This window comes from Sciurus vulgaris, assembly GCF_902686455.1.
Source record: "Sciurus vulgaris genome assembly, chromosome: 11".
NCBI classification, from domain to species: domain Eukaryota; kingdom Metazoa; phylum Chordata; class Mammalia; order Rodentia; family Sciuridae; genus Sciurus; species Sciurus vulgaris.
In genome coordinates this window covers 83,423,734-83,567,912 of record NC_136472.1, presented here as the reverse complement: position 1 = coordinate 83,567,912, position 144,179 = coordinate 83,423,734, and the positions used below count along the sequence as shown (strand labels likewise).

The window sequence follows — 144,179 nt, the reverse complement described above, 5'->3', positions numbered from 1 at the left end:
AGTTATAGACACATGGTAGTATATGAGCAAGTTGGGATGGGGGAATGAGGGTAGGAGATAAAGTTTGAGAGCAAAGAAGGATCTGTAATGATTCCCTGCTTCATTCTGAAACAAATGAGAAATTACCAAAGGATGTTAAGCAAGATATTGAGGTGATCCAACTTATGCATTATAAAAATCACTCTTGTTGCAGTATAGAAAATGGATTAGAGGAAGGGGCAAAACAGCAGAGAAGCCCTTTAAGAGACCCTGGTAAGGATGGGCCTAAATCCTTTCTATTCCAAGTGTGGTTGACAGAGCAGCAGCAGCACCTGGAAGCTTGTTAGAAGTGCAAAACTTGGGCCCCTCTCCAGACCAAATGAACCAGAATCTTTATTTACAAAGTCCCCAAAGAATATATTAGTACATCAAATTTGAGAAGCATTCACCTAACCTGCATAGTAGATGCAGAAATAAAGAAGTGAATGGATTTGTAAATATTTGAAGACCCGATAGTATTTAGTGTAATCATTGATTGGGTAAGGCTGAGGAGGAGGGAGAAATCAATAATGGTATTCAAGCTTTGGAAACTAGCCTGATAGAAATTAATGCAATTTCCTAAGATAAGGAGGATAGGGGACAGGAATGCAGATTTAAAAGAGGAGTTCCATTTTGTATATTTTGATTCTGAAGTTCCATAGATTTGAGGCTTTTCAGGAAACAGCTAGAAATGAGATTCTGAAGCAAGAGATCTGGAGTCCTCAAAAATGCAAGGGCAGATTACAGCACTCTAGAACTGCACTTCCCAGTATCGTAGCCTCTGTTCTCCTGTGACTATTGAGCACATGAATAGGATTAGCGGGACTAAAGAATGAAATTTCTCATTTTATTTCATTTTAACTAATTTAAAATTTAAATCTAAAACAATAGAAAATATTTTTCCAATAAATGCAACTTCATTGTTCTGGTAGTATTACTTCAGCTTTTGAAAATCTGGCATCTAAACTGAGATATACTATAAAATATACACCAGATTTTGAAGATTTTGTATGTAAACATTTCATTATTTTTTTATTGATTACATATTGCAATGTTTTGCATGTTCAATTGAAATACATTATTAAAATTAATTTCACTTGTTTTATTTTTTAATGCAGCTACTAGACAATGTTAATTTACACACATAGCTCACATTCTATTTATATCAGAAAGCATTGCTTTAGAAGTACATAGTGAGAAATATATAGAAGAACTTGGACAGCATTCCATGGGTAGACAAGTCCAAGAAGAGAGACAGAGAAGGTACAATAGTAGACATTAAAGTATTGAGGGATGAAACAAATTCTAACTTGCAAAATACACATATAAAACTCACAAAAAACATAAAGTGTACCACCTGAACATGCAAGAAGAATCATCTAAGTTCAAAGGTTGAACACCAATTCATAACAAATCCATATACTTCAAGACCCCAAAGTGATAAAAAAAAAAAAAATGAAGTGTACTCAGGTTCATGTGTTCTAAAGATCTGTTTCAACAATCATCATTTACACATCCTGACTAACCCCTGCTAAAATGATTGAAGACTAACTCCAGCCTCCTAAACCTTTCCCCAACTCCTCCCATTTGACAAGCCCCACTGCGTCCTTAGCGTGCATTCTTCCTTGTTGCAGCACCACCAATAAAGCTAACTTTGAATAGAGGTGTGTTCCTGGACTTCTTATAACACAGTCCTTAAAAAGTTTAAGTCTGCAGAGATTTAGCTGAGATCCTTGCTACCCCAGCATAGACCCTCAACTCAATAATTGTGTGCATATCTGTAATTCCTTTAGCTTTCATCTGCTCAAAGCCAATTATTTCAACATGTTCTTCAGGATTGGGCAATCCTGCCCATTACCTAAAGTACTGTTGCATGCACAAAAAGACAGTTTATAGGACAGAATACAGTTATACACCCACTGAATATGTCCTTCAGGTTGCTAAGAATTGAAAAGTTCACAAAAGTTCTCACAACCTGGCATAATTTGGGCACTTTGCTTTGTTGCCTTTTTTGGAAATCATACAAGAATTTCCCTGTCTTATCTATCAGAATTGGTCTTGATATTCCACATGCCAGGAGTCTGTCAATTAATGACCAGAGATTCACACAAGCAATACTTTCTCTTTTAACATACAGTCAAAATGTTTCTCTAAGTTCACCTACAAATGAACTTGGGCTACCTTAAGACAGGACTCTAGTTTTCTCATTCTAGCATTACCTTTTACTTTACCAAAAGTAATCTGGAATTACAATGACCAGTAAGGAAATCTGGGACATGAACAAAATTGTCCTAAAGATACCTTAAAACAAAATGAGTCAAGTCAGGTAAGGGTTCTTAAAACATACAGTTCTTGTGCTAATTGGTTTATGTTAAATGTTCACATAAATTTAAAAATAGAATTCAAGAAATTTCAGAATAAATGTGCATTACAAAAAAGATTGGGAATATAAAATCATTTATCACAGCAGGAGTGAGTCAATAATGTCCTTGATGTGGGCACATTCTCAGTGGAATTAAGTAGTTCCTGCAGAAAAGTCTGGTACGCCTTTGAAGAAAGATGACTTGCTGTGAAAATGAACTCCAACATTTGTCCCCATCTCTGCTGATCTTGGCTCTGCTAAGAGTGCTATAATGATTGTAGCAGAACCATTTTGTTGGATTGGAGTAAAGATTGTTTTTACAAAAATGAAAATTGGGGTTAATGAAGAAAATTCAAATATCAAAAGGGACTTGTGGAAGAAAACTGGCTTCCCCGTGAATTTAAAGAAACAACCATTAAGGTTTTATTTTGTTTTGGCTTTTGGCAATGGAATTTGGAAGATTCAGAAAGCAACTATGTTCTGAGAAAACTGCTCAGTCTTGCATTTTTTAAAGATGGTCAAAAAAGACCAAATTGGATTAAGAAAAGATAAAGATGTATGACAGAAAACTTCAGGCAATCTCTAGAGAGTAACAAACCATAAGCAAAAGGGAAAGGAGCAAAGGTACCAGAAAATTGATCTTTCTTATTGACTGCCTTAGGAAGAAGCTGTCCACTTTTGCTGCCATTTGAGGGTCCTAATTAGTCTTCCTCCAAAGATGCTGCCTTCTGGAGGATTCCTAAGAATCACTGGTTTGAAGTCCTCTAATGGAGTGGCTGTCTGGCCATCAGGAAAAGATACTTGCTATTTAGCTGGGAATGTAAACCCAAGAACCATCACCTCGGAACTTTATTATCAACTAGTTGTTGAACATTATCTGCTAAGCTGATTTTCAGAGAGCAGGTTTTCTCTGATGTCTTGTCCAGAAGACTAAAGGTACTGATGAATGAGGACACTACAGACAATAATGTTTTTCTAGCAAGTAGAATTCACTATGGATGTATGACAGTTTATAAGAATTTAGTTACTAGCCAGGCACAGTGGTGCATGCCTGGAGTCCCAGGCTGAGGTAGGAGAATTGAATTGAAGTTCAAAGTCAGCCTCAGCAACTTAGCAAGGCCCTATGCAACTTAGAGAGACCCTGTCTCAAATTAAAACATAAAAAGGGCTGGGGATTTGACTCAGTGGTAAAGCACTCCTGGGTTAAATCTACAGTACTAAAAAAAAAACTTAAGTCACTGATTGAGTATATCTTATGAACGGTGACCATTTGCTAGACCTATAATTTATTCCACAAATTTATCTTCTTGTAGATCATTACTGTGAAATGAGTTTGTTTCTTTTGTCCCTGAAATGTAGCCACTGAAATATTTTTATTAATGAATTTTACTTACATATAATTTACCCCAAAAAAGCTGAACTTTGATTAACCAGGTTTCTTCCTTTAAATTGGATTAAAAAAAAAAAAAAAAAAAAAAAACTCTCTTGTAATTGTTTAGATACCTAGCCTCTAAAGAAAAACGAAAAATAATTTTTCCTATTATCTTTTATTTTTTCCATAAATGAAAGAAATCCAAAAGGTCAGGCAGTAGGACATCTTTACAGTCTTATTATAACTGAATTTTGGAAAGGCAAATTTATAAAGAAATTTATAAATTTCTGGGAAATTTCTGTTCATGTCTGGGAAAACATGAACATAAGTCAAAATATCCAAAGGCAAGAAATAGACTATTTGTGCATTCACTATATAAGGAAACATAGTCACTATCCATTTACCATCTGTGCCCAATATATCCATTTTAAAATGGTTCCAAGCCACTTTTTAAATCATTTGCTGAATAAAGGACATTAAGAAATTTTATTAGCAATTTTAAGTAATGAGAAACCAATATTTCACAGCTTTGATGATGTATGTTCTCAACATTGGCAATTTTTTTTTTTTTTGAAACAGGGACTAATTTGCTGAGGCTGGCCTTGAACTTTTGATTCTCCTGTCTCAGCCTCCTCAGTCATTGGGATCAAAGGCATGTGCCATTGCACCTAGCTGACAATGTCTTATTGTACTTACTGATTAACTATCATGCACAAACCTAGAACTTATCTGTTAGTTATCATCTTGTTACTGGGACAAAATACATTAAGTAATCAGTTTAAAAGGAGGAAAAGTATATTTGAGCCAACAGTTTCAAAGGTTTCAGCCCATCATAGTGTAGTACCTTTTGGTGGAACAAGTGGCAGAGGAAGTATGTTCACCTCATGGTGGCTGGAAAGAGAGGAACGGACCAGGTCCAAATATCTCAAGGGAATGGTCTCAATGATCCAACTTCCTTTCACTAGGCCATCTCCCAAAGATTACACCTTATTCCAACAGTGCTGCAAACTAGTGACCAAGCCTTCATTCAGCAATGGGCCTTTGGGAGACATTTAACATCCAAACCATAACAATATAAATCTAGGAAATGCAGGTTCTAGATTTCAACATCTCTAGTAGGTTCTACTTTATCATTATTATTTACTGGTTTATCTTGTACTTGCACCATCAAAATGCAATACATTAGGAACTGAAAACTGACCACTCAGAATTTTACTGAAGAGAGTATAGCTATCTTCCTAGATCTTTAGTTGTAAAGCATTTTCATTTTAGATTTATAACCACAAATAATCATTTTTATTTCTGCATCCTCTATATTTTCCCATCATTTTATAAGTGCTGCTTTTAGCATTTGCTACTTTAACTTTTAAAAAAAGCTTTAAGATATAATTCACACACAATTCACCCATATAAAGTACACAATTAGTATATTGCCTTGTGCAAGCCTCTTCACAATCTAAATTTAGAATATTTTCATCCCTCATAAAAGACACACCATACTCATTAGTAGTTAATATCCATCTCCAAAACCTCAACACCCCTAAACAACCATTAATCTTGTCTCTGGATTTGCCTTTTCTGGATATTTTATAAACAGAGCACAGTGTATAGTCTTTCATGACTGGCTTTCTTCACTTAGCATATTTTCAAGATTCCTCCATGTCATAGCATGTTTGGTATTTTATTCCTTGTTACTGATATTATATGTGAATATACCACAGTTTATTTATTCACCAGTTAATGGACTTCTGAGTTTTTTCCACTTGTGGTCTATTATGAATAATGCTATTAATATTCATGTACGAGTTTTTATATGATTGTTTGCATTTCTCCTCAGCATTATCTTAATCAGTTTGGGCTACTATCACAAAGTACATTGATTGGAATACCAAAGATAAATAATATTTATATTTCCAATATTTCCTGTAACCCACTAGGAATTACTTATCTCAACACCAAGCTTTCGCCTACATGCTATACAAAAACCTATCTTGTATATATAGAATTACTTGTTAAGAGATTTTCAAATATTTAAAATGTCTTTTTCTCCAGCATACTATGTTTCCCTCAGAAAGATAATCAGACACTTCCAATATGAGGCAAGTATACATACTAATTAAAAGAGCTTCCAGAAGTAGTAACTATTATTCTGTGCAAAATACTATTCTAAGAGCAAGAATAACACAACTACAAAAGGTGATCCAATATTTGACCCTCATCATCTGCTCTAGAGGCTCAACAAACTGGTTTAAATTCACTTTTACCCAGGATTGTCATGAATAATCACAGAGTCTTTAAATTTCCTCTTAGCTAGTCAAGTTCCAGTTTGCATTTAGTTAATGCTTCCTGTTGTACCTCTATAAAAATCTCTGGACAGTAAGTACAGATTTTGACTCAGTTAAAATAAGTGGTCACCTGACTCTGGAATAGGTCTAGGTATACTTGAGATGTTTTTTGTAACTTGAGTTTGGTAATCCAATAGGATAAGAACAATCACTTTGCTTCTTCTAACTGTACTGTAATTGGCTGATGCCTTCTGTGCAGAGTCACATGATTCAACAATGATCACTCATTAACAAGATGATCTAAGGATAATAGCTACCAGTGAAAAACGTGATACACCATTATAACCCAGTAAATAACAATACACATCTGGATTGATCAAAAATTCAGAATAGTCCAATCTTCAATTTTGGCTTGTGAAAGGAGAATTGAGAACAACTTAAAAAAAAAAAAAAAAAAAGAACTTGGAAAACACATAAGTCTACCAAACTCTGACAATGCAGGAAATTATCTAAGCTCAAACTATTAATGTCAGTTCAACCAGATCAACAAACAGATTTTTAACAAATAACTACACAGACTCATATATTCTAAAAACATTGTACCAGCAACTCCCTAGTTTCTGAATTTTCAGCATTACTTGCCAAGATTATCCAAAACTAACTCCAGGCTCCAAACTCCTCCATGTTTCCTTCTTTTGGAGATACCTCGGGGTTCCTCTAGTGTACATATTCCCATGGTACAGCAAGCTAATAAATCTAGCTTTGATTACAAATGAGTTCTTGGTGGTCTTTGGCCAATGGGCTTCACCAGTAAAAATGAGTTAAAGCGTTTCTTTTTCATTTTTTAAAAATATTTTTAGTTGTAGATAGACACAATTCCTTCATTTATTTATTTTTATGTGGTGCTGAAGATCAAACCCAGTACCTCACACGTGCTAGACAAACACTCTACCACTGAGCTACAATCCCAGCCCCAAAGGGTTTCTTTTTAAATGAAACACAAAAGTTCTACCTTCATATGAAAATGTAATGAATCCTATATGCTATACATACAGACTAGTAACATTACCAGTATTAATCAGCATTAATCATGGCAATTTTATTAAGCAAAGAACACTATGTGAATCTGTATATATAAAAATTGACAGCCAACCCATCTTAATTGAAAAATTTTGTTAATCATAGAAATACTCCCTGAAAATGATTTTTCCATATCTAAAAGTACATGTATCTGCTGTTTTTTAAAAGTTCCCAAATTTTGAGATAGTTGATTTAAAGTTAATTGCTCTAGCAAACCAGTGTGAAAATAAATGAAAGATTACACATGCAATATCATCTGGCACACTATTATTGTGAATAGGCTTTATTTTTAAGTAAAAAAATGAATGATAGCCAAAACAAAATGTTTGTCTCTGAGTAGTATTTCATTCTTTTAAGAGGGAGAAAGTCACTAATAATAAACATTTTCATTTCTCATTGTTTTTAATTATTTATAAAGATTTTAACTAGCTTCACAGTTACTAAGCAATTTTTAAACTTAGTCTCCATGATCCTTTTGACTTCATGCTTAAAATGGAGTTGTCTATCTTCAAAACATGACAAATTTCAAAATCCATTAAAAACCATTTTATTCAAATTATGTTTTCCAAAAGAGAGGGTTCTGTGCTAGTCGTCTTTGAAAGTTTTCATACCTAGAAAAGAAAAACCATAATATTTATAATATTACAAGAAAATTGAAATAGGATCTTTCATAATCTTCAAAATCTTATCATAAACAATTTTGTTATTTCTATAAAGCTAAGAAATAAAGCTAATCTAGAAATTCATTATTCTTGTAAAGAGAGAGCAAGCAGTGAGTTAAATACCAAAACAGTTTTGATTAGCTTTTATCAGAGCCCAAATGATATGGATTTAATAACTATTCATCTTCAGCAAATTTAAGTACTAGAAAGGACCTATGGGGGGGACAAAAAAAAAAAATCAAGACAACTCCTCTCTCATTTCATGAACAGATGAGAATAATGTGCTCAAAGTCACATAGATACATCGTGACAAAACTCAAACCTAGTATATTCCTGTGCTCTCATGCCACACCAGGTACCACTTTCAACAAAACACTCTAAACATCCCCCCACCACTCAGATATTAAAAGTGAAAAGAAATACTTATAAAACAAAACCATGGGGAAGAAGGGGAAATAGATTTATTAGTCATTCATACTCAGAATGTAGTAAACTACCTTCATGTACCCTGTACATGCAGACTTTCTAAACAAAAGGAAAAAAAGTTTTGATTGATATTTCAAACCTCATATATAACACTTCCAATTCAAAATATATAAAAATGTGTGTGTGTGTGTGTGTGTGTGTTTTAGGACCTCCTTATCTTTACAAATTCAAAATGGCTACTATATAACAGAACATTGAGGGTACAGACCATTGCTGATCTGAATGTATACACATTATTGACATGCAAAAACATTAATGTATGTTGATGTCCACAAGAGAAAACATTTAAATATTAAAGAATAAACAAATTCACAGGCAAAATATAGTTACCAAAGCCTTAATATTAGGGACCAAAAATGCATCATACCATTTCAGAACCACATTTGCTGGAATGAACATTTCAGATGGACTCGGTGTCATCTGGGCCTGAGAAACAGCAAATGATGAAGCAAAATTGTAGAAGTTGTCCAACATCTTTTGTGTGAACTGAAAAGTTAATCATTAACAGATTAATGGGTTATATTAAATATTCTATTCAGGCCTCAAGAGTTTAAATTAAAACTATTTCTGCTTTAATGATTTTCAAAACTGCATGTTTTAGGACATCTAATGCTGAAAGCTAAGTGTAGTCACAAAATGACACCGAGGCATATGTTATTCATTTTGAAAGAAAAAGGAAATTTTTTTCCTTCAAAATTTGTTTATCTCCACATCTGCATCCTGTTCCCCAAACATTACTTTCCTCAAATCAACCCAATTCTCATATAAAATACTAACCATCTCTAAGAAGTTCTTTTCTTTTTTTTGACAGAGCTTAAATATTAATAAAGGAGCTACAGGTTACCATTATAACAAAGAAAAGAAAGGTAGCATTATTCCATTCCCCTTGTTTAGTTTTGGGTTTTTTTTTTGTTTTGTTTTGTTTTTTTTGGTTATTTTGTGGCGGGGGATGGGGGGCATACCAGGGGGACTGAACCCAGAGGCTCTTACCTGCCCTTTTAAATATTTTATTTAGAGACAGGATCTCATGGAGTTGCTTAGGGCCTCACTAAATTGTTGAGGCTGACTCTGAACTCACAATCCACCTGCCTCAGACTCCCAAACCACTGGGATTACAAGCGTGCACCACCACACTCAGTTTCCCCTGTTTTTTAACTTGTCTCTTAAAACACCCAAATCTACAAATGTCCTCCAAGACTCCTTAGTAGAAGCTAGAAGTAAATTCATTCATATTTTCTGAGAATCAAATGAGTTTAAACACTAAATCTAAAGGTAAATGAACCAAAAATAGTACCACTTTCTGTTGACTCAAAAATAATCTTCCCTGCATCACTTTCTCAAATACACAAAACCAGCTCTTGGGGCTAACTCTTCTCTATACAAGAATTGTCTTATTATGGCTTTAAAAAATGTTGAATAATATGAAGGTAATACAATCCTAAAGACTCTACTATCAAGGTACTTGAATTAATATCAGTGTTCAGTAAGGTCATTAGTAAAAAGGTCACTATCAGGAAAAAAAATAACAGCAAACCTCCACACCAGTGACAAAGATTTTAAAAATGTAACTTTAAAAGATTCACTTTAAAATATGAACAAAGTCTGTCCAATATCTAGGAAAAAAAGCTAAGATAAGCTGGTAAAACTTTGTGGAAATTATTATGAAACTGTATTGAAAGGCAGAAAAGAAAACAAAAGGACCTGTGTACTATGTTCAATGGAAAGATACACCATGTCACAAATGGGAAGAGTTAATGTGTGAGAAAAAAAAAAAAAAAGGTAGCCAATTCTCCCCCAAATCAAACCTATCATTCAACAATACTTCCAACAAAATTCCAAGGTTTTTCATGGAACTTGACAAGGTGATACTATTTAATGAACTCAAAGCTTTTTGAATTCTTACACAGAATACCTAATCTTATTTTGAGGAGTAGTAGGAAGAACTTGGCCTACCAGATATTAAGACTTACTGGCAAATAAATGAACTGGAATAATAAAAGAAAGAGCCCAGAAAAAAAACCTAAACATAGGTGACATATTATATAACATGATATATAACAAAGGAGCTACTCTTCACTGGGGGTGGAGGGTGGTGGTAGCTGGGGCAAACTAGTTCTCCATAGGGCAAAAAGTGAACTTAATCCCTTCCCTAACACACACAAACGTAATTCAAAAAGTAAAGCTAAAGCTTTAAATTATTAAAGGAGATCTTCATATAGACAGAATAGGGGGGAAAACCCATAAATCATAAAGGGAATAACTAAACAACTTTTCTACATGAAAATATGTCTGTATGCAAAAGATACCATGAGCAATAGTAAAATACAAGTAACATGCTAGGAAAAAATTGTAATGTATGTGCAAAAGATTATTACCCAGAACACATAAAGGCCTTATTTCAAAAAATAAAAAGTACCAAAAGTAACTGGATACAGCAGTGCACATCTGTAATCCCAGCAACTTACCAAGAAATACATACAAATATGATATTCAAATTTTCACCCATTTGTCAAATTTTGGAAGTCTGATAAATACTAGTGAAAATGTATAAACATCAATAAATATAGAAATTTTTAAAAATGTGGTTCATTCATATAATTTTATACTATACAAAATTAAATTAGATCTATTCTATGCATCAACATAGATAAATCCTAAAAATAATGTTGAGTGAGCAATGGCAAATGGTAGCATACAATACTATTTATATTCATTTGTAAAACAGTAATTTCTACAGTAATGGTGAAAAAAAAATACCAAATACAACTCTACAACAGGCCCACAAAACAATCAATCCATACAATAAAAATAAACAAACAAAAAAGGAGGGAGCACTCTAAGAAGGATGATTCCAAGACAAATTTGAAACTGATATGTTTAAATATATTGTGACACTTCACATTTAGTAGAGTTTAGTATAAATTAAAATAAGAAACACAGAAGTCTATGCAAAATAAAAAGATGAGGCATTTGTTAACATAGAAAAATGACAAATTAGGTAAGAAAATACATGTAATTATTGTACTACACATGGTTTAGTTCTGAAAAACACTTGGTCATAATACTGAAAACTTTGAACTTTAACAAAAGTCTATATTGGGAAGGTGGGAAGAAATGGAGAGAGAGAGAGAGAATGTACATGCCTCATATTCACATACAGAGGCACAAGAGTGAGGGAAGTAAAATCACCACATTTCATACTGGTAATAAGGCAATGGAAAAAATCTAGCACAAAAAATTAATAAATAGCAGATTAAGCAAGTTTAATCTGATAAATGGAAGTAATAAACACTAGAGGAGATAGACAAAAAAAGAAAGAGGGATGTTGAAACTGCTTCTGAGGAGCAGGAGTAGAAGACAGATATAATAGAGAACAGTTGTTTTGTATATAAAACTATTTGACTTTCTAAACCAAATGCATGTACCACTCTAATAAAAATTAAGAGTAAGAGTGAATATACCATAATGAATGCCACCATCGTGCACACCCTTTAAGAATGGGGTCCTAACTAGAATAAGATACATTCCAAGCTTGTACGATTATATCAAAAGGAATTCTACTGTCACGTATAACTAAAAAGAACCAACCAATAAAAAAAATTAGTAGCAGGGGCTGGAGATATAACTCAACAGCAGAATGCCTGCTTAGCATGCACAAGATCCTGTGTTCAATTCCCAGCATCAAAAAGAAAAATAAAATCAGTGGTATGACAGGATATATGTTAAATTTAAGGGGAAAATATAATCCACTATAAAGAGAATATATAAGGAAAAGGGCTACTTTATTCCATCTCTCCCTCTTTAGCTATTTCAGAAAATGCCTGGCACACAGTGTCAGTATGCAATAAATATTGGTGGAATATGTAAGTTATTCCCTGTACTTTGTGTATTTAAAATATTTCATACTAAAATGTTTATTATAAATACATATGCTTTATAAGAAAGCATATACAGTAAAAAGTTTTACTTTTCTCCAGGGAAACTTAACACTTTGGGGTGTATTTTCCAGACATTTTTCTAAATACCATCTATGTGAGATACTATAAGTATTGCTCTCTTTGGCATGGCAGTTTATTTTTTAAATAATTTTTTTAAAAATTTGGGGTAGGGTGAAAACTGAACCTAGGACCTCACTCATGTTAGGCAAACACTCTGCCACTATGCTATATTCCTGGCTCCTGAACAGAAAGTGTCATTCTTAGTTCAATCCATTCTCAAGAGATTATGTGACAAATCTGCTTTTAAATTCATGACGACCACAAATGTCAAAAGTGTGCTCTTGGTACTATGCAATAAACCCTTAAACTTTCCCTAGTTCATTCATCCTCTTTCTTTCCTAAAGGATTTATAGCCCTTTTAATTTAAATTTCCAATATTTCTTCCTTTCTCTCAATCTTAGCTGGTTATCTTCCTTCTTATATCACTAAGCAAAGAAGGAATCAGGAGAGAACTGGCACAAGTTCTCATCACCACATCCACCAACCTCCTGTACTGTTCCTGTTCCCATAAATCCATTACCCTTGCTAAGGTGAACACCTCCACGTGTGCTCCCTTTTCTACTAAAGGCAAGTACTTCATGGGCTGGGGATGCACCTTAGTTGTAGAGTGCTTGCCTAGCATGTGCAAGGCCCTGGGTTCCACCTGAGCAACCCCCACCAGAAAGAAAAAAAAAAAGATATTCCACTCTGCAATTTTCTACTCTCCTAAATCATCAGACTTTCCCCTCTTAACATTAAGCTGAAATAAGCCAGGCACAAAAAGAGAACTACTGCATGATCCCACTTACATATAGAATCTAAAGTAATTGAAATCATAGAAGCAGAGAGTAGAATAATGGTTATCAAGAGTTGAGTGGTGGAGGAAGGGAAATAGGGATACATTGTTCAAAGGGTATAAAGTTTATGTACAGCACAGAGACTATACTTTATTATTTTATACTTGAAATTTGTTAAGTGGTTAGATCTCACATGTTCTCACCACAAAAAGCTTGGTAAGTATGTAAGCTAATACACATGTTAACTAGACAGATTTAATCTAGTTGGATTTAATCATTTTACAAGTAAACATATATCAAAATATCACCTTATACACATATGATCTTTTTTTTAAATTATTTTTATTAGTTTTTTTTTTTTTTTTTTGCAGTGCTAGGGATTGAACCCAGGGCCTTCTTATGCATGCTAGGCAAGCACTCGATCAACTGAGCTACATCCCCAGCCCTTTATTAGTTGTGATGAACCTTCACTTCTTTATTTTGTATATGGTGCTGAGAATCGAACCCAGTGCCTCACACATGTTAGGCAATTATTCTACCACTGAGCCATAACACCAGCCCATACACTGTATAATCTTACTGTCAATTACACCTTAATAAAGTGGGGAAAAGATGAAATGTGTATTACCTGAGTGAATGAATCAACTGATGATACAGCAGCATTGCCTACAGGAGTCTGTTGAGCCAGACTGTCCAGTAATTCCACTGAAATTCCAATCTGAGCAACGGATGGAGTTCGGACAATATTCATGGCTCCAAAAGGATGTTGGCTTCCTTCTCCTGAAAGAAATTAATATGTGCCACATATTCCAAATTTAACTTGCATTCACATTCCTCTGGAATTTTTTATTTCAATGTGAAAAATCTCTGGTTTCTAGATAGCAAAAGGTTTTCTTATATTCACATTTTTCTCTTTTAATATAAATGCAAAAGGCTACTTATTATTTTTAGCATACTAACAAAGTATGAGTTAAAAGTTCTCCCCCAGAAAAATACTACTTTTCTAAATTTGTCAAAAACTACTACAGCTACAATCAATAACAGGATGAGGGAAAAAAAAAAAAAAGAATTAAAGACTTAATTCTGCATGATTCTGAAGGAAGTGTACTTTCAAAGATTTTTAGAACTAGTTTTAGAATTCTGATTATTCTACTGCAGAAAGATCTTTAGATTGCCATTAACCACTAATAAACATAGCATGTTTTACCAAATGCCATGGAGTCTAACCATTTAAAAGCTGATATCAAATGGATGATAATGAAATTTGCAGTTTACTCATGAAAAATATTTAATAACTTTTCCCCTTTGTTCAAAACTATTAAGTATACACCTAAGACACCATCTCCAAGTGCCAGCTAACGTCTTCAAGTGATTTTGAATTAACATCTTATGTCCTCTCATTTCAACTTGAAGAACTTGAACATTTCTTTACATTGCTGGTCTGCCAGCAACTGCTGTTTTTGTTTATCTGGGAATGTCTTCATTTCTTCTTACATTTCTGATAGTTTTGCCGGATACAGAATTCATGGTTGACAACCTTTTTCCTTTCAAAACTTCGTCATTCCATTACTGTCCAGATTTTATTTATAGTTTCAAAATAGCTAAAAGGATCCTTGGTATGTGATGAGTTACTTCTCCTGATGCTTTCAAGATTCCCTCTTTACTGTAATGGTTTAATTACGTCTTCCTGTGAAGTTGATCAAGGCTCAATATTCATCCAAGCAGTCTACAATTCTGCCCTAGTCTCCACTTCCTGCTGTGGAGAGCCTAAAAGTCAGGCTGAGGTGCAAGCTTTGGATCTTCCTGGTTCCATCTGGAGTGTGTACATAAGCCAGGGCATGTATATGCCCTTCCAGATTCCCAAGCATGTATCAGAAAACTTCAAAGCCCTTATTCTCCAATGCTTCTCATTCTGGTTTTTGTCCTAAGCCTACTCCAACTGCTGTCCTATGCCTTGGGAGGCAATGAATAATTTATGCCTATAAATATTTTTTGGCAAACATCCCCAGGGTAGTCACCTTACCACTGGAAGAATTCCTTGCTAGGTAAGTTAAAGCAAGACAGGGAACCACCAAATATATCAAAACCAGATAATTAGCCAGGCACGATGGCACATGCCTATAAACCCAGCAGCTCAGGAGGCTGAGGCAGGAGGATCACAAGTTCAAAGCCAGCCTCAGCAAAAGTGAGGTGCTAAACAACTCAGTGAGACCCTGTCTCTAAATAAAAAATGTAAAATAGGGCTGGGGGATATAGCTTAGTGACTGAGTGTCCTTGAGTTCAATCCCCAGTATCCTCTCCCCCAAAAAAGTTAATTACAATTCCTTGTGAATAAGATCCATTTGCTCCCTGTACCCATAACAAAAATGGAGACATTTTTAAAGTTACCAATGAGCTGAGGACTAGGGTCTGGAACCAGAGTAAGTTAAAATGTCAAAAAGCTCACTGTTCCTACTGCAATTCAGTTTTTACTTAGGTTCCTCTGGTTGCTACAAGCTTTTGGTTAGTTGCTAGAATTCTGAAAAAGTCAATTCTGATAGCTTTTGTCAGTTATTTTGTTGCTTTTATGGAGGGATTTTGGAGTCCCTTACTCTCCTACTTCTTTGTTTTAAACCTAGAATTATGTTAAGTACAGAAAATACACTATCTGCCTCACAGGCTCCAATGACCCCAATTAATGAAAGAAATCCAATACAAACTTCTGTTGCCTTCATTTTCACCATGCAGGAAGTGACACACCCAGGCAGAAAAGAGTGTCATATCTCTGACTTGCATCTTTTACCACACACAAGTAAAACTGGCTAATTCTCATTGTAGAGATGGGATTAAGAAATCATTCTTTTTCTTCTACTTTAAAGTTTTCTGGTACAATGACAACTTAAGGAGGGAAAAAGACTCAAGTGTCTTCGATGACCTTTGAATTTTCAAAGATATCTACTATGTGATAAAATTATTCCTTTAGTCAATCTTACTCTCAAATTGGCTTGACACAGTAGTTCATGCACTCCAAGTACAAAGGTCCTTATTTACAAACCATGAAGTAAAATAAAATACTAGGAAGAAATATTAGGAAACAATTTACAGACTTACAGTTAGTATTTACTTTGGATTTTAAATCAGAACAGCCAGAGTAAGACGATAAATTACATTGAATGTTACTGTCAAAAAATTAAACCCCAACAACTCAGGACACTGAGGCAGGAGGATCACAAGTTCAAGGTCAGCCTCAACAATTTAGCATAGCCCTAAGCAACTCAGCAAGACCCTGTCTCAAAAATAAAAATAAAAAGGACAGGGGATATGGCTCAGTGGGTAAGTGTCCCTGGGTTAAATCCCCAGTAACAAAAACAAACAACAAAAAAACTAGCAGAGCAAGCAAAACATCCAGCATATTCTTAAAAAACAGAACACACATTATATCAAGTTTTCAACAACATTCTAAGAGTAAATGCAGCAGTTTTTTTGTTTTGTTTTGTTTTGTTTTTTGTTTTTTTGTACTGGGAATTGAACCTAGGGGCACTTAACCTTGTGCCATGTCCCCAGCCTTTTTATTTTTTATTTTGAAACGGGGTCTCACTAAGGTGCTTAGGGCCTCACAAAGTTACCAAGGCTGGCTATGAACTTGTGATCCTCTTGCTTCAGCAAATACAGCTGCAGGAATTACAGGCAAGTACATCACAACTGGTTGTAGCAGCTAATTTTTAAAGATTGTTTCTCCAGGTGTCCCTCCTCCTTGTAAGAGCCTAATACCAAACAAAATGCAAGAGAAAGAAATCCTACAGAAAGCTAGTTCTTTTTAATCTCAGTATACAAGGGAAAGCAGTCATAATGGAACCTTTTAACAAAGAATGGTTAGAAAGAGGGGCTCAGTGTATAACTCAGTGACAAAGCAAGTCCCCCTGGGTTCAATCCCCAACAGTCCCTCCCCATCAAAAAAAAATGTTCAGAATAGATGTTGCAAAAAACCTTTATTTGAATTTTAATAAGTATTTAAATACAGCAAAACTAGATATCCATTTCATGTTTTCCCTATTTTTAAGTTATGTAGGTGAAATGGGCATGTCTTCTAAATACAACTACTCATTGACCATCAAGGATGAACATGAAATATAACCATCTTATAAATTTTATAAATAAGTCAGATCTCTAATAGGTTATAATTTATGGTTACATCCTGTTTATTTCTGGCATATGCATTGTCAAAATGCAATACTTAAAAGCCTGAAATTTTGAAAATTTTAATGGCTCATAATTTGTTCAAGTAAGGATGGCCAATCTCTGATCCATAATTTATAAAACACTCTTATTTTTATTTTACAAACAATATTTCCTTTCAATCACCTTTGTATATACACCCACTTTCAGCATTTTTTCCACTTACAAACCCTATCCAGTTGAATTTAGAGCCCAAATATACAAGAAAGAATACCAACACACATCCTTTTAACACATGTCCAAGATATTATTAGAAAATACTGTGTGAAAATTTCTTCTTCTTAAATGCCTAAGTAAAATACCATATTTTCTTTTGGTCCTTTGTTCAATAATCAATTACTTAGTTGAGTAAATTCAGAAGACATCTTTATCTGAAGATTCATAATCTGATATGTTGCTTCTATGAATAACTTCACCATCATTAGTCTAGACTATATCTAGCTCCTTGGATTTCCTTTCTGATTTTTCTAATAATTGTAAAATATCTTCAGTCAATTTTTTCTCTTTGCCATTATGAATGAAATACAAAAAGTATTAACTTCATATTCTATTTAATAAAAGTTAAAACCTGACCATAAAGATGGTGCCTACTATCTCCTCTTACATTTCTTAAAAGTTAGCATAATCCTTCAACCAATGCAATGTGAAAATGAGATGAATGACAAAACTGCACAGACCAAATCAGGTCCACGACCAATTTTTGTGTATGACCTGGGAGCTAAAGAATGGTTCTTAAATTTCTAAAGAGTTGTTTAAAGAGGAATCATAAGCCACAGAGACAATTTAGGGGCTATAAAGTCCAAAACTGCTTACTATCTGATCCTTTACAAAAAAGTTTGACCACCTTTGCTCTAGGCAATTCCATCATTCTTCCATTTTTAACATTTTAGCCCTTTTCCTTTTAGTATAGTTGGGAATTGGTAAGTAATAATGAAATAATTTCCTGGTTGAAATAAAATGCTTAAAGATACAGGAAAAATAAGATCACTAATATTTCCAAATGCATTTTAGGTTTATAAAATGATCCAGTGGACCTATAAGGTAACTGCAAAATAAAACGAAGTTTTTTCCTATTTAAAAATATAAATAAATGTTCTCTCTGTTCTTTGGAAGAACTCTACAAAAGAATAAAACTCATGAAATAGCAATCCTTCTGATTTAAAGAGCTCAAAGAGGAACTAAAAGTTCACAGGTTAAGATAAAGTAGGTACATAATATCAAAGGAATGAGGACTAAAGAAAATTTATGGCAAAGGAAAGTAATTAAACAAGCAGTAGTATTTGAATATGATTGATATATGCTGTGAAGTAACATAAAAGCATCTTAATTATGCGTGTTTAACAGTGTTCTTAGTATTGAATATAAAAATTTAGAAATCATATATTTCTAAAACCTCTTGGCTTCATTTTTACTGATAACAAGACTGAAATTCATTTTTCACTAATGCACATTCTAAGCACTGTATGACTCTCAAAACTTTGTCACCAATAAATATCTCAGTCAGATAAAAAAATGGTAACATATTTGATTGCAACATGTCTGATTTTAGACGTCTGAAATGTTACTATTAAAGAAGCATCTATCACTGTGCCATACAGAGCACAAAGTCAAAACTATAAACAATCCCTACTTTCAAGGAGCTTACACTCTAACAGAGGGAGCAAAAGTCACTAAATTGTTCTGAACTGGTTTTATTATCTGGATGATTTCTAAGAGTACTGACATTATATGATTTTATAAAAACATTAAGAACCACTTATCGGGGCTGGGGTTGTAGCTGAGTGGTAGAGTGCTTGCCTCACACGTGTGAGGCACTGGGTTCAATCCTCAGCACCACATAAAATAAATTTTAAAAATAAAGGTATTATGTCCATCTACAACTAAAAATATTTAAAAAAAAAAAAGAACCACTTATTAAACACCAACTGTGTGCCAGGTACTATTTTGCATACATAAATATTTTTATTAACTCCACTTTACTGAATTTTTCCTTTAAGGTTAAAGATCTTGGTCATCAGTACACACCCAGAACTGGGTGTGGTGGTGCACACTTATAGTACCAGCTACTCTGGGAGGTCAAGGCAGGAGGATGACTTGAGCTAGGAATTTGAGACCAATCAGAAACAAAGAAAATACCATCTCAAAAAGAAGAAAAAGAAAGGGAAAAAATAATAATAAATAATAAATAATAAATAATAAATAAATATCTCTGAGATTCAAAACAGAGTCAAAACCAAAGTCAAAACTTATTCCAGTTCAGTTCATTATTCTTTTTATATTAAATTCTTCAGTCTGAACTCTTAACTAATTTTTATTCATTACTTTACACTGAAGCCAGTCAAAAAATGTCACAACGTAAGAGGTTCCCATTCTCACTAGTTCCACTTCATGTGACTAGACTAAAGCATCTTGGTGTTTTTGTTGTCCTTTCTAATCCCCTTGACAACCTCAACTCTATTTTAAAACAAAAACTGAATTAGTTTAAATGTTTCTTTCTAGTAACTGAGCTGAAGAAGTGAAAGACCATAAATGCCAAATGTAGAGAAACTAAAAGCAATGACAAAAATATTGCAGCAAGACCAAAAAGAGCAGAATCATAAAGAAGAAATTCAGACAATGATTTATAAAAACTCTAATTTTAACATTTTGCAAAAAAATCTTCTTTTTAATGTCATTGTTAAGAACGACAAAGCTAAGTAATTGTGCCAGATCAAAGATGTAATAATTAAGAGTGACTGCATGTTCCTGAATGGATCCGAGATGGAAGTGCAGGGTAGAGGAATAGCAGATATTATTGGGACAACTGAAAAACCTGTAATGGGAACTATATATTAGATAAGAGTACTATAATTCACATTAAATTTGTTGAATGTAATCACTATACTATGCTTACATAAGAAAGAGAACATTGTTGACCTAGGAATTACATACAGATGTACTTAGAAAAAGGGAAATGATATCTATGACCTACTTGCCAAAGTTTCAGAAGAATACAAAGATAAATAAAATATAGCAAAAACTGAAATGAAAAAAGTGTAAAGAATTCTTTGTACAATACTTGTAATTCTCCTCTAATTTAAAAATTTTCAAAATAAGGCTTTCTTAAATCCCTAATGCAAAAAAAAAAAAAAGACCAGAATTGAGATTTTTAAATTTTAATACCAAATTAACAATACCTCACAATAGGGATGTAGCCAAAATAAAATACGGTAAAACCCAACTATATGGTGCCTAATTTACTCTAAAGGCCTAAAACATAAAACATTAGTCTTTTCTCATAATAAGAGTATTCTACAAAACTCTACTACAGTACTCATTCATATAAACACATATTATTCTCTCTTATACCACAGGTGAATTGATAAACTATTTCTTCTTATTCTGTTACGTATAATTACATATTAAAGTGCTACAGACATAATAAAATATATTTGTAAAGCTCTACATAAGTGTTTTTATATCTGACCTAATGTCCTACTCCCCCACCTGCTCTTCCAATCTTGGACTCTTCTGTTTCCCATTCTCCATATAATTCTCCACTGTAGATGTCACTGGAATTCTCCCTGACTGAGGCATTGAGCCATATCCTCCTTGTCTCTTGAAACACTTTACAAATAGTTAACCTACAGAGAAAAGGAAGGTTTTAAGTTGAACTTTGTGTGTATGATGTATGTGCATGGGGCTTAAATAAACTCTTCAAACAGTATATGAACTCAACAAATATTTATCTTTGACAAACAAATGCATATAAATATGCACAAAGATACATATTGTAAATATTTTCAGTTACTTATTTTTGGTAAGGGAAACTACTTTTTCCTTCCAATTTCAGAATCAAATTTTTAAACCATAATTTAACAGATACTGTTACTCATGTTCCTGATATATCATGAACCAAAACTTCTTAAAGTTAACATTACATGGCATTTTATTATTCTTAAATGTTATAGCTTTTAACAGATGAATAAGTTGTAATAACCAGAAATCAGTATTCAGTAGACCCTGTATCTGAGTGCTGAAAACAAGGTTAACTTTCTTAAGATTCTTAAATTTTAATGTTACAAGGCTCAGATACAACTTTCAGAACACAGGTAAGACATTTTAAGAAAAAACTTCAAAAAGCACTGGAACAATATTGATATGAAACTAGAGAAAAATATTCAAGTATATGTAAAAAATGAATTTGTAATTCTAATTAAGGGCACCTTTTATATTAGTGAGATGGACATACATCAGAAAAGCAGGCTATCACCAGGCACAGGGCTTTGTTGAGAAAATTAAAGATGTATCTGTTGAGTAAATTCTCAGGACAACTGGCACATGTTCACATAATGCTTCTCTGGACCAAATGAAGTCAAAACAAAAGTAAAGCAGGGCACAGTGGCACACACCTATAATCCAAGCAGCTCAGGAGGTTGAGGTAGGAGGATCACAATTCAAAGCCAGCCTCAGCAACCTAGGGAGGCCCTAAGCAACTTGGCAAGACCCTGTCTCAAAATAAAATATTTGTTTTAAAAAAAAGGGCTGAGGATGGGGCTCCGTGGTTAAGTACCCCTGGATTCAACCCCTGGTACAAAAAAAAAAAAAAAGTAAATAATCTTTTTGCCTCTGCTATTCAACTCTAAAAGATATGGAAATTATACAGTTTGAGGTAAATACAAAGATACCTAAAATGGAGATTTTGGCTTTCTGTTATCGGACTCTCTTGCTTGCCTATCAAGAGCAGTATCATTAAACTCTGATACTAAGATGATGAGAATGATAAATATCTTTAATTCAAAATAAAGCACCAAAATGTGAATTCTGCCCTAAAATTTTTGTCATTACATTCAGAATTTCACTACATGAACTGATAAGCAAGGAAAACTGAAGGTAAGACCCTTTATAACCAAATCCAGTTTCATTATAGAAAATATAGATTAGATTATTTATTTATAGATTATTTCTACTATATTATTTCTTATTATTCTATTATTATTATTATTATGTTATTTCTATAATGTTAATTATGGAACACTGTAAAAAGTTAACAATGACTATTATAATCCCTAGAGGAACCATTAAAAAACTAATGCAGCCAGGCATGGTGGCATCTCCTATAATCAATCCTAGAAGCTTGGGAGGCTGAGCCAGTAGGATTACAAATTCGAAGTCAGCCTCCACAACTCGGTGAGGCCCTAAGCAACTTAGCAAAACCCTATCTCAAAATAAAAAATAGAAAGAGGGCTGCGGATGTGTGGTTAAGTACCCCTGGATCCAATCCCTGGTATGAAAAAAATACTAACACCAAGGACTGTAGTTATAATTCAGAAGATATATAGATTAAAAATTACACAATCCTAAAAACAAGAAAAAATATACAATCCATATAAATGCCCAAAAAGGGTTGGGGGGAGAAAGAAAGAAAATAAGCAGCAAAATAAAAATATAAACCGAGGCGGGGGATATAGCTCAATGGTGAAGTATATGCCCAGTACATGCAAGGCCCTGGGTTCAATCCCCAGTATTGGGGGGAAGAGATACAACCTAACTACATATGTAACATTAAATATTAATGGAGTAAACACCTCATTTAAAAGATGGGGGTTATAAGAATAGGTTCAATCACAATTTCCTAAAGTTATTTCAGCAAGACTCTCTCCTATCCTAGGTTTATTCAATATACTGAAACTTAAACCCTCAGGTTTGACAGGGTATCTCAAAGGTTGAAAAACAGGAATCTATTACAAGCTCATCTAATTTCGTTATTTTAAAACTACCATTTCCTAGTAAGAATACTGTAATTTTTATATATAAATTAAGAATTCTAATACTTTCAACATTCAAAAAGCTCTTTTCAGAAAAACTTACAGGTTTAAAAACAAAAAAATCCAAAACATTTTAATAGCATTTTACCATTTAATGTTGATATATACTGAATCTCTAAATATTTATGCTGATTTAATATTCTCTAATAAAACACTGTGCTTTACCATCACAAATATTGCTTGAAATTTCAGTAAAAAAACACACCTCTAATCCTCTAATACCAGCAACTCAAGAGGCTCAGCCAAGAGTATCTCAAGCTCCAGGACAGCCTCAGCAACTTAGCACAACCTGTCTCAAAATAAAAAGAACTGGGGATGTAGCTCAGTGGTAAAAAACCCCTAGGTTCAAGCCCCAGTACTAAAAAAAAGTTGTTTTTCATAGATAAAACTATCAATAGCCATTTTATAATGGAAACAATTTTTTAAATGAAATGAAACTTTTTTTAAAAAAATCAGAATAAAAGAACTTGTCAGAAGCTTTGGGTTCAATCCCCAGGACAACAACAAACAAAGTATTATTGTCATGTAAACCTATTTTCTTATACTGCATCAAGGATCTAGAATTACTGAGATTGGGTTTCAGACTGTTTTATGTAACTCCACCAAAAAAAAAAAAAAAAAAAAAAAACTGTGATATTATTTAAAATTTCAGTTACAATAATTGGGTTAACTTTTTTTTTTTTTTTTTTTTTGTACCAGGGATTGAACCCAGGGGTACTTAACCACTGAGCCACATCCCCAGCCCTTTTTATTTTTCTTTTTGAGACAGTGTCTCCCTACATTGCTTAGGGCCTCACTAAATTGCTGAGGCTGGCTTTGAACTTGTGATCCTCCTGTCTTAGCCTCCTGAGTGGCTGGAATTAAAGGCATGTGCCACCATGCCTAGCAGGATTAATTTATTTTTTATTGCAAAATATTCTCCAGATTGGATGAAATGACACAATAAGGAAATGTCTGGGTTCATATGACCCTAGAGTGCTTCCCCAACCTCCTAAGTGAAACAAGAGAAAGGCAGCCAAAGGCAACACAAAAAATGACAGGAGAAAGTACTTTTCACTGTTCCCAAAGCATCTCCCGCAGGGAATGTTGATCATAAATGAAAAAGGGATGTTGTGATCCCATTCCAAACTCAAAATGTTGGTAAAGCTATGAGAAAGAGAAAACAAAATAAGATTTGAACAGTTAAATGAATAACTACAAAATATCTACAAAAACAACCAATATGCCCTGGTCTACTAGCTAATCACCAAGATTAATCAATGCATATGATTAAATAAACCAGGAAAATTCTATACTTTCAATTGTTATATAAACAAAACCTACCACTTTATATTGGAAGTACTATAATCAGGTCCCAAAGACTTGTCAAACCCAAACTAAAACTGTCTTTCTCTCTTTCCCTAATTAGTTGCTCCTACTTCTGTACTGCTTGTTACTAAAAATATATACCAGTATCTATGCAATCGTTCTACCATTTCCAACTGGTATTTTTTATTAAAAAATTAGAAAAGTATCTATTTCCATTTCTTTTTCCTTTAAAATCAATACATAAATATTCACATGTATTTCACTTTTTAAAAAAGCAGTTTGAGAGCACCCAAGTGAGGATCAAGTGAAATTCTCAATGATGGATGCACACAAAATCATTCATGACATTCTTTTAAACAATGATGGACCCACCGCATATCCATTTGGCAAAGAAAAGAAAAAAGAATTTCAATAGTCACCCTGCACTAAACATAAAATTCAATTCAAACTAGATCCCAGGTATAAATGTAAAATCTAAACAATAAAATTTCTTAGAAAAAATTCTTGTGACCCTGAGTTAGGCAAAGATTTCTCATGTCACAATAGCAAAAGCACAATCCAGAACAATCCAGAAAATAACAAATTGAAAACTTGGACTTCCTCAAAAATTAAAAACTTCTATTATATAAAAGACACCATAAGGAGAAAAGACCAAACTAAGACTGTGAAAAAATATTTTCAAAATCACAAAACTGATAAAGAAATCATATCAAGAAATCATATACATATACACACACATACACACATATATATATATATCTATAAACACATATATATATATACACTATCTCAAAACTCAAAAACAACCTAATTTTAAAAAACATTAAAAATTTGAACAGACTTTCACCAAGAAAGACATACATACAGCAAAAAGGGCACATAAAAATATTCAATATCACTGGAGACATGCAAATTAAAACTATAATCAGATACCACTACAGTAAAATAATACTAAAACTGCTAAAGCTAACTATACCTACTGTTGACAACAAAGTAGAGGAACTGGCACTTTCATACACTGCTAGGTGAAATGTAAAACAGAACAATTATACTGGAAAGCAGCTTTCTAGTTTCCTAAAAAGCAAAATACCCAAGTACTATGATCTAGCCCTCCTCAGTAACCTGAGAGTGTATTTCCATGCAAAGATCTATACATGAATATTCAAAGCAGTTTATTTTTATGAACCAAAATCTAGAAATAATCCAAATGCTCTTCAACAGGTAAATGAATAAACAAACTGTATTATATACATACAATGGAATACAATCTAGCAATAGAGGAATGAGCTATTGATATACCCTGCAACATAAGTGACTGAAAATAATTACACTGAATAGAAGAAGTCAGGTGAAACAAAAAGTACATACTGTATGATTTCATTTATATAAAACTATAGAAAATACAAACTATTTTATAACGACAGAAAATAAATCAGGAGTTGCCTACAGTAGGTGATAGTTAAGTTCATTATCTTGACTGTGGTGATAGTTTCACAGGTGTTAAGATATGCCAGAAGTTATCAAACTGTATACTTCAAATATGTGCAATTTACATCAATTACATCTCAATAAACCTATTAAAATCTGTTAACAAGGTAAACTTTCTTTATTCTTTGGAAGACCTCTTATGAAAGGATAAAAGCCATGAAATATCAGTATCTGCTGAAAAAGTAAACTAAAGCCAGGTATGGTGGTGCACACCTGTAATCCCAGCAATTTGGGAGGGGGAGGTGGGAGGACTGCAAGTTCAAGGTCAGCCTCAGCGAATTAGCAAGGCCCTAAGTAACTCAGTGAGATACTATTTCAAAATTTAAAAAATAAAAGTAAAAAGGGCTGGAGATGAGACACAGTGGTTAAGTGCCCCTGAGTTCAATCTCCAATACCTAAAAAAAGAGTAAACTGAGAAATTTAAACTTACAGTCTCATGGATTCTGACATTATATCAATGCTTAAACTACATCAGATATAAATCAAATGCACATACACATCCATGATTTCATAATTCTTTTAAAAGTAACAATTACCTTTGAAGATGTCAGAGAATCTTATGCTATAGAGAATCAAGTCATTTTTTTGAACATTCATATATAATGAGAAAAACATCAAGCATCTATGCCGCTTTATTTATACTAATTCTACCTCTGAAACTCAGGTAGATATATGTAGCATATCACACTTCTCTTTACGTTAATAAACAAAATGACAAAATTAGAATATCACCATTCTATCCAGGCATGGTAGCACATGCCTATAATCCCAGAGACTCAAGAGGCTAAGGTAGGAGGCTCACAAGTTCAAAGTCAGCCTCAGCAACTTAAGGAGATCCTGGCTCAAAATTTTTTTAAAAAGCAGGGGAGGTAGGCAGGGATGTGGCTCAGTTAAGTGCCCCTGGGTTCAATCCAGTGTGTGTGTGTGTGGGGGGGGGGGGGGGAGGATGAAAGGGATCATCATTCTGAACCTTATTAAGTTAGTGAATTTAGGTACTACATATAAATGTCTACTAATTTCACACAGAAAGAACCAACCACATATGTGATAAAAGAACACTTACCCACCAATAATAATTCTATCAAAAAATGTTAAAAATCAATTCAAAAAAAATCTGGTAAAACCTCTAAATCCAACTAGTTTACTGGAAACAGAAACAAAAGAACACATTAAACCTTTAATTTTCATAAAAGATTTTTAAGACCTAACAACCAATGGAACTATAAGGATCTTTTGTGGATGTTAACTGAAATTATTTTAAAACTTTATATAATCATAAAAGTTTTGAGGCCACTGGAAATCTGAACACTGATCACAGATATTTTACTTGATATTAAAGAATTATTGTTTATTATTAAGTGTGATCACCATATTACAGTTTTTTTAAAATACTTTAACCTCTTAAAGACACATAATATATTTATAGATTGCATGTTGTGATTCAGGAATCTACTTCCAAATAATATGAAAAGGAGAATTGAAAAGGAACCCAAATGAAATGATATTATCATTTTTGAAGCTGAGTGATGGGTATAATATTCCACTTAATCTGATTCTGCATATGCTTGAATTTTCTACAATGAAAAGTTTTTTAAACTTATCAGTTAAATTTACTCTGTAACTATTTTCTGTACATAGATATAAAGATTTCAATTACCAATTTTAATTTCTTTATAGATACTATGTCTCTTTGGGACTTCAATTTATTCTTGAGTCTTTTTTGTTGTTGTTATTTTCAAGTATTTACATTATGGCACCCAAACTTTTTATAAAACTATCAAATAGGTCTGTGACCTAAGCATATTAAAAATTGCTGACCTATTTAATTTCAAATCAGTTTGTATGACATACAGCTTTTCATAATCCATACCAATGTTTCCCATACAGACTCTGCTTTGTGCCATTCTGAGCACACGGTGCTTTCCAACTTTTTGTCTTATGCTGATTATTACCCACAGCTAGAAAACACTGCCCAATAAATCTCTCACGGGCCTGAAAAACATGCTTGTCTAAAAGCTCCAACATCACTTCCTCCAAGAAACCTTTCCCAACCTATTTAAGAGTTAATAGCTCACTTCCTCATCTATGTTTCTTTAGCACTTAACACCCACTATTAGTTTTCATTTTTCTAATTACTGTCCTATAGAAATGTCTTATTCTATAAGACTATGAATTATCTCAGACAAAAAATAATCACTATCTTTCAGTTCCCATAGTAGATACCCAAATGTTTTGTTAAATATATAAACATGTTATCTATATGTTGCCTAAATATAGTTTTTCCTTGGACTCCATAGACACTATCTACAAAAATTTATACTTACATTTTAAGAGTTTTCAAATATGTTCATCCAGACTTAAGGGAACCAAAGATTCAATGGGAGTGACACCTAATCTAAATCCATTCTCACATTTCTTCACAAAATATCTCAAAGTATAAAAGTGAGGATTACCTCTATGCAATGTCAACAGAACCAAAATAAGAACAATTGGGAAATTAAATCTAAGACTTCAAAAATCTTAATAGAAGAAAAGAGCCACTCCCATTCAATTTCCTATAATCTACCTAGTTTATTCATTTAAAACACAAATGTGGATATTACAAAACATGAGAAGATCCTCTCCTTAATAAAACACACAGAAAAATCCAAAGAGAATAAATCCAGTAGTTCTCTCCAGGGGCAGAGAACAGGAATGAGGAGCCAAGGAAGCCTTTTACTTTTTTCAAATGTTTCTGTATCATCTGCTTTTTAAAAAATAATGGTATGTATTACTAGCAAAAAACACATAACAGTTTAAAAAGCTATCATCTCATGTTGGGCTAGTTTAGAAAGTTTAATTACAGAACTATTTTAATATTATTCTTACCAGATTTAAGACCTGAAATTTTGAAGATGGCACTTGGTTTCCCATTCGTGACAAATCCTAGGAGTTGCCATACTGGCATTCCATTTGAATCAGGATAGGAAAAGTAGACAGATCCTCCCATTCCCTCAGGAAATGGGATCGTTCCCAGCATAAAAACCACAACATGGTTGATATTTTCATAATCAGGCAAGTCAAAAACAAATTTATCCTCTGCCACTTGCTGTGCAGCTGTTTGTACCTAGAAAATAAAAAACTCCTCTTAGTTCAATAGTTTGATGAGTTTCAAAAACCCTTATATTATCACTATAAATCATGTCACCAGCATGGTCAATTATCATGATTATATGAAGTGTGTTTGTCTAATCTGGTACTCTTAACTATGAATCTACCAAATATGCCAGAAAGGGATAACTTTATAAGGGTCCAAAAATACATATTTAGGCTTAATATGATCACTTAGCAAATGCAATCTTTTTAAAATACAACCACATTCTTTCAGAAGTACCCTGAAAGAATTTTACTTATGTAATAAATAACTACAACTTCAGAATTTTGTAAAAATGAAAGATTCTTCAAATCACATTACCAAGCTTGTATCATCCAACTTAAAGGTCTACAACTTCAGATAATTAAATGATTAAGCAATCTAGAAGTCATTAGTCAGTCCTCAATTATTTGAAGATTTTGTATTTGCAAACTCAGCTACTCACTAAAATTTACTTATAACCCAAAATCAATGCTTACTATACTTCTACAGTCATTCATGGATACTTTTATGGATAAAACAACAAAAATTTGAGTTCCCTGATTCACATATTCCCAGCTGAGGTAGAACTAGGATATGCAGTACCATGTTTCAGCCTGTATACTGTAAACAAATATTTTTCAGTCTATTTGGTGCCATGTTTGTTTGCATTTTACATTTTTGTCAGTGATTTGCTATTCAAAATGGCCAAGATTTATAAAGTGCTGGTTAGTGTTTCTAACTGCAAGAAAACTGTGAAATGCCTCACAGAGAAGATGCATGTTGTTAAACTAAGTTTTGTTCAGGCATGAGTTATGCTGTTAGACCATGAATTGAATATTAATGCATCAACAATGCATATTAAATATCTTTTTGATGTTTATAAAAAGGAACATATAAAAAAGGTTGTGATAGGTTGATTAAAAAAAAAAAAGGTTGTAACTAAAAGTTCTCTGGATGTAACCCTGCAGCTCCACAAGGAGCAATGAGCCAGTATTTACCATTTCAGTGGTCATGCAGACATTAACTACTAGGAAAAATGAGAACTGACTATATATAAAATATAAAAATTCTTCATTAAATTCGGTATGTGGGAACATAAAAGTTTCCCCTTCAGTCAATTCATAATCTAATTGCTTTAAAACTGAACATTAATTTATAAACTAAGATGTTAAAATCTGAAAACTCTACCCATATTTCACTGCATAATCATTGCTGCTGCAATTATATTCACAAGTATTCAGTGTATCCTAATCTTGCACCAAAGACGGTTTAGTGATAAAAGATTTTTAAGTAATACCTGAACAAATTTTTTAAAAAATGCTTCACATAATGTTCACTCCCCTCTATTTTGAAAAAAATAAAAATTGCACAAGATCTGCAATGATTATTCAGTGAAATGTAGTACTCTCAGAGAAAAAATATATATACTTTTAGAAAAATACTGGTATTGCTATTTCATATCCATTCCCAAAGAGAAACATTAATTTTGAGAACACTCAAGATAGATAGGCTGTAAAGAATTTATATACAGTTTGTTTGGTTTTTGCTTGACAATTACTCTGCACCAAAACACAAAATTTGAATTATTACTACCTTGAAGACTAAATGATCAATTCTTATTTACCTGACTGCAATTTATTTTGTTAGTATTTGCTAATTGTTATCAAAATCTTTCTTCTCCCCTCCACAGTATCCTATCTAGTATTATAAAGAAACTTATGAAAAATATATTGCTATATAATTTATAATCTATATAACTGTACATCTATCATTAAATAGATTGCTATATAATTTGTAATCTCTTAGTTACAAAGTAATATAAATTGCCCTAAAATTAAATCCCAAGATGCTAAGGCTATGTTTTTAAACTCAAATTAATTTCCCTCTTCTGACATTTTGACTCAACTTAAAATTCTCCATTTTAAATGTAGAGAATAAAACAAATGAAGAATAAAAGTATAAACCAAACTGCCAGTATGAGTATTAAATTCAATTTCACCAATGTATAGCACACATATAATATTAGGGAGCATGGAAAACTGTGGTTATTAGTCTTGAATAACCATCATGCAAAATAAATACTTTTTAAGAGTCAACTCTGTACAAGACACCAGACATCCTAAAAATCTGTACTGACACTCTAATCCCTGACTTTAAGAAAAAACACTAAAGGAATGAAAACTAGGTTCATAACTTGAAATACATGGATTTTCTCTCTGGTAATAGACTAATATAGGTAAGTTCTGGGATGCTGCAAGGTCTATTTGCCCTTCATTTTATTTATATATTCTAATATTACAGAATTTATAAGTCAAACACCCACTTCCCACAAAAAAATAAAATTGTCTTAATCAGGAGTGGTGGTGCATGCCTGTAATCTCAGGGACTCCTGGAAGTTCAGGCAGGAGGATGACAAGTTCCAGTTTGTTCTTAGCAACTTGCAAGACCCTGTCTCAAAAAACAAAAAGGACTGGGGATGTAGCTCAGAGGTAAAACACCCCTGGGTTCAATCTCCAGTACCCACTGCCCCATCCCTGTGCAAAAAAGAAAAAAAAAAATTGATTGTAAATAAATCCCTACTGAATATCCACCATAGAGAGTAAGTACTGGGTGAATAGACAGATATTACTGTAATTAATTTCCTTCCAAATTAGTTGACAACATGATACATGGATTCCATATAGCTCTTTTATTCTTTAAAAACACATTTTAAATGTCATTCATTAATGACACTCACTCATCTAAGTGCCACACTTCTCCCAAACTGATCCAATCTCCCTATCAAGAGCTGGGTTAAGCCAAAATTATCTCACCAGGATGACCAACCAGTATCCCACAGGAACCTCCCAGTCATTCCAGGGACAAACTTTCTGAGGCCAGTAGTCTTTGTAGTTTCTTAGAACAATGCATAGAATACAAATTTAATACTAAACGTTGACTTAAAAAACAATTCAACAAAGGGGCTGCAATATTTAACAAGCCAGGGAAAAAGAAAGAAAAAGAACTCTAAGTAAAAGGTGTCAAGTCTAAAAGGGATGTCTGGATAGTTTATGCAGAAGCAAACAAGATTCACCCTCCAAATTATTCCTAAAAAATTCTAGGTGCTGATCTCATTAAATTATAATGATTTGGCAAAGCAGTTTCTTCTCACCAATAAGAAAACATTTTGCTCTCATCCTTCTCTGATTTCCTAAGACATGGCTCACACATAAATTTCAGGCGTTTCTATCAGCCAATTTCCAATTAAGCATATTTTCACCTATTCCAAAGGGACCTAACAGATATACAATGCCGGAGCACCTTAATCTCTGACAGTCTGCGAGAAGCTGGATTAAAATTTCAAATTTATAGGTTCAGGCATTTATACTGCCAATAGAGCTTAAGTTCCTCAACTGCAAAATGGGAATAATGGGTTATGAAGGTTAAATCTCAAGTGCCTAATAAACGCTACCCAAAAAGAAACTGACAAAAAGGGTGTACAGTACTCGGCCCAATACTTCGTTCAAAATGCACCCTCAATAAATGGCTGCTAATATTGTAACTACTGGACAAGTAAATTTGAACAGTTGATAAAAAGAGAGCATCCCAGCGTCCCAATCCCCACCCCACACACCCAGCAAAAAACTGACAGAACTGGTTACACTGCGTCTCCAGTACCTGTGTCCCACCCTGCTCCCCGGGTTCGCTCTCTGCATCCTGACCCCTTCCAGATACCACCCGGCCCCATCCTCACCAGCCTCCCCGCCACCAAGCAGCCAAACATGGCGGCGGCTCCGCTCAGCCGGCAGGAACCCGAAGCCGGCGACTAGCAGTCCGGTGGCTAGCGCCCTTGAGGAGCCCAGGAACCTTCCAAACTTTACGGAAGGGAACTTGTCCCTCCACTACATAGCTGCAGGTCCAGTGACAAGAACGCCTTCTGTCCCCACGACCTCTGACCCTGCTTCCCACGGCAACAAGTACTTCCGGGTCTTACGCCCACTTCCTGCTACTAAAAGAGAAGGTCGCGTCATTGTCAGTCCAAGACTACACTTCCCATAGGGCCCTGAGCCGCTTCCGGGAAGGGGTACCCTGACCGACTCGCATGTTGGGGCTGACGGTGTTTTCTGTCCTCGTACACTCTGGATCCCAAATTTCCAAGTGCGGTGCCGGGAGGAGACGTTTAAAACGTTTGTGTAACAGTTTAGAGCGTAACAGTGCAGCTCTACAATTATCACTAGATCCTTAGGAAAATCCTGTATCATTATCTCCACTTCTTAGATGAGGAAGAAGATGAAAGTGACCAGCCCCAAATCTTTACACTGCAATCGATATTGGAGCCTGAAATCGAGCTCGGATCTAAATCAGGAATTCTTTCTGATACATGGAGCTCAAAAATAATTTTTAACAAGTTGTTTGTGTTTATTTACAATTTAAGATCTCAAATTCCCACTAATTTACTGTAAAACTGGGCAAGCCCTATAATTGTGCGCTTCATGGTCCGTTCGCAAAATAGTAATAATTGTGTCTTTCTACTGGGGTTGCTGTGAGGATTAATTAATATATATAGAACACTAAAAATAGTACCTTGCAGTGCTCAGAGTTTTATTGTAAAACGTCAATTCTGTATGCATTTACAGAAAAGGTTCAGCTGAAATAGAAAACAACAAAGGAGGTGACATCAAGTACTGATTACTACCAGTGTTCATTCTCCCCTTCACTGCTTCTTTTTCCTTCTGGATTGGAATGAAGAGGGGCTTGCCCAGCTTGAAATATCTGAGCTAGGCCACTAGCCATAATAATCTTCCCATCCCCAGGTTATATATGAAGAATCATAGTTTGAAACAGTACTGTGGCTCCATAAGCATCCACCACATATCTTATCTCAGATAATCCTGAGCTGAGCCGAAGACAAAGAAATAGGGAAAAAAATCTTTCTACCAATGTCTCCAACTCTACTAATAAGTCCCAGAACATTTAGAATTAAAAGAGCATTCATATGCAACAACTTCATATGTGGCAGTAACACTGCCTGGGGGCAGAGCTCATTTCTGCCACTTATTAGCTTTGTAATCTTAGGCTGGTTAACTACACTCAAAATACCTTTGTTTCCCTATCTTTAAAATAGGATATTGGAGTATCTACTTCATAAGGTTGTTATGATGACTAATGTAAACTACTAAATAGTAACTAGAATATAGCTTAGTGTTTGTTTTTAGCATTATTGCTTTTCCTAATTTTCTACTTCTTTTCCATACCCTTCTTGAGCCCTGTGCATACTTTTGATTCTTGAAGCAACTCACATTTTCGACTTGTATGTACTTATTAGGCAACTTGTTTGATCTTCCTGCAATATGCGCTTGGTAATTTCTTACACATCCTCCCAATTTTCTTTAGGAATATTTCCATGGCCCATCTAATAGTCATTCCTTCCCTTATATAGCAGTCTTATTTAGTAGATTGAGAGCTGTGTATTTTAGACTTTTTTTTAAATAAACTACAGTTGTTTATTGTCAGTCTTTATCTTGCAGGTTTTGAACTTTTTCTCCATTTTGCTCGTAGACTGTCTTATAAATGGGACAAAGAATTAGAAGCAGTGAGTTTAGTACCACTTCTTCAAACTATTGAAAACCTGCTGGCCATGGTGGTACATACCTGAAATCCCAGCAACTTGGAAGACTGAGGCAAGAAGATTGCAAGTTTGAGGCCAGCACAGCAGCTTAGTAAGGTGTTAAGCAACTTAGTGAGACCCTATCTCAAAATAAAAAATTAAAAGGCTCGGGTTGGGGCTGTATCTCAGTGGTAGATGGTCCCTGGATTTAATCCCTAATACCAAGAAAAGGAAAACCAGTCTTCCATTCACCAAACTATATTGTTTCTACAGATATTAGTTCTTAGCAACTATTACTAACCAGTTACTATTAGCAACTTCCGAGGGTAGAACTAGGTACAATTTATGAAGGTAAATATATATATATTCAAGAAAAAAATCTCCAATTATAGAGCACTCTGAAATAGAAAAACATGAGATAGGGTGGATCTCCCATTCACATTGAATTTTTAACCAGTGCTGAAGACTACTTATATTGAAGAGATTCATAAATTTTGGGAAAACTGACCTAGGACTTTGAAGGTACTTCCCAATTCTCAAACTATGTGGTTTTATGAAACAAGTCTTAGTTTAGTTTTGATCATAGAATCATGAATTCTGATTTCTGGCTTTAGTTCTTCTATTATCTAGCATAATATGAGATAATGTATTTAATATTTTGGGGGCGGTAGTTTCCCCACTTCTAGAAACGAATTCTGATTTAAAGAGAGCAAAAACATTTAATCCTCCCTGAAAATTTTTCCATAAGAAAACAAGAAATAGAAACAACAAAAACTCCACTTTCGTTTAACTAAATCCAAATCACCACAGATATGAATGGAAAGTAGATAAAAGAAAGGTGACTTAGCAGAGCAGTGAAAGATCAAAGCACCCACAAAGAAAGATAAATATCAAAGAAGTTCAGGAATTAGAGACACCAGAGGCCAAAGATGGCAAGGGTAAAGTAGTAGACTGAAAACAGGTAGATTGTTTAAAATTAATATAAGAATTTTGTATCTGTGCCTTCTATATACCTTCCTAGAGTCCATTGATATGAAATCTGTGGAAGAATGTTGAGTCAAGAGGCACCCCAGGTCCTAGGAAAGCAGCTACTGAAAAAAAGTGGTTGTGGGGCATGGTTACCATATACACATTAGATCCTGAATAAGGGCGCCCAGATGAGAGAGGAGCACTTGGCTCACAAAATCAAACATACCAACTCAGAACTTGTCCACCCATATTTTTCTAAAATATCCACTTGGAGCACAGGGCTGCCTTTCTCTTTATCATCCATGCAGAATCTATTTACATCCTTCATCTGTAGAGGAGAAGGATAATTTTTTAAGGATTAATGTAAAAATCCAGTACCCTTTCACAATAAAAATCATCAAGAGGGGCTGTAGATGTAACTCAGTAGTAGAATGCTCACCCTGCAAACACAAGGGCCTGGATTTCAATCCCCAGTAATGTAAAAATAAATAGAGATAGGTAGACAGAAAAGAAGATCAGTAAGAACTTCCTCAACCTAATAAATGGCATCTGCAGAAACCTCTAGCTACCATTATACTTAATGATAAAAGATAGGATGTTTCTCTTCTAAGATCAGGAAGAAGACAAAAATATCTTCTCAAATCACTGCCACTAAACATTATATTGGAAGTTCTAACCATGGCAACAAACAAACAAACAAACAAAAAAACAGTAAGTTCAGTTGAGTTTCATAAGAATCTATTGTTAAAAAAAAAAAAAAGAATCTATTGTATTTTTATACACTTATATAGATGATCCGAAAATGAAATTAAGAAAACAATTCCATGCTGGTGCATACCTGTAATCCCAGTAATTTGGGAGGCTGAAGCAGGAGAATCACAAGTTTGAGGTCAACCTCAGCAACTTAGCTAGGTCCTAAGCAACTTAGTGAAACCTTGTCTCAAAATAAAAAATAAAAAGGGCTGGAATGTAGCTCATTGGTCAAGTGGCCCTGGGTTCAGCCCCAAGTACCAAAAAAAGGAAAAGAAAAAGAATGAAAATTATTCCACTTTCAGTAGCATCAGAAAGAAGAAAATACTTAAGAATAAATTTAATAACAACAACAAAGTATAAAACATTTACTCTAAAAATTTTTTAAAAAAAAATTGTTTGTGCAGGGTCCTGGGTTTAAACCCCAATCAGTTGTTTCTGTCTCTCTTTCTCTCCCTCCCCCAACCCCAACACTTAAGAATTTATAAGGGAGCTAAATAAATTGGAAAACACCTCATGTTCATGGGCAGAAGACAATATTGAAATGGCAATACTTGCTGTATTGGTTCACAGATTCAATGCAATCTCTATCAGAATCCTACCTAACTTCTTCTTTTTTTTTTTTTTTCCTACCTGACTTCTTTATAGAAATTGACAAACTGCCAAATGTGGTTTGGGCACCTGGAATCCCAGCTCCTCAGGAGGGTGAGGCAGGAGGATTGCAAGTTCAAGGTCAGTATGGGCAATTTACCAAGACCCTGTCTCAACATAAAATAAAAAAAGCTGGAGTTCAGTTGTAGAACACTAGCTCTGGATTTAATCCCCAATATAGACAAGGAAGGAAGGAAGGAAGGTGCCGGGGTCCAGCCCTAGCAGGGGTCGAAGTGGTCACAGGTGATGGAGTAGGCGTTGGCAAGGTGGAGAACAAAGCAACACAAACTCAAGGAATGGATGCTAAGTTCTAAATTTTATTTTTCCCAGCCAGCTTTTTATACATTAAAAGGTTGACAGTTACACATGTTTTTCCAGAACAGAAAAAGATCACAAGGAAAAATAACAAAAATATCTTGTATAATCATTACTAGACCAGGCAACGAAGTATTCTAATTATTTTTAGTAATTGCTTACTTGTGATAACCTATAACTAAACAATAAAACATATTAATATTGCTTAACTAATCATAAAGGTTAAAGCAAGTTCAGCAGGGTTGAGTAAATGTCAGTTGTGTGGCTACTGCTGTGGTTAATAAGTGGTAGACAGTTTAAGCTAACAATAATATGACATCATCTTCTACTGTGTGAACTTAACATTGAGGAACTTTTTCTCCGGGGGATAGGTGGCCAATAATATTTACAGCATTTAGTAAATCCTAATCTTTAAGAAATGGAATATCTTGCACTCTTGTATGTATACTTTCAAACCAGATTATAACATGTCCTGATTTTTACATCTAAATATCCCATGGGAGATAAAGGAGGGTCTAAATCCAGGGACTTAAGAGGCATCGCTCTGTAAGGATGTCATGGCTTTCCATTAATTAAATAAGCATTGTCATAAGGTGTTTTAACTGTAGGAACTCTATTTTCTTTATTTCTTCTGTTCCTATTAATCATTCCTGATGGGGTTGGAGTTATTTGCCTACATACTTCAGGTCATCTGAGAGTAGTCAACAGGGGATCGGCAGCTAGAATCTATTTTTGTATTTTCTCATAACATTCTTGGTTACTCAAAGTTTCATTACAAATGACTAAATCTGAAATCACTGTTCCATTAGAAGTCTGTTTTTTATGTTTTAACCCTGGTTCTGTTATGACCCCTGTTTTCAGGGAAAACACATAAAATATTAATAGTAAACCTACACATATTAAACAAGCAAGGAAGGAGAGTCCGCAACCGAATTCCCAATATGATGATACTTTGCAAACACCTTTATTACTCAGCGGAATCCTTGTCAAGCACTGAGGGGAATTGCAGGTGGTGTAACAGGAAGGAAGGAAGGGAGTGAGGGAGGGAGGGAGGAAAGGAAAAGAACCTGATTCTAAAATGTATTAGCTTTTGCAAGAATAGTCAAAACCATCTTGAAAAAGAATAAACTAGGTTTCACACTTCCAAATTTCAAAACTTAAAAAAAGTAACAGTAATCAAGCCAGTATGGTATTGGCAGAAGGATAGACATAAATAAATGGAACAGAATTGAGAGTCCAGGAATAAAACCATTGATTTTTAACAACAGTGTTAAGACCATTCAAAGCAGAAAAGAATAGAAAATTGTCTCTTCTGGAAATGATGCTGAGACAGGTGAATAGTCACAAGCAAAAGAATGAACTTGGATCCTTACCTCAGACTACATGTAAAATTTAACTTAGGATGAGGAAAGGTTGGTCAATGGGAATTAAGCTATAGTTAAATAGGAGAGATAAATTCTGATATTCTGTTGCACAGCAGGGTGATTAAAGATAATTATGAGGTGGTGAATATTAAAAATAAAAATAAAAGTGAGAAGAAGTGATTTTGAATGTTTTCACCATAAAGAGTAAATATTTGAAGAAACAGATAACTTTACTCTGACTTGAACATTATACAATGTATGCATGTATTGAAACATCACATGGTATCCTATTGAATGGCCCTTTCTTCCATTTTCAAATTCAATGGTGTAGCATCTTGCTTCAGTCCTCACAATGCCTCCTTTTCTTTTTCAAACATCCCTCTGCCTCCCCATTTTTTTTTCTCCTGGTACTGGGAATTGAACCCTAGGGTATTCTACCACTGAGCTACATCCCCAGCCCTTTTTGTTTTTTATTTTGAGACAGGATCTAGGTAAGCTGACCAGAGTGGCCTCAAACTTATGATCCTTCTTCCTCAGCCTCCAGAGTTCTGGGATTGCAGGTGTCCAATACCATGCCCAGTTCCTGCAACCCTCTTATAAAGATATTTGTAATTGCATTTAGGACCCATCAAGATAATCCAGAATAAGCTCACAATCTTGAGATTCCCTAATCACATCTGCACATTCTCTTTTGCCATGTAAAGTAATATTCAAAGGTTACAGAGATTTAGGACATGACCATTCGCGGGTGGCAGGAGGGAGCCATTATTCAGCCTACCACAACAATCTTAATAAAAACTCCAAATGTGGAGTAAGTAAAAATTGTTATTTAGCTACATTAAGAAGATGGAATAGGAGGAAGCGTAAATAGCTAAAATCTTCGAACATAGTCAATATATTGCAATTAGTGAACTTAAAAGAGCAGCAATTATATGTTATTTTGAATTACTTAGAATTATGAGGTAAACAAAGGAGACAGCTAAAAATTTAAAAGTTGCTTCTGAGGAATACAACATGAACAAAAAAACTACTGTTTTTTAAGGTTTTTTTTTTTTCACTGTGTTTTGAATTGCCTGTTATATATTTTTTTATTTTATTAAAATCCTTTTTATTTTACAGATTGCATTTTGATTCATTGTACACAGATGGGGTACAATTTTCATTTCTATGAGAAAGTGCCATAATTTTATTCATTATGGCTGAATAATATTGCATTGTGTGTATATACCACAGTTTCTTTATCCATTCATCAATTGAAGGGCTTCTAGTTTGGTTGTACAATCTAGCTATTGTGAATTGAGCTTCTATGAACATTGATGTGGCTATATCACTGTAGTATGCTGATTTTGAGTCCTTTGGGTATAAACTGAGGAGTGTGATAGCTGGGTCAAATGGTGGGTCCATTCCAAGTTTTCTGAGGACTCTCCACACTGCTTTCCAGAGTGGCTGCACCAATTTGCAACTCCACCAGCAATGTATGAGTGTGCCTTTTTCCCCACATCCACGCCAACACTTATTATTGTTTGTGTTCTTGATAATAGCCATTCTAATTGGGGTTAGATGAAATCTTAGGTTGGTTTTAATTTGCATTTATCTAATTACTAGGGATGATGAGCACTTTTTTAATATATTTGTTGATCGCCTGTATATCTTCTTCTGTGAAGTGTCTGTCCATTTTCTTAGCCCATTTATTGATTGAGTTCTTTGTATTTTGGGTGTAAAATTTTTTAAGTTCTTTATAAACTTTGGAGATGAGTACTCTGTCTGAAGTTTGTGTGGAAAAGATTTTCTCCCACTCTGTAGGCTCTCTTTTCACATTATTGATTGTTTCCTGTGCTGAGAAAAAGCTTTTTAGTTTGAATCTATCCCATTTATTGATTCTTGCTTTTATTTCTTGCACTGTGGGGGTCTTGTTAAGGAAGTCTGGTCCTAAGCCAACATGATGGAGATTTGGGCTTACTTTTTCTTCTATTTTGTGAAGGGTCTCAGGTCTAATTCCTAGATCCTTGATCAATTTTGAGTTGAGTTCTGTACAGGGTGAGAGAAAGGTCTTTAATTTCATTTTACTGCATATGGATTTCTAGTTTGCCCAGCATCATTTGTTGAAGAGGCTATCATTTCTCCATTGCAAGTTTTGGCACCTTTGTCTAGTATGAGATAACTGTACTTATGTGGGTATGTCTCCATGTCTTCTATCCTGTACCATTGATCTACCTGTCAAAGCCCTAGAAAAAGAAGAACAGATCAACACCAAAAGTAATAGAAGACAGGAAATAATTAAAATCAGAGCTGAAATCAATAAAATTGAAACAAAAGAAACAATTCAAAAATTGACAAAACAAAAAGTTGGTTCTTTGAAAAAGTATACAAAGTAGACAAATCCTTAGTCACCCTAACAAAGAGAGAGAAAACTCAAATTACTAAAATTCTTGATGAAAAAGGAAATATCATGACAGACAGCACCGGAACACATAACATAATGAGAAACTACTCTGAAAATCTATGTTCCGACAAAATAGAAAATGCCAAAGACATCGACAGATTTCTAGAGACATGTGATCCTCCCAAACTGAACCAGGAGGACATATGCAATTTAAACAGATCAGTATCAAGCAATGAAATAGAAGAAACCATCAAAAACCTACCAACCAAGAAAAACCCAGGACCAGATGGATTCTTAGCTGAGTTCTAAAAGACCTTCAAAGAAGAACTCATTCCAATATTTCTCAAAGTATTCCAGGCAATAGAAAAGGAGGGAACCATACCAAACTCATTCTATGAAGCTAATATCACCCTCATACTCAAACCAGACAAAAAAACATCAAGGGAAGAAAATTTTGGATCAATATCCTTGACAAATATAGATGCAAATATCCTAAACAAAATCCTGGCAATCCACATCCAAAAACATATTAAGAAGATAGTGTACCATGATCAAGTGGGGTTCATCTCGGGAATGCAAGGTTGGTTCAACATCCATAAATCAATAAATGTAATCCATCATGTCAATAGACTTAAGGATAAAAATCATATGGTTATTTCAATTGATGCAGAAAAAGCTTTAACAAAATACAACACCCCTTCATGTTCAAAACACTAGAAAAAATAGGGATAGTAGGAATATACCTCAACATTGTAAAGGCTATGCTGAGCCCACAGCCAACATCATTCTTAATGGAGAAAAACTGAAAGCATTCCCTTTAAAAACTGGAACAAGACAGGAATGTCCTCTTTCACCACTTTTATTCAAGATCATCCTTAAAATACTAGCTAGAGCAATTAGACAGACTAAAGAAATTAAAGAGATACGAATAGGAAAAGAGTAACTCAAGCTGTCACTATTTGCTGATGTCATGAGTCTCTATTTACAGGATCCAAAAAACTCCACCAGAAAACTTCTATACCTCATAAGTGAATTCAACAAAATAGCAGGATACAAAATCAACACACATAAATCTAAAGCGCTTTTATACATAAGCGATGAAACATCTGAAAGACAAATGAAGAAAACAACTCTGTTCGCAATAGCCTCGAAAAAAAAAATAAAATACTTGGGAATCAATCTAACCAAAGAGGTCAAAGATCTGTACAATGAAAACTACAAATGATTAAAGAGAAAAATTTAAGAAGACCTGAGAAGATGGAAAGATCTCCCATGTTCTTGGATAGGCAGAACTAATATTATCAAAATGGCCATACTTCCAAACATGCTATACAGATTTAACTCAATTCCAATTAAAATCTTTATGACATTTCTCGTAGAAACAGAAAAAGCAATCATGAAATTCATCTGGAAGAACAAAGGACCCAGAATAGCCAAAGCAATCCTGGGTAGGAAGAGTAATCCAGGAGATATCACAATACCAGACCTTAAACTGTACTATAGAGCAATAGTAACAAAAATGACATGGTATTGTGCTTGTTATATTAATAATAAAATTTAATTTTATAAAAGTTTGAAAATGAATGAATTTGATTACATTTCTTGCAGTATTTGACTATATGTCCCTGCAGTAAATATTCTGTATTTCTGTTTCTTTAATATTATTGTTTTAAAACACAACATTACAGCTTCTGAACTTTTTCTACCTAGAATAAGTATGTCATGAAATAAACATGAAGTAAACAAATTTCAGCGTAGAGTAGTTATACTGTAGATTTGAAGCTTTACAAATGCTACTTCTCTCTTGAAAGTAGATCCAAATGGTTATTTCTGTTTCTGTATCTTTTCACCAGTAGTAGATTGCAAAAATGTCGTATATTCTTCCTCATGTCCATGCCCATGCAATGTAACTTATTAGCTCATCCCATCAAGAAAAAAGAGATAGAGTCTATTTCTTCACCCTCTTGACCTTATTTGATTTGACCAGCAGAAGTGATGTACCAGCTCTAAGCTTAGGCCTGAAAACTGTTGGTAAGCATCTGCTCTAATTCTTGGAACTTTGCCAGTCTACTATAATAATAAGCCAAGGAGAGTCTGCTGGATAATGAAAGACACCTGGTCCCATTCCTCAGTCAACAACCAGTCAAACCTCACAGCCAACTTGTAGCTGATCATATATACTCCTGATGAGACCAGAAGAGCCACCTAGCTGAGCTCAGCCCAAATAGAATAAATTAAATAGTTGTTGCATTAAGCCATCAAGTTTTGGTGGATTTTGTTAAGCAAAAAAGCTAACTTCTACATAGTTCCTTCACAATATGTAATTTTATTAATTTTTCTTCACTATGGCAAATACTGATAATCATCTATTTGACATCCATTTCCCCATTCTTCCTTTTTAACAAAAACCCAATTTTGATCAGGAATCCACACCTCTTCTATGTGACTTGGAGCCCCAGGGGAAGACCCTGTTTAATCAGCAGTTTTCTATTCCTCTGCTGTGATTGGTTTGAGATCAGCCCCATAACCTGAGAGGAAGCTAGCTGAGAGTTTCTGAGAAGTTTCTTGTCCTGAAAAAAAGTCACATGGAGGGGCTAGGGTGTTGCTTAATGGTGGAGCACTTGCCTAGCTTGTGTGAAGCCCTGGGTTCAAAGTTCAGCACTCCCCCTCCCCAAAACATACCATACAGAGATGATCATTTTCTCCTGCTATATTTTGACATGCCTGGAGGCGACATATGAACTTGTAGCAACCATCTTGAAACCTCAAAGGAAACACCCTGAGAAGAAAACCTGTAGGAAGGTGGAGTAAGAAGATGAAAATAACTTGGGTCTTATAACGCCTTGTGCAGTTGATTCGGTTAGCCTACCTCTGTACTAATGGTTGTGTGAAATAATATATATTTTTTAATTGCTTAGGGGGATTTTAGTTGGTTTTGTCACTACTTCTAAATGATGTTATAATAAGTACAACCTCCAAGGGAGCACAGAATGTGTTGTTTTGTTTACCACTGTGTCTCCAGTACATAGTCCAGCATCTACCCCCAGTAAGTACTTAATTGTCATTTACTGAATGAATTATCCCATTGACAATCCTTTTAAGTACACCTGCAGTTGATATATGACCAGACAGACAAAAATATAACTAGAGAGCCGGACTACTCTTGACTCTAAGCCCTTTAAGAACACAGCTGGAACTCTGCTTCACTATACTGCTCTGCAGTAAAACTTCTCTACACATTTATCTAAATGTCCTATGTCACAGAATTTTGCCATCTCTCCAATAGAGGGTGCCCATAACTGGTCTCTGGAACCCTATCCCCTTCCCCTCACCCTACCCTCCTTCAGCCTATTCTTTGCATATATTTCCCCTTGAAAATACAGTTGTCCTCACAGTGTGGTCCCTGGACCTGCAGCATGAATAGAATGTAGGAACTTATTAAAAATGCAAATTTATGGCTCCACCCCAAATTTACTAAATCAAAAACTCTGGAACAGGACAAAACAATCTGTAATTTAATAGGTGATTCTAATGCGTGCTTAAAATTTGAAAAGCACTGCTAAACAAAATATAAAAGGCAAGACTCTCTACATGCTAGGACTAAGAATATTTCGGAGCAATAAGGCATGAATCTTCCCTTTCCCCAGGATACCTTTTCATAAGAGAATAATTCTAGTTGTGTTCTAGCATGCCTTCACCTCTCTATACTCTATCCTATACTGCCTGAAACTCATTAGAAATCTCTAAGCAAAGATTTCTTAGCTCAATTTTTTATTCATCTAACATTTCCTTGAATGTCTACCATGTATGCTAAGCATTAGAAATTCAAAAATAAGGAAAGGTACCTGTTTTTAGAGCTGTCTTGGCACTGATTTTAGAACTCAGGAAACCACAAAGGTACATCCATTTCAGTGGTATATACTAAAGCAAGCAGGTTCAACCAAGTATATGACTTAAGGAAAAATGGAAGAGAAGCAATAACTCAGAAAGGCAGAGCCCTTACCAGAGGACAAACATTTATTTATTTAACAAATATTAACTAAGTCCCATGAATGTCATGCAAGAAAGCAGTCAGACTATATGGAAAGTTTCTACTACTGAGACAGGAACCACAACAATGGAACTAAAGACTGGAACAATGGAGAAAAAAAATGCTGGGCACCATAAACTGTTACTCTTTATAACACAGCATGTTTCTTCTCTGCCCTTGTACTTTTTTCAACAAGACCTGTTAGGAGAACTAGATAAAATCACAGAAGCAGAACTGCACAAAATGAAATGGTTACTGGGGAAAAACCTAAACAAAATCTCTAGCTTTACTTGTTATTAGTCAACTTAAAACTCATTAATTTTGGAGGCCACACAGCTGGATATTGTTAGTCTCCCACTGGCTTTACCATAAATAATACCCCTGACATGTGAGTTATGATGGTAACGACTACGTAGCTTACTTTTCAGGGACTTTTGCTGAAAACACTGACTCTTTACTTGGACCTGCGATATCTGATGAATGAGTGGAATGAGATGAAAGGCATGACAGGCATGGCAGCTCCGTCTTCATATTATGTCTGTTCCCTTTGTTGCCTTAATTTTCGGGTTAGATTCTGCATAGTTACTCTGCATAGTATGCGTTTTCTTCTACTGCATCCTTGTGTTATTCCAGTAGCTAGAGCAGCCAAAGCACCCAAAGTTCTTCACCTAATCATAAGGTCCAGATGGAGCCACAAGGCCACGATATTTGCATAGGATGATGGTGTCAGCTGCAAGAAAAACTCAGCAGTTCCTGGGACAAGTTGACCATGACTGCCCCATAGTCCAAATCTTATGCAAGAAGAACTGTGTCCCTGGTCAGTGGAAAATTACTGGACGTGAGCCCACACCAGCAAATCAAAAATAAACTTATATCTACCTTCGTTGAGGGAGTAGCCTGGTCCCCTGTTCAGTGCTTTCTCCCTTCAGTCGAAGCCCCAGTTAAAGCCTTGCCTCTGTGTGCTTCTGAAACTTTGGCTGTTTGGTTTCAATTGTCACCAAGTCAAAAGTTCCCATCTCCAGTAACACTACTAGGGAGGCAACCTGGCAGAAGCTATTTCTAAACCTGGCAAGGTCGGCAGAAGGAGAGGAGGAGACAGCTAGTGAAGAACCCTGTCAAGTCCCAGTGTTTTTACCGCTGATTCGTTGGCTAACCTGGTTTTGGGTCATGGACCTGAAGATTATAGAGTACAAGTCATAGAAAGAGAAGAGTCCTGTTAGGAAGCTGAGTCAGGCCCCAGTCTGGGACAGAAATTATAAGTCACAACAGAAGTGACCCAAAACATGTGCCCTTCAGTTGATGAATGGATAAAGAAACTCTGGCATATATACAATGGAATATTACTCCACCATAAAGAATGATAAAATTATGGCATTTGCAGGCAAATGGATGAAATTGGAGGATATCATGCTAAGTGAGATAAGCCAATCTCAAAAAACTAAAGGACGAATGATCTCGCTGAGAAGCGGATGAGGACATATAAGGGGGGGTAGGAGGGATTAGCGTTAGGGTTAGGGTTAGGTTTAGGGTTAGGGATAAGGAGGGTGGAAAGAATGGAGGAAGGAAGGACTGTATAGAGGGAAAAGAGGGGTGGGAGGGGTGGGGGGAAGGGAAAAAATAACAGAATGAATCAAACAAGATTGCCCTATGTAAACTTATAATTTTAAATTAAAATAAATAAATAATAATAAATTTTTTTAATTAAAGTGACCCAATAGGAAACAGCTGTTAAATCTCCACCAATCCCACCAGTAGCTTTTGACATGGGTTTGGGAGACACTAGTTTGTAATACGGAGTTTCAACTTGAGTGTGAAAAGTTGAGCTGGGCTGAACCAGACCAAGAGAAACTTTATATCATTAAATCTAATTTGTGCAATTTTGTGGTACAGTCTTATAGCTTAGCAAAAAACTGGAGTTTACTTTCTTTTTATTGTAAACAAATGGGACACATGTTGTTTCTCTGTTTGTACATGGAGCCAAGGCATACCATTAGTGTAATCACAAATTTACACAGAGTAATGTTCTTTGACTCATTCAGTTATTATTTTTCCTTCCCCCCCACCCCTCCCACCCCTCTTTTCCCTCTATACAGTTTTTCCTTCCTCCACTCATGCCCTCCTCCTTAAACCTAACCCTAAACCTAACCCTAACCCTAACACTAACCTCTCCCACCCCCCATTATGTGTCATCATCCGCTTATCAGCGAGATCATTTGTCCTTTGGTTTTTTGAGATTGGCTTATCTCACTTAGCATGATATTCTCCAATTTCATCCATTTGCCTACAAATGCCATAATTTTATCATTCTTCATGGCAGAGTAATATTCCATTGTATATATATGCCACAGTTTCTTTATCTATTCATCAACTGAAGGGCATCTAGGTTGGTTCCACAATCTGGCTATGGTGAATTGAGCAGCTATGAACATTGATGTGGCTGTATCTCTGTAGTATGCTGATTTTAAGTCCTTTAGGTATAGGCCAAGGAGTGGGATAGCTGGGTCAAATGGTGGTTCCATTCCAAGCTTTCTGAGGAATCTCCATACTGCTTTCCAAGGTGGCTGCACTAATTTGCAACACAACCAGCAATGTATGAGTGTACCTTTTTCCCCATATCCTCACCAACACCTATTGTTGCTTGTGTTCTTGATAATTACCATTCTAATTGGGGTGAGATGGAATCTTAGGGTTGTTCTGATTTGCATTTCTCTTATTATTAGAGATGTTGAACATTATTTCATATATCTGTTGATTGCTTGTAGATCTTCTTCTGTGAAGTGTCTCTTCATTTCCTTAGCCCATTTGTTGATTGGATGATTTGTATTCTTGGTGTAGAGTTTTTTGAGTTCTTTATAGATTCTGGAGATTAGCACTCTATCTGAAGTATGAGTGGCAAAGATATTCTCCCACTCTGTAGGCTCTCTCGTCACATTACTGATAGTTTCCTTTGCTGAGAGAAAGCTTATTAGTTTGAATCTATCCCAGTTATTGATTCTTGCTTTTATTTCTTGTGCTATGGGAGTCCTGTTAAGGAAGTCTGATCCTAAGCCAACAAGTTGAAGGTTTAGACCTACTTCTTCTTCTATAAGATGCAGGGTCTCTGGTCTGATTCCGAAGTCCTTGATCCATTTTGAGTTGAGTTTTGTGCAGGGTGAGAGATAGGGGTTTAATTTCGTTCTGTTGCATATGGTTTTCCAGTTTTCCAAAGCACCATTTGTTGAAGAGGCTATCTTTTCTCCATTGCATATTTTTGGCCCCTTTGTCTAGTATGAGAAAATTGTATTTATTTGGGTTTGTGTCTATGTCCTCTATTCTGAACCATTGATCTACCTGTCTATTTTGGTACCAATACCATGCCGCTTTTGTTACTGTTGCTTTGTAATAGAGTTGAAGATCTGGTATTGTGATATTTCGTGCTTGCTTGATTGCTTTAGCTATTCTGGGTTTCTTATTCTTCCAATGAATTTCATGATTGCTTGCTCTATTTCTGTAAGGTACATCATTGGGATTTTAACTGGAATTGCATTGAATCTGTATAGCACTTTTGGTAGTATGGCCACTTTGACAATATTAATTCTGCCTATCCAAGAACATGGGAGATCTTTCCATCTTCTAAGGTTGTCTTTAATTTCTTTCTTTAGTGTCCTGTAGTTCTCATTGTAGAGGTCTTTCACCTCTTTTGTGAGATTGATTCCCAAGTATTTTATTTTTTTCGATGCTATTGTGAATGGGGTAGTTTTCCTAATTTCTCTTTCTGAAGATTCATCACTTACGTATAAAAATGCATTGAATTTATGAGCATTGATCTTGTAACCTGCTACTTTACTGAATTCACTTATGAGTTCTAAGAGTTTTCTGGTGGAATTTCCAGGTTCCTCTAAATATATAATCATATCATCAGTGAACAGGGATAGTTTGAGTTCCTCTTTTCCAATTCGTATCCCTTTAATTTCTTTGGTTTGTCTAATTGCTCTGGCCAGAGTCTCAAGAACGATGTTGAATAGAAGTGGTGAAAGAGGGCATCCCTGCCTTGTTCCAGTTTTCAGAGGGAATGCTTTCAGTTTTTCACCATTTAGAATGATATTGGTCATGGGCTTAGCGTAGATGGCTGTTACAATGTTAAGGAATGTTCCCACTACCCCTATTTTTTCTAGTGTTTTGAGCATGAAGGGGTGCTGTATTTTATCGAATGCTTTTTCTGCATCTATTGAAATAATCATGTGATTCTTAACTTTTAGTCTGTTGATATGGTGAATGACATTTATTGATTTCCAGATGTTGAACCAATCTTGCATCCCTGGGATAAAACCCACTTGATCGTGGTGCACTATATTATTAATATATTTTTGTATGCGATTTGCTAAAATTTTGTTGAGAATTTTTGCATTGATGTTCATTAAGGATATTGGTCTGAAATTTTCTTTCCTCGATGTATCTCTGTCTGGTTTAGGTATCAGTGTGATATTGGCTTTACAGAATGAGTTTGGGAGGGTTCCATCCTCTTCTATTTAATGGAATACTTTGAGAAATATTGGAATGAGCTCTTCTTTAGAGGTTTTGTAGAACTCGGCTGAGAACCCATCTGGTCCCGGACTTTTCTTTGTTGGTAGGCTTTTGATGACCTCTTCTATTTCATTGCTTGAAATTGATTTAAGTTGTGTATGTCCTCCTCGTTCAGTTTAGGTAATTCATATGTCTCTAGAAACTTATTGATGTCTTCGAGGTTTTTTGTTTTGTTGGAGTACAGATTTTCAAAATAGCTTCTAATTATGTTTTGTATTTCACTCGTGTCTGTTGTGATATTTCCTTGTTCATTCCAAATTTGAGTAATTTGAGTTTTCTCCCTCTTTCTCTTTGTTAGTGTGGCTAAGGGTTTATCAATTTTGTTTATTTTTTCAAAGAACCAACTATTTATTTTGTTAATTTTTCCAATTGTTTCTTTTGTTTCAATTTTGTTGATTTTGGCTCTGATTTTAACTCTTTCCTGTCTTCTACTACTTTTGGTGTTGGTCTGCTCTTCTTTTTCTAGGGTTTTGAGCTGTAGTGATAAGCCGTTTATTTGTTGATTTCTACTTCTTTTGTTGAATGCGCTCCATGAAATAAATCTTCCTCTAAGTACTGCTTTCATAGTGTCCCAGAGGTTTTCATAGGATGTGTCTTTGTTCTCATTTACTTCTAAGAATTTTTTTATTTCCCTCCTGATGTCTTCTGTTATCCATTCATCATATAATAGTGTATTATTTAATCTCCAGGTATTGGACAAGTTTCTGTTTTTTATTCTGTCATTTATTTCTAATTTCAATCCATTATGATCTGACAGAGTACAAGGTATTATCTCTATCTTCTTGTATTTGCTAACAGTAGCTTTGTGGCATAAAACATGGTCTATTTTAGAAAAGGATCCATGTGCTGCTGAGAAGAAAGTATATTCTGTTCTTTGTTGGATGGTATATTCTATATATGTCTGTTAAGTCTAAATTGTTGATTGTGTTATTGAGATCTATGGTTTCTTTATTCAATTTTTGTTTGGAAGATCTATCCAGTGATGAGAGAGGTGTGTTAAAATTGCCTAGTATTATTGTGTTGTGTCTATTTGATTTCTGGAATTGAGAAGGATTTGTTTGACGTACAAGGATGAACCAATGTTCGGGGCATAGATATTTATGATTGTTATGTCTTGCTGATTTATGCTTCCCTTAAACAGTATGTAATGTCCTTCTTTATCCCTTCTGACTAGTTTTGGCTTGAAGTCCGCATTATCTGAAATGAGGATGGATACTGCAGCTTTTTTGCTGTGTTCATGTGCATGGTATGTTCTTTTTCCCATCCTTTCACCTTTAGTCTATGGGTATCTCTTTCTATAAGATGAGTCTCTTGCAGGCAGCATATTGTTGGATTTTTCTTTTTAATCCAATCTGCCAGTCTATGTCTTTTGATTGATGAGTTCAGGCCATTAACATTCAGGGTTATTATTTTTTTTTAATTTTTTATTTATTTTTTTATTGTAAACAAATGGGATACATGTTGTTTCTCTGTTTGTACATGTCGTAAAGGCATACCATTTGTGTAATCATAAATTGACATAGAGCAATGTTGTCTGATTCATTCTGTTATTTTTCCCCTTCCCCCCACCCCTCCCACCCCTCTTTTCCCTTCCTTCCTCCATACTTGCCCCCCTCCCTAACCCTAACTCTAACCCTAACACTAACCCTTCCCTCCCCCCCATTATGTGTCATCATCCACTTATTAGCGATATCATTCGTCCTTTGGCTTTTTGAGATTGGCTTATCTCACTTAGCATGATATTCTCCAATTTCATCCATTTGCCTGCAAATGCCATAATTTTATCATTCTTTATGGCTGAGTAATATTCCATTGTATATATATACCACAGTTTCTTATCCACTCATCAATTGAAGGGCATCTAGGTTGGTTCCACGGTTTGGCTATTGTGAATTGAGCCGCTATGAACATTGATGTGGCTGTATCTCTGTAGTATGCTGATTTTAAGTCCTTTAGGTATAGGCCAAGGAGTGGGATAGCTGGGTCAAATGGAGCGTCCATTCCGAGTTTTCTAAGGAATCTCCACACTGCTTTCCAGAGTGGCTGCACTAATTTGCAGCCCCACCAGCAATGTATGAGTGTACCTTTTTCCCCACATCCTCGCCAACACCTGTTGTTGCTCGTATTCTTGATAATCGCCATTCTAATTGGGGTGAGATGGAATCTTAGGGTGGTTTTGATTTGCATTTCTCTTATTACTAGAGATGTTGAACATTTTTCCATATGTTTGTTGATTGCTTGTAGATCTTCTTCTGTGAAATGTCTATTCATTTCCTTAGCCCATTTGTCGACTGGATTATTTGAATTCTTGGAGTAGAGTTTTTTGAGTTCTTTATAGATTCTGGAGATTAGTGCTCTATCTGAAGTATGAGTGGCAAAGATATTCTCCCATTCTGTAGGCTCTTTCTTCGCATTGCTGATAGTTTCCTTTGCTGAGAGAAAGCTTTTTAGTTTGAATCTATCCCAGTTATTGATTCTTGCTTTTATTTCTTGTGCTATGGGAGTCCTGTTAAGGAAGTCTGGTCCTAAGCCGACATGTTGAAGATCTGGACCTACTTTTTCTTCTATAATCTGCAGGGTCTCTGGTCTGATTCCGAGGTCCTTAATCCATTTTGAGTTTAGTTTCGTGCATGGTGAGAGATATGGGTTTAGTTTCATTCTGTTGCATATGGATTTCCAATTCTCCCAGCACCATTTGTTGAAGAGGCTATCTTTTTCCATTGCATATTTTTGGCACCTTTGTCTAGTATGAGAAAATTGTATTTATTTGGGTTTGTGTCAGTGTCCTCTATTCTGTACCATTGATCTACCTTTCTATTTTGGTACCAATACCATGCCGTTTTTGTTACTATTGCTTTGTAGTAGAGTTGAAGATCTGGTATTGCAATACACCCTGTTTCACTCTTCCTGCTAAGAATTGCTTTAGCTATTCTGGGTTTCTTATTCTTCCAAATAAATTTCATGATTGCTTGCTCTATTTCTGTAAGGTACGTCATTGGGATTTTAATTGGGATTGCATTGAATCTGTATAGCACTTTAGGTAGTATGGCCATTTTGACAATATTAATTCTTCCTATCCAAGAACATGGAAGATCTTTCCATCTTCTAAGGTGTTCTTTAATTTCTTTCTTTAGTGTTCTGTAGTTCTCATTGTAGAGGTCTTTCACCTCTTTTGTGAGATTGATTCCCAAGTATTTTATTTTCTTCGAGGCTATTGTGAATGGGGTAGTTTTCCTAATTTCTCTTTCTGAAGATATTGCAGATTTCCTCTATTGACTTACAATGTCCCTGAAGATGTCTATATATATCCCCTCTTAGCCGTCAGTAGGCTGAAGTCTTGGAGGAAGTTGATAATGCAGTGCTCCACAAGGAAGCTGCCTCTCTAGGAGTGGTGGCCTTCAGGTGGGGTATATTCCCTGCTAGTGGGCAGAGGTGCCTCTACTTGTTGAGCAATGGTCATCCAAAGAGGAACTAGGCTGCAGGCTGAGGCAAGGCCTGTTTGGGCCTGTGTCTCTGGTTTTACCGTCCTTGTGGGGAAACCTCACCCGGCAGGGAAGACTCACCCAGTGGGGGGTCTCGCTGGTCAGTTCCCTCCTACAGGTTCCCCTCAATTTACAGCTACCGCCTGGGCTGGGCTGCCTTCCTCTGCAATGTTCCCAGGGGCCAGGCCCTACCTCCTGGGCCTGGAAGCCTCACCCTTAGGCTGCCCCTCCTCAGAGAATCTGCCCGCAGGCCTGGAACCTTTGCTCCGCCCCTAAGCGTGTCTCTGTGCGGCTCTTCCACCAAGAAGCCTCCTAGATCCTGGGACCCTGCTCTGCACCTAATCGCCTGGCTATGCGGCCCCCTCCTCTGAGCAGCCACCTGGGGCCCCGTACAATCGCTCTGAGTCCCAGAGACCTGCCACACGCCTCTTCCTCCAGACAGCCGCCCAGTATTCTGGTGCGGTCACTAGGAGTCCAAGAAACTCACCATGTGCCTCCTCCTCCCACCAGACACCCGTAGCCCTGGGCAATCAATCACTCTGAGTCGAAGTGAGCCTCCCCGTTCCTCCTCCTCCTCCAGGTAACCCCCCAGGTGTTCAGGAGTGGTCACTCTGAGTGGCTCTGAGTCCACGTGACCCGCTGCACGCATCCTCTGGGCAACTGCCCGGAGCTCTGGTGCGGCCACTCGAGACCAAGCGACCCACCACGCTTCTCCTCCAGGCAGCCCCCCTGTGTTCAGGAGCGGTCGCTTTAAGTCCAAACAACTCACCACTCACCTCCTCCTCTGAGCAGCCGCCTGGAGCTCTAATGCAGTCACTGCGGATCCAAGTGACCCGCCGCGCTCCTCCTCCTCCTCTTCCTACTCCTCCGGGCAGGCCCCAGTGTTCAGAAGCGGTCTGAGTCCAAACAGCTCGCCACGCAGCCCCTCCTCTGGCAATCGCCTGTATCTCTGGTATAGCCACTCCAAATCCAAGCGGCCACGTTCCTCCTCCTCCTCCTCAGGGCAGGCCCCGGTGTTCTGAGTCCACACAGTTCTCCTCGCCGCTCCTCCCCTGGGCAGCCGCCGGAGCCCCAGTGGTTGCTCCGAGTCCCAGCGCTGTGCTGAGCAGCCTCCTCTACGACGCTCCCAGTTGTCCGAGTTCACTGCTCCAGAGGGGGGAGGGGCGTTACACCGGCAGCTCTACTTCACAAAGTTCCCTGCGTTCTGGGACTACCGTCCCATCCGGGATGCCTCCCCAATGGGAGAGACTCACCCGTCTGCTTTGAGTTGGTCCCAAGTGTCTCAATATCTCCTCTTTTGAATCCTGAGTCCTGGAGCAACATGAAATGCAGCCACCCTCTAGGCTGCCATCTTGAAACTCCCAGGGTTATTATTGTGATATGATTTGTATTCCCAGTCATTTGACTCATTTTTGTTTTTTGACATGATTTGGTTTCTCCTTTATTTGGCTATTCCTTTAGGTTATTTCCTCCCATTGCTGATTTGCATCATTTTTTTCATCTCTTCCTCATGGAATATTTTGCTGAAAATGTTCTGTAATGCTGGCTTTCTTTTTGTAAATTCCTTTAGCTTTTGTTTATCATGGAAGGATCTTATTTTGTCGTCAAATCTGAAGGTAAGTTTTGCTGGGTATAAGATACTTGGTTGGCATCCATTTTCTTTCAGGGCTTGGTAAATGTTGTTCCAGGCCCTTCTAGCTTTTAGGGTATGGATTGAAAAATCTGCTGATATTCTTATTGGTTTCCCCCTGAATATCATTTGATTCTTTTTTTCTCGCAGCCTTTAAAATTCTGTCTTTATTTTGTATGTTAGGTATTTTCATAATAATGTACCTTGGTGTGGGTCTGTTGTAATTTTGTATATTTGGAGTCCTATAAGCCTCTTGTACTTGGTTTTCCATTTCATTCTTCAGATTTGGGAAATTTTCTGATATTATTTCATTGAATAGATTGTTCATTCCTTTGGTTTGTTTCTCTAAGCCTTCCTCAGTCCCAATAATTCTTAAATTTGGCCTTATCATGATATCCCATAATTCTTGTAGATTCTGTTCATGATTTCTTACCATCTTCTCTGTTTGGCCAACTTTGTTTTCAAGGTTAAATATTTTGTCTTCAATGTCTGAGGTTCTGTCTTCCAGGTGTTCTATTCTATTGGTTATGCTTTCTATGAAGTTTTCAACTTGGTTTATTGTTTCCTTCATTTCAAGGATTTCTGTTTTTGTTGTTGTTGTTGTTGTTGTTTTTCAGTATCTCTGACTGTTTATTGAAATGATCTCTTGCTATCCGTATTTGCTCTTTTAACTGTTGATTGGTGCGATCATTTAATGCCTGCATTTGCTCTTTCATCTCCTCCTTCAATACCTGCATTTGCTCTTTCTTCTCCTCATTTGCTTCCCTGATTTTTTTAATTATGTACATTCTGAACTCCCTTTCTGACATTTCTTCTGCTGTGCTGTCATTGGGTTTTATTGATATAGTATCTAGGTTTGTTTGGGACATTTTCTTCCCTTGTTTTCTCATATTGGTCAGATATCAGTGGGACTCTGAGATATTGCAGATTTCTTCTATTGGCTTATAGTGTCCCTGTAGATTTCCAGTATATCACCTCCCAGCCTTCAACAGCCTAAAGTCTTGGAGGAATTTGATAATGCAGTGCTTCCAAAAAAAGCTGCCCCTAGCCTGCTACTGGTTCCAGGGCTTGGAACTGGCTCTATGCGGAAAGGCTCTCACTGGGCTGTGTGCTCCGAGAAGCTGTCCGTGGAAGGAGCCTGCCGCCAGAAGAAGCAGGGCTGCTTGGGGAAGTCCCTGGCTGCCCTGCCTTGTCCCACAGGGTGCCTGTGGGCTGGAGCTCGCCGCTGGCTCCGGGACTTGGAGCTGGCTCTGTGCAGAAAGGCTCTCACTGGGCAACCTGCTCCAAGAAGCTGGCTGTGAAAGGAGCCTGCCGCCAGAGGGAGCAGGGCTCCTTGGGGAAGTCCCTGGCTGCCCTGTCCTGGTCCCTGAAGCTGCCTGCGGACCAGAGCTTGAGTTTACTTTTGAAATATACCAAATGATTTTTCAATTAGGACATTTGTAATGAAGTATTAGTTTCAAAGTCTGTGTATCAGAATCACCTGGAGGAGCTTTTTAAAAATTCTTAATTCCAATCTCTCAGGTTGGGATTTAAATCTGCCGTGTATCTTCCTTAAATGATTCTAGCACATTCACTTTTTTTTTCTTTGTACAAAAGAATTGAACTCAGGGATGCTTTATCCCCAATCATTTCTATTTTTTAAATTTTGAGACAGGGTCTGTTATAGTTTGGATGAGATGTCCCCCAAAAGCTCACTTGTGAGACAATGCAGAAAGGTTCAGAGGAAAAATGATTGGTTTGTGAGAGTCTTAACCCAATCAGTGAAATAATCTCCTGATGGGATTAATTGAAGTGGTAGGGTGTGACTGTGTGGTATATATTTTGTATCTGGAGAGTGTAGTCTCTGTCTTCTTCCTGATAATGTGAACTGTTTCCCTATGCCACACTCTTCTGCGGTGATGTTCAGCCTCACCTGGAGCCCAGAGGAATGGAGCCGGCTTTCTATGGACTAGGACCTCTGAAACCATGAGCCCTCAAATAAATCTTTCCTCCTAAAATTATTCTGGTCAGATAATTTAGTCACAGCAGCGAAAAAGCTGACTAAAGCAGGGTCTAAATTGCCCAGGTTGGCCTTGAACTTGAGATCCTCCTGCCTCAGCCACACAAGTTGCTGGGATCACAGGTGTGTGCCAACAAACCCAGTTCTGGCACATTCACTCTTTGCACATTTGAGAACCACTGCATGACAGATTTGCACAGGGGCCTAGTAATGAAATGCTTTGAACACCTGGCAAATTAGATATATGCTAGTGTGCACTAAATGCTTATATGTTAAGGCAATGGTAAGAAAGTATTTTGGAGGGTCTTCATAGAGGGTTTTAACTTCCAAAAGTCACAAACTTCCTATTTCAGCCAGATTTACTCTGGGAATGAGGGGAACATGAGAACTCTTAGAGAAGTTGCCACTCAGAATTGTAATACTTTAAGCCTAATTTAATAACCAGACAGAAAAAATACACCAAATATTTTTATACTAAATTTTACATTTAAAAAGTGATTTTGCAATGAATAAATAAAATTAAATAATGGGGAATATATAGCACAGGGTGTCGATTCAGTACTACATATTTCTTTTAATGATTTTCTGACAATTCCAAATTTAATGGTTTCAGAATTAAACACATACATTCACTCATTACAGAGAAATATAACAGAATTTGCCTAACATTTTTTATTCCACATCAGCCTGAGGTAACTAAAGATAGAAAGGTGAAATGAGTCTGTCTCACTCACTGGAAGTGTTCCTCTGCATTAGAAAACAGCAACAAAATACCAAAAATCTTTGTAGAAATCCACCAGCTCAATTCCAAAATGATAGTTTCTACAAATCACAACAGGGGAAACCCAGAGGTAATAACTGAAAGTAGGGAAAGTTATAAACTTTACAGTGGTATCTGGTTAAAGAGACCATGCAGTATTTTTCATTTATGCTTGTATTTCTGACAGTATGGGTCTTGCTCCCAATGCCCTTGGAAGAAGACATCTAGACCAATTCCCCCTAGATGGATGTGTTTCAAACTGCAGGTGGAGACCCATTAGCAGGTTTTGAAATCACTTTTTTGAATCACAAACAGCACTATGAAAAATAAAAAAAAAATTCAGGATGTATTATACATGGGAAGTGTATCATTTCATGGACTTTCTTTTGTGCATCTGTGTATGTATGATTGAGCTATTATGTCTTTCTTGTTGTGGGTTGCATTTGAGAAGAAAAATTTTAGAATTATTGTCCTGATGATACCGCATCCAAGCCTGAATATGCAATTAAGCAGAATGCCTGCCCCCTTTGCTTCAGATGAGCATTTAAATCCTTAAGCATTTCTGGACAAGGAAACCATCAGTTTTTCACACTTCTACACTTCTCAGGCATTTGCTTAAAGAGACCTTTAATATCATTTAATTTCTATGCAGCCCTTTTTCAACATTCTATAGTAGGATACACCTGAAGTCACACCTTAAGCTTTTCTCACCCCATTTTTTCTTGTAAAGGCCTGAGACTTCATTCTATTTGTCATCCTTAAAATAGCAACCATCAACTCTGCCTCACAGATTCTTCCGGTCCAGGTTACTCCCACAGAGCACAATATGGCTTCCAGCTTGTCCCCTATTTCCTATTGCTGAAAAAAGGAGGAAATATGTGTTTGTATGTGTATTGCTGGTGTGGGATGAAGATTCTTTTCTATTCATTTTACTTAAACTGACCAAAGAAACCCAGAGTCAGAGAAGGACTAATAATAAGGCCTCAGGAAGTTCAGAAAAGAAACAAAAACCTATGAACAGATGTCAGTGCCAGATGGTGCTGCTGGGAAGAGGAAAGCATGGGATACCACAGGGCAGCTCTAGACAGGGCAAGCTTCCAAGGGCACACAAGTTATCTAGGCAGCACAGAGCGCGGAGCTCAGAAAGTCCCTATGCTTGGCTTATTGCTCTGCTGTCCCCATCTAGAAATGCTTAATGATTTTATCTTTGCTTTTGCATTTCATAAGTGAAATCTAAAGGAAAAATGTAGTATGTGCGTACATACAGGGGATACATAAAATATGAAGGCTTCCTGCTATCCCCATTCATATATAGCACTCATATTTCCCCACGAGCACAGACTTCCAATGGACCCACAACGTGTGGAATTCAGTGAGGCTCCAAACAAGTGCAAGGTAAGCATGCTATCTCAATTTAGCAGGAAGAGGTGTTGACAGTTCCGAAAGGCCATACTTTCAGTTTGAACCAGAACTTAATTTGAATGCAGAAAGAAGATATAGCATTTTTAGTACTAGTAGAATGTGTGGTATAAAGTAAAAAACAGTTGAGCTATTTTTGAGCATCATTTCTACTGCACTGGTGAGAACAAAACACATACATGTACAAACAATATAACTCTGTGATTTCTATGATTTTCACATAGGAGTTAGATGTTCTTATATTTGCCTTTAAAACTGTCAAGACAATATAAAGATAGTAAACTGTGTGCTAATAATTTAACACTTAACTTTACTTAGAATGACATTGATTAACGAATTATAAGACACCATAAGTTAAGAAAGAAATTGTAGATGGTTCTAAATTGTTTTAGAACCTCTCACATTTTTTTTTTTAAAACAAGGGACTTGGACTTTCACTTTGTAACCTGCAAATTATGTAGCTAGCCCTGTCTTTAGGACTAGGAATGTGAGCAGCAGCATCCTCTGTTCCTCCTGAATTATTCTTTCACAAATGAGCTGGGCATGGGAATCCATGAAGTTCAGGGGGCTATAGGATGAATGCTTTCTGAAACCAATCAACAAGTCTCACTGTGCCCCTTATCCAGGCCTTGGCTCCTTTGGGGGCAAAGAGCATGCTCTTGGCCTGAATGGATACTGACAGTGTAGGGGTGCTTAACACATCTGTTGAACAGGGTACTGTTCACTTTGGAGTTGGAGGTGCAGGTGAACCAGGTTGCACTTTCCAGTGTTCTCACTATCCCAGGTGCTGTTGTAATCCAGAAGGAAACCGCTCCATGATGTATAACTACATGGAGAGCTAAATGGTTTTCACAGCGTTGGTACCTTTTTTTGTGTATGCATGTGTATGCTACCAATTAAACCCAGAACCTTGAGCATGCTAAGCATTTGATTGTGAACTATCTGGTTGACCTAAAACTTCAACAATTTTAGAGACCTACTTAAGAATTCTTTTGTTTTGAAAACTAGCATCCACCTCAGGGGTTATCAAACAACAGCTGGTGGACAGAAAATTGGCCCACTATCTGCCTTTATCATTGTTTTCTTGGTATACAGTCATGCCCTGTCATTTATATGTTGTCTATGGCTGCTTTCATGCTATAGGAGCAGACTCAAATAGTTATGACAGACAATATGACCTATATTTCCTATCTAGTTCTCTGCAGAACAAGTTTGTTGACCCCTGACCTATAAAGATATACACTAATAAACAACAAAACTGAAGTGGACACTAACATATAGTGTTGGGGCAACTATAATTTGGTACAACATTAATAGAGAAAAATCCCCTTTCATTTCAGTAACTAATTCTGATGAATGAATCTGAGGAATCAAAGACACACAAAGATTTGCATTCTGGGCTGTTAATAAAACATTATAACAAAAAAAATGGAAGTAATAAATATGTCTAACACAAGGCAGTCAACAGATAATAGTGTATTCAGGATATGTATTGAAACATGCAAACAAATAAAATAATTTAATCTTTGAAGAATCAGAAGCAATCTGAAAACAAAGCATATAAACAACATTTTCAGTAATATCATTTGTTTAGAATTGTACACGAGAAATTCCATAAATAAAAGCAATCATTTCTGCATAGTAAATTAAACATGGATTTTACTTTTTTCTTTGTTTTCTTTCTTGTGGTGCTGGGGATTGAACTCTGGACCATTTGCATAGTAGGCTACTCTTTATGCTTCTATACAAACTACACATGAGATTTAGAAATTTTAAACTGCAGCTGGGGATGTAGCTCAGTAGTACAGCGCTTTTCCAGCCTTGAATTCAATCCCTAGGCACTACAAAAAAAAAAAAAAAGTGTGAGGATGGTATTGATTTTTTTGTTTTTTATCTAAATATAGATGGATCGACATGATGTGTTTCAAAATAATCTAGGGTGAATGTATGGACAAAACAAGATTAGCTATGTATAAATAATCTTAGTACTATGACATTTGACACGAAAAATTATCGTGTCAAAGAAGGAACAGAGAATTAAAAAAGATATCTTGAGTCAAATAAAAATTGAAACAACATACCAAAACATACCAGATGCAGTAATAGTAGTTTTAAGAGGGAAGTTTATAGCATTAAATGCCTACTTCAAAAAAGATCTCAAACAACCTGACATTATACCTCAAAGAACAAGAAAAACAGAGAAGGTCAATAAAACTAAGAGTTTGCTTTTTAAAAAGTTAACAAGGCCAGGTGTGGTGACACAGGCTTACAATCCCAGCAACTCGAGAAGCTGAGGTAGGAAGCTTTCAGGTTCTAGGCTAGCCTTTGCAACTTAAGACCCTGTCTCAAAATAAACAATGAAAAGAACTGGGGATGTAAGTGAGTGGTAGAGAGTCCCTGAGTTCAATCGCCGGTACTGAAAAGAATAAATAAAAATAAAAAGCTAAATAAAATTGACAAACCCTTAGCTAGACTAAGAAAAAAGACAGAAGACTCATAAATAAAATCAGAAAGAAGAGACATTACACCTGAAACAGAAATGCTGAGCATCTTGAGACCACTATGAACAAATCTGATAACCTCAAACAGATGAATTACTAGAAACTTATAACATACCAAGACTAAATTATGAAGAAACTAAAAATCTGATCAGACCAATAGTAAGATTTAATCAAAAACAGAATGCCTCCCATGAAAAAATGCCCAGAGCCAGGCATGGTGGTGCATGCCTGGAATCCCAGGGGCTCGGGAGGCTGAGGCAGGAGGTTCACCAGTACAAAGCCAGCCTCAGCAAAAGCAAGATTTAAACAACTCAGTGAGACCCTGTCTCTAAATAAAATACAAAGTAGGACTGGGGATGTGGTTCAGATGTCAAGTGTTCCTGAGTTCAATCCCTGGTAACCACCCCCCAACAAAAAAAAAAGCCCAGAATTGAATGACTTCAGTACTGAACTCCACCAGACATTTAAAGAACCAACACCAATTCTTCTCAAACTCTTCCAAAAACATGAGGAGGAGGAACTACTTCCAAACTCAGTTTACAAGGCCAGCATTAACTCTAATGTCAAAGCCAGACAAGGACACAAGGAAAAAGCCAATATCCCTAATGAACATAGATGAAAAATCCTCAACAAGACTAGCAAACCATACTCAACAGAACATTAAAAACATCATATGCAATTGTCAATTAAAAATAAAAATTACACTAAAATTAAAAGTTAAAAAATTGTCACCAGATAGATTCAAACTAAATAGCTTTCTCTCAGCAAAGGAAACTATCAGCAATGCGAAGAGAGAGCCTACAGAGTGGGAGAATATCTTTGCCACTCATACTTCAGATAGAGCACTAATTTCCAGAATATATAAAGAACTCAAAAAACTCTACACCAAGAATACAAATAACTCAATCAACAAATGGGCTAAGGAAATGAAGAGACACTTCACAGAAGATCTACAAGCAATCAACAGATATATGAAAAAATGTTAACATCTTTAGTAATAAGAGAAATGCAAATCAAAACTACACTAAGATTCCATCTCACCCCAATTAGAATGGCGATTATCAAGAACACAAGCAACAATAGGTGTTGGCGAGGATGTGGGGAAAAAGGTACACTCATACATTGCTGGTGGGGCTGCAAATTAGTGCAGCCACTCTGGAAAGCAGTGTGGAGATTCCTTAGAAAACTTGGAATGGACTTACCATTTGACCCAGCTATCCCACTCCTTGGCCTATACCTAAAGGACTTAAAATCAGCACACTACAGAGATACAGCCACATCAATGTTCATAGCGGCTCAATTCACAATAGCTAGACTATGGAACCAACCTAGATGCCCTTCAATTGATGAATGGATAAAGAAACTGTGGTATATATATATACAATGGAATATTACTCAGCTATAAAGAATAATAAAATTATGGCATTTGCAGGCAAATGGATGAAATTGGAGAATATCATGTTAAGTGAGATAAGCCAATCTCAAAAATCCAAAAGAGGAATGATCTCACTGATAAGCGGATGATGACACTTAATGGGGGGTGGGAGGGGGACAAGAATGGAGGAAAGAGGGACTGTATAGAGGGAAAAGAGAGGTGGGAGGGGTGGGGGGGAAGGAAAAAAAATGGAATGAATCAAACATCATTACTCTGTAAATTTATGAATATGCAAATGGTATGCTGTTACTCCATGTACAAACAGAAACAACATGTATCCCATTTGTTTACAATAAAAATAAATTTAAAAAAGAAGAAAAAAAAATTGTCACCAGGAGCAGTGATTTGGGAAGTTGAGGAAGGAGGATCTTTAGTTTGAGGTCAGCCTAAGCAACTTAGTGATTCCCTGTATCAAAATTGAAAATGGGCTGGGAGTGTGGTCAGTGGTAGAGAGCTTCTCAGTTTAATTCCCAGTATGGGGACACACATACACAGCCATATGTAGCTCAACAAAGGGCTACATTCTGAAGAAAGTCATTGATTTTATCATTGTCCAAACATCATAGAGTGTGCTTACAGACCGCTACAATGTCACCAGACTTTATCTTAGGGGATCACCGTTATATATGTAGTCTGTTGATGTTGGCAAAGGTTTTGAGGCAAATGATCATATTTTGTCTTGATCACCAGTTCCTCACACAAGGTTCTAAAACGCTTGGAGTCAACTGAGTTTAAAAAAAAATCATTTTGTATATGGGATAACTGGCAATTAGGGATTTCTGGATAGCTTCAGGATGGGACTAATCATCAGAAAACCAAGGCATGATTAGAAGGTGAGAATTTTCAGCTCTACCCCCAGACAGGGGCAAAATAATTTAACAAACATGCTACTAATGGAACCTCCACAAAAAAAAAAAAAAAAAAAAAAAAAAAAAAACAACCCTAAGCAATGTGTTACAGAAAGGTTCTGGGTTGGTGAATGCACCTACATGCCCAAAGAGTGGTGCATTCTAATTCCTAGGACAGAATCTCCTTCCAGACCTCACCCAATGTACCTTCTTCATGAGGCTGTTGATCTGTAGCCTTCATAATATCCTTCATAATAAGCTGGTAGTACTAAGCAAGCTGTTTTCTTTCTTTGAGTGATTCTAGCAAACTATTAAAGCTGAGTGGCTTACAGTCAGAAGTATGGGAGATCCAGACTTAAGAATTGGCATCTAAAGTATGTGTGGTCTGGTGGGACTAAATTCCTAACCTATGGGGTCTGATGCTCACTCCAATTCAGAACTGAATTGAATTGCTTGACACCCAGTTGGTGTCCAGACTGGTTGGTGAAGTGAAAAGCACCCACACATTTGGTATCAGAAGTGTTGAAAATAGTTTGGATATTGTGAATGGTGCTGCTAAAAACATGGGTATACATCTATCACTGTAGCAATATAACTTTAATCCTTTAGAGTAAATACCAAGAACTGGATCATATGGTGGTTCTATGCCTAGTCTTTTGAGGAGACTCTGTGCTGTTTTCCATAGCAGTTGTACCAATTTACAGTTCCACCAACAGTATAAAAGTGTTCCTTTTTCTCCACATCCTTTCCAGCATTTATTATTATTTGTATTCTTTTTTTAATTTTTTTTATTGTAAACAAATGGGATACATGTTGTTTCTGTTTGTACATGGAGTGACAGCATACCACTTGCATAATCATACATTCACATAGAATAATGAGGTTTGATTGATTCTGGTTTTTTTTCCCTCTATACAGTCCCTCCTTCCTCCATTCTTGGCCCCCTCCCACCCCCCATTATGTGTCATCTTCTTATCGGTGAGATTATTTGTCTTTTGGATTTTTTAGATTGGCTTATCTCACTTAGCATGATATTCTCCAATTTCATCCATTTGCCTGCAAATGCCATAATTTTATTATTCTTTATAGCTGAGTAATATTCATTATATATATATATATATATATATATATATATATATATCACTGTTTCTTTATCCATTCATCAATTGAAGGACATCTAGGTTGGTTCCACAGTCTGGCTATTGTGAATTGAGCAGCTATGAACATTGACGTGGCTGTATCTATGTAGTATGCTGATTTTAAGTCCTTTGGGTATAGGCCAAGGAGTGGGATAGCTGGGTCAAATGGTAAGTCCATTCCAAGTTTTCTAAGGAATCTCCACACTGCTTTCCAGAGTGGCTGCACTAATTTGCAGTCCCACCAGCAATGCTTGAGTGTACCTTTTTCCCCACATCCTCTCCAACACCTATTGTTGCTTGTATTCTTGATAATCGCCATTCTAATTGGGGTGAGATGGAATCTTAGTGTAGTTTTGATTTGCATTTCTCTTATTACCAGAGATGGTGAACATATTTTCATGTTTGTTGATTGCTTATAGATCTTCTGTGAAGCATCTGTTCATATCCTTAGCCCATTTGTTGATTGAGTTATTTGTATTCTTGTTGTAGAGTTTTTTGAGTTCTTTATATATTCTGAGAAATTAGTGCTCTATCTGAAGTATGAGTGGCAAAGACTTTCTCCCACTCTGTAGGCTCTCTCTTCGCATTGCTGATAGTTTCCTTTGCTGAGAGAAAGCTATTTAGTTTGAATCTGTCCCAGTTATTGAATCTTGCTTTCATTTCTTGTGCTATGGGAGTCCTGTTAAGGAAGTCTGATCCTAAGCCAACAAGTTCAAGATTTGGACCCACTTTTTCTTCTATAAGATGCAGGGTCTCTGGTCTAATTTCAAGGTCCTTGATCCATTTTGAGTTGATTTTTGTGCCGGGTGAGAGATAGGGGTTTCGTTTCATTCTGCTGCATATGGATTTCCAGTTTCCCAGCACCATTTGTTGAAGAGGCTATCTTTTCTCCATTGCATATTTTTGGCACCTTTGTCTAGTATGAGAAAATTGTATTTATTTGGGTTTGTGTCCATGTCCTCTATTCTGTACCATTGATCTACCTGTCTATTTTGGTGCCAATACCATGCCGCTTTTATTACTATTGCTTTGTAGTATAGTTGAAGTTCTGGTATTGCGATACCCCTTGTTTCATTCTTCCTGCTAAGGATTCCTTTAGCTATTCTGGGTTTCTTATTCTTCCAGATGAATTTCATGATTGCTTGCTCTATTTCTGTAAGGTACGTCATTGGGATTTTCATTGGAATTGCATTGAATCTGTATAGCACTTTTGGTAGTATGGCCATTTTGACAATATTAATTCTGCCTATCCAAGAATATGGGAGATCTTTCCATCTTCTAAGGTCTTCCTCAATTTCTTTCTTCAATGTTTTGAAGTTTTCATTGTAGAGATCTTTTACCTCCTTGGTTAGATTGATTCCCAAGTATTTTATTTTTTTTGAGGCTATTGCAAATGGAGTTGTTTTCCTCATTTCCCTTTCAGATGTTTTGTCGCTTGCATATAAAAATGCTTTAGATTTATGTGTGTTGATTTTATAGCCTGTTATTTTGTTGAATTCATTGATGAGGTCTAGAAGTTATCTGGAGGAGGTTTTTGGATCCTCTAAATATAGAATCATGTCATCAGCAAATAGTGACAGCTTAAGTTCTTCTGTTCCTATTCGTATCCCTTTAATTTCTTTGGTCTGCCTAATTGCTCTGGCTAGAGTTTCAAGGACAATGTTGAATAGAAGTGGTGAAAGAGGACATCCCTGTCTTGTTCCCGTTTTTAAAGGGAATGGTTTCAGTTTTTCCCCATTAAGAATGATGTTGGCCATGGGCTTAGCTATTTGTATTCTTGATGATTGCCCTTCTGACTGTTATATGAGATGAAATCTCAGTGAAGATTTGCATTTCCCTAATTGCTAATGATACTGAACATTTTTCATGTATTTATTACCATTTGTATTTCTTCTTTGAGAAGTGTCTAATTAATTCGCCCATTTATTAAGTTATTTGATTATTTGGTGTAAAGTTTTTTGAGTCATTTATATATTCTAGATATTAATACTCTGTCAAAAGAGTAGCTAACAAAGGTTTTCTCCCATTCTGTAGGTTCTCTCTTCACATTCCTAATTGTTTCCTTTGAGGCACAGAAGGTTTTTAATTTGATGCCATCCCATTTTTTAACCCTTAGCACCATTTCCTGAGCTTTAGGGGGTCCTACAGAAAGTCGTTGCCCATGCCTAAAACTGGAGTGTTGACCCTACGCTTTCTTTTGGAAGTTGCAATTTCTGGTCTAATTCCTAGGACTTTGATCCATTTTTTTTATTTTGTACAGGGTGAGAGATAAGGGTCTAGTTTCATTCTTCCACCTGTGGACAACCAGTTGTCCCAGCACCATTTGTTAAAAAGGCTCTTTTCTCCAATGTATCTTTTTGGCAACTTTGTCAAGGATCAGATGATTGTATCTGTGTGGGTTTGTCTGTGTCTTTTATTTTGTATCATTGGTCTGTCATTGGTCTATGTGTCTGTTTTACCAGAGCTTTACAGTATAATTTGAAGTCAGGAATTGTTTTTTTTTTTATGTGATTTTTTTTTTTTTTTTTAACAAATGGGATACATGTTGTTTCTCTGTTTGTACGTGGCATAAAGGCATACCATTTGTGTAATCATAAATTTACATAGAGTAATGTTGTTTGATTCATTCTGTTATTTTTTCCCTTCCCCCCACCCCTCCCACCCCTCTTTACCCTCTATAAAGCACTTTCTTCCTCCATACTTGCCCCCCTCCCTAACCCTAACTCTAACCCTAACATTAACACTTCCCTCCCCCCCTTTATGTGTCATCCTCCACTTATTAGCGATATCATTCATCCTTTGGCTTTTTGAGATTGGCTTATCTCACTTAGCATGATATTCTCCAATTTCATCCATTTGCCTGCAAATGCCATAATTTTATCATTCTTTATGGCTGAGTAATATTCCATTGTGTATATATACCACAGTTTCTTTATCCACTCATCAATTGAAGGGCATCTAGGTTGGTTCCATAGTTTGGCTATTGTGAATTGAGCAGCTATGAACATTGATGTGGCTGTATCTCTGTAGTATGCTGATTTGAAGTCCTTTGGGTATAGGCCAAGGAGTGGGATAGCTGGGTCAAATGGAGGGTCCATTCCAAGTTTTCTAAGGAATCTCCACACTGCTTTCCAGAGTGGCTGCACTAATTTGCAGCCCCACCAGCAATGTATGAGTGTACCTTTCTCCCCACATCCTCGCCAACACCTGTTGCTTGTATTTTTGATAATCGCCATTCTAATTGGGGTGAGATGGAATCTTAGGGTGGTTTTGATTTGCATTTCTCTTATTACTAGAGATGTTGAACATTTTTTCATATGTTTATTGATTGCTTGTACATCTTCTTCTGTGAAGTGTCTGTTCATTTCCTTAGCCCATTTGTCGACTGGATTATTTGAATTCTTGGAGTAGAGTTTTTTGAGTTCTTTATATATTCTGGAGATTAGTGCTCTATCTGACGTATGATTGGCAAAGATATTCTCCCACTCTGTAGGCTCTTTCTTCACATTACTGATAGTTTCCTTTGCTGAAAGAAAGCTATTTAGTTTGAATCTATGCCAGTTGTTGATTCTTGCTTTTATTTCTTGGGCTATGGGAGTTCTGTTAAGGAAGTCTGGTCTTAGCCCGACATGTTGAAGATCGGGACTTACTTTTTCTTCTATACTCTGCAGAGTCTCTGGTCTGATTCCAAGGTCCTTAATCCATTTTGAGTTGAGTTTTGTGCAGGGTGAGAGATATGGGTTTAGTTTCATTCTGTTGCATATGGATTTCCAATTCTCCCAGCACCATTTGTTGAAGAGGCTATCTTTTCTCCATTGCATATTTTTGGCGCCTTTGTCTAGTATTAGAAAGTTGTATTTATTTGGGATTGTGTCCGTGTCCTCTATTCTGTACCATTGATCTACCTGTCTATTTTGGTACCAGTACCATGCCGTCTTTGTTACTATTGCTTTGTAATAAAGTTGAAGTTCGGGTATTGCAATACCCCCTGCTTCATTTTTCCTGCGAAGGATTGCTTTAGCTATTCTGGGTTTCTTATTCTTCCAGATGAATTTCATGATTGCTTGCTCTATTTCTGTAAGGTACGTCATTGGGATTTTAATTGGGATTGCATTGAATCTGTATAGCACTTTAGGTAGTATGGCCATTTTGACAATATTAATTCTGCCTATCCAAGAACATGGGAGATCTTTCCATCTTCTAAGGTTTTCTTTAATTTCTTTCTTTAGTGTTCTGTAGTTCTCATTGTAGAGGTCTTTCACCTCTGTTGTGAGATTGATTCCCAAGTATTTTATTTTTTTCGATGCTATGGTGAATGGGGTAGTTTTCATAATTTCTCTTTCTGAGGATTCATCACTTATGTATAAAAATGCATTGGATTTATGAGCATTGATCTTCTAACCTGCCACTTTACTGAATTCACTTATGAGTTCTAACAGTTTTCTGGTGGAATTTCCTGGTTCCTCTAAGTATATAATCATATCATCCGCAAATAGGGATAGTTTGAGTTCTTCTTTTCCTCTTCGTATTCCTTTAATTTCCTTGGTCTGTCTAATTGCTCTGGCTAAAGTCTCAAGAACGATATTGAATAGGAGTGGTGAAAGAGGGCATCCCTGTCTTGTTCCAGTTTTTAGGGGGAATGCTTTCAGTTTTTCACCGTTTAGAATGATATTAGCCATGGGCTTAGCATAGATGGCCTTTACAATGTTAAGGAATGTTCCCACTATCCCTATTTTTTCTAGTGTTTTGAGCATGAAGGGGTGTTGTATTTTATCAAATGCTTTTTCTGCATCTATTGAAATAATCATGTGATTCTTGACTTTAAGTCTATTGATATGGTGAATTACATTTATTGATTTCCGGATGTTGAACCAACCTTGCATCCCTGGGACAAAACTCACTTGATCGTGGTGCACTGTCTTTTTAATATATTTTTGTATGCAATTTGCTAAAATTTTATTGAGAATTTTTGCGTCAATGTTCATTAATGATATCGGTCTGAAATTTTCTTTCCTCGATTTGTCTCTGTCTGGCTTGGGTATCAGGGTAATATTGGTTTCATAGAATGAGTTTGGGAGGGTACCCTCCTCTTCTATTTCATGGAATACTTTGAGAAGTATTGGAATGAGCTCTTCTTTAAAGATTTTGTAGAACTCGGCTGAGAACCCATCTGGTCCTGGACTTTTCTTTGTTGGAAGGCTTTTGATGACCTCTTCTACTTCATTACTTGAAATTGTTCTATTTAAATTGTGTATGTCCTCCTCGTTCAATTTAGGCAATTCATATGTCTCTAGAAACCTGTTGATGTCTTCGAAATTTTCTATTTGGTTAGAATATAGATTTTCAAAATAGCTTCTAATTATGTTTTGTATTTCAATCGTGTCTGTTGTGATATTTCCTTGTTCATTCCGAATTTTGGTGATTTGGGTTTTCTCTCGTCTTCTCTTTGTTAGAGTGGCTAAGGGTTTATCAATTTTGTTTATTTTTTCAAAGAACCAACTATTTATTTTGTCAATTTTTTGTATAGTTTCTTTTGTTTCAATTTCGTTGATTTCAGCTCTGAGTTTAACTATTTCCTGTCTTCTACTACTTTTGGTGTTGGTCTGTTCCTCTTTTTCTAGGGCTTTGAGCTGTAGTGTTAGGTTGTTTATTTGTTGATTTTTACTTCTTTTATTGAATGCGCTCCATGAAATAAATTTCCCTCTAAGTACTGCTTTCATAGTGTCCCAAAGATTTTGATATGATGTTTCTTTGTTCTCATTTACCTCTAAGAATTTTTTAATTTCCTTCCTAATATCTTCTGTTATCCATTCATCATATAATAGCATATTGTTTAATCTCCAGGTGTTGGAGTAGCTTCTGTTTTTTACTCTTTCATTTATTTCTAGCTTCAATCCATTATGATCTGATAGAATACAAGGTAGTGTCTCTATCTTCTTGTATTTACTTACATTAGCTTTGTGGCATAATATATGGTCTATTTTAGAGAAGGATCCATGTGCTGCTGAGAAGAAAGTGTATTCGCTCTTGGTTGGATGGTATATTCTAAAAATGTCCGTTAAGTCTAAATTATTGAATGTGTTATTGAGATCTATGGTTTCTTTGTTCAATTTTTGTTTGGAAGATCTATCCAGTGGTGAGAGAGGCGTGTTAAAATCATCTAGTATTATTGTGTTATGGTCTATTTGGTTTCTGAAATTGAGAAGGATTTGTTTGACATACATGGATGAGCCACTGTTTGGGGCATAGATGTTTATGATTGTTATGTCTTGCTGATTTATGGTTCCCTTAAGCAGTATGTAATGTCCTTCTTTATCCCTTCTGACTAGTTTTGACTTGAAGTCCACATTATCTGAAATGAGGATGGATACCCCAGCTTTTCTGCTGAGTCCATGTGCATGGTATGTTTTCCCCCATCCTTTCACCTTTAGTCTATGGGTATCTCTTTTCTACGAGGTGAGTCTCTTGCAGGCAACATATTGTTGGATCTTTCTTTTTGATCCAATCTGCCAGTCTATGTCTTTTGATTGATGAGTTCAGGCCATTAATATTCAGGGTTATTATTGAGATATGATTAGTATTCCCGGTCATTTCGTTCATTTTATTTATTTATTTATTTATTTATTTATTTATTTATTTTGAGACAACTTGGTTCTTCCTTTATTTGACAATTCCTTTAGGATAGTTCCTCCCATTGCTGATTTGTTTCTTTGTTTTTCATCTCTTCCTCGTGGAATATTTTGCTGAGAATGTTCTGTAATGCTGGCTTTCTTTTTGTAAATTCTTTTAGCTTTTGTTTATCATGGAAGGATTTTATTTCATCGTCAAATTTGAAGGTAAGTTTTGCTGGGTATAAGATTCTTGGTTGGCATCCATTTTCTTTCAGGGCTTGAAAAATGTTGTTCCAGGCCCTTCTAGCTTTTAGGGTATGGATTGAAAAATCTGCTGATATCCGTATTGGTTTCCCCCTGAATGTAATTTGATTCCTCTCTCTTGCGGCCTTTAAAATTCTGTCTTTATTTTGTATGTTGGGCATTTTCATTATAATGTGCCTTGGTGTGGGTCTGTTGTAATTTTGTATATTTGGAGTCCTATAAGCCTCTTGTACTTGATCTTCCATTTCATTCTTCAGATTTGGGAAATTTTCTGATAGTATTTCATTGAATAGATTGTTCATTCCTTTGGTCTGTTTCTCTAAGCCTTCCTCAATTCCAATAATTCTTAAATTTGGCCTCTTCATGATATCCCATAGTTCTTGGAGATTCTGTTCATGATTTCTTACCATCTTCTCTGTTTGTTCAACTTTGTTTTCAAGGTTAAATATTTTATCTTCAATGTCTGATGTTCTGTCTTCCAGGTGTTCTATTCTACTGGTTATGCTTTCTATGGAGTTCTTAATTTGGTTTATTGTTTCCTTCATTTCAAGGATTTCTGTTTGGTTTTTTTTTTCAATATCTCTAACTCTTTATTGAAATGATCTTTTGCTTCCTGTATTTGCTCTTTTAACTGTTGATTGGTGCGATCATTCAGTGCCTGCATTTGCTCTTGCATCTCGTCATTTGCTTCCCTGAGCATTTTAATTATGTACATTCTGAACTCCCTTTCTGTCATTTCTTCTGCCATGCTGTCGTTGGGTTTCATTGATGTAACATCTAGATTTGTTTGCAGCATTTTCTTTCCTTGTTTTCTCATATTGTTCAGGTATCAGTTGACCGCTGTGATATTGCAGATTTCCTCTATTGTCTTATAATATCCCTGAAGATTTCTATTATATCCCCTCTTAGTCTCTAGTAGCCTGAAGTCTTGGAGGAAGTTGATAATGCAGTGCTCCACAAGGGAGCTGACTCCCTAGGGGTGGTGGCCTTCCGGTGGGGTATATTCCCTGCTAGTGGGCAGAGGTACCTTCACTTGCTGATGAATGGTCATCCAAAAGGGAAGTAGGATGTGGGCTGATGCAAGACCAGTTTGGGCCTGTGTCTCTGATTTTACAGTCCTTTTGGGAGAACCTCACCCGACAGGGAGGAGTCACCCGGTGGGGAGGTCTCACTGGTTGGTTTTCCTCCCAGAGGTTCCATTCAATTCACAACTACCGCCTGGGCTGGGCAGCCTTCTTCTGCAATGTTCCCAGGGACCCGGACCTACCTCCTGGGCCTGGAAGCTTCACCCTTCGCAAACGAATCTCCTTAGGCTGCCTCTCCTCAGAGAAGCTGCCTGCAGTCCTGGAGCCTTCGCTCCGCCCCTCAGTTTGTCTGTGGGGCTCTTCCACCAAGAAGCCGTCTAGGACCCTGCTCTGCACTTTTCGCCTGGCTATGCGGCCCCTCCTCTGAGCAGCCACCTGGAGCCCCTTACAATCGCTCCGAGTCCCAGTGACCCGCCACTCACCTTTTCCTCCGGCAGCCACCTGTTGTTCCGTGCGGTCGCTCTAAGTCCAAGTGACCCACCACGCACCTCTTTCTCCACCAGGCAGTCACCCAGAGATCTGGTGCGTCACGAGTCCCAAGAACTCACTGTGCACCTTCTTGTCCCGACTGCCACCCGTAGCCCTGGTGCAGTCACTTCGAGCCCAAGCACCCCGCCGCGCTCCTCCTCCTTCTCCAGACAACCCCCCTGTGTTCAGTAGCGGATGCTCTGGGACCAAACCACTCACCACGCTGTTCCACCGGATAGCCGACCAGAGCCCTGGCGCAGCTGCTCCAATTCCAAGTGACGTGCCGAACCCGTATTTCTCCTCCTCTGGGCAGCCCCGTGTTCAGGGATGGTCGCTTTCAGTCCAAACAGCTCACCGAGCACCTTCTCCTTTGGGCAGCCTCCCAGAGCCCGGGTGGGTTGCGCCGAGTCCAAGCGCTGTGGTGAACAGCCACCTCTCCAATGCTCCCAGTTGTCTGCGATCACTGCTCCGGCAGGGGGAAGGGCGTCTCGCCGGCAGCTGTACTTCAGAAAGTTCCCTGCTTTCGGGGCTACCGCTCCTTCCGGGACGCCTGCCCAGTGGGAAACACTCACCCGGCTGCTTTGAGTTGATCCCAAGTCTCTCAATATCTCCTCTTCTTGAGTCCTGAGTCCACGCTGCTCCTCCGGATAGCCGCCCGGAGCCCTGGCGCAGCTGCTCCAAGTCCAAGCAACGTGCCGAGCCTGTATTTCTCCTTCTCCTCTGGGCAGCCCCCTGTGTTCAGGGGTGGTCGCTTTCAGTCCAAACAGCTCACCAAGCACCTACTCCTTTGGGCAGCCTCCCAGAGCCCCGGTGGGTTGCGCCGAGTCCAAACGCTGTGGTGAAGAGCCACCTGTCCAATGCTCCCTGTTGTCTGCGATCACTGCTCCGGCAGGGGGAGGGGCGCCTCGCCGGCAGCTCTACTTCGCAAAGATCCCTGCTTTCGGGGCTACCGCCCCGTCCGGGACTCCTGCCCCATCCGGGACGCCTGCCCAGTGGGAGGCACTCACCCGGCTGCTTTGAGTTGGTCCCAAGTCTCTCTATATCTCCTCTTCTTGAGTCCTGAGTCCTGGAGCAACACGAAACGCAGCCACCCTCTAGTCCGCCATCTTGAATCCTCTCATTATGTTGAAGTCAGAAATTGTTATGCCTCCAGTATTGCTTTTTTGGCTTAAAATTGCTTTGGCTATTCTTTGGCTATAAATTTGGTCTTATATTCTTCCAAATGAATTTTAGAACTGTTTTTTTCTGGTTTAGTGAAGATGTCATTGGTATTTTGATAGGGATTGCATTGTATATTGCTTTTGGTATTATGGTCATTTTAATATTAATTCTGGCTATCCATGAACATAGGAGGCCTTTCCATCTTCTGAGGTCTTTTTCAATTTTTAGTGATCCGTAGTGTTCATCGTAGAGGTCCTTCACCTCTTTGGTTAGATTTATTCTTAGGTATTTTCTTTTTGTTTTGACTATTGTGAATGAAATTTTTTTCCTGAATTCTTTCTCAGAAGATTCATTTTTGATTATATGTTGATTTGTAACCTACTTTGCCAAATTTGTTTATGATCTTTAGAAGTCTTTTGGTGGGGTTTAAAAATATTTTAGTTGTAGATGGACACAATATTTTTATATGGCACTTATGATCAAACCCAGGGCCTCACATATACTAGGCAAGCACTCTTTGCCATTGAGCTACAATCCCAGCAGTATACTGTTATGTTTTTAATCTTCTAATTATAGGATCATATCACCTGCGGTGATAATTTGTCTTTTTCCTTTCCTATTTTTATCCCTTTTGCTTCTCTTGCCTAATGGCTAGAATTTCTATACTATATTAAATAGGAGTGGCGAGAGTAGACATCCTTGTCTTGTCCTAGATTTTAAATGCTTTCAGTTTTTCCCCATTTACTATGAGATTGCCTTTGGGTTTTTAATATAGTTTTATGATGTTGGGGTAGGTTCCTTCTATCCCTAGTTTCTTCAGTGTTTTTGTCATGAATGGGTGATGAATTTTGTCAAAGGATTTCTCTGCATCTATTGAAATCTCTAAGTGATTTTTGTCCTCAATTTCTGTTAATGTAATGAATTATTTATCGATTTACATATATAAAACTATCCTTACATGTCTGAAATAAACCCAACTTGGTTGTCGTGTACAATCTTCTAGATATGTTGAACACAATTTACTAAATTTTAAGTATTTCTGCATCTAAGTTCATCAGGCATATTCATCTGTAGTTTTCTTTCCTTGATGTGTACTTATCTGGGTTTGGTACGAGTGTGATACTCTTCACAAAGTGAATTTGGAAGTTTCCATCCCTATCATGGAATAATTTCAGGATTATTGGCATTAATTCTCCTGTAAAGGTTTGGTGGAATTTGGCTGAGAATCCATCTGGTCCTGGGCTTTTCTTTGTTGAAAGCCTTTTACTACTTGTATCTCATCATAAATTATTGGCCTGTTTAGGTTTCCTACATCCTCTTGATTCAGCTTTGACAGATTGTATCCATTTCTTTTAGATTTTTCAATTTATTGGAGTGTTTTCAAAACAGTCCTAATGATATGCTGGTTTTCTAACATCTGTTTTGAGTTCTTCATCTCTATTTTTATTACGTTTGTTTTTCTCCCTTTTTCTTTTAGTTTGGCTAAGGATTTATCAATCATTTAAAAAAGAACCACTGATTCTTTGTATTGTTTAATTCTCAAGTTCATTGATTTTCAGCTCTGATCTTAATTACTGCATTCTATTGGTTTTGGAATTGATTTTTTCTTCCTTCTCAAGGGCCTTGAAATGCATCATTAGGTTGTTTGGGATCTTTCTGATTTTCTTGTGGAGGTACTCATAGCTATAAACTTTCCTCTTAGAACTGCCTTCAGTGTCCCAGAAGTTCTGGTATATCCCATTTGAGTAAAAATTTTTAAATTTCTCCCCTTATTACTTCTATTGCCCATTCATCCTTCAAAAGAGTATTGTTCAATCTCCATATTGTTTACATGGCTTTTGTAGGGGTTGGTTGTGTTGATTTCTAATTTCATCCCATCATGATCTGATAAGATACAAAGAATTATAACTTTTTTTTTTTTTTTGGTAAGAGTTGGAGATGGTTCCATGAGCTGATGAGAAGTGTTATTGTTGGATGAAATTTTCTATAGATGCCTGTTAGGTCCATTTGGTTTATATTTTTCAGGTAAAGAGTCTTTAGAGTTTACGTCCAGAAGACCTATCTAATGGTGAGAGAAATTACCCAGTATTATTGAACTACAGTCTATCTGGGCTTCAATTTGAGTGGTGCCTTTTATGTAAAAATTGCACCCACATTTGAGTTTTATTATTTTATCTTCTTGTTGGATTGCTCCCTTCACCAATGCAAAGTGACCCTTTTTTTTGACTCTTCCAATTTTGGTGTGAAATCTGCTTTGTCATATGGAAGTACGTACTCCTGCTTGTTTGGGGCTCCATTTGCATGGTATATCAATTTCCGTTCAGTTTGTGGCTTTATGTTGCAAACATATAGTTGGGTATTGTTTTTTAATCCACTCTGCCAACTTAGTGTCTCTTAATTGGAGAGTTCAATTTGTATTCAGTGTTATTTTAGATGTTACTGTCATTTTATTTTAGTCCCATCTCTCATTTGCTTACTCTTCAAATGAGATGTTTTTTTGTGAGCTCTGAAGCTTGTTTTTAAATTTCTTCTGTGTGCAGTATTTGTCAGTTCTGTAGTGCCAGTTTAGTAGACATGAATTCTTTTAGTTTCTGCTCTTCATGGAAGGTTTTTATTTCATCTTCTTTTTTGAATGATAGTTTTGCTTGATAACAGCAGTCTGGGTTGGCAGTTATATTTCTTTCAGGACTTGGAACACATTGTTCCAAGCCTTCAGGGGTTGCAGAGTTTGTGCTGAGAAATCAGAAGTGATTCTGATTGGCTTGCCTCTAAATGTGACCTGACCTTTTTTTCTTGAGGAAAAATACCAAAAGTTTCATGAATTTGTGTCATTCTTGCACAGGGACCATGCAAATCTAATCTTCTCAATTTTAGTGTATTATTGCCAAAGCAAGCACAATTTATCATTCTTCAATCTTCTTGACCACTCAAAATATGTAACCGTTTCTCAAGGTCTAAGAGGAGATGCCATCTTAGTGGTATGCTTTTAGCTTTCACTGAACAAAGCTGAGAATTCAAAATATTTCATTTTCTGCTAATACAGAAAAAAACTGACAAAAGATATTTCCAAATTATTAGATGAATCAGAAGATCAAGAGACAGACACAGCACTAGATTCCAGTGATAGTGACAAAGCTGATTGTATAAGTGAAATTTCAGCCTGTCTAGATGACCTACATCTTAGAATTTTCCCATTCAAGTAGTGAATAACATGTTTCTATGAAGGGAAGATACTCTCACCCAGTCAGTCATGCAATAGAAAGGATTTCACCATGCAGTACTTTGACATAACTAACTGGTCAACCCTGCTTTGCTAAGAGGATGTTACAGTATTTGTCTTTAATGGTTATGCATCAAAATTTACTTGCTTTTGGTTTGCTACTTAAGGTCGTTTAAAATAAAGAAACTGAAGGATCCATTGGATGCCAAGATGGTAAATGTTGATGAAGTTTCCCTGTTACAGTTAAAGCATTGTATTATTTTCAGGGAGGTAAACCTTATTTCAAAGACAGTTTAAAAGGGGGCAGTGTCAAATACCATACAGGTATGCAATATCAAAACCAAATTTTAAAAATACAGAAAAGAAAATTTTATTAATTCTTTTAAAAACTTGACAAAATTCAGTCTTTCATATTTTACCCTGGCCTGGCTCACCTCACCTTACCTCTACCATAGCTTTATGACTACTCAGGCTTTCTTCATTCTTCATTTTTTGTTTCAAGTTAATTCTCAACATATGCTTGTGGTTCTCTTTGGGGATTCCCCCCCCCAAAAAAAATAAAAATAAAAATAAATGCAACGTGCCCTATGTCTGAGACCAAAAACCAACTACTTTCCACCCTATGAGATCTACTTAATTTCTCTTAGTCTGTTGGCTACCATTTTAAAAAGATGCAGTAACTCACTACATGGACATATTCCCTGTATCTTTCCTTGTTTGGCCAAGTGCATTTAAGCAGTATGTCCTCTCCTTTGTTCTAATAACAACATTTGCACTGATTACTAATAGTCCAGTTACAATTCTAATGACAAGAAAACATATGTTCTAACACTACTGAATTTTAAACATAATTACTTGTGAAACTATCACAGAAGAAATCATTAAAAATATAAAACCATAAAACACATAATATCCAATAATCATAAACAATTTAATATATTTTGGACTTATTATTTGGCAAAAAATATTCTAAATGCCTCACATATATTAAATCATTTGATTTCATTGAGGTGGCAATATTATTCTTGTTTTACACATGAGCAAACACAGAGATGTTACTTATCCAAAGTTACATAGTGGCAGTGCCAATATTTAAATTCAGTTTAGCTATAGAGCCTGCACTTAATCTCTAGATTTAATAGCTTTCTCCAGTCAAAAAAAGATTATCACAAAAAGCTATAATTTTATTACTTCCAACTTGCATTCATCACAATGAAAATAAAATAACACACAGTTTTACAAAAATAAATTTTTATTAAAAGCAGTAGAGTCTTGAGCAGGAAGACAGTACAAAGAATGTAAACAATGTAAACATCACTACATTCAGCTCAGCCTGATTGAACGCTGAAAAACAAGTCTAAATGCTCTATGTGCCCTTGCTAGCAAGATACATTAATTCTATTTTACACAGACAACACATTCTAATTTTTATTAGGAAAAAATATTTTATCGAAGTCGATCCCAACGCCAAATACTGGCATCATCACAAACAGCTATAAGAATGCTGCTATCCCTGCTAAAACTGGTTTGTCGAATAGCAGCACCACATTTATGATGAGTCAGTGTTGTACATCTAGGGGAAAAAACATGACAAGAGGTTAAATATATTATGTGTCAGTATCTACCTTTAGAGTGAATAAGAAAATAAACAGATGTCCCAAGTCTCATAAAAAGCATTTAAAACCAAATACCTTCACTAAAAGCTCAATCTCAAATCTCATAAAATTTGGATATATTTTAAACTCAAGAGGCACATATAATTTATATAAGATAAATGTCACCACAGTGCTATTATTATTATTTTTTTTGGGGGGGGTGCTGGGGATCGAACCCAGGGCCTTGTGCTTACAAGGCAAGTACTCTACCAACTGAGCTATCTCCCCAGCCCCGACAGTGCTCATTATTAAAACAAAAAAAGAGAAATATTTTAACTGTGAAACTATTAAATGTTAACCTGGTTTAAAGATGATATTGTAAGTATCAATTTTTCTTCTGTATTTGCATAAAACTTTGTGGAAAAAGGTAGAAATTTTTAATATTACAGAAATTTCCTGATACTTACTTGGCTTTATGAGGATCTTCTACTTCTAAATCCCAAACATAAAGTTTGCCAACCTGATTGCCCAATGCAAGCATCTGTGTAAACATTTTTAAAAACATCAAATTAATAAAATCACCATGCTCTAAGGCATTCAACAATCCTAAGCCCACTTTCTTACTTCAGAAAAACCTCGGCTCCAGCCTCTGACTGTGCTCTTGACTATTTCTTTGGATCTTATATTCCTGATTTGTAAATAGGAATAAGAGTAATTAATATTTCACAGGTGTCCTGAGTAAAATAAGAAAGCACTTCACAATTTTATGAAGGGCTTTACAATTTACAATGTTAGTGTGGTACTCTTTTCTGCCTTAAAGAATTATAGAAAAAGCTGTAGAAAGCTCTTCCAAACAATTTTTTTAACAGAAATAAATACCTAGATGTTACCATAGAATCCTAACAACAGATTTCTTTAACATTTTAAGTAACTAATATTTAATCTGTCTTCCATGCTGATTTTCCTGTTTTTCTAGAAAAAAGCTACAGAAGATTAACACTCCCATCACTAAGATATTAAATCTTAGTAACAAGTATTATGAAACGTAACACCCAACTTCAACTTCTGATACCAAACTGCCAATTCTATTTATAGCAGGCATTGCAGATGGTATACAGAACCCACAATGGTAGAATTTTTTTACATCAAAGGGCAAAGTAATCAATACAAAACATCAAATAGGGATTCTCACAGAAAAAAGAACATGGACACAACAGAAAAAGCTAGAATTACAATGGTCTTTTATAAGCCAAATAATTTCAAAATGTAAAAATATGCTGCTACCTTTTGCCAGAAATCCATAGAAAACCTCATGTACCAAATGTCACACTGGCTGTAATCAAATCGCCCAAGAATAGTCACATTAGACTCACTAGGTTTAATTTTATCTATATCATCTTCCATTTTGCCAGGTTTCCAGCATACAATGGCATTTTCACAAGACTAAAAGAGAAAATGAGAAAAACAAATATTAATCTTAGAACTGAATTTAAAAAATTAAAAACAAGCCTATCATTTTAGAATGACAGGTCAAAGACTGGTTAATCCAGGGATACACATTCTTTGGATACAGTCCATATCCATATTTGAGTATAAGAAATCTGATCAACAAAATTAAACAATACAAAAGAATTAAGTTGTTTGTGATATTCATGTTGAAAGTCACAATTTCTCTTCCAAATCAAATCAAGTCAGCTCTACATACTTTGGCACCCAGAGATACTTTGAAATTATATTTCAAAAGGTACAATTACAAACACATTGTATTAGAATACATGGCTTTTCACTATCTGGGCCTACCTTATTTCACCAGTTTCCCTAATTTTTCCAATTTACTTCTAACCACAGGTGGTTCCCTTTATTGTAACTATTAATTTCTTCATCCACACAGTGCCTGTACCACCTGGCAGGTAACAGATATAATGAACTCATTCAATGGTCCTTGAAGATCAGGTTATAAGTAGGGCAAAAGGAGACAATAAAAGCAGTAGTTTAACATCAAGACACCGACATGGGGATGGGATCAAAATGGGCTATGAAGTTACACTTCCCCTATCCTGTAACACTGAATCTTTGTGAACACACTTCTACTTAGGCAGGAACTGGTACAGAATACAATGGAAAAAAAAAAAAAAAAAAAAAAAAGAATTCCAAAACTGTGGGTACCTTTCATAATACTAATTGGTAGACACCAGACATGCTGCCAAACATCTTCTGATGAACAGGATAGCTCCCCACCAAATAAAATTACATAGCACAACCTCAATAACACCAGGTTAAGAAACCTTGGTGTAAGTAAACAGTGCTCCCTGGATTTTGGAGGGCAGCTTTCATAGTTGAAGGTGACAACCCTGCAGCCAGGGTCACTTAAACGCTTTAACCACAGGGCCACAAGGAGTTCAGAATGGGACAAAAAAAAAAAAAAAAAAAAAAAAAAAAAAAATTGGGGGTACAAGGGATTGAACCCAGAGGAGCTTAGCTTAACAACTGAGCCACATCCCCAGCCCTTTTTAAGATTTTATTTAGAGACAGGGTGTCACTGATTTGCTTAGGGCCTTACTAAGTTGCTGAGGCTATCTTTGAATTCAAAATCCTCCTGAGTCACTGGGACTACAGGCATGTGCCACCACGTCCTGTGGGACAACACATTTTTTATTCTTCTTTTTCAAACTTTTGAAATATAATGCTATATGGTACCTGTTACACAAGTCCTTAACTACAAAGTACCCTCAGAGATCACCTTAACTTGATGACTCCAAGTGACCAACTAGATCAATAACTTATGGCATTTTCTCAGAAGCCTCATCGTGGCCACAATTTCAATGAATCAGAATCTCTAACAGGGAGGGGGAAGCAGAAGCAGAAGAACTGTAAAATTGTTCTTCATGTACTTCTAAGTAACTGAGCTGGTAAAGAATATTTCCCCCCCTCTTCTGGGGGATCAAACCCAAGGCCTGAAGTATGTGAGGCAAGCACTCTACCACTGAGCTACATCCCCAGTCAAGAATTTTAATTATTAGAGTCCCCCTTATAGAAAACTAAAGCAAGGGAAGGTAAAAATGATTCATTAGCTCTGGTAAATTCTTCAAAATAATCTAGGCAAGTTTTTTAGAATTAGAGATTCCTAGGTCCTTGTGCCAAATTTAGAATCTCTAGGAGATGAGGTCTAGGAATCTATTTTTTACCATGTTCTTCAGTGATTTTAACACAGACCCAGATTGGAAATGACCATTATAATTTAGTCTAACCTTGCACCTAAATTCAGAAATCCTGTCCTGAGGTGTGATTACATTCCCAGTACTGGGAAATGAACCCAGGGGTGCATTATCACTAAGCTATATCACTGGTCCCTTTCTGTTTTGTTTTCTTTTAAATCTTGAGACAGGGTCTCATTAAGTTGCTGAGGGCCTCAAACTTGTGTTGCTCCTGCCACAGCCTCCTGTGTTGCTGGGATTACAAGTATTCACCACTGTGTGCAGCTGGCCTGATTAAGTTCTAGGGTCAGAAATTTTAAAGCTACTAGCTTTTTACTGCTGCTACCAAAACACTGGAGTAGATGCACTTTTCTCTACTCATCCCACTGAATGTAACTTAAAAGACTAAATATCATCTATAAAGCAAACAATCTGAAAACTGAGAGAAGATAGACTAGTTTATTAACCCAGGAATGTGAACCATTAAGAGTGCTGAGTTCCCTGGATTTGCTTTATATTCCACACTGGATGCTAGAGAAGGCAACAAAACAAGATGCTAACAAGTGAGGACAAGTCTCAACAAAAGCTATGTCCAGTCAAAGGACCAAGAAAGTGGCAGCCTAAAAAGACAAAAATTTTCACACACAAATGTTCTACTCCAGTCAAACAGCACAGAAAAATCCATGACTCCTCTCCACTTGAACCTATAAAGTCCAGGTAAGGAATCATTCTTAAGTCATAACTATGCACTTTAACTGTATATCCACTGGTATCCCGTACTTCTAGTTTTAATAAGGTGATTTTCTGGCTGGCCTAGTGTCAGAGAAGGCCTAAGAGTCAGGACATTCACAACCCCTCAGTGGTAAAGATAGAAGTTAACAATCCACAGAAATAGTGGAGACTATTAGGTTAGTACTAATGAGGCATCCCAGCCCCTCCAACTAGGATGGTGTTAGCTGAAGCCTAGTAAAAAGTCTGAATTCCTACCCCCTACCTGGAAAGCACAAGGCTGTGCTCTCCTTCCCCAGCTGAAAAGTATCAAAGGAGCATACCACAAGGGAAGATCTAAAGAAGATTGAGAGTCTCAAATATTCACAACTCAATCAGAAATTGTTGGGATACCAAGAATCAGAAAAATCTCAACTTAAAAAATAGATAATACTGAAGTAACAGAAGTCAGAACTATCTGAAAAGGATTTTAAGGCAGAAAGCATAAAAAAACACTTCAATGAGTACAAATACATATATTTGAACTTTTAAAAAAGTTTCAGAAATAGTAGATAGAAAATTTTGAAATGAAAAATTGTATTATAACCAAATTAAAACTTCAATGAATGGACTGAACAGGAGAGCGGAAAGAGTTAAGAATTATAAAGAGAAGATAATAATTATCCAATCTGAAAAAAATTTCTGAGGAATCAAATAAAAGATCTAACATTTCATTAGAGTTCAAACTGGGGAGAGAGTGAAAGGTTAAAAAACTCAAATAATGGCTAAAATGTTTTCAAATTTGGAGACAAAAATATGCCACCAAAACAAACTTACCACAGATTTAAGAAGGTAGTGAACCCTGAACAAGATAAATCCAAATAAATCCACATTAAGTCAAATCATACTCAAACCTCAGATGACAAATACATTCATGTTCAATCTAAAAACTAAAGACAAAGGAAAAAAGGTAAAAGCAGAAAGAGAAAAAATGCCTTATCTACAGGGGAGAAACAGTTCCAGATTTCTCAACAGAAGCTACAGAGGCCAAAGAGGGGGCAAACAGTTTTTCAATAGTTAAAACAAAAATCAAAAACCTGAAACCAGAAAACTGCATTCAGTGACTACATCCTTTGAGAATGAAGAAGAAAGCAAGCCATTCTCAGATGAAGAAAAACCAAATTTTGTCAACAGCAGATCTACCTACAAGAAGTTTCCTGAACAGAAAGGAAATGATTTAAGGAGTCATATTGGCATTATGAGTATGGAAGAACAGAAAAAGCAAAATGAGTAGTACATAGTACTCTCTCTTTTTGAGTTTTCTGAATTATATTTGATGACTGAAGCAAAATTCTGATGTGGTTCTCAACATAAATACTTCAGAATTATAAATAAAAAATAAAGGAATGAAAAGTACCATACAGTCATACATTTCATTTGAATTGATAAAATACCAATAAGGATGACTGTAATTAAGTTACAAATATATACTAAAGCAACCACCAAAAAAAGCTACACAAAGAAATATACTCAGATACAATACATAAATAAATATGGATTCTAAAAAATATATAACATACAGGAAGAAAGGAGTGGAAAAAACCCAGAAAAATGAAAAAACAAAAAACATACAAACAAAAAAACCAATCCAGCAGACTAATGTGATTATAGAAGTTAAGACTTAAAAATAAATACTCTAAATAAATCAACTAAAACAAATTGGCAGAGAGGATTAACAACAAAGTAACTCAAGCATATGTCACCTGTGAGAAACTTACACAACTATAACACACAGATTTATGAAGCAAAATATTATGTAACCATAAAAGGGCCAAACCATGAAGACACAGCAATATCAAATATAGTGCACCCAAAAACAGCTGCAAAACATTAATAGAACTGTCAGGAAAAAGAAAACTCCAGAATTATAGCTGGAGATTTAATCACTTGTCTCTTAGAAATTGACAAAACAGTATACATAAAATCAATAAGGAACAACACCATCATCAACCAACAGTATCTAATTTTCACTTATAGAACATTCATTCAATACCAAAATACATATTCTTTTCAAACTCCCATAAAACGTATCTAAAATAAAGTCACAGAACTTTAAAAAAGATATGAATAAAATTGAAAATGGAAAAAGCAACAAAACAATTAAAAGTTCTTTGAAAAGATCAATATTGACAAACCTCTAGCAAATGACAAAAAAAAAAAAATACAAATTTCAAGAATAAAACAGGTTGATCACTATAGACCCAGTAGATTCAAGAAAACAGACAGAAACTAGTTAATTGATACCAAAACCATATTAAAACAAAAAAAACTTTTAGATCAGTATCATACCTCATGAATCAGCCACAAAAGTACTTTTAAAAAATTAGAAAACAGAATTTCACAACAATATAAAAGAATATAAAAGAAACAATATAAAAGAAATACAGCATGACCAATAAGGGCTTATTCCAGAGAAACAAGTCTGGATCAATACTCAAAAAACAATATAATACACTAAATTAACAGGCTAAAGAAGAAAAAACATGATTTTATCAACTGATTAAGAAAAAGCACTCGACAAAAATGACACATAGTTGTGAAAAAAACTCAAAAATTTAGGAAGACTAATTTGACAAGGAATACCTCCCCACAAAATATATATAGCTAATAATTATGAAAGACTGTAGTCAAAATGTCTGCTCTTAACACTATTATTCAACATAGGACTGATAGTTCATCAGTGTAATAAGGAAAGTAAAGGAAATAAAAGGTATACATATCATAAAGGAACAAGAAAAACTGTCCTATTAACAGATGACAAGATGGTCTACATATTAAATCCCAAGTAATTACAAAATCAACAAAAAAAGAACTTAGAAAAAGCAATTTATTTAGGTTGCAGGATTCAAGATTAATATTCAATCAATATTTCTATATACTAGCTATGAACTCATAGAAATGGAAATATAAAATACAATTTAAATTGCTAAAAAACAAGAATAAGGAATACTTAGATGTAAATACAACAAAGCACAAGCAGGACTTGCATGCTAAAAGGCAGTAAAAGCTGATGAAAAATTAAAAAACTAAATAAATGAGACATACAGTGTTTGTGGATTGTAAGACTCGGCCTAAAAATATTAATGCCCCTCAAAATTACATGTAAGCTAAACATAATTCCAATCAAAATCTCCTCATCCCCAAAAAGAATCCCAGCAAGATTTTTTGTTTTTTGTTTTTGTTTTCTGGTAAATGTATACAAGATTTATTCTAAAACTTATATAGAAAGGCGAAAGAACTAGAATAGCCAAAAACAAATTTGAAAAAGAAGAATATAGTGGGAAATAAATATATCCAATTTCAAGACTTACTACAGTGCTATAGTAATGAAGACCATATATGTAGTGGTGGCATAGAGACAGACACACAGATCAATGGAACAAAGTATGTTCAATTAATTTTTGACAAGGTACAAAAGCAATTCAATGGAGGAAGCATAGTCTGAAAAAACTGGAATAACTGGATTCGTATAGGGGAAAAAAACTAACTTCATCCTGAACCTCATACCTTATACAGAAACTCAAAATAGATCATACACTTGATGAAAAACAGCAAGAAAACAAATAAAACAAAAGAGAAAATCTTTAAGATCTAGGACTTAGTGAAAGGTTCTTAGACACAACATCAAAAGCACTGTCCACAAAATTTAAAAAATAATAAATTGAATTTCATAAAAATTAGACATTTTAAAGACCCTGTTAAGAGGATGAAAAGCTACAGACTGGAAGAAAATATTTGCAAACTATGTATCTGACATAGGATTCATATTTAGAATATATTAAGAACTCTCAAAACTCAACAGTAAAAACAAAACAAAACCAATCCAATTAGAAAATGAGCAAAGATATGAAAAGACATCACCAAAAAGGATATATGGATGATAAATAAGCACATGAAAAAGATGTTTGACATCACTAGCCATCAGGGAATGCAAATTAAGACCACGATGAGATATCACTACACACCTATCAGAACAGCTAAAATAAAAAATAATGACAATACCAAATGCTGGCGAAGATTCGGAGACACTGGATCTCTCATACATTGCTGGTGAGAATGTAAAATGGCACGGCCACTCTGGAAAATAGTTTTGGCAGTTTCTTAAAAAACTAAACAAACTTAACCATGACCCAGCAATTGCCCTCCTAGGCATTTATCCCAGAGAAATGAAAAACAAGTCCACACAAAATCCTGTACAAAACCATTTATTAGCAGCTTTATCTGTAATAGCCCCAAACTGGAAACAACCAAAACACCTGTAATACATGGTTAAATTAACTGTGATAGTATACCCATACCATGGAATGCTACTTAGCAATAAAAAAAGGAGAATTACTGATACAAGCAACAACTTGGATGCATCTCCAGGCATTACATTGAGAGGGGAAAAAACAATCTCAAAAGGTTCCAAACTGTTACATTCTTGAAGTTACAAAATTCTTGTGATTAGAATAACAAGGAACTACACACACATTATACCAGTGTCAATATCCTGGATTTGATATTGTGTTATAGTTATGTAAAGTATAACCATTAGGAGAAATTGGGTATTGATCATATGGGACCTTTCTGTACTTACTATCTTTGAAACTTCCTGTGAATCTATTTCAAGATCAAAAGTTTAAGGGGGAAAAAAAATAAAAAACAACAGTAAAACTATACCCACAGGAAAAGAAAAAAATAAATTAGGTTCCAGCTCAAGAAAACATGAATATCCTGAAATCCACATCAAGGAAAGAAACTAAATGGCAATTTTCCCCAAATATGACGATCCTAAATGTTCAAATAACAGCATCAATAACTTCTCTACATTACTTCTTAAAGTGTGTGTGTGTGTGTGTGTGTGTGTGTGTGTGTAGTCTGCCTTCAGTATCTGTAAGGGAATGATTCGGGACCCCCCACAAATACTAAGTACTTTATATAAAATGACACAGTATTTGCATATAACCTACATACATCTTCCTATAGACTATTTTTTGACAATGGGGACTGAACACAGAGGTGCTTTACCAGAGCTACATCCCCATCCCTCCTCCTTTTTTAAAATTTAAGATAAAAGGGTCTTACTAAGCTGCTGAGGCTGACCTCAAACTTGCCATCCTCCTGCCTCAGCCCCCCCGCCGTCAATGGGATTACATGGATATGCCACTACACCCAGCATTCCCATATACTTAAAATCATCTCTAGATTATTTATAATATCTAATGCAATATAAATGTTATAGAAATGATTGTTCTACTGCATTGCTTAGAAAATAATGACAAGAAAGTCTGTACATGTCCAGTATAGGTGCAGTTTTTTTTTTTCCATCAATGGTAGGCTGAAACCAAGGATGTGGAACCCATGGATATGAAGGGTATACCTACATCCATCAACATGTTAGAGTAGGGTATGCAGGATGGGGCTACAGCCTATAAACCAAGCAACTCCAGCCACCTGTTTTTATAAATTGGATGTTATTGATAGACACAAATGTACCAAGAAACAAAGAAACACCACTGGCTTTAGTTATTGGTTATTTTGCAACATCATCATATATCAGAAGACACTATCACCTTATAAGCTACACTTCTCTTACTGAGCACAAAGAATTGTATTTTATTCCTTAAGTGAGTTTTCGAATCTCCCAAAATTATCAGACTTTTAAAGTCAATTTCCCATCTGGTATTCATTTTAACCAAATGAATTCACAAAGTTTCAAACACACACACACACACACTGGAAGTACAGCTTAACTGCAGTTTTTTTTCATACCTTGGAAAGTATCAAATCGCCTAACCATCGAACACAATCAACATAATTCCTATGTATGTCTCTGGTAGAAAAGTCAGGAAAGTGGATTTTCTGGGAAATAAATGGCCTGAAGGAAGAATAGAAATGTAAAAAGTTAAAAGAAAAAAATTAGTAGAAATGACACTACTTTTGATTTTTGAATTTATAAAACTCTTTTGTGGTTTGAGGGACAACACCAGGGCCTCTTGCAAGTGTTCTACTATGAGCTACATCCACAGCCTGATTTATAAAACTTAAAAATAAAATGACTATCAATTTCCTGTGTTTCCAGATAACTTATATTTTAATCTGCTTATTAAAGAATGAAAGTTTCCATTTTTGTTTCTCTAATTCAATCTTATTTTTTTCCTATAATTACCAAATAAAATTAAATAAAATTGTACTACACATGACCCCAAATTAATCCTTTTAATTCTGGGTGTCCTAACCAATGAAAAATAAGAGATCTGAGAGCAGCGGTGAAAATTTTCCATAAAAAAACACTAAACTACCTATTCAACCCTTTAAAATTCAGCATTAATGGTCTGTGAAAGTTAACATACTCAGAATATTTCAAAAGATAGCCATCTTTCTGGAAGCAATAAAACCTCATCTCAGACAAATAAATTTACAGTCCTACCTTGAGCAGTAATTTCTGAAAATGCCTTTCAGGAATTTGACAAAGACTTTTTCAAATAATTTCTAATATTTAGGAAACTAAAATTTTCCATTTTTTTCCCTTAAAGATTCTTGCAAGAAGACAAATGAATAAGATAAGCTGCTACCAATTCTGAAGTTAGTGGGTTTAATACTACACCTAATATTAAATAATTCAGTTTTATATGCTTTTGTTGTGCTACATGTAGAACCCAGGGCCTCACACATGCTAGGCAAGCACTTTACCAGTAAGCTGCTCCCCAACCCCATAATTTGACTTTTATACTGATATTATTAAAGAATTACATGCCATAAATTGTTTTGGTCAATTCACATGTTCTCTCCTTACATTTGCCCTCATGTGTAAAAAGCATGTTGGGCGCATTATCTGGAATAATGCTTCCAATTCAAATTCTTGGAATTTGTAAAACATTCAAATGTTATTAATGATTTGATATAAAATTTTAACTGTTACAATTACATTAAATGCTTTTAAGTACATATTAAAAATCTTACAATTAAACTCCTCTCAAGAAGACCAATACAACTCAATATTATTTTCTGTAAATTATGAAATATAATTTGTATTTATTCCAGAGCTATACAAAATAATTTTAAAATATAAATTCAACACTATATTAGTGGTGGTGTTTTAAAGTAGAATTCTGAAAGTTGTATTAATTCTTAAAGGTCAATAAGGTCTGATGAGTGTACTCAAACACTGCTTACAAATTTATTAAAAATATTGTATGCAAACCAGAAGATAAGTTCTAGCTCTTGGCTTAAACAAAAAGACAAAGTGAGTATATGTAAACATATGGTGTTTACAGTGAAAGTATTAATGATAGCCTCATATAATGATTAAAAAAAAGTTAACTGCATTAATAATTCAGGGATTTCTAAAACAGACATTTCAAAAATACAAGGAAGTTACAAAATTGCCCACCTCACAGTACCACGGTACAAGACCTCCAAATATGAATTTTCTCTATTTAATGAAGTGAGATTCATTTAAAGGAAAACATTATCATGAGTTAGAGCTAAAAATCCTATTTTTTTAAAAATTAGTGTTTACTATCTTGATTAGAATTTACTAATGTCTTTTTCTTTATTAAAATAGTTCTTTGTGTAAATTTAAAGGTCAAATATATGTGTAACTAAATAAAAATAAGTAAAATGTGCTACTAAAAGAAGACAAAAACACAATTCTAAGTGGATTGTGAAAACTGAGCCATAAGCATTAAAAATAAAAGGCTTCTACTTAAAACGGCTGAATTTTATGGCAGGTAAATTATACCTCAAACTTACTAAAGAACTTCTAAACTTGGTGTTGGGGGCTTACTTAACAATTCAGGGAAAAAGTAAAATATCTATTCAACAGCACAATAAAGCACATTAACTGTTACCTGTTAGTTTTATTTGGGTTATAATCATAAGATTCTTTAATTGCATTCATCATTCTCTTTGAATTGATTCTCCAAAGTTTAAGGGAGTGATCCATACCACAGGACATTATCTTTTCACCCAAAAGATCATAATCCTATATATAAAACAGAAATGTTTAAATTAAGTATACAAATTACCACCCCAAATTATATTTGTCCAATTTTCACCTAATGTACAACAGTGAAAATTGTATTTCAAACCAAAATAATAACTCCATTTTATTTTTCATCTTTGTAGTCCATAAATCACAGTTTTACTACTTCCAAGACTTAAAGTCTTAATCTGTTTGTCACCACCAAGTTACATGAGTTCTTATAATATGGAAGGCCAGAAAGTAAATTATGTGAATTTTATTTTTTCTATTTAATTATATTTAAGTATTTCTTTTGCTTGATTTTCAAGGTATACTGAATGCTAAGGTAAAATAATTATCCTATGACACAAAAAGCTGGAACGTTATACTGCTTTACTTGTCTAACTCCAATCAAAAAATTATAAACTGATATCTGAATTCTAACCTATGTGAGTCCTTGAACAGCTCAGATTTTACTTTATCTTATACTGGTAAATCAGAACATTTCAAGTTATATTGGTTTTAGAGTTCACCTGTTAAGTGAAAAAAGAAGAAAATATGAGAGTTGGGAAATGGTCATCTTAAACTCAGTGTGAGCACAATAAAATATTTCCTAAAAAGTAGATAACTTACTTCAAAGAAAAAGGGAAAAATATCTTTAATTTTCCTCAGTACTGTAAAGTGAACCCAGAGGGCCCCCTGTCACTGTGCGACACACCCAGCCCTTTTAATTTTGAGACAGGTTCTCTACAAGTTGCTGAGGCTGGCCTTGAAAGGGCAATCCTGTCTCAGCCTCCCTAGTTGCTGTGATAACAGGCATGCACCACAGTGCCAAACAGGAAAATGTTTCTTAGTGGCTAATAAGTTTAATGTTTTTCCTTTAGGAACTGAGAAATAGGGGGAAAAAACAAAACAAAAAAAAAAAAACCCAAAAAAGTCTTGCTCTATTTCTTCACCAGTAAGATTGAAATTTTACATGTCAAATAAAAAAAAATTTTTAAATTGCCTGGCAAGTTATATGAAACTAACATATGCTTTCTATTAAGAAAAGAGTCCCATGGGGATCGTTCACAGCTTATAAACCTGAAATTCACTGTCCTACAGCTTTCAACTTACAGCACTTAGGACTTCATCTCTGTGCCCTTCTACACCTCCAAATATTGCCACCAGAGTGTCCGTTTGGATATTCCATAATCGTAAAGCATGATCTAGTGTAAACATACAAAAAATTAAGATGAACTGTTATCATTCATTTACTGTGAACTTTCAGCACCTCCTTAGAGAAGCAATACTGTAAAAGTTTAGACTTAAGTTACAGTAAAGACTAATAATGAAATCCATATTATATAGAAACTTTAAATATTTATACCATTTACAGAATTAACCAAATTTAAAAAATTTATGTGATCTTAAAAATATTTTAAGTTAATTCACCTCAAATAAGTTTCTTTAAATAATATTCTAATTTGATAGATACTTTTGAGATTAAAAATAGAGATCTGACATAATTTTATAATATACCACAGAATAAGTTAATAGCTCTTCCCTTCACCACACTCACATTAACTAATCAAAAGGGATGGAACAGGTTTATAAGATTTCTACAGAAAGCCAAAAATATCATTGAAAACTACATGCATTATGACACAAGTACATAGTATGATAAGTTTTCCTTTGAAAATTATGTAACTCTAATGTGAACAACCTCTTTTCTTTCTTTTTTTGCAGTCCTGAATATCAAACCCAGGGCCTGCACATAGTAGGTCAGCCCTCTACCACTGAACCATATACCCCAAGTCCCGACTTATTCTATTAAATAATAAGGAATGTACAGCAACCACCAGTATTCCACATTATGTACAACAGCACAAGAATGGAATCCTAATTAGAATAAATCACACTCCATGTATAGTATATGTCAAAATACAGTCCACTGTTATGTGTATCTAAAAATAAAAAATTTTAAAAAGAATGTATAGCAAAAGAAATGTCATACAGAGCTTGAAATATAACAATATCCATATTATAAATAAATATTATCATACTATATAATTACCACCAAGGGGCAATAGTGCACTGAGATATTAACATGGCTGTAAAACTGATTTCTTGACTCCAATCATGTACAAGTTTTTAAATATACAAATGTTTTTCATTTTCTTGAGTACAAAACACACACACACACACACACACACACACAAAAAAACCCTACCTAGGATTCCTCATTTTATGATTAATGGTTTTTAAGGAACTGTTAGATTGTTTTTCAAAGTGGTTACATTTTACATTCCAACCAGCAATGTCTGAGCATGTTACAATTTCTCCACATCTCAATCAACACCTGTCTGCCTTTTTTATTATAGCCACCCTAACTATGTGTGAAGTGGTATCTCACTGTGGTTTTGTTTGAATTTCCCTAGTGATTAATGATGGTGAACATCTTTTAATCTGCTCATTGGTCACGTGTTTTCTACAGACGTGTTTATTGGGACTTTTGTCCATTTTTAATTGGTTTGCCTACAGTTGAGCTGTAAAAGCTCTCAGTAAAAGTCCCTTATTAGATATAGGACATAAATATTTTCTCCTGTTCATAGGTTGTCTTTTCACTTTTTTGATGGCATTAATTGCAGTAAAATTTCTACTCAGCCTGAACAAGCAGTATGCTTTTTAAAGACATTGTTGCTCATACAATAGGGAAAGACCAGGGTTAAAAATTGTGATATTTAAAATAACAGATGAATTACAGTCTACTCAGCAGTACAGAAATATGTGAGCTCAATTACTATCATCAGGAGACAAAAGTAATCGGCTTTTCCTAGTGGTAGTAATTTTTTGTTTTTTTAGTATTGAGGATTGAACCAGGGGAGCTTAACCACTGAGCCACATCCCCAGCCCTTTTTTATATATTTTTTTGAGACAGGGTCTCACCGAGTTGCTTACGGCCTCACTAAATTGCTGAGGCTGACTTTGAATTTGTGATCCTCCTGCCTCAGCCTTCTAAGCTGCTGGGATTACAGGCATGCGCCACCACACATGGCCGTAGTGGTAGTAATTTTAAGTTCAGCCTCAGTAGTTACAGAAAAAAGGACAGAAACATCTTCATATGCAAGTTTTTTTGTTTCTGGGAATCAAACCCATGGCATGACACATGCGAGGCATGCCCTAATATTAGGTAGTAGCTAACAATGAGCAGTAAAATGTTTAAGGCAAGGTTACAAGTATTCTTTAAATTTACTTTAGGGTCTTCTTTAAACTATTTCAAAGTAGATGAGAAAGCAAAGTGTGGTAATTAATTTGTAGAAAAAAAAAAGAAGCAAAGGAGCTAATGGGAAAATATGTCAAAAGAAAAGGATTAATGGGACTCTTAACAGGGTCCACTGATGTAGATGTGAAACTAGGAATTATGGCTATAGGTATTTCCATCTGTCTGGGAAAGAAGCCTCCTTTAGTAGCGCAGGCCCAATAAGGTAACTTCTGACCAGCTGTTGACCTCAGTTACATTAACATGGGATTGACTTGTAGATGAAGCCCGCTAAATAGGATGGCCACCATGACAGTTCCAGAGAGGACCAACTAAGGTTAAAAACTCTGCCACCTGACATGAAGGAGGAGTTGAACACCTGATTGGCAGAGAGTACAAAAGGTGGTCCCTAGTTCTCCAGGTAAACATCAAACACTAATAAATATGTAGAAAGCATTGTCTCCTTTATTTTCTGTTCAGAGGCACCGCAGTCTCTCTCTTAAGAGTGCTCTCTGCTTAAGTTTCACTTTGCTTTTACTTTCACCTCACTTTCTCTTTACTTTCACTTACAATAAAGTTCTCTTGCATGGCTTTTGGTGTCTGACTTTAAAATTTTCTTTTGTTGGAACACAAGAACTGAGATTTAGAGTTTCGGCTCCCTACTCTCCTGTGACACTAACACTGAGCTACATTCCCAGCCCAAGTTTTAATTTGAGGACTGACAAACCTAAGAAAAAACTTGACTAGAATAAGTAAAAGTATAATAAGAAAAGGCAATGAAGAATAGAATGTAGAAACAGAATAACCCAATTAATTTTGGAAAGCTCAGAAATGATTTAGAATGATTAAGAGACCTGTTTAAACGTGGAATAAACTTATAATGGCAGCATAAGCCTAAAGAGCAATGCAAAGCTTTCTCTTCATGGGAAATATTTCAAAAACTTTATGCTGGAGAAACAGCATTTTAAGGAATTCTACAGAGAATCCTTTATAAAACAAATACTCTTCTAAAAAAAATATGGATTGTCATATGCCATATTTATTACATGATTTGACAGAGAAATGGTAAATGGTAAATTTTTTTAAAACTATCTTTAAAAACTTTTAAAAACACTAACTTTGAGCATGAGTCATTTAAAACTGACAAAACTATAATTATTCACATGAAGACAAAGTTCTAGAACTATGCTAAATGAGAATGTTAACACATACTTTGTTGTAAGTACCAAATATTTTATTAAAGTCTGACTTCAATGATTAAGTACATTTGAATGTTCCTTTCTCTAATTCTTGGTTTGTGAAACACTAATGTAGCCTGAGATTTTCTTTACCAAAATTCATTGTTAAGAAAAATTTAAATTTGGCTTTTTTTTCCCCTAGAGCACTGATTATTTAAAACTATTATTTCCAAAGAAATAAGACTAAAGAAACATTTGATTCTCTTACCTTTACTTACTGACAGGAGAAGATTTGGATCTCTTGGGTGGAATTTCAGCTCATTGATAGCATTTCCATGGCCAACATAGTGCTACAATAAATTTAAAACATTTCAAATTTCATATCTCAAAATCAGTACATTCCTTTTCATAAGTCTTAATAAAATGGAAAAGGGGCTGGAGTTGTGGCTCAGTGGCAAAGCGCATGCCTCGCATGTGTGAGGCACTGAGTTTGATTCTCAGCACCACGTATAAATAAATGAGGAAAATAAAGGTCTATCAACATCTAAAAATATTTTTTAAAAAATAAAATGGAAAAAATAGCTTTACTCAGTAATGTAGTAGTTCTCAACCTTAACTACAAATTAAAATTGTCCAGCAGACTACAGAAATGGGGGGGAAAAAAAAAAAAAAAAAAAGATACTCAAGTCTCACTTGAAGATGTTCTGATTGGATTGGATCAGCAAAGACTCAAGTAAAAGTAGTGTTTAAGAGATCCTCAGGTAATTTAATGTGCCCCCAGGATTAAAAACAGTTAATTAAAATGATTCATAAAACCTGTCTCCATATCATATTCCTAGGCTTTACCATTCAGTTAATTACAAGGTGTCACTAAATTTACAACTCCCATTTTGGGTGTCTTGAAAAACCTGGTATTTGTTCATTTAAAGCCTCTCAAAAGAAAGGCAAGGAGAAAAATTATCTTAAAAGAAAAGCATTACAAGCCTGGTGGTGACACACCCCTGTGATCCCAGTGATTTGGGAGGCAGAAGGTTAGCAACTTTGAGGTAAGCCTCAGCAACTTTGTGAGGCCCTGAGCCATTTAACAGGAAGGGCCCTGCCTTAAGATAAAAGATGAAAAGGATGGGGTGTAGCTCAAGGATAAATCACCCCTGGGTTTAATCTCTAGTGCCAAAAAAGAAAAGAAAGAAAGTATTATAAATGTTAACATTTTTCCCACTTATTCCTCAATTTAATTACCCAACTGTCACAAAGGACTCAAAAAAATTTGTCTAAAGAAACAATAAACGAAGTACAAATCAGAAATTTTACAGTCACTGATTCTATTAATTTTACATTCAAAACAGTATGTTTTCACAGATGTACATTCAAAAGAAACAGACATACAATCTAACCATAAAACCCACCTTTATACATTGCATTGTTATGGGATTAATTATCCTTATTATGCCTCTTGATCCAGCTACAGCAAGCAAAGGGTGGCTCGTATTGCTATCATAGGTCCACGCACAAGTGTAAAAGTTTTCATCAGCCTAAGAAATGCCAGTTAAGAAATATAATATTTTTCAAAAATAAGTATGTTAATAATTATAGTATACGGAATCCTCCAAAAAACTGCTAAAGTTTTTGACATATTAAGTTCTGATTTTTCGTTATAAAACCAAATTTATACAATGGGAATTTTTGGTCTAAAATCCATGCCAAATGAGCAAACAAAACCAGTCTCTTCACCTAACTGTGTTTATTATTTAGCTGTTTAAATAACTACTCAACTCTGTCCTTGCAGTGTTCTGTAGTGCCAAAACAGCCAGGGACAAAATGTTAACAGGTGGGCATGATTGTGCAGCAAGAAAATTTTATTTACAAAACTAGGAGGCCAGGTTGTAGGCTCTACTTTGCTGACCCTTATCCTGATAGTTCTATCAGTCTCCACATAAAAATAAATATTCATTTTCCATCTTTTTCTGTGTGAGATCTTCCCAACATAGCCAACATGTCATCTAGAGAAGACTGACGGGCCTTGCCTTCCCTTGTTTGCTTAGTTTTTCAAATGGATCTGGAAGAAGCTTTTACTGTTGTACCTAATCCTTTGCCTATTAAAATTTTTCCTTTTATTCAATAACTCAGGTTTTGCAATATTTTATTTCCTAAATTGGGCATGTTAATTTTTTCCATCTAGGATTTGGTTGGTCCAATACTTGAAATGACTGACAGAATTTCTGATCAACCCAAGATTGTTATTAAAAATATATTGAAATTTAAAAATTCTAAGTAAGATCAAAGAAACAGGAGGTTTTTGCTAGTCTCAACTAACATTTTCTATTACTAGATTTCTAATATTCCTATCTCCAGTCAGATTCTAAGGATTACAAAAACCAGATACCAGGATTCTCTTGGGTGATAGTGACAGTGAAGGAATAACATTAGCTAAAGAAAGGACGGTAACTTCAGGGAATTAATTTAGAAAAGTTTTGGTTTACTTATTGAAAATGTCTTTAACCAAAAATATTAAAACCCAGGAAAGGATACATCAGCATCCACATAAGACTGCAATAACCGGATTTCGCCTTGTGAATGACATTCATATAATGTAACCTAATGAAAACAAAAATAAATTTCATCTCAAGTACAGAAACACACTCTTTAGTTTCTAAACATTCTAGTCACAATATTATCTTAAAGGCATTACAGAAACTGTTGCTTTAAAAATAGTTCCTTTAAACTTATAAATGTAAGAAAATCATTAGAAAGCCTAACATGTTTTACATAATATCCATAGCAAATATTCTAGTAATGTTTCTATTTTCTAATTTATAAATTATAATATTTATAATTGTATAATATTTTATATTCTCTTTCCCATCATTTAAATGTATCCTTCATCCTTAAAACTGCACCAACCTCTCAAAGTGAATGAAGTTGAAAACCCCAAAGTAATTGTGGCTTATCATCCTTTTATTAAATCTATAAGAAAAGTCTTTGGCACCATAAAGAAATAACAAATATTTCAGGAACAGATACATTTACCAAAAAGATTACACAATGTATACATGTAGCAAGATATCATCTGATACCTGATAACTATGTACAACTTTTGTGCTTTTTTTGTATCAGTTAAAACTATTTTAAAAGGACTTTGGATAGTTATAGGCTATTAACATAAAAAAATCTACAATATGCTAACAATAAATTGCTTTTCCTTGTATGGTAGTCCTTTTCAAATATTAACTTTTCCATGTATGGTAGCCCTTTTTGTTTGTTTCATAATCCAAAATTTAAAATATACCATCATATACAATTTTTAAAAAATTTAATAAAATTCATTCCATTTTTCTTATACTTTAGTAACATTAGCAAAAATCTATTAAAATTTAATAGTATATTAAAATGCTATGAAGATCCTAAATATCACTATTAAGTTCATAAAATAATCTGAGATTAATATTCTGAAAACTAATCTTCATATGGTTGTTAATTATATCTTAAAAAGAAAATTGTTTTCCCTTTCTTCCTTTTAAAGAAATCCTAACAGCAAGACTTTTACAATTCAATAAACTATATATAATACCCTTCAATGCCATTTTAAATTATTCTTTTTCTTAGACGCTCAGAACACTGCAATTAGCACACTTGAGCAGAAATTATGCCAATTCTACTACTATCATGGCCAAGTTGAAGAATTATAATGGTCGGTTTACAGGGATAGCTTAAAAGTGGATTCAATTTTAATTAATGAGCTACATTTCCAATTAGAAAAAAATAATCTCAATCTTTCTTGAAACTATAACACTTTTCCTCTGATTGCTATTTTCAAAGAATATGAGAACTAAACAACAACAAGCAGACTATGTACCACACAACCTATGCTTGGCTGAAAACCAAGAAAAGCTGTTATCCTATGTTATCAACTTCACTAGTAACTTTCAAGTACTTTTTTAAATAGTAAAAGCACCAGTCTCAATGTAATTTTAAAACTTCCTTAAGAACTGCCCAAGAAAAAAACTTTGACTCAAAATTTATGTTTTAGAAAACAAGTATTAGAAGAACTCAGCCCAGAATGACTGATATGTGTTTCTATAATTCTCAATCTATTGGGAAAAGAGAAAAAGAGCTTAGAAAAATGCTAACACTTGAAAAATACTGAACGGACCACTTCCCTGTTATCAAATTAATTGACTAGAACAGAATACCAACACAAGGAAACAAAAAATAGAGAAAACAAGTAGTGCACATTTAAAAAAAAAAATCACAACTCTCAATGAATTTTAACACAATTACTAAATAAATAAAATGTTAGTTTACTCAATTAAATGACTAATGAACATCTCTCTCAGATTCACCTCTTTCCTCTTTGAGCTAGGGATAGAGGAAGTGACTTGTCAATAGCCCATATCCAATTAGTCTATTTTCTTCCTATTTCTTTTTCTGAATACATCAATGTATTTCTATGCAATTCATCTTAATTCTCACCACAATATTAATGGATAACCAAAATGTTAGCTACTTACAGACTTTAAGAGGACAATTTTTCCCTGAAATGAGCTCAATTTTAAAAGAAAACTTGTGAGGACTCCCTGGAAGCACTAGGGAATTCCTATTAGAAGTGGATGATGAATGAGTACATCTTTGCAATCCACCTATTTAGCCCCTTATTTAATTAAAAAGTTAAGTAATAGTTTATGTTAAAATGGGCCAGCATGGCTCTCTCCACCCATTTCTCTCAATTCAAGATACTTCTGGCTTTCTTAAAAGCAAACTCAATAGTAGAGTGCTTGCCTAGCATGCTCAAGGCCTTAGGCTGGATCCCTAGTACCACAAAATAAATAAGTGAATAAACAACCAACTCAGATGTTTATTGCATATAATCAACACCTGCAAAACTTATTTAAATCCACTAGATTTATTCTTTCATTTGTGGAGCCATTAATTACATTATTTTTAAAAAAATCAGATTTCTGATACAATTCAATTCATAATAACAAAATCACTTTTAAAAAGGAGTAAAGTAGTCAGATGTGGTGCCACAGGTCTATAAATTCCACATACTCCGGAGGCTGAGGCAGGAGGACCAAAAGTCTGAGGTCCACCTAGGTAATTTAGCAAGATGCTGTCATAAATTTTTAAAACAGCTGAGGACATAGCTCAGTGGTAGAGTACATGCCTACCATACATGAAGCTGTGGTTTCAATCTCCAGCACCACACACACACGAGGGAAATCAGTTCTGCCTTCCAACCACTCAAAATACTTATGAAGAAAAATATAAAACCTGTTTGATGAACAACTTGAGTAATAAAATGTATCTTCCAGTAATGAATATTAGTTTTAACTTGACAATTTCTTGAAAGCTTCACTCTTAAATAAAAGAATCATATTGTTAAACCAGCTACACAAAATTTAGTTCAAAATCATTCATTCTATATTAACAAATCCAATAATCAAGCTGAATGCCAGAAAGACCCCATAACACTCACTCTGTTGCTTCCTACAGTTGCAAAGACTAAAGGATCTCCTTCTTTACTGTGCCAGTTAAATTGAACTCCAAACAATGGTTGGTTATGATCTTCCTATAAAATAATCATGAAATAAAAATTTATCAGTATCTCTTAGGTTAAAAAAAAGATAGTGAACTAAACTTTACCCTCTTCAGTTACTTTTGTGAATTATACATAAGCTGACTTTTGATGATAAAAGATCCTAGACAAGTTTTCAAATCTTTATATATTATATATGATAAACTTTTATAACAATCAAAGACTTTGATCATAGGTTAGGTAACAACTATTTATCTATTAAAAACACTTTGGGGGCTGGGGTTGTGATTCAGTGGGTATGCACCTCCTAGCACGTGAGGCACTGGGTTCGATCCTCAGCACCACATAAAATGAACAAATAAAAAACACTTTGATAGACACTTTTCATTTTAATTCAATCATTTTCTTCTGAATCAATACATTGGGTAAATTTTGGTAGACATATTTAACATCTTGGGTCATAAGGACACAATTTATCTTTCCAAAAAGAAAATTAACAAATGGCTTTATAGAGGTAATACAGCTTGTTTGGCATAATTTTTCCTTTGTAAAGTGAAACATATCAGACTCTGTTTAAATTACTGCTTTCTATTAGTCCTATATAAACAATTTTAAATAACCTTGAATTTGGATCTTCAAAGAAAATATTCCAGGAGTTTTATAATGAACAAAAATACCTGAACAATGCAGACTATGGGAGTGAATGGACTATACCTTCACAGATATACAGAGCGTTAGATAAGGAGATTGTTCACTTTTGTTTACATAGCTATTTTTCAGTTTTAGGACTTCCCTGGCAATCTCCTGGTGTTTAACACTAACTTTCAAGTTCACCTGAAAGCACTGTTTTCACTTTAAAATTTAGCAAATTTCATTTTCTTATCATTTGAAAAGTCACAGCTTTAGGCTTTTGGATTATTTAAATGGCATTTAAAAACATCTTCCAGATATAGCAACTAAAACTCTTAAGCCAATATAAGTAAATATTAACATAATACTATAATAAACACTTTGATATGCTGAGATTGATTTCTCTTTCTCACAGAAAGCACTTAAGTTTTGCTACACAGACAGGAAAACAACATGTAGCCATACAGTTTCTTAAGCTTTCCTAAGACTTTACCTAAAAGTATATTTAGATATCTAGATTTAAACTTACATATGTATGAAATAATGTAATGTTTATTTTTCTTCAGGAAAAATAACCCCAAACTTAAAAAACACAAAGTGGAAATACAACAGAAAACATCTAAAATAAACATCAGTAATTCTTTTAATACGGTAAATGTTACTGAGACAGTAATTTAAATAACCCTAACCTCTTATTTTCCCCAAATATTGACTACTGAAAAGTTTTTAAAATTTCACACTTTTTCCTTTTAAAACAATTACAAATAAAGCAAAGGACAAAAGTTAACTTACAAAGTAAGCCATCTGTTTCAATTTCTACTTCTTAGTTAATGGGTCACATTCAGCTCTTTTTAATAACTGGTGCCAGAAGTAGCTCATGTTTTTTAAGTTTTACCAGAACACAAAGAGTAACATTTCCTAAAATCTTTTATTTTAAATTAACAAACAATAAAGCAAAACCAGCCTACAACACTCAGTATTATACATTTAAATTAAAATAAAACACAGTCAAAAAGCTAAATATGGGAGATTACATTATTTGAACTGCAAAATATTTTTTAAAAACCTTAAAAACACAAAATGTTTTAAACTTAAGACTACCTTGAATATAAAATGCATGCCACTGAGAAATAATTCCAAAGCCTAATATGCAGCCCCAAAGACATTTCTGCACATACCTTGAGACTGTTTACACATTTGAAAGAATATTTGCATTTCTTCGACTTCCATTTTCCCTTTCCCCAACTTTTCCTTCCAGGTGCATTTGGTGTATTTGTAGGTGTATCAGGGCGTTCAGTGTTTGTGCCACTCTCTATACTGACAGCATCATCCTGTAAACAGTAAATCAAGAAAAACACATGACAGTGATATTTACAGGCAAGTGACTTTGTACTGGAAAGATGCTTACTGACCTAAAAGTCTGGAAAAAAAAGAAAAAAATGTACCCTTGCCTTCAAAGAAGGATACACAAGTAATCTTGCTACACATGAGAATTTTTGTAGGTATTTTATATTTCAGCAAAAATGAAAACAAATAGTATTTGAAGTAATATTGCCTTTAAATAATAAGGTACTGATCTATGCCAGCTACTTTAATACACAGAACTGTTTAATCTTTAGGGCTTTTTATAGAAGGAATTATTATATAAGGAGATGTTGAGAAAGCCTAACTCAAGAGTTGCTGGAATTCCACCCCAAAACTGTGACTAATAAGTCTGACTGATCTACATGTCATATTTCCTTGCCTGTTACTCAGTTTGGAGCATGGAGGTGGGTGGCCATTTGAGGCCAAAGTGTTAATGCTTCCACTTTGGATATAATTTTTAAAAGTTCTGATATTCATATGCTGTGTATTTATAACAAACCATTCAGAATTTAAAGTCTCAATGGCTACAAATGGCTATGTGTAAATGAAATATGCCTCACAGTCCAAACATAATACAACTACATAATCAGAACTCTGGAGACTACAGTTAAAGTAAAAGCCTTCCAAATAAAGAAATGACTGTAGAAACCCTAAAAATTCTTCTAATTCATTTCTATCTCTGGTCCAGAAAACATATTAAAGGCCCTCTAATTTCAGAAGATAATTTCACTACCTTCTTTGATTTCAGATTCCAATGTCTTCTTTGGAATAAGATTTATTTAAATCTATGACCTTAGAGCAGTAGTTCCTAAATTCATTCCAAGAAGTTTTTTTCTTTCTTTTCTTTCTTCAAGAAGTGCCTATTAACATCTGCTAGAATATTCTAAGAAACGTTGCCTTTAGAGTCTACTTCTAAATTATGGCTTCCTAAAGTTGGCTTTATGATAGAGAAAGTTAAAATTAACTGAAGTATCAAAAGGCATAGTAAAAAATCATATTAATTCACTTGAAAACAACAATACAGTTCTTGGGGATTTCAAACTTCAAATGACTCCAAAATGAAATGCCTTTTTAAAAAAATACCCTATTCTGGAACATACTGATTATCTAGCATTAAAAAAATAAAGATTGGGCTGGGGATGTAGCTCAGTTGGTAGAGTGCTTGCCTCACAAGCACAAGGCCCTGGGTTCAATCCCTAGCACTGCAAAAAAAATTAAAATAAATTTAAAAAAAAATAAAGATGGAGACAGGTAGCACAAAATGTTCAACAAATATCTGAACTGTAATTTAACGTGAGTGGAGTTATCCATTATGGAAATAGAAAATGTAAAATTTTAAAGCTGAGTTCCTAGCTTGAAATGTTTTTTATGTCTCCCCACTTGTTAGTTGTTTTTATAGTTCAAATCCAGTGCAGAAAACAGGTCAATGTATCAATGAAAAACTATTCTTATACTTCCAAGTTAATCAGATTACAGCCCTCCTTACTGTCTTTAAAGTACTTTGCAATTCTTTTTAAATTATAGGTAATTGCTGGACATGCAAATTTTGTCACCACAGAGTAAGTTCAATTTCACCACAGAGAAAGTTCTCTTTCTCTTAGTGTAAAAAAAAATTTCTCCATTTGCAGTCATCTCTTCATTCCTTTATTTTATATAAATTTGTACTGTTTGGGCTTTTTTTGTTAACAGTTATAACATTTACTTAATTCCTTCAAATGAGTAAAATAAAATGTTAATAATGTTCACATAACTTTTTCTGAAAAATTACCTTTTAAGAGAAGAGAAATAAAAGAAAACAAAGTGGCTGGGGATGTGGCTCAGAGATAGAGTGCTTGCCTAGCATGCATGAGGCATGCTAGTACCACAAAACAAAACAAAACAAAACAACTTCTTTATATTTAAGCTAAACATTGAACTGCCAATCAAGAGGCCATATTTACATTATCGATAACAGAGCACATCGCATATTTCACCCCTGACCATTTAACTTATCCATCTATCTCCTCCAAAGGCAAACCAAGATGGAATCAAAGGGAAACATTATACCATCAAAATGCTTTCATTTTGTCTTTAAATTAAAATAAAATCTTTGCCATATGCATTCAGGCTGCCTTCTACCCTGTTTCCTTAAAGTACAATCAAGGCACCACAGATTTAGCACTACCACAGTCATTTGCCCAACAAGAAAACAAACTCAGGAATAGTGATTTGTCCCTTGTCAAATTACTTAAGCACAAGGCAAGCCTCCAGATTAGGCTTTCTGGTATCATTAACCACAATAACCATTAGTATTCTGTCAGATGCTAACTACTCTATAGTCATATGATCTTAAAAAGTTTGATAACATGGCAGAAAAGATATACAATATATTCAAAATATGTTCTTCGATCTTTGACTCACTTTTTAAGAGTGTTAGCTGCTCAGGTTACTTTAACTTCAACTCCAAAATACTTTCTTCTCTAACCTGTTTTTGGCCTTGTCATTATTCCCTCCCTCTAGAGTAAAATCACTAACAAGTTTTTCCGAAACTTATTTTTATACAATGTTCTCTAGTTTTGCCTTGAATGGAATTCAGAGGTTCTGTGAAGTCAAGTGGGGAAAAAAACTGCATCTTAATTTCCACCACTTTTAACTTGAAATTTTGCACTTTCTTCTATTATAATGCAGGTAACATAGATGCCAATGTTAGCATAGTTATGGCTGTGTCACTAATAAAAATTAAATATTTTATATCATACTCGTGAAAGTATCCCTTATCCAAAATGTGTGGGACCAAAAGTGTTTTAGATTTTAGAATATTGGCACACACACACACACACACACAAAAGAATATTTGCCAGTTGAGCATTCCTAATCCAATAATGTTACAATCTCCAAAATTCTAAACATTTTGAGTGCCAACATGAGACTTCAACTCAAAAACCCATTCTTCCTCCACCTGCTTTTGACCTTATCACATTATTCCTTCTCTCTAGAGTAAAACCACTACCCTTGTTAGGTTTTCTACATTTCAGATCAGGGATGCCAACCTATAATATAGTTGCTAAGGATCTTGAAAAATATGCCTGTCACTATCCTCAAATCCAATGCTGATTCTGTTACTTAAAGAAATATATATTACTAAATCTGATCTTCCCCCCTAACCACCCCAATCAAACCCAGGGCCTCTCACATGCTAGGCAAGTGTTCAGTCGTAAAAAAAAAAAATTTTTTGACTATATTATACAATTTTATAATTGAGCATGTTTTGTAACTCCATATACTGTATTTTGTACATTTAAAAATATTATTTTGAGAAGACTCCATTAGATTCATTAAGGTATCCAAGCATAAACACACAAAAAAAGTTAAAAGTCTCTGTTCCCTATTTGGAGGAAACAAAACAAAAAGCTAATCCAATAATTTGGTTTTGAATAGCTTCAGAAAGCACCAAATAATATATTCCCCTCAAAGGTCTGCAAAAAGAAAATAAGCTTTCACTTTATTTTGTCCCCTTTTTCCTCATTTTAAATAGGTTTCACATTTTCATTATATTTTGCCTGATTATCAAGCATGTGGAACCGCCAGAAATATAACTCTATGATCACAAAATAAGTAACGGTAATCATTATAATAATTAACATTTGTGTAATACTTATTATGGGGCAGATACTACTTAACCACTTTACTTATATTACCTCATTTAATCCTCAACCTCCATTTATCCCTCACCTAAATATATCTGTCTTTACACCAGCAACTAAAATCTTCCAGGTTGTTCTCTTAAAAACTTCCAAAGGAGAAACTATCCTCTCCTTCCCATTCAAAAGACGACCCTCTCAATTATGCTTTTACAGAAAAGGCGACACTCAGGCACACCCCATCTCTACGGAAAGGGCAGAGCCAGCCATAAGATCCCCTTTAATAAAGTCACCCAAACCCCTACGTCAAAGATCTATACTTTCCATCTTGGAGTTTCTACTGGGACCTAAATGGTGGCAAAGCTCCTAAACTCCTTGAAAAGAGCCCTGTTAGGACTCTGCCCACTCCTTTCAACTTTCTTATGAAAACGTCTAGCACGCCTTTTAAACTACTTGAATCTCAGTCCGCAATCTTCCCTATGTTCTCCAAAGACTCAAACACTTTTCCATCACGTGTAAAAGGAACTCAAAACAGACCTCTCAGACTCCTGTAACCACTTAAACCCCTCTCCTTCGCCAAGTTTCTGCCCGCTCTCAGTCCCAGCTCAAAAATCCCCATAGAGACAAGTTCAATTTTCTCCTGTACGCCCGCGTTTTCCGGAGTACAGAGTGACACCTCTCCCTCCCCCCACCGCCGCCCGCGCGCCCCCGCGCCTAGTTTTAAAAGAACTTAAAACTTCACTTCGGAGTCCCGTGACTGTTAGGGGCTGCACTCACATTCTCGTCCCCAGAGAGGTCCGGGTTGCTGTTCTCGTCGCTGCTCAGCTTCTGCTTCTTGGCCGCAGGCATGTCTGTTCCCGCCGGCGCTGTCGACACTTCCCTCTCGGACATATTCCTCCGCCTCCCTCCAGGTTCCTGCCGCCTCGGGCGGGGCCTCCGCCACACCGCCGTCAAGCAAGCCCGGCCCGAGCTTGCCGCAAAGTTGCCACTGCCGCCGCCACCTCCACCGCTCCCCCCACTGTCGCAAATCGCGCCCAGCCGCCGAGGCGGGCGTGCGTGCGACCCCGCCACACTGCTGAAAAAGGGGCGCGCGCGCGCGCCCTCCTGCGCGGCTTTCTGGCTTCTTCCCTTTACCCACTCCCGTCTTGCTGTTTTCCCGCCGCCCTCCCGGCAGACTGCACGGAGACGTATGATCCGTTGGTTTAAGAGGGCAATACTTCGTATGTCCCCTTTCCCCACCACCGCCTCGAAAAGAAGAGGCGGAACTCAAAGGGATGCTCCCTCACCCCCTTCTTCCTTCCAAAGACGTTTCAGCCGCAATTGGCTCAATCCTTCGATCTCCGACCCGCTGCAAGGGAGCGAAAGTCTGTGGAATGGACTAGACCACCAATGTCCCAGAGGAGGGGGGGAATACAACAAGTCATCTCTTGCTTTACCTGTGTATTCCAAGTGTCCTTACTATTGAACTTGGAGGATAACGTTTTCCCGTAAATCACGGAAGCGCGGACCCCCTACTTTTGGCTTGGGAATATAAACAGAAAAACTACACGGTTTCCTACTCAACACCCCCACCAGGCAAATGGAAGGGACTCTCCAAGAGCCGCGCATGCGCCTGGGCGTATTCTCGCGCTGGGTTGTCGGGAGCCACCTCCTCCAAGCCCCTCCCCTTTTCGAATTCTTGTCTGCTGCACCAGGTAGTCTACCGGGTGTTCAAAGCAGGGGCTGGATTTCAAAATGCTATCAAATTATAGGCTGGACGTACCCTAAATTCTTGACAATATCTTATTCTGATGAATATTTATTGCAATGAATGAATGGTTATCATCACCCAGTTGGTGCCAATATTGGTTAAGGTTTAAGTAGATAGCTTTAAATTACATTGGACTCTAGTGAGTTACAAACGAAGTGCTCTTTGTAACCGTTAAAGGATCATCAAGGCCCTGGAAAACGCCAAAACCTGTAGATCATTGCTCATCCCCGCTGTGTATGAGATTGTGAGACTTGAGCAACGGTTGGTCCTTTTTGTTTGTTTTTGTATGTCAGATAAAATAAAAATTTTAGAAAAAGGCAACAAAGTTGTTTTACGTCACTGAAATATTTGGCCCTGTTGCATGTATCTGGACTCATGACAGGTGCCAAATACACCGGTGAACCTTGTGGATTTGTTGAATGAGTAATTAAGCCATATAACTGAATGAGAATCAGGAAAAGAAAAATAATGACAAAAAAAATAAAATACATCTCACTCCCCTGTTTCAGAATATAATTGATATTACTTGCCTTCCTGGGTGTCAGTGTCCTCATCTGTAAAATGAGGAAGTAGGAAGGGACCTAACATTTCTTGAACACCCACTTGATAGTGTATATATTTTCTCTTTTAGATTTCAATGCATCTCCCAGTGGATAACCAGTCTAGAGTGCCCCATTTATAATATTATAGCATACTTAAATTATTTCTGCATGCAGATTGCAAGTCACACTCCTTTTAGAGATAAGAGGAGAACTGGTTGAGAATGAAAAAAGGAGATAAAGCAAAGTTTTTACAATGAAGTCTCAGGAAAAATAAAGAAGCTGAAAAAAATTCAAGTTCAGGTCTTAGTAATTGCACTTATTGTTGAACACTTCTAGTGAACCAAGCACTGCTATGCTCTCTTCAGGTGGTAAGAGAAATGAGACAAGTATAGAGCCAGTTATTGAGAAAGTAAGAAGTGCTTTAGTGTGTTGCTTTCCTGGACAGAAACACACTCCCATTACTGGGAAAGATGTTCTACAAGTAAAGGATAATCAACAGAAGCATTTCAGATAAAAATTGCTGTGGGTGCTGGGAAATGGGAGTCAACTTCTAGTTGAAAAGTGCTGAATATTTAAATGAAGGACACATGGCAGGAAAATATCTTTTCAGCATTCATGTTATCTGTAACAAAGCAAAAATATTTTTAGAGTCTTACTAAAGCTTGGAGGGATTATTTTTAAGTTGCTAAATTAATTTTTCTGATGAATCAGGATTGATAAATAGAAATTAATTCATGTTCTTTATTACTAATGTTAAAGAAAACCTTATTCTGAAAGTTGTTTAAATGATTAGGAAAACTACAGTCAGGACTATTTTGACAGATGTCAAAACTATCATAACTCTAAATACAGCAAAGACAAGTGGGGATTTATAGTTAGAGTGAAGATGAGATGGAGGAATGTGGTTGAAAAATTATGAAAAGGAAGATACGGGGATTCTACCTAAACCAATTTAACAATATTGTTGCTGAAGGTAGGCCAGAGTGATCAGACATCAAGGGTGGAGAATTCTCTCTGAACTGACTGACCAGAACTCTTGTACAACTGAATTAGGCAAGCTGAAGACAGAGTCCAAGGACAAGACCTAGATGAGAAGAGGGTGCAAAGACTCCTGAGTAAAGCCAAGGCAAGAGTCTTTGTCACTAACTTAAGATATGTGAAATATCACAAATATTCTATTTAAAGTACTACTTTTGTAGTATTAATATGTAAAAGTCTACCCAGTTTCTCAACACTGAATTCTACTATGAAGGATTTCAGGAACCATCACAATCTGAGAAGTCTTACCTCCTATATTTTACAAATGAGGAAACTGAGGCTTAGGATAATTAAACAGTTTGTCAAAAGATAAAGCTTAAGTAGCACAGCTAGAGATTGTATTCAGTTGACTAGAAAACCAAAGAAACAACAGTTCTAGACTTGTATAATTATCCTCACAGAGTTTGGTTTTTAAACCACACAATCTTTTATACACCATCAAAGAACATCAGAAAGATCTCAGCCAGGCACTATGCACACGCCTGTAATCCCAGTGACTCACATTGCTGAGGCAGGAGGATTGCAAGCTCAAAGTCAGACTCAGCAATTTAGCAAGGCCATAAGCAACTTAGTGGCACCCTGTCTCCCAATGAAAAAAGGCCTGGGGACTTAGTTCAGTGGTAAAAGCAACTGTAGGTTCAATTCCCAGTACAAAAAAAAAAAAAAAAAAAAAAAAAAAAAAAACTTACTTAGGACAGAAAGAGGACATAATTGGACAAACCTGGGAAATACAAACAAGTCTGGAGTATGGTTAATAGTAACATATGTATTTTAGTTTCTTAATTTTGACCTATGTACCATGATACTATGTTAATGATGAAAACTGGATGAGGAGAATCCAGGAACCCCCATTTTTGCCACTTTTCTGTAAAACTATTCCAAAAAAAGTTTTAAACTCATTTAAAATAATTCTATCCCAAATGGCGTATTGAGAACTCAGTAAGAAATACCGTCTGGCCTGGCACAATGTCACATGCCTATAATTCCAGAGACTCAGACTGGAAAAGGCAGGAGGATCAAAAGTTTGACATCAGCTTCAGCCATCTTAACAAGATCCTCAGCAATTTAGGGATACCCTGTCCCAAAATAAAATAAAAAGGACTGGGGGATGTAGCTCAGTGGTAAAGCACCCCTATGTTCAACTCCCAGTTACTCCTCCCCAAGAAATAAAGAAAGATACCCTTTGACTTCAGGTAAATGATTGGGTGATCTTGAAAAACTTTCCAAGATCATTTAGTTATATAGAAAAGAAAATTCACATCCTCCTTTGGCATTGTCTTCTATTTTCTTATAAGTTCCATATCAGGAAATGAGTTGCAAAAGCTGAATTAAATCCTTCCCATTTCCATTGAAGTCTACTTCTCATTCATTCAGTATTTTTGTCTCCTAAATAGCAGCTGTTCATCATCATTCATGCGATCTCATATGCTTGCAGATCTAGTATTCTACGAACAGAACATTATATAGCTTCTTTGAATGTTTAGAAATGAATGAGGAAAAAAAGAATGAGGAAAAATTTAGTGAATGCCATTTATGTGCAAAGCGGTATGGTAATTTCAAGTATGGGGGTGCAATGAAAGGGAAGATAGGACACAGGACCTGCTTTTGAAAAGCCTAATATTCTTCTAGCATCAAAAAAAGTATCTCATGCACTTAATAAATATTTGCTGAGTACCCACTGTATGTCAAGTACTGTTCCAGATGCTGAGGAGACGTAATAATAGCAAACCAGATAGATTCTTGCTGTCAGAGTTTATTGTCTAGAAATAGAAACAAACAAACATTAACTAGATAATCACCAAATAGATGTAAAATTACAACTGTGATAAGTGGTATAAAGGGAAGTAGAAAGTTAGGGCTGTTGTTAGCCCATATGGTGGTGTTTTTTTGTTTTGTTTTGTTTTGTTTTTTCCTCCGTGCTGGGGGATTGAACCCAGGGCAAGCACTTTACTGACTGAGCTATATCCCCAGCCCTGGTATCTTATTTTTAAAGAGGCATTGCCACTGTTAGAAAGAACCCAGAGAAGGTAAAGCTTAGCAAGCGGACTATGCCTTTGGTGAATCAGAAAAAGGTGCCCCTTTGTCCAGTTTGATACAGCTTTGTTCATGAGCAGGTCTTTGTGAGTGGAGCACAAACTGGATTTCAGCCCCATTCATCACTCAGGTGAGAACACAGGTTCAGATAAACAACTTGCATAAGTACACACAGCAAACCTACAAAGGTTCAAGAGACATGTGTAGCAAAGGAAGACTTGAGAGTTTCCCTGAGGAACAGAGAGAAGAGTGGGACTTCAAGAAGAATGAGTTAACCAGGTGAAAGAGGAGAAGGACAACATTCTAAGGAGTGGTAGCAGCATGTGCAAAAGATCCCGGGGGCAGGAATGAGGGGACAAAGGTCATTGGTAAGCTGAACAGTCAGTGCTGGTGAAGGACTGTAGAAATGACAGAAATATGGTGACATATAAAGCTAGAGGAGTAGGTAAGAAGTCAGACCGTGGAGGACGTTGTAGATCATATTAAGATTACTTTGTTAAAATATATCTCCTGCTGATAAGACATATACAGAAGGAATTAGAATGGCAGTTTATTTTAACTTTGTTGGTATTTCATTTATACACAGTGAAATTCACAGGTCTTAAATATATGGTTTGACGTGCATACACCCATGTAATCCATATCAACAAGGTGTGGATGCAATTTCTAGCACTTCAGAAAATTTTGTCTTTGCCTCTTCCCAAACCTTTCTTCTCCTTCTCCCCAGGCAACCCACTGTCTGTCTTCCCTATATTGGTATATTACTTTTGCTTTATATGAACTTTTCCTATTCTAGAATCTCACATAAATGGAATAATTCAGTATGTGCTCTTTTATGTCTAATTTGTTTGATTCATGTTTTTGAGATTTATAAAATGGCATTAACATATAAAGAAAAATACTGTCTAGATCACAACTCTCACATTTTAACAGGCATAAGCATCATCGGGATTGCTTGTAAAATGACAGTTGTCTGGGCCACATTTCCAGAAATTCTGATATACCAGGTTCCGTGTAGCTGTTCAGTGTTGTCTCTAGCAAACTGACTATTCAAGTATTCAAGAAGCATACTTCAAGAACCTCTGATCTAGATGATAAAATTAGTTTCTAAGAGCTTATTTAAAAAAAAAACTTTTTAAGGATTTTCTATGTCAAGCACTGTCTAGGTTGCTGAGATTAAAAAATAACTAACATGTCATGCCTATCCTCTAATAACTTATAGTCTATAAGAGAAGACGGGGTAAACCAAATAAGTATTTCTAGCTCTCTAAGTCCATTCATTAAATAATGGACACAATGATAAAACCACTAAGAATAAAAATTGTATAATGAAGTCCATCCTAGACATAGGATTCCTTACTGCCTAGCTGACTGCAAAGATGACTGATAAGACTTTGTTGAGTGTTTTCCACATGTCTGGTACTGCACAAAGTGTTTTTCGTGCAAAACATCATCTAATCCTCTCAATAACTCATTAAAGCTGGTGCTACATAATTCACATTTTATGGACAAGAGAACTGTAGCTCAGAGAGGGTAAGGGATTAGACAAAGACCTCAGTTAGTGAGTAGGAGAATCAGAATTCAAAGCCAGACCTGGTTAACCCAGGTGCTAGTCCTTTTAAGTGCTAACTCTCAGGAAAAAAAAAAAAAAAAAAACTTTATTTAGTTTTAGTGCTGAAATACTATTGAGTAACAATAGAAACATTTAACAAGAATACTGTACTATGACAGGATGGGTAGCAGAGTCACTAATTTTAACTTGGAAATAGGAGGAGGCTTCATGAAGATGTAGGAATTAACTTGGAAAGTTTTTGTCCAAGTTACCCTAAAATAGACATAGAGACCAAAACAATCCAATGGACATACATGTAGTCTTCTAAACACTAGAAAGTATATGTTCTATTGTAGATAAAGAAAGAATTATCAGGATCAAACATAGCTTGAATGAAATCTCTCTCACGATTATGTAATGCCTTTTCTTATCAAGTACAGTCCTTATGATTGCTAAGTTAGCTTTTTGGTTTCCTCCACAATTGGGAGGAAGGGTTCTAAAGAGTGAATGTTCATGTCTAGTCACTAGAGAGGTATATTCTACAAAATAACTTTAACACTTTGGGGGGGGGGGTGCTGGGGATCAAACCCAGGGCCTTGTGCTTATAAGGCAAGCACTCTATCAACTGAGCTATCTCCCCAGCCCCATAACTTTAACACTTTAGCATATGGTTCATAACAGGTCTCTTTTTAGCTTGGGAGGGGCTGATAATGAAATGCCTTAAGCTGTTGATCAATAAGGTAATAGGTAGGCAAAGAAGAGTTTTCACTTAAGAGTTCAGCAGGTAGACTGGAGGTTGGCAGATGAGCTCTGAGACTATTTTAGTACTGCAGACCTGAACTAAGGCAGTAACATGGGGATGGAAAGTAAGAGATTATTTCCAAAAATGTTTAAGAAGTATAATTTATAGGACTCCATAATTCAAGGAACATGCAGGGTGAAGGGAGAGGGAGTGTAAGATGACTCAGGTTTATAATTTGGCTGACTTACTGAATGGTGGTACCTCTAATTAAAATAGATAATAGGAGTAGATGGAATTATTAACTTTGTTGAAAAGACAGATGCAATGTAATTTAATTCCTCAAATTCAAATAGTCTCAAAGAGCAAACGAAAAGGGCAATGCTCATAAGTGAAGAATTAGCTCAAACAATGGAGATAATTCCAATGTCTCAGTCTTTCAAATGTTTTTTTGTTTTGTTTTGTTTTTTTGGTGCTGGGGATTTAACCCAGGGATGTTTTACCACTGAGTTACATCCCCCAAGCCCTTTTAACTTTTATTTTGAAACAGGAGCTCATTAAGTTACTCAGGACCTTGTTAAATTGCTGAGGCTGGCCTGGAGCTTGTGATCCTCCTGCCTCAGCCTCCCAAATTGCTGGAATTACAGGAGTGAGTCAACATGTCAAAAGTGGTTTGTGTAAGCATTAAATAAGACAATATATATGGAAGAGCTAAAAACATTTATTGAAGGAAAATTCATTGAAAAATAAATTTTGATTTTTTAAATGAAAGTTTGCTCCTGCTTTAAAATTGCCAGCCTTGACTTTAAGAATGATAGAATTTTATCTGCAATTTCCCCCTCATACAATAAAGAAAAAAGGATGCAGAAAAATATATTTGAATTAAAAGTAGCCATCTTTTTAGATTCTCAGGGCTCTTTCAAATGTGATTCCAAACTAGCCAATGTTCCCATTTTAAAATGCTAAGACAAAAAGGATTCAGAAAGTTGCATTAAGAGATAACATTCATTTCAGGCTTGTTATATGCCAGGCACATCGTATATTTTATCTCATTTAATCTTTACAACATCCTTGCATCTGTGTTTAACAGATAAGGAAGCTGAAACAAGTCAAATGATTAACTCAGAGTCACAAAGATGCTATGTGGGGTAGCGAGTTTTGAGTCCACCAAGCCTAATTCTGGGACTAGGTTCTTCAACCCTGCACTATGTGGCTTCCCACAGAGTTGTAACATGGTCTTCTCTAGGTGAATAGACTTATATGTTGGTTTTTCTTTTTTCTCTTCCTTCCTTTCTTCCTTTTTGCTTTTGTGTATTTTTTGTAAAAAGTATGTATTACTTTTGAATTGCAAGGATTGTTTTAATTTAAAAAGCAATCAGTTACATTAATTAATTGTAAATTGTTCAGTTCTCATTTAGTCCCTGAAAAAGAGGAATAGTTCTGCCTAATTTTGATTGTATTAAGTGCATTGCTGCTTGAAGTCAGCATCTTCCTGGGTGCCTGGTATCAATTACACATTTAATTCCCTGAAGACTAGATTACTGCCAGATTAATTAACTGTCATTATTTTAGAATTGGGAATATTACAAATAAATGCCCAATTCCAAAATAAAACTTTAGGAATTAAAGCTAGATAAACGGGAGTTTCATTGTTGATGCTTAAACATTTGTAATCTTTACATGGTCTGAAAGTTTGTTAATTAACCATAGGAAATTCATGATCAGTTAAAGTCAGGCCCCAAACAGTTCTGAGATCTGATATTTAACTTAGAACTGTAAGACTATTTCCTTAGAAGTGTAAAACTGTATTTCTAATTTCTTCGTGAAGATTTGGTTCTCCCTTTTGCTGTGTTCACATTGGTTTGTTATTATGTGATGTCTCAGGAGACTTCATTTGTTGGATCAGATAGTGCTATGTGTGCTGGAATAAGTCAACAACAGGAAGTTTTTGTGTTAAAAGGATAATTATATAGATCAAATTACATAGACTGCAAAACAATGAGGCACTTAAAGAAAAAATAAAAATAAAAATAAATACATCTGCTTTCTATAACAGGTTGCATTCAGATTCACTGACCTTGACATTAATTCACCATCAATGCATATAACCAAAACAAGAAATATACTTAATATGCTTTAATATACTTAATATATTTTATGCAAAAATTACTTGCTGCTTGTAGTTTATAGTTATTTATATATTTAAAAATATGCCTGGGAGAGAACATTGAATAGGGTCAAAATAAGAGTTTTCCAAATGAAGAAATGATAATAAAAACACATGCTTTAAAAAGAGAGACAGGAAAAAAAGAGAGAGAGAGAGAGAGAGTCAGGGAACTAAATCATTTTGAATTTACTTCAATGTGGGTTTTTATTTTATTTCTTTGATGGAGCAAAAGGTGACTTCTGGTTCTTAAAACAAAATTTTGATAGAGCTAGTTCAAGCATTCAGAAGGTACAGAGTGTCAATGAACAGATTTTGGTAAGTCAAGTGTAAATGAATCAGAAACATATGGATTATGCTCCTCTAGGTGCACATGAGTCTAAAAGTGAAGAGGGAAAACCTGCTCAGCAAAATGTTCAGGGACATTCTGAAATCCAAATATTTGGAATGTTGAATTTCAACATTAGAGGCATTCACTAAATGAGGCCGTGGCTATTCATATCTGGGATAAATGCTGGAGATCATTTTCCTGAACTTCATTTCTCTGTCTCACTTTTTCTAAATCTTATGTCCATGAATAAGGATGTGTATTTAGTCAGGGTTCTCAAGAGAAAAAGAACTACTAGGACATGTATATTTATACAGAGAGATTTATTTTAAGGAATTGGCACATGCAATTATAGAGGCTGTAAAGTCCAAAATCTGCAGTTTTAGCCTGAAGGCAATCTGCTGGCAGAATGCTCTCTTGCTTAGGGGAAGGTCAGTCTTTTGTTCTATTCAGGCCTGCAGATGATTGAATGAGGGCCACTCACATTATGGAGGGCAATGTGCTTTACTCAGTGCCCACTCATTTAAATGTTAATCTCATCCAAAAGCCCTTGAAGAAACATCCAGAGTAATGTTTGAACAAATAACTCTCAGCACTGTGGCCCAGAAAGTTGACTCAAAAATTAACCATCCCAGATGCCTAGTTGGTTGATATGGACCACTTACTAAATTTGATATTTAGAATACTAAAGCAATGCCAGTTCAAAATGATGAATAAAATTCACTAACAAACCTTTAGAGCTAGAAAGCCATTAGAAGCCCTCTAGTGGTATTTCTCAAAAGAGATGATTTTAGCATTGGGGGTGGATTAGTTTTCAGATAAGGGAAAATGTTCTGAGTATCCTAGGACACTTAGCATGGCTGACTCCAACCCATGAATGCTAATAACTCTCTCAAACATTATGACAACCACAAAACTTTAACTGCAAAGTAGTCTGGTACAAATAATTGCATTGTTAAGTCAGTTAAAACAATGAATCTATAATTACGCTACTAAAAATAGGATTTAAAATGTCAACTCTGAATGTTATCAAATGCTATAAAAAACTATAATGTAGAAAGTTGGTAAGAATTTTAGTTATAAAACCACCAGGGTTTTGGTTAACACATATGTGCAATTTTTGGTATTAAACCAAAAGCATAGATAAATCACCTCCTATTCTGAAAACTTTTTGAAAAACAGGAAATATAAGTTGGGGAACCATTAATTCAAAAGAGTAAACATGAACACATTGGATGCCATTGTCTATATGGAAAGGCAGCATTTCTGAGATAGCAATTAGCTTTGGGCTGAAACTCACACTTTTAAGATAAGAGTTTGAATGTCTCTTGCTCCAGGAATCCTCTCCCAACCATGCAAATGCATTTCATTGATGTTCGCAGAAGACATCATCCTAGATTGTAGCTGGCATTGCAGTCTCCCCTATTAAACTATATGCTCTATGAGGTCATATACCTTGTGAAAGTTGTCTGTCTGCCTTGTACTCCTAACATTCAGCCAAATACCTGGCAATAAATATTTGCTGGGTAGGGGATTAAGGAGGGAACAGCAGAAAGAAAATTCTATCTTTACTGGAAACTTTGTGTAGGGGAGAAATGTAATTGCTTTTCCTCATCCATGTAAAGTTTATGGCTAATGAATCTGGAAAATCTGGCAAAAGACAGTTTAATTAAAGAAAAGTGGGCCGGGGATATAGCTCAGTTGGTAGATGCTTGCCTTGCATGCACAAGGCCCTGAGTTCAAATCCCCAGCACTGCAAAAAAAAAAAAAAAAAAAAAAAAAACCACAGACACTAGTTTAATACAAATTTTATGTGACATAGGAGTCATCTAAAATGGATGAAGACCCAAAAACCAGAGAAAACTGTGCATTGCAGAAGTATAATTGGAGAAGTATGCTTGGAAATGCGCTAATGGTAATAAACTGAGGGGAGCTTATCAAGTACTGTTCCAGTTCTTTTTGGCCTCCGGGTGTAGGGCAGGATCACTCCAGAATGAGGATCTTATAACCTACTTTCAGGGAAGGTAGGTCAGGGATTTTTTTTTTTTTTTTTTTTTTTTTTTTTTTTTTTTTACAGCCTGCTTCAAGGAGAAAGGTGGGAGAAGATCTGAATAACCTTCTTGCTTCGGTGTGTTTTTTTTCAATTTCCTTCAGCTTAAATATTCAGTATGCCAAGGTGTCATATTTTAGAGTAGCATTTCCTGCATCCATCACAGGCATATGTCATTTTAATTATGACACCTACAGAACAGGAACCATATTTTGTTATTCATGTGTTTACCAAGTCCTTAGCATTGCACCTGGCACACATAGCATTTCTCACACTTCATTGAGGTATAATTTATATGCAATAAACTGCATTCATTTAACATCTACAGTTGATGGTTTTGAGACTTGTGACTTTTGACACCAGAGTAACTGCCAATTGAAATACAGAGCATTTCCATTATTCAAAATTTCCTTCATTCCCCTTTGCAGTTATCTTCCCTGCTTCACCCCAGACCCATGAACTACTGGTGCCTGTCACTAGAGATTAGTTTGCAGTTTACGGAATTTTATTTAAGTAGAATCACATAGTATGTACTTCTTAAGATGTATCTGTGTTGCTGTACAGATACTTAGTTTGTTCCTTTTTATTGCTGAATGTTATTTCATTGTATGATTAATTTACTAATCTACCTGTTAATGAACAATAGGGTTGTTTATAGTTTTGAGCTATTGTGAATAAAGATGCTATGGTGATTCATGGACAAGTATTTGTATAGAAGTATGATTGCACTTATTTAGGCAAATACCCAGGAGTAAAATTCTGCATCAAATAGCTAGCATATGTTTAACTTATAAGTTGTCAAACCATTTTCAAGGTGGTTGTACCATTTTTCATTGCCACCAGTAATGTTTAAAAGTTCCTGTTGATCTACATCCTCCCCAGTCCACCATATCATCAGTCCTTATAATGTTAGCCATACTAGAGATTACACTGTAGTATCTCATAGTTTTAAAGTGAATTTCTCTGATGATAATGATGTTGAATGCTCAGCATGTTCAACATACATTCTACATATCTTTTTTTGGAGAAATGTCTCTCCAAGTGTTCAGTCCATTCTTTTTTTTTTTTTTTTTTTTTTTTTTTTTGGTACTGGGGATTGAATCCAGGAGCACTTAACCACTGAGCCACATCCCCCAACCCTTTTTATGTTTGTATTTAGAGACAGGGTCTCATTAAGTTGCTGAGGCTGGCTTTGAACTCATGATCCTCCTGCCTCAGCCTCCTGAGTTGCTGGGATTGCAGGCATACACCCTACAGCCAACTCAGTCCATTTTTAAAAATTGGATGTTTTACCTTTGTTTTATTGAGTTGTAGGAGTTCTTTATATATTCTAGATACAAGTCCTTTGGCTAATAGGAATTATTTATATATCCTAGATACAAATCCCTTGGCTAATATGTACAAAATGTTTTCTGTGAATGTCTTTTTCTTAATGGTGTCTCTTAATAGCAAAAGTTTTATTTTTTAATCCAAAGATCAATTTATTCTTTTTCTTTCTTCCCTTTTTCTTTTGGTACTGGGGCTTGAACCTAGAGGTGCTCTACCTCTGAGTAACATTTCTAGACCTTTTTTATTTTTTATTTTGAAATAGGATCTCACTAAGATGCTGAGGCTGACTTCGAATTTGCAATCCTCCTTCAGTCTCCTGAACTGCAGGGATTACAATCATATGCTACCATGCCCAATGAAATTAAATTTCTTTACCTGGTATTCTTGTCTTGCACAGAATTCATACATGTGATGCTCTGTGAAAGTTATACAACACGCATGTTCTATAACATCTCCATCTTTGTATTCTGATGTTTCCATTACCTGAAATGTCTTGCCCCTCATTTTGGAATAAATTTTCTCCCTCCATGAAACTTTTTGTCATCTTCTTAACCAGGACTATTGTGACTTTTCTAGACCTCCTAAGATATTCTTTTTTTTTTCTTATCATAGTAATGTAATAGCTTTCATGTATCTTTACTCTGTGTGAGACAGTGTGCTATCTCACATGCATTATCAGTTTTACTCATAGAAACAGTATATGTAGATATTATTTTGTTCCAAGTGACAGATGAAGAAATTAAGACATACAGAGATTAAGTAATGAGTCCAAGATCACACAATTACCATATTTCAGAGTTAAAATTTTAAGGTGTGTTTGGACCTGTTTGGCTACAGAGTCAGTGTTCTTAACAGTTATGTTGCTGTTCTCTCTCCAGATAGGACCTATGTTGCTTGCATCTCTCACAAACTCTGAGATGGTATTCAAGATCATCAATAATCCTATTTGCACATGGCTGCCTGGTATACTTGGAAAGATTGCTTGTGAGGCTCCAGAGACAGCAGAATTAAAAACCCTTAAACAGCAAAAAGAAAAGGTCTTTGAAGTCTCCTTGTAATTTCTGGTGAGAGTGCCCCAGACAGGATGGGAAGTAACTTTTCACTTTGCCTCCAGATACAAGTTCTTTGAATAATGTTTTGAGTTGGCACATCTGACATGACTAAAATTGTCTTCAATTTTAACCCTTGGGGAATTTGTTGAAACTTCTTTGTCAATGAGAACTACAAATAGGAAGAGCTAAACCACTTTTTGTTTCTTCTTCTTAAACATATAATTCGTGCCAGGCACAGTGGTACACACCTGTACTCCAGTGGCAGGGGAGGCTGAGATAGGAGGATTGTAAGTTCAAAGCCAGGCTCAGCAAACTTAGTGAGGCTCTAAGCAACTTAGAAAGACCCTGTTTCAAAATAAAATATTTAAAAATGGCTGGGGATCTGTCTCAGAGGTTAAGGACCTCCGGGTTCAATCCCCAGTACCAAAAAAAAAAAAAAAAAAAGTTATATACATACATATAAAATTTGTTCCAAATGATGAAAGTAACACTTGTGTATTTCAGATAATTTGGAAAAATGAAAAGCACAAAGAAGAAAATTCTCTTATAATTCTACTGCACTGAGATAACCATTATTAATTTTTGAATATTCTATTCTCATTTTTTTCTGTACACATACAGTCATGATATACATATTGGGAAAATATAATTGATAATGATAGAATTTATAAGCAATGTTACAACTGTATATGGTGAATACTTTGTTTTCCTGTAACATCATTTTAATAGCTGCATAGTATTACATCATAAATATAACCATAAATTATTTAACCCCACCCTTATTGTTTGGCATTTAAGTGGTTTCTCATCTTTCATATGTATCCACATGCTTGCATGTGCATGTTTACATTGTCTGTGATTATTTCCACAGGAGTGGGAAGATAGAGAGAAGCAAAATCTCTTAATGTTCCAAGTTGCATCTCACTCTGGTAGAGTCCTGCCAGTTAATATTTTCAGTGGAGCTAGGTTACCATTGATGACTAAAAGACTGGTAATCCCTTAGGGGCCAAATTCTGAAATGATTGGCAGAATTGCAGGGTAAGATCCCTTCAGTGGGAGAAAGAGAAGAGTAATGACTGCAGGTCATAAGGAAAAAGTCCCAACCAAGCATTTCAGTGTTCAGATCAGAGTGTCAACTTTGCCACATGCCACGCTGACTGATTTACACTCCCAAATTCATGGATTGACAACACAAAATATCTGTACTTTGAGTTCTTAATAGGAATGTTAGTTTTAACCCAGTTAATTAGCTATGTCATACCCTACCCCAGGTTAACCTATTTGTGGACAAAATTCATTTCTAATATCTATTTGTGAGCAGAATCTTCTTGATATCCACAGTGACTTCAAATTCAACAAATGTTTTATGAACGAATGAAATCAATATTGTCTTTATGCTTACCTCCTATAAAATAATAACTTCTTTAGGGAATTTAAAAGATCATGCTCTTGGAATTTAACACAAAAACTGAAAGACTTATGCATAGTGAGAACAGAATTCAACCAACTGAAACAACTTTAATAGGTTAGAGTTTCTGGGCAGAAACCTCTACCACAGGCTTACTAGTCCACATAAGTAAAAAGGCCTTGAAATCATCTTGTTCAAACCTGCATTTAGAATCTATACAATTGCCACACAGTTGTATAACTCAGTTTTATAATATACATGTCATTTAAAAGGAAAAGAAATCCCCATTCACATCAGCAAGAAAAACGTACTCTTTCAACAGTTGTGTTAAAACTTGATAACCAACTTCTTTTTTTTCCCCTCAAATTCCAATAAAATGTCACAAAATGGGTTAGAGTGAAAATACAACTTGTAAGGTATAAAGCCCCCCCCTCCTTCTTCCATTACAGGAATTTCCGAGCTCCCAACCACTTATCAATCTGCAATCCGCCTGCCTTTTCCGTTACAGCAATTTCCGGCCTTCCCACCACCTGTCAATCTACACTCTGCCCGCCTCTTAAGTTACAGGAATTTCCGGCTTACATTGTCGCCATCTTCCTGCCTCCCACTTCGTCCTAACATGCTATTGGTTCCTCCCAGCCCGGGAGATTCCAATATCTGGGAGAAGCCACGCGCCATCTTTCTCTTTCGCCCCTTCTTTTCTCACTGAGTGGACTGCATAAATAAAGTCCCTTGTGTGAGACCTCGTGTCTGCGGAGCGTTTTTCTGGGAGCTATGGGGAGCCACAACTGCCCCTAACATCTGGTGATGCATTTTTGCATTTTTTATTTTTCCTAACACACCTAAGGTTTTGTAGGTTCATAATTATTGTTTTGCTAATATCTTTATAAATAATCTGCAATCTCTAACACTCATAAATGTCATAATAATGAAAAGTAAATCATCCACAGACAGTATATTTGCATAAAATAAGGAATATTGTGTGAGGTAGAGGAAGGCCTTAAGAAGCTCCATAGTTCTCCCTCTAATGATTATAGGAGAGAAAAAGATATTATTTAGTCTCTGGTGCCTTTATTATGAAAATCCTGAGGGCACACACATCCCTGTGCAGTCAATGTCTCTTTGCCTGTGAATGATAAAGGAGGATGTCTTTTTTCCATTGTTGTAACAAACTATCTGAAACTGGGTAATTTATAAAAAAATAGAACTTTATTTAGTACATAGTCCAGGAGGCCAGGAAGTCCAAGAGTATCCAGTATTCAGTCAGCCTCTTAGGGGACTTCTTGCTATCTTATAACATTGTGGAAGACATCACATAGTGAGACAGAGCAAGCATGTGTCTGCTCTGGTCTGTCTTCCTCTTTTCATAAAGCTACCAGTCCCATCATGGAGGTCCCATCCTGATCTCCTTATCTAAACTGATTACTTATATACTTTCAAGGTAAAATCAGCTGGCACTGAGGATGCTCACTCCATAGGGTTCACTTAACACATCACACTCCAGTCTGCTTCAGCCCTTGCCCTGCCAACTATACTCATGGTAGGCATTTGAATTTGCCACCCTGCCACAAGTTAAGGAATAATATAATGGGCAAGTGGCCAGGACTAAAATGACCTCACTTGACCGTTAACTCCTTCTGGTGTGTCTGAAAGAGTTAGTGAATGACTGGAATGTATGTCACAATCTATAGGCACATATGATTTGCTGTAAAATATTTTTGCACTTTCATCTTTATTTTATTTCTAATTCAGGTGGTTTAGTTCTTCCTATTTTTTTTCTTCCTTATCTTGTTCATTGCAATTCTGGTGGGTACTTCCACCAGCAGAATTTCCAATGCTTGCCACATTCATTTCATAAAACAAGGGTAGTTATGGGCTTATCGGCACTGCATATCTGCACCTGGTTAGAACTGCAATTCTTCTTGCATTTGTCACATTAGAAAAGGTCAGTGGTGGTGTTCACAGATGGCCTCTTGGGTCATTCCTCAACTCCTTTAGCTTGTCAATGACCATTTCCTCTACTGTCATCTTTCCAATGAGCCTGCCCAAGATAGGTTGCTGATTCAGCTGACAGTACTTCATGCCCATGCTCTTGAGATCCTAGTAGATTTCGGATATCATCTTGTCACAGTTGACTACATAGTCCTTGTAGTCTTCACCCACCACTGTCTGTTGACAGCCTCTCCATGCACTCATCCTGAACAGAACCCCTTGTGAGAGAGCCACAGGAGGCCAGAAGGCAGATAAAGAGGCAAACATGGAGTCTGTATCTCTAACACTCATTAATATCATACTCATGAAAACTATACCAGAAGCCCTTCTGGGTGTTTGGGGGTTCTCTGCTATCTATTTGTTGCTGTTTGATAGTTCTGGAAGCTGCAAGCCTAAGATCAAGGTTCTGAATGGTCAATTCAGTTCATGGAAAGGGCTTTATTCCTAGCCATCTTCTTGCTGTCATCACATGGTGAAAAGAAGGAGCTTTCTACTACCTTACCAGAAACAATTTTAAGCAGCAGTATATAGGTTGACATGGTCTGATTTATTTCCTTAAATTATCAACTTATTTATGATTTGTACCAGAAAGTATGTTTTAACATATTAAGTGTCAGAGAATAAGAGAAGCAAAAAAAATGCAGATCTAAACTCCTAAATCCTGTGAAGGGGCCATGGTTCTTAAAGAATTTGCCTCTGCCTTCTTAGAAAAGTTATTAAGAACAGAGCATCAGAATATTTAATTTAGCCGTACATTCTCAAGAGTATCTGTAACATCTAATTATCAATACATGATTCAGAGTAAGACAGTATTGGGGCTAGCTGAAGCATGGAGGGGTGGATTGTAATTTGTCTATTTAAGAAGTTTGTGAGAATTGCAATGAAATGCAAGTGCAACTTCATGATTTATCATTACCTTTGAGATCTCAGTTAACACTGTTGGTGTTATCATTTCAAACTACTTATTAATTGTATATACCCCTAAATATATGCTCTTAAATTCATTGGCATTCTTTGGTATCACAGAACCTGTTTGTCCAGGTTCCTGGCAAAGAACTTCTAAAACACTTGGAATTTCCTGACTGATAAGGTGATCGGAGCATCTTTTGTTCTCAGGAAGCAACTCTTTGCTCCCAAATAGCTTCAGGATGAGCATTGGTAGCCAGAAAGACTAAGCCCTAATTAGAAGTTTAGAATTTCAGCTCCAACCCCCAGCCTCCAGTAAAGGGACAGGGGTTGGAAACTGGCCAATGATTTATCCAGTTGTGCCTACAAGATGAAACCGCCATAAAAAACCCTCAGCAGTGGAGTTTTGGAAGCTTCCAGGTTGGTGAACACATCAACCAGGAAGCCAGGAGGGTGATGTTCTCCAGCTCCCCGAGGACAGAAGCTCCTGCATTTGGGACCCCTCTGGACTTCACCTTAAGCACCTCTTCATTTGGCTGTTCTTTTATCCTTTATAATAAACTGGTAAACATAAGTGAAGTGCCTTTCTGAGTTCTGTGAGTCATTCTAGCAAATGATGGAACATAAGGAGGAAGTTGTGAGAACCCCAATTCATGGCTGGTTGGTCCAAAGTACCGGTGGCCCAGGACTTGCAAAATGGCATTTGAGGTGGGGTAGGTTTTATGGGACTGAGCCTTTTAACTTGTGGAATCTGATGCTAACTCCTGGTAGATAGTGTCAGAACTGAATTGAATTGTTGAATACCCAATCTGTGTCAGAGTTAGAGAAGTAGTGTTGGAAAAAAATATTGCATTTGGTGTCAAAAGGGGGGGGGGGAACCCACTCATACCTGTATGAGTCCACCGTTGATCATTAGTAATATTGATGAATTACTTTAAGCAGTCTCCTTTAATCCATGTTTCAATTTCTCTTACTCTATTGCTTTTCATGCAACCATTTTAATCTACTCTGCAAATATTGAAATCCCATTATGTGTCCAGCTCTGTCCTAGGATATAATTGTGATCAAAATCGGATACAAATGCCTGCTTTCATGAGCCTCCAGGTGGAAACAGACATCCATCAAAGAATCACATCTCCGGATTCATTTACAATTATGGTAAGTCCTATGGATCAGAGGTATGAGATGCTACTATTATTTTTATAGGAAAGATCATGAAACACTTTTCTGAGGAAGCCAAAGTCAGAAGTATAAGGGGTTAACTAGATGAAGATGTGGGAGTGCATCTTTCAAAGATTTCTGGGACTGAAGGTTCTTTTCGTCATCCTCTTATTTCTGTACCCTCCTCCTTCTGTTTTTTCCCACCACAATTTGACTTCCCTTAAGAGCCTCTTAGGAATATACTTAGAGCAGCCTCAGAAGAAAACACTTCAGATTAAAAGTATTAGATGTTCAATAAAGAAAGCCCTAATTTCTCACACTTGAGTACTGCTATCCTCAGTTTCCTTCTCTAGTGCCACACAGATCCCCAATTGGTACAGCTGGCATTCACCTAGCTGAGGCCCCTGTGATTATGAAAATAACAGAGCTATGAACTAAGACTGTTAGACCACAGAGAAGCAATTTACTTTGCTGATTGTAGTACAGGATGTCTTCACAGAGATTTAAAATAGGTTTTGAAGAATGGGACAGAAGGGGGGATTTCCAGTAGGATAGAACAGGACGCATAAAAGCACAGAGGGGCGACAGAACACTACATATTTGCAATAACCCTGGGTAGTTTAGAATTCCCAAAAAAGAAGTCAGGAAAAACATTATAGAAAGTCAATTTTAAGTCAGCTTTTCAGAAATACAAAGAACTAAACTTCAGTTAGTTCAAAAAGTCCCATGAGTAGAAATCTTCCTTAAAAAAAAAAAAAATTCCTGATAAATGAGTTGTTACTAGACATATTAATCTTAAGGTCTGCAGTTGTCAGAGGTTCCCAAAACTACAGTTTAATTTCCTGGGATGTGCTTATTTTCCTAACATGTCTTATTTGCATTCTTTCCCTTTTTTTAAAATATTTTTTTGGTTGTCAATGGACCTTTATTTTATTTACTTATATGTGGTACTGAGAATAGAACCCAGTGCCTCACACATGCTAGGCAAGTGCTCTACCACAGAGCCACAACCCCAGCCGCTTCCTCCATTTTTGATCAGCTTCCAACTGTTTTGCCTTTCACTTTTCTCCCCCCCCCCACATACCTTTCTCTTTTCTTGCTTAACATCTATGACAATCTTTGTCAAGTGATTTTCCTATTCTCCCAGACCATGATGTAACTAAGAGTTTAAGTATAGCTTTTTTTAGTTCTTTGTTTGACTTAAAAAGTAATTTATTATTTCCCCCCTCCCCTTTTCCCTCCCATCTTCCATCCCCTCTTTCCTCAACTCTACTAGCCTTCCTTTCACTCATCTCTTAATTCGTATTTGATTGGTTCTTAAAAAGTAATGTATATCGAAATGAAAGCTTTCCTTGAAATAGCATATGGCAAGACCTAGAGGAAACAATATTCAGCTTAATGAAAGACTTACCCATAGAATAATTCTTCCATAAGTACTTATCAATAGAGAAAAATATGCATAATATCTTTGATCAAACAAGCTGTACAATTCTCTATAGCCATATTATCAGGCAAATATTACTAAAGTGCCTCCATCCTCAATGGATAAAGGCAAACTTTTCTCTTTAAAAATTGAGAATGCTGTGGAATGTCTCTATTGCATGTGAAAAGAATAACATTTATTAGCATAATACCATGTCAGGCTCTGTGAAGTTGCAATCTGAATGCTATCTTGATTAATCAGCCATCAGGATACTCTAGTGGGGAGATGGTCTTACAATTTCAGCATAGTGAAAAACTTTAGAGAAGCTGAGGCTCAGAGAGTAGGTTAGTGGTTATTTAACTCATTAACAGCCAAGTGAGACTTGAGCCCAGTTTCCTGACCCTTAGTCCCTTGTTCTTTCTATTACATATTGCAATTCCCGTGACATCTGTCTTTTGATTACTTTTTTTTTAAATCTCTTTCTCTCTCCACCCCCTTCCGTTTTTCTCTGTTCTTAGAAAATTGGGTGTTTGAAATTATCCTCTCAACAACTTTTTTTGGTTATATGGCACTAGGAATTGAACCCAAGGCCTTGTACACACTAGGTAAATACTCTACCACTGAGCTACATCCCCAGTCCCTTCAACAAGTTAATTCAACATTTATCTAAACAATTATCAACTTTACCTATTAAACCTTAAATACTGTGCTTGGCATTTGGTTGGGTACAATAAGATAATTGAAATATAAGGAAGTATATGATAAGATCTTTGTAAATAGGTCTACAGGATTTCAGAGGTGGGTGGAGGGAGGTGGCCTGTGAATTAGACTCTTAAAGAATGGAAACGGTTTTCATAAAGAGATAAGGGAAAGAATTCTATGCGAAATCAAAGGCAATAATAAGGACACAGAGGAGGGGAGCATTGCAAGTTGGAGAGATGTCAAGTAGCATTGTTTGACTAACTGTTTGCATTAGAGGGAGAAATGAAGGACAACACATGTGAAATAGGCAGTAGGATAAGGGATCCTTCCTATTATCAAGACTAGTTTAGAAAAAATGCAGTATGGAAGCCCCAGTTCAATATCATGGAAGCTGTAGAGATGTCATTTAGAAACACCGGAAATGGGCAAAACTCAGCAATTCATTTGACAAAGGCTGATGCTAAGGTGAAGTAGGAGGAGTCAATAATCACAGTCCAAGACTTATTAGCATACTCCTACCTCTAGGGGGAGCTCGAGATTTCCATCCTTCATTCCAAGGAAAAAGATCTCTAAATTCAAGACAAAATGGAGATTTTAGAGAGGAAAAAAATGATTCTATGGGAGATTCTGTTGAAGGAATAAAGTGGTCAATAGAAATGAGCTGGGAGAACATTTTTCTTGTCACTAATATTAAACACTAAGGCCCCCTGGCTTTGGTTAACTCTTGTAATGTTTTATCTTTTCATCTCTTCCCTGTCTTGTAATTAGTTTCTAAGACATTCTTAAGTCAGAAGGACAGAAGTGTCTTTGGGAGGGTGGGTTTGTCTTTCTTGTCCAGGTTGAGTCCTGGGAAAAGAGACCCAACAGGATTTGGCCAAGCATGAGCTGGCAGTAAAGAAGGGCATTTGCCCAGTGTCCTTTGTACATTGTTGGGTGAGAAGCTTGTGCAGCCATACGCATGATTTGGGATCCTGGCCAGATTGTTTCCAGCTTCTAATTGTATGAGATAAGCATCTGATGTGGTCATATAAGGGACTAGAAAACAGGAAGCAGAAAGTCTATGGGCAGGATCCTTGCTGAGAGGGGGGGATCTTTGTAAAAGCTTTAGTTAGTGATAACCAATAGGCAGAGATGAAGACCTATTTCTAGCCCCAAAAATGTATCATTCACAGGCTGAGTCAATAAAGGCACATACCTGCACATTTGTGAAGCTCCATTCCTCAGGGTGAGAGTGGAATCTGGGCATGGCTGCTTTTCTGGAACTAGATCAATCCCACTAGCAGAAGTCTGAAATTTGATTCAAAGCCAAATGGGGACAGATATCTTCTCCACCAGACAAAGTCTGGGTTCCTGGACAGGATCAATCCTCACTTGATTTAGGAGTGAGGAACAGAATGCCAGAAACAAGGGCATGAATTCAGGATCCTGGAAAAATATTTATTCTTTTGAAGGAAACCTGTGAATGACATAGGGAAAAAAGACAACAACATCCTAAGTTCTTAGTTTCTCTACTCTACAGTGGTGCTTAGGCACAACTTTCTGGGAGGGCAGGTATCCCTGTACAAGCCTTAGATTTAGCCTAGCATATGGGTGTCAGAATGTCACAATATTAGTCTTACTTTTTTCTCTGCATACATTTGGGGAATATTTTTTAAATACCTTTATGTTCCAGTTATAGGAATCACATTATTATTCTCACATGCCATCAGATATTTTAATATGAAGGCCTGTGTTTGACACAAATAATTTCTTATTTTGACATTTATGTACTTCTATCTAATTTAATATTTATCTTTTAAATAACATTATAAACTCATAAATGATTAGTGTAGAATTTTTGAAAACACAAAAAAAGTAAAACAAAAATTAACCATAATTATACCATATATTAACATCTTAATACATGCACTTTCACTGTTTTTTAACTTTGTGTGTATACTTTAAAACAAAAAATATATCAAAACTTTATGTTCTCTTTTGTAGTTATTTTCCACTTAGTAATCTATTTATAGAACTATTTTAATGTCACTATATGCACTACATCACAGTGTTTTTCTCTATTTCTCTCTCTCTCTCTCTCTCTCTCTCTCTCTCTCTCTCTCTCTCTCTCTCTCTCTGTCTCTTGCTTTTCGTTTTTGTTTTTATTTTTTAATAATACTAGAAATTGAACCCAGGACTCCCTGTGCTTTTTATTTTTATTTTTAATTTTGAGACAGTGTCTGGCTAAGTTGCCCATATTGACCTCAAACTTGAAATCCTCTTACCTCAGCCTCCATAGCAGCTAGGATATGAGGTGTGTGCCACCAAGACCTGCTTACAATTTTTTTCTCTGTAATATACATTTTTATTTGGGCCGGGAGAGGGGGGGTACCAGGGATTGAACTCAGGGGCACTTGACCACTGAGCCACATCCCCAGCCCTATTTTGTATTTTATTTAGAGACAGGGTCTCAATGAGTTTCTTAGCACCTTGCCATTGCTGAGGCTGGCTTTGAACTCTCCATCCTCCTGTCTCAGCCTCCTGAGCCACTGGGATTATGGATGTGTGCCACCGTGCCTGGCTCTCTGTAATATTTTTTAGTATACAAGTATTACCTGTGCATTTTTTTGTGCTTAGAAAGTGGAGAAAATTTGTACAGAAGGAAATGAGTCATCTAAAATCTTAACATTCAGAGATTAATTACTTTTTGCTATCTTAGTCAATTTCCTGACAGTTTTTAAAATTTTCTTACAAGCAAATACATGTATTCTATCACAGAAATATTTTAGTCTTTTTTCTTTGCTTATAATAAATAAAAAATTTTGTTGTTTCTTTGAGTAAGAATCTAATATGCTCATATATATTTTAAATTAAATTCAGAAAAGTATAAAAGAAGGCAAAATTACCCCCAAATCTGCCATTCAAAGGCAATACTTATTAAAATTTTAGTAATTTTTCTTTGTCCTTACTGATAACTGATATGTTATTTCACTTAATTTTCACAACATCCCTAAGGGGTAGATACTACTATTATTCTGAATTCACAGATAAGAAACTAAGGCTTAGGTGAGTTACATAATGTACCCAAGCTTCCACACCCAATAAGTGAGTACCAGTCTGTCGGATGCTGAATGTCTGATTTGACCCATTATTTGATAGTGCCACTCACATTTGTGTACATGAGCTCATTTGACACAGGTAGTCTTGTGTCAAATTACTCTTTGTAATTTGATAATATATTGCAGAGATCCATGAATTATAAAATATTTCATTACCATTTTAACAGCTTTATAGTATTTCATTCTATGGTGTCTTAACCTTCATTTAATCGATCTCCTATGTTTATATTATTTTCAGTTACTTTCTATTAAAAAATTAAGGATGCAATAAAAATTGTTGTACACTGCTAATTTGTCTGGATTGTTTTCTGAAATCCAGAATAGTAACCTAATTGTTTACTATTTTATGCAGAAATGTCAATTAAATGTCGGTACACATTTTGAGGTTTTTGATGTATATTGACAAATTGCCCTGTGAAAAGTCATAGTCATTTATACACCCTCTAAATAAGTAAGTCTTGGCATTCTTCTTTATTTCTCTGATTATTATTTGAATTGAGTGTTATTTGAATTATTTCTGAATGTCTATATTTCTTCTTTTGTGAATCCCATGTTCATATTCATTGACTATTTTTCTATTAGAATATTTGCCTACACCTCAGAAAACTTGGAATGGACCCACCATTTGACCCAGCTGTCCCACTCCTTGGTTTATACCCACAGGACTAAAAATCAACATACCACAGTAAAGCAGCCACATCAATGTTCATAGCTCCTCAATTCACAATAGCTAGATTGTGGAACCAACATAAATGCCCTTCAATTGAATGGATAAAGAAACTGTGATATATATATATATATATCACAGTTTTTATATATATATATATATATATATATAATGGAATATTAATGGAATATTACTCAGCCATAAAGAAGAATAAAATTATGGCATTTGCTGGTAAATGGATGGAGTTGGAAAATATGCTAAGTGAAATAAGCCAAGCCCAAAAATCCAAAGGTCAAATATTTTATCTGATAAGTGGATGATGATACATAATGAGGTGGGGGAGGCTGGCGGGCAAGAGGAGAATGGAGGAACTTTATATTGTGTAGAGAGAAATGGGGCAGGAGCCAGTGGGGGAAGGAAAGATAGTGGACTGAGACAGACATTATTACCCTATGTACATGTATAATTACTCGAATGGTGTGAATCTACATTATGTACAACCATAGAAATGAAAAGTTTTACCCCATTTGTGTACAATGAATCAAAATGCAGTCTGTAAAAATAAAAAAAAAAATTTAAAGAATATTTGCCTACATATTTATCAGAGATACCTACCCTTGGAGTGTCTTATTTTTAAAACTGTATTTTCTTAATTTTCTTGCTGTTTATATTATAACTTTTTCGATTAAAAACATTTAATGTATTGATATTGTTTTTTTCTTTTTCTTTTCTTTCTTTCTTTTTTTTTTTTTTTTTTTTGGTATTGGTACAGGGTATTAAACCCAGGGGCACTTTACCACAGAACTACATTCCCAGCCCATTTGATTTTTGATTATGAGACAGGGACTTGCTAAGTTGCTTAGGACCTCACTCAATTGCTGAAGCTGGCCTCAAATTTGCAATCCTTTTGCCATAGCCTCCCAACTTGCTGGGATAACAGGCAATGTTATTTCACTTTAATTCACTGCCATAAAATTTTCATAATTTCTATTCTACCATTTTATGCACAATTTCATTGTGAGAGTCTCAGATTTATGAATAATATTCTGTTGGAGAAAAATGGCAACTGACTATATATGTAAGGGTTAGTCTATTTTCCCTTTCTTAATAAATCTTATTATTTTTGAACTGCTTTAGGTGTGCAGAAAAATTTAAGACAGTACAAAGAGTTCCTGTATATCACCTCACCTCCATCCCCACCCCAATTTCCCTTATTAACATCTTGCATCATTATGGTACACTTGTTATAATTGCCAAGCCAATATCTATATGCTATTATTAGCTAAAGACCATATTTACTTACATAAGGGTTCACTCTTTGTAATGTATTCTAGGAGCTTTGACAATTGCATAATGACATGTATCCACAATTATAGTGTATTGTATAATCGTTTCACTGTCCTGAAACAATCCTGTGCTCTATCTATTTATCCCTCCTTCTTTCCCAACCCCTGGTAGCCACTAACCATTTCACTATCTTCATAGTTTTGCCTTTTGGGAATGTTTTATGGTAGGAATCATACATAAGTAGCCTTTCAAGTTGGCTTCTTTTACTTATTAATATGCATTTAAGATTCTTCCATGTCTCTTATAGTTTAATAACTCATCTGTTTTTATTGATAAATAATATATCATTGTCAGGATGTACTGTGGCTTAATTATCCATTCACCTACTGAAAGACATCTTGGTTGTTTCCAAATTTTGTCAAGTAAGAATAAAGCTCTATAAACATTTGCATGAAGGTTTCAACTCATTTGGGTAAATATCAACGAGTGTAATGTTGGAGCATATGATTTGCTTTGTAATTTGATTATAATTTATGGATACTTCTTTCCTACTTCATCAATCTGTTTGTCTAATACTATGAGAACTAATCTCTTGATAGAAGTATTCTCTGGATTCACAGAAGATGAAAGCTGAACAAATACCATAGAATAATGGAAAGTCTGGAGAATTCAAGGTAATGAAGCCATTACTTTTTTTCTCTTCTGTTCTAAGAAAGCTTATAAGGTCATGGGTAAGGTGACTTATTGCTAAATCTGAGACAGTTGGTCACCCTATGACTAATCCCAGTGATGTGATTCTAGATTGCACTGCATAAGGTCCGGCATCTCTGAAAAACCCTCAATCCTGGGCAAAGAGAAGGATCTTGGATCACTTTCTTCTGTGTACTTATATTGACTCTCTCTATAGGGTTTGGATCAGAGCAGTGATCCTAATAAATTTAGGGAAGATTTATATGGTAGTGGTATGCAGGAGGACTGGAATGGAGTGAAAGCTATAATCAGGGAAACTCAACTTACACAAGGTGGTAGAGGCCTCAACCACTTTAGAAGTGGAAAGGAAGGTGGAAAGATTTAGAGAGTAAGCTCAGGAACACTGACTTTTTTCTTTTGGGTAACTGTTGTTTTGAAGTTCACTAATAACCCCTTAACCACATTTTTAGCAGCCTTTTTAATCATCTTGTTTTCATTTCTACAATTCATTCCACATTATTAAAAAAAAAAAAAAAAAGTCTGGCACAGTGTTAAAAAACAAAATAAGCCAGGTGAGTGACACATGCCTATAGTCCCAGCAGCTCAGAAGGCTGAGGCAGGAAGATCACAGTAGAATAGAGGTCACCTGAGACCAGGAGGGGAGGAGGGAGGGTGTAGTGTGAGCATTGATAATAAATACCAAAACACAATTAGAGGGGAGAAGTAGTTGTGCTAATTGTACATTTTGAAACAACTACGGGAGAACAGTTAGAAGGTTCCCAGCACATAGAAATGATAATGTTTGAGAATATGGAAGTGCTAACCAGCCAGATCATTACACATTTTATACATGTACTGAATTACAGCATTATAACCCATAAAAAGTACAAATATTATATCATTTAATTTTATCTCACAGAAGTTGAGATTAGAATGGTGGTTGTCAGAGGCCGGGGACAGTAGGGTGGGGGAGAGATGGGGGAAGTTTGATCAGTGGTTACTAAGTTACAGTTAGGAGCAAGAAGTTCTGGACTGCTGTTGCACAGTAAGGTGACTATAGATAACAATTACATATTGTACATTTCAAAAAGCTAGAAGAAAGGATTTTGCAAGTTTTCAAAAAAAGAATTGATAAATATTTGAGGAATAAGTATGTTTAACTTGATTTAAACATTATACAATGCATACATGTATTGAACATTACATGGTACACATAAATATGTACAACTTTTATGTTTTGTGTCTCAGTATGGGACTGAGATGTAACTTAGTGGCAGAGTACTTGCCTAATATGTGTGTGGCCATGGGTTTGATCTCCAGCACTAAAAAATTAATTAATTAAAAGAATTAAAAGAATAAAATAATTTTTATCATATTTTTTCATCCTAGGTACAGTGCTCCTCTCTTCTTTCTCCCCTGTGTCCTAATGTCCTGTCATTCATTGCAGACAATCTCAGTACCCATGTGAAGATGATTCAATGCCCTGAGTTCCCATTTCCATTACTTCCCAACACCAATGAGTGCCCTTTGTCATCATCTTACTTAAGCTACTGAGTCCTCCCTGAGGACTTTGACTGCACCCACAATAGCTCCACCCCTTAAACTATGTCAGATCATAGACTCCTCTGATCATCCTGTTCTCTTACTCCTCTGCCTTTCACTATAACCTCATCAAGAATGGCAGTCCCTGGTCCCTACATTTCTCCTCAATCCATCAGCCTCCTGGCTCCACAACTCTCTCAATGTCACCTAAAGATATGCCAATGATCCAAACATGTTAAATGGCTATGGCTCTTTCTAAGGATATAGAGAAAGTGATGAAAACTTTTCTTTTAGTGCCTTGGAAAACTTTTCAGGTTTTTCAAAGTCTTATGGGCATCGTTATGCAGAACATCATTGTACTTAAGCTTTCAGAAGTATGGTTAATTAATGAGAGAGTTGATTGAGAGACTACAAAGCATACTATCTTTTACTGTACTTTCTTTCCTTTAAGAGAAAGAATATCCCAAAGGTCTAAGACTACTAAAGAACTTTTGGAATTGGTCATATGCTGCCATCAGCAAAATGATTTCCTTTCCTGGAAAAGAGATGAAGGAGGGAGAGGTCTATCAGAGTCACTTGGAATTAACACTTGCAATTAAACTTAGTGAAAGGTAGTGGAAATGTCCTGGGAGTGGTTGTATATTAGTTTCCTGGAGATACTGTAACAAATGTCCATGATCTAGTGGCTTAAAACCATAGAAGTATATTTTCGTATAGTTCTGGTGGCCAGAAGTTCATATCAGCAACACTTGTCTGAAATCAAGGTGTCAGCAATGCTACTCACTCGTCAGAGGATAAAGGGGAGAATCTGTTCCTTGCCTTGACCAGTTTCTGGTGGCTTTTAACATTCTTGGACTTGTGACTGCATCACTCCTGCGATCTTCAGTACAAGCATATTCAAATCTTGTTGCTCCCTCTTCACATCACCTTCTTCTCTTCAGCATGAGCAAGGTGAAGAGCATTCAAAAAATAGGTGCTTTGGTGGCATAGGCAATTTTCAGCTTTCCCAGCCCATTTGTTTATTAGTGTCAGTTATTGATTATATTCTACCAGTTGAACTCTTTAATACTTTTTTAATTGGCCTATAAAAAGGTTGGGCCAGACCAGTTGCAGTGATGTACCCCTGTAATCCCAGAGGCTCAGGAGGCTGAGGTTGGAGGATCACAAGTTCAAAGCCAGCCTGAGCAATTTAGTGAGGCTCTAAGCAACTTAGCGAGACCCTGTCTCTAAATAAAATATAAAAAGGGTTGGGGATGTGGCTTAGTGGTTGAGTGCCCCTGGGTTTAATCCCTAGTACCAAATTAAAAAAAAAAAAAAAAAAAAAGAGGTTGGACCAGATCTGCCAACCTCTTCATGTTCTCAAGAATGTGAGAGGGGAAGTAAGCTAGAAGTTACAATAAATTTTAAACACGAGTCTGCCAAATGTAATTGTTCATGTGCACAGTCTTCTGGACCTGAGTGTAATTCAGAGATGGCCTTCTAAGAGGAAAGGTCTGAATTGATGAGTATAAAATGTTGGATGTGGGTGGTGACAGTCACTTCAGGCACCTGTACCCACCAAAGGCAACCAGAGTGGAATATCAAGCTCTTAGTTCAAAGATCTTCAGAGATGACCAAGCTGGAGTTCCCCAGCTATATAACAAGAGAAACCTCAAAGAAAAAGAAAGGGGCACATATTGTGGGTGACACCAAGGCTTTACCCAGCCCTCCCCACTGTACTGGGAATTCCCTACAGAAAGAGGCCCTGCTTAGAGAGTGAGCCCTGTGGGCTGTGCTCTCACTGCCCTGAGAAATGCTCAACTAATTTCTGATTAAGATGGAGAAAGCTTCCATGGCTCAGTGACATGTTGGGACATTCCAGCCCTGAAGTCAGGAGGAGGCGAGCTGGGCATGGTGGCACACACCTGTAATCCCAGCTCCTGGAGAGGTCGAAGCAAAAGTTCAAGGACCACCTGAGCAATTTAGTGAGATCCTGTCTCAAAATAAAAAGGGCTGGAACATAGCTCAGTGGCAGAATGTCCCTGGATTCCATCCTCTGTACTCCCTTACTCAAAAAAAAGAAAAAAAAAAAAAAAAAAAAAAGCAGGGGAGCTGAAAGTCCGTAGGAGGGAAGAGGAGGACAGCATGTGAGACCCTGAGCATCACAGCAGTTTAAAAACTTGACCAGGTATTAGATACCAGAGTAAGGAGAGGAAAGGGTCGGTCCTCTTTGCCAGTTCTCGATTCCCTTCTCAGTCCACTTTTGCACCCTTAACTTGCATTGTATGTTAACTTGGATTGTATTTAGTATTATGTAATACTAAATAATTCCAATGAGAAAATATGACAGTGCTTTATAGTTTTAGAGGCATAATAATAATAAAGAACAGCATTTATTGAGTTAGTATATGTCTACATCTATATATAGTAACTATGTAGACATTGTTGACATTATATAGACATTGAGTTACTATAGATTATTACTTATATCCTTCTCATCTAATCCTCATCAATTCTGTGACTTATCTTTTATTATTCTTGTTTTACTGAAAATCGGGGGTTAGGGAATCACAATTAGGAAACTTGTCTACCGAGTCAGGATTTGAGCACGTCTAGCTCCAAAGCCCAAACTCTTAATCATTTTTCTATAGGGCCTTGCCAAATAATACCTGTTCGTTTGTTTGTTTGTTTGTTTTACAGGGCTGGGGATCCAACTCAGAGCCTCATGAAGGTTAGGTAAGTGGTCTACCACTGAACTACATCCCCAACCCTGAAGTATTTATGTTTAACCTCACTAAATGTGTGTAGAACATGAAAGCACCCAGAAAACCACTCCGGACGTGGGAACTCACACAAGAGATTTTATGAAGCAGACAGGCAGAGTGTCGGCCTGCTGGGTGGGGTGCGGGGGGTGGGGGAAGAGGGAGACAGAGACAGAGACAGAGAGTGAGGAGGAGAGAGAGAAAATGGTGGAGCCATTCTTAAGTGGTAGAATTCCGCAGGCTAATAACAATGAACCGATGGCTGGTGAAGAGGTTTGCTGGTTAACAATCTGGGTTGTAAAATGGTGAGTGTGGGGTGGGTAGAATATTGGCGGCAGCAAAATAGCAGATCTGATGCCAATAGAACACAGATGCCATCAGAACTCATATTTGATTAAAACAACAACAAAAATAACAAGCCAATACATAATGGATGAGAATAAATCAATGCAAGGTTATTTTAAAGAAGAAAAATGGTAACCAGGCCAAAGTGAGGATGTTGGTCCCCAAGTCCTCCCTTCCCAGGAAGGGTCTTAGGGTGCCCTACCTCATCCCAGGTCTAAATGAATTGCCTAAAGTGCCATCTCTCAATTTCATATCTCACAGACTGCTGTTTTCCTACTGTTGCTCCCAGTGATACTCCCTAGACTTGGGATTTGACAACACCCAGTCAAGTCTTGTTATCCTTTCTTCAACATGTTCCCCTGCTTGCTGAGACGTCTCACCCTGAAACGATGGTCTGGGGGTGGTCCTGGGCAGACAGAGTTATAACTGCTGATCCCCCAATATACTGATCCTGCTCTTGGGCTTTCATAGCCCTCCTACAGTTAAATTGTTATTAAGCTCATTTCCTAAGTTTCTTAAAGAACATTGTTAAGGAAACTTACTTCCAGCCTCCATTAGAGAACATTTGAGCTTTGCTACTCTGTGTCTGACTAAAGAGAAATCCTGATTGTTGATGGTCAACAACCATCCCAGGATTGAGAGAGCACATCCAATGCCTTTCCCATCTTGAGCAGAGTCCTACCTAGGTCATGTCCTGGACTTTAGGGATAAAGTCTCTCCTCTGTACCATCCCCTGCTTCCCCCATATCCTTCTTCCAACTCCCCAAAGAGTACAGTCAAGATTTTGTACACTTAGAACCCTGGCACCTGCCTCCAACATGCTAATAGATAAGAAAGGGATCCAAGAGAAGGGGTTAAAGAGCATTCTTCAAGGAGAAGGAGTCCAAGGAAATCATTCTATACAGATTCTAGAATTTTGTGTCTGTGTGCATCACTCTTCTGGCCCTATAGACCAATTAGAGACCTGGGACCAGCCAGTGCTGCTGTGTGGTGGTGCCTCCGGGGAATATTTGCATGTACTGTACAGAACTTTCACATAACTCTCTCATTTCTGAAATGGGTACACTAGTTAGTTCTCCGTCCAGTTCTACAGTCCTACCCCCATGTCTACACATGATATATGTGACTACTTGGATAAATTTCTCAAGACCTTTTGCATAGGCCTAGTAATTTTGGAATCTAATTTTGAATTTGATCCTGGTTTACTTTCTGGTTGTCAATTCAGTATTATTCTACCCAAGCTGGTTGTTTACCCTGATCAGACTAAACAGATCATTGCTAACACCCTAGGTTATGCTGTTTAGAAGTAACAGGAGATTCAGTTGAGAGAATGGTTTTAAAATACTCAAACAGAACTTGTTAAAATAAAAGGCCCACCTGAGGTATTAAAAAACTGCCATTTCACTGAAACCAACATTTCACTTCATGCTCATAGACTACATCATAAGCTATATTTCCAAGACAACTGAATTAGTAGTGAAAATTAGTAGTGAGAAGTTGGTCAAGTTTCTGCAGTTATCTTCAGCCTAACCTGCTAGTTCAAAGTGACCATTTTGATGTCGCGTACCATCTGAGCTCAGTTTGTTGAATGGTCACTTTTTAACCCTGCAGACATGGCCTTGCTCATGAATTCAATAGGCATTTACTAACAACCTCCTTAGCATTAAAAAAGGGTTTTTGAGCTAATCCAAGAGGAAATACAGTATGAGGAAGAAGGCCTGCGCTTTTAAAGAATACAAAAGTAGACTTGAATCCTAATGCCTCTACCCATGAGCCACATGATCTTGAACCTTGCACCTTCTAAGTGTCCATTTCCTTATCTGTAAAAGATAATGATGGGAAGGTGAAGATTATGTTCAAGACCGAAGTGAGAACTAAAAAGTAATTGATATGGGATAGATCAGACATATAAAGTACCAAGCAGGGGCTGGGGTTGTGACTCAGTGGTAGAGCGCTTGCCTAGCATGTGTGAGGCACTGGGTTCAATCATTGGCACCATATAAAATAAATAAATAAACAAATAAATAAGTAAATAAAATAAAGGTTAAAAAAAATAAAGTACCAAGCATATGGTTGGTATTTACTTGGTACAAACCTTCCTTCTCTAAAAGAAGGAGGAGGAGTATGACAGAAGATGAAGCCAGGCAGGGTGGCACATGCCTGTAATCATGGAGGCTGAGGCAGGATTCAAGGTCAACCTGGGCAACTTAGTGACATTCTATCTCAAAATTAAAAATAAAAAGGGCTGGGGATGTAGTTCAGTGGTTAAATGCCCCTGAGTTTGATCCCTAGTACCAAAAATAAAAATAAAAACAATTAAAAAAGGAGAAATCATTTCATATTACTTTGAGAAAAATATATAAATACAGTGCCTGGTATATAATAGAAACTCAATAAATTCTTGTCACATAAAAGGCTAAGTTTGGGATATTTCAAAACAGGGTTACAGCACATAAACAAAGAACAAGTCACCACTTAAAACATGATTCACAAGTGCAGTTGAGAGGCTAGTTTACCTCCAAATATCTACTCTTACTTGGCTTGAAATTCCTATTATTAAGATTATAATATAGGTACCATCATTCATTCACTCAATACACATGTATATCTGTTGGAGGGTTACAAATACTAAGTCATGTGTCCCTCTCCTGAGAAGGCTTATAATTTATAGAAGAAACAACATGAAGGCAAAATGGTTACTATTCTGTGGGTTAACTGCATTGATGGACAGGAGTAAGCATTTCCCTCATGTTCTGTTTGTTATGCAGAACATGCATAAATTTTATTCATAAATGGGTCCTTTAACCCTCTTCTACTTGTGCAATGGCAAAAATTGTACCGATAAATGCAAATGCCTTAGGCTTAGGCTTTATGCTTTTCCTTTCCCTGGAATGCTCTTCAACTGCTCATCCTTCAGCAGACAATTTAAACCTCAAACATGAAGCTCTCCCAGCACCTCCATAGTCCTATCTCCTTTCTTCCCCCAACACATTCTCAATCTTGCCTATTCGGTAAAATACTGAAGAAATTTTTGAAATTTTATATACCTGAGTCCCGTTCAGATTTCCTAAATGAGGTGCAACATAAACAATTGTAGTTGTCAAAACTTCACAAGTGATTTTAATTCTTGGGATAAGAGTCACTGATCTTAGCACTTGGTATAACATAAGAAAAATATGAATTACTCAAGTGTGAGGATTATACCTCTTCCATTTTGTTTCTTCAGTCCATAGCATTTGTAAGCTTTTTGTAAAAGTTGGCTGAATATATTGGATGAATTGGCAAGCATATAGAGCTGGAAATATATGATGTAGCAGGGGAAATTTTAATGAGTGACTCATTCTAGGTAGGCAGGATATGACTGATATGGCTGGGTGGCATTGAATGAAAGAGATGGGTCCAGAAGAGGAAGCCTAGAGTGAGCCTATTGAGATCTCAGGAGCATTGAAAAGAAAGAAGTGGATGTCAAAGACTAACTTGGCCTAATCCCTTGACCTATAGTTGCTTCCCAGTTAGAATGGGATGACATTTGAATAATCTTCTAGTCAGAACTGAGAAACACACATTGTATCAGGTACTTTCAGTGGGAAATGAGATAGATGCTGACCTCAGATATATGGGTTTTAAAAAATATTTTATTAGTGTATTATAGTTATACATTGGGTAGTTTTGTTGTTGTTTTTTGTTTCTGTCACACCAAGCAATTCTCCAACTCTCTGAACACCAACTGTGTGTCTAACAATTCAAGTCTGATGATAATTACCTATAGATAGCATCAGACGTTTAGGTGTGAGGCTCAGTCCCATAAGATAACCTTTGATGCAGATGCCAGTCACGATATTAGATTGCCCCTACTTCTCCATTCTCCTCTAGTTTTATTATGGTATAACTGACAAATAAAAGTTGTGTATATTTACAGTATAAGGTAAAGATTTTCATATTTGTAGATATCTTGAAATTATTAAATCTATCTAATTAGCATATCCATTCACCACACATATTTATGTATGTGATGAGAATATACTGCCTTAGAAATTTAAATATATAATACAGTATCATTAACTGTAGTCACCATGCTATATAATAGGACTCCAGAATTTATTCATCCTAGTTACCTGAAACTGTAGTTTTTGACCAATATCTCCACATTTCTCTCCCTTACCCTCCACTGGAACCCCCATTTTGCTCTTTGCTTCTATGAGTTCAATCTTTTAAGTTTCCACATGTAAGCAAGATTTTGTAGAATTTGTTTTTCTGTGCTTGGCTTATTTCACTTAGCATAATATCCTCCAAGTTCATCCATATTGTCACAAATGACAGAATTTTCTTCTTTTTTAAGGTTGAATAATATTCCAGTGTGTATGTGTGTGTGTTTCATATTTTCTAAATCCATTCATCTGTCAATAGACACTTAAGTTGATTCCATATCTTGGCTGCTATAAATAATGTTGTAATGAACACAGAAGTGCAGGTATCTCTTTGCATACCAATTTCATTTCTTCTGAATATATACCCAGAAGTGGGATTGCTAGATTATAAAGTAGTTCTATTTTTAATTTTTGAGGCACCTCCATACTGTTTTTCATAATGGCTGCACCAGTTTATATTCTCACCAACAGTATATGAAGGTTTCCTTTTCTTTGCATCCCTACCAACACTAACTTTCTTTTGTCTTATTTATAACAGATATTCTAACCCGTATGAGGTAATATCACGCTTGTAGTTTTAACTTTGCATTTCCTTGATGATGAGTAATGTTGAGCATTTAAAAAATATACCTGTTGACCATTTGTATTTCTTCTTTGGAGAGATGTCTATTGAGGTTCTTTTCCATTTTTAAATCAGCTTATTTGTTTATTGCTGTTGAGCTGGTTGAGTTTTTTGCATATTTTGAGTATTAAGCCCTTATCGAATATACAGTTTTCAAATAATTATTCCATTTTGTAGATTGTTTCTTGTCT

General features: G+C 35.9%; 2 protein-coding genes and 1 long non-coding RNA gene across 6 annotated transcripts; all 3 read right to left on the bottom strand.

Annotated features, from left to right (window-relative positions):
* Positions 1–7,648: 7,648 nt before the first annotated feature.
* On the bottom strand, positions 7,649–32,933 carry HIKESHI (heat shock protein nuclear import factor hikeshi). The gene is made up of 5 exons (XM_079105629.1): positions 32,706–32,933; positions 28,726–28,963; positions 13,668–13,819; positions 8,633–8,751; positions 7,649–7,728 (listed from the first exon to the last, which is right to left on the bottom strand). The coding sequence occupies exons 1-5, from the start codon at positions 32,733–32,735 to the stop codon at positions 7,674–7,676; spliced, it is 594 nt and encodes a 197-aa protein (XP_078961755.1). The 5' UTR covers positions 32,736–32,933; the 3' UTR covers positions 7,649–7,673.
* Positions 32,934–39,906: 6,973 nt separating this feature from the next.
* On the bottom strand, positions 39,907–45,979 carry LOC306639387. The gene is made up of 3 exons (XR_013757636.1): positions 45,443–45,979; positions 43,716–43,783; positions 39,907–40,833 (listed from the first exon to the last, which is right to left on the bottom strand). It is a non-coding gene; the product is annotated as an uncharacterized lncRNA (long non-coding RNA).
* A 32,861-nt stretch (positions 45,980–78,840) lies between these two features.
* On the bottom strand, positions 78,841–130,274 carry EED (embryonic ectoderm development). 4 transcript variants are annotated; one of them, XM_079105610.1, is made up of 13 exons: positions 130,044–130,274; positions 102,872–103,024; positions 101,004–101,096; positions 98,060–98,125; positions 96,937–97,062; positions 95,799–95,880; positions 92,228–92,319; positions 90,999–91,132; positions 88,918–89,023; positions 87,166–87,240; positions 80,486–80,644; positions 79,669–79,742; positions 78,841–79,179 (listed from the first exon to the last, which is right to left on the bottom strand). In XM_079105610.1, the coding sequence occupies exons 1-13, from the start codon at positions 130,092–130,094 to the stop codon at positions 79,053–79,055; spliced, it is 1,338 nt and encodes a 445-aa protein (XP_078961736.1). In that variant the 5' UTR covers positions 130,095–130,274; the 3' UTR covers positions 78,841–79,052. The 4 variants fall into 4 exon arrangements, with proteins under 4 accessions (XP_078961736.1, XP_078961738.1, XP_078961735.1 ...); XM_079105612.1 differs by lacking the exon at positions 130,044–130,274 and adding an exon at positions 107,456–108,216 and having other exon boundaries at positions 80,575–80,644; XM_079105609.1 differs by lacking the exon at positions 130,044–130,274 and adding an exon at positions 107,456–108,215.
* Between the last annotated feature and the right edge of the window lie 13,905 nt (positions 130,275–144,179).

Coding starts and splice junctions, on each gene's coding strand:
- HIKESHI (XM_079105629.1), bottom strand. CDS start 32,735: ATGTTTGGCTGCTTGGTGGCGGGGAGGCTG. Junction 13,820..28,725: donor AATTTCAGGTCTTAAATCTG/GTAAGAATAATA, acceptor AATTTCTTTCAG/GAGAAGGAAGCCAACATCCT. Junction 8,752..13,667: donor CAGTTGATTCATTCACTCAG/GTAATACACATT, acceptor TTAACTTTTCAG/TTCACACAAAAGATGTTGGA.
- EED (XM_079105609.1), bottom strand. CDS start 107,569: ATGTCCGAGAGGGAAGTGTCGACAGCGCCGGCGGGAACAGACATGCCT. Junction 103,025..107,455: donor ACCTCTCTGGGGACGAGAAT/GTGAGTGCAGCC, acceptor TACTGTTTACAG/GATGATGCTGTCAGTATAGA. Junction 80,645..87,165: donor CGAATCTTCGCCAGCATTTG/GTATTGTCATTA, acceptor TTTCTCTTTTAG/TCTTGTGAAAATGCCATTGT.